General features: G+C 45.3%; 2 protein-coding genes and 7 pseudogenes across 4 annotated transcripts; 5 read left to right on the top strand and 4 right to left on the bottom strand.

The window, feature by feature from the left end:
• The window catches only part of LOC127489082 (nucleus accumbens-associated protein 1 pseudogene), an 8,270-nt pseudogene extending 6,770 nt beyond the window's left edge, over positions 1–1,500 (bottom strand).
• Positions 1,501–17,792: 16,292 nt separating this feature from the next.
• Positions 17,793–72,623, bottom strand: LOC138842971 (caytaxin-like). Of its 2 annotated transcripts, XM_051840063.2 has the most exons (4): positions 72,487–72,623; positions 61,979–62,018; positions 18,329–18,514; positions 17,793–17,914 (listed from the first exon to the last, which is right to left on the bottom strand). In XM_051840063.2, exons 2-4 carry the CDS (start codon positions 61,998–62,000, stop codon positions 17,832–17,834), a joined length of 291 nt encoding a protein of 96 aa, XP_051696023.2. In that variant the 5' UTR covers positions 62,001–62,018; positions 72,487–72,623; the 3' UTR covers positions 17,793–17,831. The 2 variants fall into 2 exon arrangements, 1 of the variants encoding a protein (XP_051696023.2); XR_011385771.1 differs by lacking the exons at positions 61,979–62,018; positions 72,487–72,623 and adding an exon at positions 20,088–20,492.
• On the top strand, positions 27,416–27,860 carry LOC138847892 (nuclear transcription factor Y subunit beta-like; annotated as a pseudogene).
• On the top strand, positions 33,550–58,020 carry LOC103346314 (uncharacterized). Of its 2 annotated transcripts, XM_070067664.1 has the most exons (11): positions 33,550–33,649; positions 36,021–36,155; positions 47,059–47,129; positions 48,115–48,139; positions 49,249–49,319; positions 49,787–49,811; positions 52,550–52,603; positions 54,814–54,863; positions 55,287–55,366; positions 55,447–55,538; positions 56,839–58,020. In XM_070067664.1, exons 1-11 carry the CDS (start codon positions 33,622–33,624, stop codon positions 56,919–56,921), a joined length of 714 nt encoding a protein of 237 aa, XP_069923765.1. In that variant the 5' UTR covers positions 33,550–33,621; the 3' UTR covers positions 56,922–58,020. The 2 variants fall into 2 exon arrangements, with proteins under 2 accessions (XP_069923765.1, XP_069923766.1); XM_070067665.1 differs by lacking the exon at positions 52,550–52,603.
• Positions 72,624–76,401: 3,778 nt separating the features above from the next.
• On the bottom strand, positions 76,402–78,503 carry LOC138847877 (deoxyhypusine hydroxylase pseudogene; annotated as a pseudogene).
• A 1,908-nt stretch (positions 78,504–80,411) lies between these two features.
• LOC127490119 (protein CDV3 homolog pseudogene) lies at positions 80,412–97,583 on the bottom strand (annotated as a pseudogene).
• On the top strand, positions 94,514–96,960 carry LOC127485622 (protein FAM3D pseudogene; annotated as a pseudogene).
• Positions 97,584–100,795: 3,212 nt separating the features above from the next.
• On the top strand, positions 100,796–103,274 carry LOC138847878 (ubiquitin carboxyl-terminal hydrolase 45 pseudogene; annotated as a pseudogene).
• A 32,361-nt stretch (positions 103,275–135,635) lies between these two features.
• On the top strand, positions 135,636–142,148 carry LOC138847879 (adenomatous polyposis coli protein 2-like; annotated as a pseudogene).
• The last annotated feature ends 2,031 nt before the right edge of the window (positions 142,149–144,179 follow it).

Genomic DNA, 144,179 nt, shown 5'->3' on the forward strand with positions numbered 1-144,179 from the left:
CCCAGGGTAATGGCGCCACAGGTGGAGGATTAGCCAAGTGAGCTGCGGTGCCGGCCCCACAGATATCTTTTTATGAACCAAATAGATGTTTCCAGAAATATTACTGTAAAATTGAGCTTTAACACCCCCAAAAATCTCATTTTTCTATACAGCCTTTATAGTAGTCCCATTAGGTGGTGATGGCAAAGTGACTTGGTCTGTACACACATGCGAGAGACCTAAATTGAGTTAATAGCTCCTGGCTTTGGTTCCAGCCATGACAGCCATTTAGAGAGTGAACCAGTAGATGGGGATTCTCTTTCTGTGTTTGCCTCTGTTTCTTTCTATCTCTGCCTCTGAGTTGAGTACAGAAAATACTATGATTAGAAATGGCATCTAGTGATATAGAAGCAGGAAAATGGTTGTTCCTTCTTTAGAATCTATCAGCAGCTCTGATGGCATAGGAGAAAGGGGGCAGTAGTAAAATCACTAAACAAATCACTTTGGCTTTATTCATTTCTCTTATGCCCTTCCACCCTCACTCAAATCTCTCATATTGTGACTCCTAGGCTTCCTATCTGAGTCACGGCACCATTATGCCGCTCCCCCTCTTCACAGAGGAATAACACTGGACCCTGCGCTGTTCTTTCGTCTGCTCGGCCCTTCCCGGGTTTGCTGCTGGTTCTTCCTGGGTTGGCTGCCAACCCTTCCACCTCCGTGGAAGGGCGGTGCCCCATGCCACTTTCCCCACTTCTGCGGAGGAGTGGCACACTGCCGGCCGGCTCTCTCGGGGGCTGCTCAGGTGTTCCTTCAGATAGATGTTCCCCTTAGATGTTCCTGGTGCATGTTGTCTCTCTCCTCCTTTATAGTCCTCTTCCACCAATCCCAACTCTGCTACCCACACGCCAAGTACACTGCTCTCCTCCAATCAGGAGCAGGATGGCTCCTGCAGGTTACTGGTCGAACTGGAGGCAGCTGTGTAAAAGTTGTTTACTCCTCTCCCAGCGCCATATTGTGGGAGAGCAGATGCATAGAATAAGTCTTAATTCCAGTAACTTAGTCTAGTCCGAGTTGCTCCCCACACATATGGGGAAAAAAGTCTGACGTACAAAGTACAAAGGAGATAAGTAGGTTCTAGGTGTGGTAACACAGAGAAAGGATGGAGCAAAACAGTAGCTACCTTGGAGAGTGTGAACTTATTACTGTGCTCTAAAGAAAATCCAGAGAACAGGAAGTCTAAGTCTAGTTCTGTGATAGCAGAATTGTGCTGTTCAAGATAACTTTAAGACCTAAAAGGACATTTTAAAAAGAAGTTAGAGTTAAGAGTGTGCAACTATCCTGTTTTGCTTCTAAAGGGCATGCACCTGAATTAGTTTCCTAATCTGAACAGGTTGACTAGAATAAAGTTTTTGGAGCTGTTTGAGAATATGTCAACCAGACTAAACCACTTCTCTATCTCTGAATACTGTACATATAACCCTAGAATGTAAATTGTATCCCTATACACAGATGATACCGGGGCATATTTTAACTTTCAATATTTTTCTCAGTAACAAGCTATTTTTAATATAGCTATCTTACTGATGTTCCTTATATTTCTAGGCACATAATACCCATTATCAAATATTTCAAATAGTGTGTGATCTCATTTTCAACTCTCAGTTAAATATTTTGATAAGATTCAAATATAACTAAATTTAAAACTTTAATAAAATAGCAGTTCATGCAAAGTAACACTGTCACCACATGAAATAGATACTCAGCTATGTGACTACCCATATTGTGGGTCACATTAGCTATCTTTATCAGTAAGGCACAATTCTGTCATTGACTAAAGTAAAACCAAATCTAACCCACTCTCAAACTGCAGAAGAAGCCAAAAGGATACATTCCTAAGGAGCAGAAAATGAAGATTGTATTCATATCACTCATCTCCCTGCAAACTCCTGCCCCTCTAGAGTGCTGAGCATCAGATCTTCCTCCTAAGTACCATTTAATTTCAATTACCCCATTTGGTCTTTTCCAGATCCTTGATAAAAGCTTCCACTGTAACCCCAGTTATCAGCTGTGTTAGTTATTTCCAAGTTTCTCTCTCTAACTAAAGCACAAGTTCTCCAAGAGGAGGAGCTTGTGTTTGGATTCCTTTGGGTCTATTAGTTTTTCTTTTTTAAAAGATTTATTTATTTGAAAGAGTTACACAGAAAGAGAAGAGGCAGAGAGAGAGAGAGAGAGAGAGAGAGAGAGATTCTTCCATCCAATGGTTCACTCCTCAGATGGCCGCAAAGGCCGGAGCTGTGCCAATCTGTAGCCAGGAGCCAGGAGCTTCTTCCTGGTCTCCCATGTGGGTGTGTGGGTGCAGGGGCTCAAGGACTTGGGCCATCTTCTACTGCTTTCCCAGGCCATAGCAGAGAGCTGGACAGGATGTGAGCAGCTGGGTCTCAAACCAGCACCCATATGGGATGCCGGCACTTCAGGCCAGGGCATTAACCCACTGGACCACAGCGCCGGCCCCTGAGTCTATTAGTTTTAACACATAGGGTTGTCTACAAAGGAAGTACAAGAAAGTTATGCAGAATGACTGAAGATGTATTCTCTTGAGTAGGGAGAGAGAGAGCTCTGAAAAGTACTTGAAAGCCCTGGATTAACAATAAAATGAGAAAACTAACTGCTACAGCAGTCGGCATTGTGGCACAGCAGGTTAAAACCCTAGCCTGTAGTGCCAGCATCCCATATGGGCGCCAGTTTCTGTCCCAGCTGCTCCATTTCCAATGCAGCTCTCTGTTATGGTCTGGGAAAGCAGTGGAAGATGGCCCAAGTCCTTGGGCCACTGCACCCATGTGGGAGACCTGGAAGAAGCTCCTGGCTCCTGGCTTCGGATCAGTTCAGCTCTGGCCATTGCAGTTATCTGGGGAAGTGAACCAAAGGATGGAAGATCCCCCCACTCTGGCTCTACCTCTCTCTGTAACTCTGTCTTTCAAATAAATAAAATAAATCTTAAAAAAATTAACTGCTGCCACTGTGTCCCAACAATCAAGGCAATGTGTCTACAAAATAGACAAATCTTAAATCTCCATTTCTAATAAAATTTCTTTGAAAATTTCTCCCTTAAACCATATTGTTGAGTATAACAGCCTGCTGTGAAGTCAAATATCAGATAATGAAAATTAGAGTTCAATATATTACTACTAAGCAAGTTAGTAAGTAAATAAATAAGAAGTTATTGTAAATTTTTAAAAAGGTTTCCACTTTTGGATGTTTATGCAATATTTCCTCAAATAACTTCAGTATTATTGACCAAATATGTAGGTTATGTTACGTATTTTTACCACCATACCTACAAAGCACAACACACTAATATATATTACCAACAGTGACCCATGGCACTGACGCGGAGGCATTTCAATCTGGAATACAGTGCCAACAACAACAACAAAAAGAAGTCTGTGTAGGGGAAGGGACTGATTCAGAGCAGCTTTCCCTATGTTTCAAACGAATGCCTGTCTACTCAAAGATAAACACTGACATGCCTTGGATGATGGGGCTTATGGCTGACTATGTAAATAAGCAAGCTTAAACAACCCTCCCACACACACACACACAACACATACAGCCTGGTGGAAGATAATCAAAATGGCTTGAAGTGGTTTCCAAAGGAAAGGAGCTCACACTGTAACAGTAGGGTCAAACCAGCTTGGTTACTTAATTCAAGACTATAAATGCAAAAATAAGTTAACGTAAGGCTACAGACACAAAAATCAGCTAACCTTTTTAATGGAAGGTAGTAATTTCAGAGCCTTAAGTAATCAATTAGTTCAAAGAAATTATACTCATACAATATATAAAAAGAGATACTGACCAGTTCTACTATCATTTGTCAAGAAGACATGCTCATCGATCAAAAATGTTTCTTTCTCCTCTCAAAAGTGTCTCCACTGTGGAGATTACAACAAAAGGTCATGTTTTGTCTTTGGTTTCTGAAAAAAAAAAAAAAAAACAAGGTTGCACATATTGTGCTCCCTGAAATCATAACTATAAAGGTTGTGGTGCTTCTGGAACAAATACGGAAACTAGAAATAAGAACACCTGACAATGAGATTGTTAGACTAAATATAATGAGATTGTTAGACTAAATATAATGAGATTGTTAGACTAAATATAAGAACAGGTCACATAAAGATTCACACTATATAAGCTACAAGTAATTGTAGATAAATCAGATTCTTAAAATACTCATTTATTACCAATTTAGAACTATAAGTGATTTTTTAAAAAAAACTTTCTGAGATAAGGGCCAAATTTGTCAGGTGAAACAGTTGATTGAAAGTTAAAGGAAACTTTAGAAAAGAGAGGGAAAGAACATGTGAAGAAAGAAAACTTGTTACCTAGTAACTATATGTTATGTAATGGGGCCAAGGGTTCCACACAATTTATAGGTAACTACAACTGTATGACATAGGTGCTATTGAAAATATAATTTTACAGATGAGGTAATTAGCAATCAAAGAGGTTAGTTACCTTGCCTCAAGTTATACGTTTAGTAAGTGGCAGAGCTAAGATGTCAACTTTGTCTTATTTCTTTGTGCTTTTTCCATTTTGCTTCCCTAAATCATGTATTTATTCTTAAGAACATACAAAGTTTGTATCATATAATTATAAATTCACAACAAAAATCAGGCAACGAAATGAAGTCAGGAAAACAATGCTATCAGAAAAGGAAGCTTAATTCTAGTCCTTCCTTCCTCCTCTGCTAGCTACTAAGGTAGGAATCTGTGGAAAAAATAATTAAAATATCTAGGCCTTAGAAATTTAAGATGGTGGCATGGAGGGGAGAGGATTCAGGTTGATCCCCCTTATCTGTAGTATAACTGCCAGATTAATTGATTCCAATCAGCTCATATCATTAAATAAAATAAAATTTTATTGTATGAGTGTGACTAGAACTCAAATTTCTGAATTTTAAATCTTGTTGTCCAAAGAAGGATTGTGTCCCACTATCACTCTCTCCTTTAATACTTTGAACTGCTGTCTATTATTTAAATGAGATGTATGACAATCTTACCTATGAATGCAAAAGGTACTAAACCAAAAAATGTGAATGATGGGAAGGTATTTCCTGCATCCTTTCAAGTTGCTGATTACTTATAAAGATACATAAAAATCTTTACTATCAAGACTTCAAATCATTTTTAAAATACACTCAGCAGTTCAAGAGAGTATAAATTGATGTGTGGCTTTTTTCTTGTTCAAGAAATAATTTAACTTCTAGATTCAAAAAGCTAAACTAACTAACTTTCAAAACTTCTCCCTGGGAAGGACCAAATGGCTGCTGAGTAAGATATTCAGGTGAACTTCTCTCAACACAGATATTAATTTGAATAGCTGTTCACAAACTAAGTCACCTTCACAAAAGCCAAAGCAAGGTGACCACCGTGCCTGTGGTGCTGGCATCCCATATGGATGCTGGTTCTAGTCCCGGTTGCTCCTCTTCCAGTTCAGCTCTCTGCTGTGGCCCGGGAGGGCAGTGGAGGATGGCCCAGGTGCTTGGGCCCCTGCACCTGCATGGGAGACCAGGAAGAAGCACCTGGCTCCTGGCTTCAGATCGGCACAGCACTGGCCATAGCAGCCTTGGGGAGTGAACCAATGGAAGGAAGATTTTTCTCTCTGTCTCTCTCTCTCTCACTGTCTGTAACTCTACCTGTCAAATAAAAAAAATGTATAAAAAATAAAAAAAAAACAAGGTAGTGAAGAAGGCAACAAGGGGCACTGTGGCACAGTGAATTAAATCACAGCTGATTTGGGAGCTTAGGTTCCTGTCTCAAGTGACTCTGCTTCCCAATCCAGTCCCTGCTAATGCAACTGGAACATCACCAGATGATGGTCCAAATGCTTGGGCCCCTGATACCTCTGTGAGATACTGAGGGAGTTCCTGACTCCTGGCTTTGATCTAGCCCAGATCTAGCCATTGAGGCCATCAAAGGTGTGAACCAGTGGATCAAAGATCTCTCTCTCTGTCCCTGATGCTAATCCTTTCAAATCAATCAATCATTTTTCTTGTTTTTTTAAGGGTAAGAAGGAAATTTTTACTACATCACCCTTCCCCAAGCTCTGAGCAGCCCAGTCTAGAGAGAAACAATTACTACCTGGGGAAGAGGGAAGTCCAGACCTTAGACTTGAAACTCAAGACCAGGCTTGCGACTGTGAAATCCAGACTCAGAGAGGACACCATGGTCTCTGCCTCCTGGACAGGACTCACAGACTAAGACTTTGGATCCTCCTCAGCCATGTACTCCTGCCTCAAACTCGAGCACACAGCAGGGCAAACTCCAGTCCCTGGGCAGCAGGGCAGTAAAGTGAGTTAGGACCTAGCCTTAAAGCTGCTTACCTTCAAGCAGACAGCAAAGAAGACCAACCACAAAGGAGTAGGGCAGGAAATTGAGATCAGTAGCAGTCCCACTACAGTGGCACCAGACATACAGCAAGGCTCCTATAACCGGACCTGCATGTGCAGACAGAGACAAACCTGCCCTAACACCAGATGAAGAACTACACCCATGTAGGAACAGACAACTCTTTCTCCCTGCATCACCTTCAACCTCCTAAGGGCTTGGCACACAACTACAAGATAATGCCAACTTACTCTCAAAATGGACAGCCAAGAGATCTCCCCCATCCCTGTTCCCCGACCACAGGCAAGCGGGGAACAAGGTCCAGCCATGAGGGAGTAGGGCAATAAAGTAAGCACAGAACTGCATCACAGATCTGGTAAAACCATCGCTTGGCAGGTATTAATAGTCCCACGGTCAGTGCTTGTAGACAGAGGACCAGCCCTTGTCACAGGTGGAGACCACAGCCCCAGTGAATTAGACTTATATCCAGGCTGACATCACATGTGGTTGGTTGCAGTGGTCTCAGGTAGCAAGTCCATGTCAGCAGTTGGCAGGTCATGACAAATTTGCACTTGACCATACCTGAGTCTGCAGACCTTTTTTTTTTTTTTTTTTGCAGGCTGAAGGACTTAGGTTTGATCTAGCATTGTAGCATAGGTGGCCACAAGACTGCTCATTCCAATCCTCCCTCAACCCTCAACTCCAGGCAGTACAACACAGAGAGAGTAACTGGGGTAAAAAAAAAAGGCAGATGGGTATTCAGGCATTGTATGGAAGCATGGGGCTGGCACTCCAGGAACTCCTGAATCCTTGCTGGACTTAGTGCCTCTGTGACAGCAAACACATCCCTGCCAACGTGAGCACCTGAGCAACCACGTCAGACCTCAGGGCAGCATTCCTGCATCTCAGGCACAGTGGACTGAGGGATGGCACCCTTGTGGCCCCGGACTCTGCCATATGAGCTGCTACCAAGAACCATGCATTCCTCGAGGACTGAGGAGAGAACCCCATGTCCCAAATGCCACTGTCATCCTTTGCTATGAAAGACATTGGGAGACTTCACAGCATCCAAATTAAAATAAAGCCAAAATTCTTACCAGATACCCAAATACACATTTTTAGGAAAAAGTCTTTTACACAAAATCAACTGATTAAAAGTGAAAGAAGGGTCCAGTGCTGTGGCTTAGTAGGCTAAGCCTCCACCTGCAGTGCCGGCATCCCAGATGGGTGCTGGTTTGTGTCCTAGCTGCTCCTCTTCCGATCCAGCTCTCTGGTATGGCCTGGAAAAGCAGCAGAAGATGGCCCAAGTACTTGGGCCCCTGCTCCTGCATGGGGAGACCTGGAAGAAGCTCCTGGTTCCTGGCTCTGGATCAGCCCATCTCTAGTCACTGTGGCCATTTAGGGGAGTGACCACTGGATGGAAGATCTTTCTTTCTGTCTCTTCCCCTTTCTCTGTAACTTTGCCTCAAATAAACAAATCAATCTTGTGAAAGAAACAGCTATTCTGCCAGATGACAAATATCCATGTAGGAACACTGAAGTATGAAAAGACAAGGCAGTATAACACCTCCAAAGGAACAAAGTAATGCTTGAGTAACAAATTCCAAGGAAAAGAGACTTAAAAATACCTGATATTCAAAGTAATGATTACTAGGATGCTCAAAGAGATACAAGAGAAAACACACTCTGAGATGAACAACAGCCAGAAAACAATTCATGGCTTTAATGAGAAATTCAGCAAAGATACAGAGATCTTGAAAAAGAGTCAAACAGAAATCTTGAAAATGGAGAATTCAGTGTTTAATAAAGAGTACAGCCGAAAGTCTCAACAACAGACTAGACCAAGCTAAGAAAAAAACATTATCTGAAATTCAAGACATCTTTTGGAATAAACCAGACCCCCCTCCCCTCCAAAAAAAAGGATATAAAATGGAGATAGCCTCTGAATTGTGCAGGCCAATGTTAAGAGAAATATGCAAATTCTGGGGATTCCTAAGGATGAATATAAAATAGTAAGTCCCTACATTAAAAAAATGATCAGTGCCTGGTGTTGTGTCACACGGGGTTAAGCTGCCACTCATGACATGGATGTTCCATATCTGAGCACCTGTTTGAATCCTGCCTGTTCTGCTTATGATCCGGCTCCCTGCTAATGTGCCTATGAAAGCAGCAGGAGACAGCCCAAGTATTTGGGTCCCTGCAACTCATGTGGGAGACTCACATGGAGTCCCAGACTCCTGGCTTCAGCCTGGCCAAGCCCAGGCAGTTGCATTCATTTGGGGAATGAACCAGCAGATGGAACATCTCTTTTTCTCTCTGTCCCTCTTTTTCTGTCATTTGGCCTTTCAATCAAAAAAAAAAAAGAAAAAAAAAAGGAAGAGCAAGAAAAAAAGAAAAAAAAAGAAGTTATAAAACATACAACCTAACAATGTATATCAAGGACCTAGAAAAACAAGAATAAACCAAACCAAATGTTAGTACAATGGAAGAACTGATAAAGATCTGGGGTTGGTATTGTGATCCAGTTGGCTAAGCTACAGCTTGAGAAGTCTGCACCACATATTGGACTGCAAGTTCCAGTCTCAGCTATTCCACTTTTTTTGTTAAAGATTTATTTATTTATTTGTGAGGTAGAGTTACAGAGAGGGGGGAGATGGAGAGTAAGTTCTTTCATCTGCTGGTTCACTCCCCAAATGGCCACAATGGCCAGTGCTAGGCTGTTCTGAAGCCAGGAGCCAGGAGTTTCTTCTGGGTCTCCCACACACATACATGGGCCCAAGCACTTAGGCCATCTTCTACTGCTTTCTCAGGCCATAGCAGAAAGCTGGATTGGAAGAGGAGCAGCCTGGATACAAACCAGCCACCATATGAGATGCCAGTGCCACAGGCAGAGGCTTAGCCTACTATGCTACAGCACTAGCCCCAGTTATTCCACATTTAATCTAGCTCCACGTAATGCACCTTGGAAGAAGCAGATGTTGACTCAAGTACTTGAGCCTCTGCCACCCATGTGTAAAACCAGGATGGAGTTCTTGGCTCCTAGCTTCGGCCTGACCCAGACCTGGATGTTTGTGGCCATTTGTGAAACCAGCAGGTGAAAGCTCTCTCTCTCTCCCTCCCCCCCTTCCCTCCTTCTGTCACTCTGCCTTTCAAATAAATCAATCACTTTTTAATTGTTTTTTTTTAATTTGCTTTATTTATTTGAACAGCAGGGTTATACACAGAGGAGGAAGAGACAGAAAGAGATATTTTTCATCTGTTGGTTCACTCCCTAACCGAACATAAAGGACTAGGGTTGGGCCAGACCGAAGTCAGGATCCAGGATCTTCTTCTGGGTCTTCCACATGGATTCTGGGGTCCAAGCACTTTAGACTTCTTCCAATGCTCTCCCAGGTGCATTAGCAGTGAGCTAGATTGGAAGTGGGGCAGCCAGAACTTGAACTGGTGCCTATACAGGATGCTGACATTGCAGGTAGTCAATTGCAGGTAGTCATTTTACCAGCTATGCCACAGCACCAGCCTTTCAAATCAAAAAAAAAAAAAGAAGAAAAGAAAAGAAAAATTTATTTTTATTTGTTTTGGCTCTGATCTTTTTTTCTAAGATCTTCCACCTGCGGCGCCGGCACCCCGGGTTCTAGACCCGGTCAGGGCACCGGATTCTGTCCCGGTTGCTCCTCTTCCAGTCCAGCTCTTTGCTGTGGCCCGGAAAAGGCAGTGGAGGATGGCCCAAGTACTTGGGCCCTGCATCCACATGGGAGACCAGGAGGAAGCACCTGGCTCCTGGCTTTGGATTGGCACAGCGCGCCAGCCATGGTGGCCATTTTGGGGGTGAAACAACGGAAGGAAGACCTTTCTCTCTGTCTCTCTCACTGTCTAACTGCCTGTCCAAAAAAAAAAAAAAAAAGAAAGAAAGAAAGAAAGGAAGAAGTTGAAGTATCCCTATTTGCAGATGATGTAACTCTTTATACAGAGTAATGTAGACTCCACCAAGAGACTATCAGAACTGATAAATTAATTCAGTAAAACTGCCGGAAACAAAATTGAGACCTAAAAATAAGCAGTATTTTTATCATCAATAATGGGCTCACTAAGAAAGAAATTAAGAGCAATCCTGTTCACAATATTTATAGAAAAATGAAATATCTTGAAATAAGCTTTAATTTTTAAAAATTTATTAGAGAGAGACACACAGACAGAGACAGGCAGCTTCCATTTACTGGTTCAATCTCTAAATGCCACAACAGAAAGGGTTAGGTCAGGCCTAAAATCCAAGAACTCAACCCAGGTCCCAGAAATGGAAGGCAAATTACTTGAGTCATTATCATTGCCTCTGAGGGTCTGGAGTAGCAGGAAGCTGGAGTAAGTAGTGAAATCCAGTATTGAACCCAGGCACTCCAAATGGGACACGAGAGTCTTAACAGTTTAACTGTGAGGCCAAGATCTGCCCTCCCATCACCCAGAATAAAATTTAACCAAGGACGTGAAAGACATTTACAATAAAAATTGCAAAGCACTGATGAAAGAATGTGAAGAAGACAAAAGAAAACACAAAGTTCTTCTCTGTACGCAGATTAGAAAAATTAATACTAGTAGAAGTCCATGATACCTGAAGCAATTCACAGCTTCAATGTAATTACAACCAAAATAATAAAGACATTATTCACAGAACTAGAAAAAACCAATCCTAAAATTCATATAGAAGGACTTTAAAACAACTCACATAGATAAAGATATCTTGAACAGCAAAGTTGGAGGCATCACAACATCAGATTTCAAGAAATATTATAGAGTTACTGTAATCAAAAGAGTATGGTATCAGCATAAAAACAGACATACAGACTATTGGAACAAAATAGAGATCTCAAAAATTAATCTACATACCACAGCCAACTGCTCTTTGATAAATCTGCTAAAACTCATACCAGAGAAAGGACAGTCTCTTACATAAATGGTGCTGGGAAACCTAAACCTAAATATCCATACCCACGGGGCCAGCACTGTGGCTTAGCAGTGCCACCACCTGCAATGCTGGCATCCCATATGGGCACTGGTTCCAGTCCTGGCTGCTGTACTTCTGATCCAGCTCTCTCCTGTAGCCTGAAAAAGCAGTAGAAGATGGCCCAAGTTCTTGGGCCCCTACACCCATGTGGGAGACCTGGAAGAAGCTCCTGGCTCCTGGCTTTGGATCGGTGCAGCTCTGGCCATTGTGGCCATCTGGGGAGTGAACCAGCAGATGAAAGACCTCTCTCTCCCTCTGCCTCTGCCTCTCTATAACTCTGCATTTCAAGTAAAAATAAATAAATCTTTAAAATAAAAATATCCATACCCAGAATCCAAAATTTCATCCCATGCCTCTCACCATAATCTAAAATCAACTCATAATGGAAGAGACATAAATGTAAGACCTGAAATTATGAAACCCCTGGGGAAAATATTGGCAAACATTAATTTTTTTTAAAAAGACCCCAAGAGCACAGAGAGGAAAGGAGAAACAGACAAATGTGATCATCCCAAACTAAGAAGCTTCTGTACAGCAAAAGGAACAAATCACAGCTGACAGAAAACAGTTACAAGCTGTGCATCTAACAAAGGACTATGACTCAGAACATGTACAGAACCCCAAACACCACAAAAACAGAACAATCCAGTTAACAAACAGGCAAAGAATCTGAATAGATATTTCTCTGGAGAAGAAACACAAAAGAAAACAAATGCATGAAGAAATGTTCAATATCACTAGCCTTCAGGGACATGTAAATCAAAACCACAATGAGGTTGGGAAGGGTGTGGCGAGAGAGAATGGAAGGAGACTGGGTAACAGGCACCACACACAGACAGAAGGCACTGGTGCCAGTGTTCACAGCACAGTGCTCCTGTTCCACTGCAGCTCACAGTAATGTGTTATACACTGCACAAAGAACCGGGAGAGAGAAACTAGTAGCTACCAGAACACAGATAAGCTAAGGACGTAGAAAAGCTATTTTCCTGGTTTCAGGTATGATTTGTATATGTAGTGAAATATTGTACCATAAAAGTATTGTGTGGGGAGCAACTGAGACTAGACTAAATTACTGGAACTAGGACTAATTCTATGCATCTGCTCTCCCACAATATGGCGCTGGGGAGGAGCAAACAACTACGCAGCTGCCTCATCAGTTTGACTGATAAGCTGCAGGAGCTGATCCTGCTCCTGATTGGAGGAGGAGAGCAGCGTGCTCGGCGTGTGGGTAGCAGAGTTGGGATTGGTGGAAGAGGACTATAAAGGAGGAGAGAGACAACATGCACCAGGAACATCTGAGGGAACACCTGAGGAACATCTGAGCAGCCCCTGAGAGAGCCGGCCGGCGGTGTGCCGCTCCTCCGCGGAAGCGGGGAAAGCGGCAGGGGGTGCCGCCCCTCCATGGAGGTGGAGGGGCCGGCAGCTAACCCAAGACGGCGTCGTTCCTCCACAAGTGGGGGACCGGCAGCAAACCCAGGAAGGGCCGAGCAGACAAAAGAACAGCGCAGGGTCCAGTGTCGTTCCTCTGCGAATGGGGGAGCGACAGTATTGCATGCTAATCAAAAATAGTTTAATAGAATAATAATAAAAAACATTTTACCAAGGTAGTCTCTGATTCAGTGATATAGAGAACGTAACATGTTGAGAAAGGGAAGCGATTTTGGAAGCTCTCTTCAATATAAGAAATTAGACCACCACTATTTGAAGCCAAGTGCCTTTTACTGTCTTTCCTTAAAAAATATATATTATATATATATAAAATATATATAGAAACATTCCTTTTATTCTTCAATTAAAGTTCTTTTGGAATATGAAATTAGTATTTCTTCAGAGTAAAACACCTGTCAGAAAGTATGAATACATTAAAAAAAAAACAGGACTCACAAACATCATGTCTTAAGAATTAAGTCTCCAGTCACCCTACTATATCAATTGTAGGATTTATTATCTAAAGACACAAAGAAGTATTTTGTGATTTTCTTGCATTCAGAAACTTTTTTATTTTCTTAGATTCAGCATCAGGGTCCCTAGCTAAATTATTATAATAGAACACTGGCTAAGACTTATAATTGATTATCATTAGTTTTTATTATTTTGTGTGTCTCTTAAAGTCAACATCACATTTAAAGATTATTACTTCAAAATTATCCCTTTGTCAAAAAATCGGAGGATAATACATTTTTTCCTAACAGCACAGCTTGGGAAAATATACTCATCAATGATGCCAAGTTAAATTAAATTAAAAAATAGAGTAAACTTGGTGATCAACTACCATATATATGAATCTAGAGAAGAGGTAAATATGATTTAAAATTTATTTTAAAGCAAGATACAATAATTTGCATTCTATACTATGCCATTTCTGCAATGCCAAGATAAAGGAGTATTTTGAGTTTCTCAGAGAATACCAAATAATTGGTCTGAGTTCAATCTAACTTAATTGTCTAATAAGGTAAGTTTACTATGGCTTTTCAACTATATAAACAGATTAAAATCTATCAATGAGACAAAAATTAAATTATTTTCTATACTGTGCAGTATGACATTATACTTTAAAAACCTTAAAAAAAATTACATGAATCAAAAACCAAACAGACTTCCTAGGAAATTTTGTAGAAAGTTATAATCTAATCAAAAAGATTTTGGGAAACATAGGGTAATAAAAGGAAAGTTAACAATGTTCACCTTCAATTAATTTCATAGGTCACTGTTATACCATCTAATAAGATAACTAAAAACATGCAAGCAGCTGGTACTGCAGCTAGACAGATTAATGTAACAGTCTGTAGTCATACGTGCTGGCAAGGGCTCGCCTCTTTTGGCAAGGAGGTCAGTTGCCCTTGAGAAAGGGGGGGGAGGATGGAGAAACAACATTCCTTCCACCATGTGGCCATGTGTGCTCCATTCCCTAAGTTAAACATCCACTGCAGCACACACAGGAAACTCTCTCTTCTTTCACATCTGGCAGTTTTCTCTCACATGTAACTTGACAAAAAACATATAACATTGGTCTATAAAACCTGTAAGATGTACTGCATAAAACTAATAATATATTCTCATAACACATCACTGCAAATGAGTTGGAAGCCAAATACTTAAATTTAAACCAACACTTCCAAAACAAGATGTGGCCTAAAACCATTCAGGCATCATACAACCCCATACAAGTGTCTCAGGAGTTAAATCCATTTGTTTTCTACCTCTCTGAATCAACGAAGAAAACCACTAAGAAATACAAATCATTGTAAAACCTCATAGGCCATAAAAATAAATCTGTGACTATTAGACATATGAAGCTGTAGTTAGTGTCCATGGATTTAAGTTCCATAATTTATTTGTTATAATTCCAGATATCAATTCTTTTTTTTTTTTTTGACAGGCAGAGTTAGGGTCTTCCTTCCATTGGTTCACCCCCCAAATGGCCGCTAAGGCCAGCGCACTGCGCCAGTCCAAAGCCAGGAGCCAGGTGCCCCCTCGTGGGCTCCCATGTGGGTGCAGAGCCCAAGCACTTGGGCCATCCTCCACTGCCTTCCTGGGCCACAGAAGAAAGCTGGACTGGAAGAGGAGTAACTGGGACAGAATCGGCGCCCCAACAGGGACTAGAACCTGGGGTGCCAGCGCCACAGGTGGAGGATTAGCCTAGTGAGCCGCGGAACAGGCCCTGCATTTAGATTTTCAAGAGGCTTTGTTTTACATGTTTTACCCCAGTATTTAAGAGTTGTGGGAAGGAAGCAGATCAGACAATATAATGCCCTTTTTACAGATGAGAAACTAGCTCGTTACCCTGGACATAAGCTCTAGTATGTCAGTGGTAGGCTTAAGGCCTGAGCTGTCTGATTATGAAGAAAGGTTAGGATTTCTGAGGCAGTCTAAATAGTTGTTACACAAAAGGACTTCTGAACACTGGAAAATTTATGTATTTCTTAATAACCTGTTACTAGCTAGTTTAAAAGAGCTTAATGGCAACAGAAAAATAATTTTCATCTTCTGAAGCAAATTTTACTAACAATTCTGTGGCTATTTTAATGTGACACTGTTACATTTTTCTAGGTTTTGTCTATCAATATTAATAAGAAAATATACACCAGCACTGTGCTTCTATGAATTCTACATTTAACTCAATTGCCAAATTCACAATTAAGGTTATTACATTACAAGAGCTACTGCTTACTGGGTAGAAAAATATTAATTTCACACTTTAAATACTATAAAACTATTTGACAGCAGTGTTGGCCTGCCAATTGAATCCTTTCCTGTTTGAGCTGTAACAGCCCTATTGGCTGAAAAGCCCTAAAAGGGCATTAACAAACAGCTCTTAATTCAATCACATTTGCATTTTAACCTTTCGTAGGTACTCTGAAAGAAGTCTTTAGTACTGTAAAAGATATATGGGAAAAACAAAAAACAAATTATAAGAAAGGTTAATTCTACATGTACATTTGTTCTGATTAGTGTACTGTAGGATAGGAGGGCAACAGATATCTGATATAAGCTCATTTACAAGAATTTGGGTTATTACATTTTCTGATACTCATTATTTCTGCAGATAATCACATATCACAGTAATATTTAAATATTATCACATTTTAAAAGCACAAGTCCTAATTCTTTGCTATTCTAAGATTAGAATCCTCTAAGAAATTGGATCTTATACATTATCCTGTAATATTATATATCTCTGTATTTACTACCTACCTACAAGAATTAAAAGTCTCTTCAGAGTCAAAAGCAGAACTTGGTTCTTCTTCCATTTTTATTGCAATCTCCTGGAAAAAAATTTTAAAAACACACTAAAATAATGGAGATTGCAAAGCAACGTTTCAGTTAAACAGCTGTGTTCTATGCAGTATATTAGCCAAAATAAAATGTCCCCTTGCCCCTTCCCTAAATTATTTTCTGTACTTCTTTTAGGAAAAATACTCATCTTGAAGCCACAAGCACTCCTAATTTGCATAATAATGCTATCAATGTAATTACTAAGAAGAATAAATGAAGTATAATACAGGTTTTTTCCTTAAAAATTTATACATTTATAAAAATTGAGGAGGCAGAGGTGAACAGAAAGCAGATTTGGTAGAATAAAAATACTTTTACTAAAGAAACTTAAAATGCTAATCAATGCCAATATAATATATAATATATATTAAGTATAAATATAAGTTCTCAAAATACATATTTCAAAGTTTAGTTATGAAACAATAGTTTCCCATGATTAAACAGATCATTCGTTCTTCAAAAAAATTATAAAACTGACAGAAAATCCTAAAATGCATAAACCACTTAGTTACATGCTAGCATTTTCATAAAAGGGAGTTTTCTGTTGGTGAGCAAGGCTCCATGCTAACAGCTGGAACAGCCAAAGAAAAAACTCAGGAGAGAACAGACCCGGAAGGTTTTCCAGCTCCCATTTCTCCACCTGCTAGAAATGGAGGAGGCAGAGATGAACAGAAAGCAGATTTGGTAGGCGGTGGCCAGAAACAGATTTTAGGGCGGCAGGGGCGGCGTGGGGGCCGCGTCCACAAGCCAAGGGCAGCTGAGGGGCCGGGCGGGCCGAGCGCAGAGCCGCCCGCGCCCGCGCCTCCTGTCTGTCCTCTGGCAGCTTCCTGAGCCGCCGAGGCCGGCATCCTGCGCTGGGCTGGCGCCCTTCAGGTACAGGATCCCGCAGTCCTCGGCCACCAGGACTCCAGGCTGCCGACGACGGAGCTGCGCGGGGCAGCGGGTCGGGGTCAGGGCGGCCGCGCCCGGCCCGGCCAGGGCCTCCCCCGCGGGCCTCGGGGATCCGGGGGTCCCCGCTCGGGCGAGGCGCGGGGCTCGGAGGAGGGGCGGGGGCTCTGGGGAGGGGGCGGGGGCTCCGGAGAGGGGGCCGCGGGCGCAGGGGAGGGGCGGGGGACTCCGAGGAGGAGGCCGCGGGCTGTGGGGAGGGGCCGGGGCTGTGGGGAGGGGGCCGCGGGCGCTGGGGAGGAGCCGCGGGCTCTGGGGAGGGGCCGGGGGCTCTGGGGAGGGGGCCGTGTTGCAGCCCCTCGGGCCCCCGCAGGACGGGTCTGGCGATGGCTATGGTGACGGTGATGGTGTTCACGGTATTGGTGGTGATGATGATGATGGTGTTGATGGTGTTGGTGATGGACATGTGTGGTGGTGGCGGCTGCGGAGCCCCTGCGCCCAGGGAAGGCCCAGAGTGGGCCAGCAGGGGGAGCCTGGGCGAGCGAGGGTCCCCGCCCGCCCCGCCTCCCGCCCACCCTGCCTGCACCGCCCGCCCCGCCCGCCTGCCCCGCCCTGCCCCTCCTGGCCCCTCCCCGACCCGCCTCCCGCCCCGCCTCCCGCCCGCCCTGCCCCTCCTGGCCCCTCTCCGCGCCCCGCCTCCTGCCCGCCCTGCCCTCCTGCCTCCCCGCCCCCCGCCCGCCCCGCCTGCCCCGCCCTGCCCGTCCTGGCCCCTCCCCGCCCGCTCACAGGAAGAGGTTCTCCAGGACTTAGTGGTAGTCCCGGCAGCTGCTGTCCTGGAGGAAGCTGGCGGCATAGACGATGATTGCGTTGAGGCCCTCACTGTGGTAGCCTGTGAGGGCGGCCGTCGCTGGGCTCTGAACCACGCAGGCGCACGGAGGGTCTTCCGGGCCCAGCAGGGGGTCCGACCTCCAGGATGACCACGGGTGCCCGGGGGGGGGGGGTCTCACCTCCGTGGGTGATCACGGGTACCCAGGGAGGGGGGGTCTCACCTCCGTGGGTGACCACAGGTACCCGGGGGGGGGTCTGACCTCTGTGGGTACGGGGGGATCTCCCCTCCGTGGGTGACCACGTGGTAACCGGGGGCCAAACCTCCATGGGTGACCACGGGTACCAGGGTAGGGTCTCACCTCTGTGGGTGAGCAGTGGTACGGGCAGGGGGAATATCCCCTCCGTGGGTGACCACGTGGTAACAGGGTGGCCTAACCTCCATGGTTGACCACGTGGTAACGGGGGGGGGCCTCACCTCTGTGGGTGACCACCTTCATGTACAGCCAGATCATGTGCAGGTCGATGCGGTGCTCCTGCTCCCTGATGATGACCGTGTGCCACAGGCGCCCGTTGGCCGCACCGCTGTCCTCTGCCATGCCATCCCCAAACAGATCTGCGCTGTCCCCAGGCATGTTCTTGGCGGTGGCTACCGGGGTGTCACCTGGAAGAAGCACCCCTGGGGCTGGACGTGTCAGCCTCTCACGGCTGCCTTCATTCTCCCTACCTGGCTGCCTGTTCCCTTACAGGACCTGGCTCAAGTGCCACCTCCTCCAGAAAGCCGTCCGTGATTGCACCTCCCGTACACTTGACTCCTAACACTTCCTGGGTCTCTTCCCCTTTAACTGAAGCGAACAGCCAGAGGCCCAGGGGGTCACGGTGGGCTGCTCCCTGTCCCCCACCCCTCAGCAGAGCCACGTTTCTGATAGGGGGGGGGACTGGGGTCCACAGCTGTGCCATGGAAGACACAGTGCTGGGGCGGAAGTCAGACCCAGCTCCCTTCCTGGTCACTCCCCAGGCCTGCAGTGCTGGGGCGGGAGCGCCAGTGGGGCCCAGGTCCCTGTGCATGCGCACCTTGGGAGCAGCGGTGAGGGCTCAAGTGCAGGGGCCCTGCACCTGCGTGGGTGACCCGGATGGAGCTCCACTCTGCCGGCTCCAGCCTGGCCCAGCGCCGGCCTTTTGGGAAGTGACCCAGCTTGCTCTCTCCCTCTCTCTAGCTCTGACTGCATTTCAAATAAATCAGAAGAAAAGCAAAAAAGAAAAAAATACACCTTAGAGGTTTACCCAAATATTTATGTTTTAATTGCTAACTTACAATATATCTGTCAAAAGTTCAGTGATTTAAAACATGAGAAAACAGAAATACCAAGAAGTATTCATGTCTCCTGCAATACTATCAAACATCTAGAAAAAATATTTACTTAAGAAACGGGAATATTCATCAAATAAAAGTTAGAACAAATTCACACCTATCTGTTTAAATTGTATAGAATAAAAATAAATTTACTGAAGAAACTATAAAAACACTTATCAATGCCCCAATGTAAAATATATGTCCTTACTGATAGAGATTTAATAGTCTAATTTTTAAATACACATTTCAACATTTAGTTATGAAAACACTGTATACTACTAAATATATCATGTGTTCCTCCTAACAAATGACAAAGATCAGAGCCTGCGACGGGGAGGCCGCAGGGTGTCTGTCCGCAGACTGCGGGTGCAGGAGTCTCCGTGGGCTCCCTGCCAGGTAGCGGGGTGCCAGCGAACACCGGAACCCAGGAGCGCTAAGAGAAACATCCCACACCAGCCGTGGCACGGGCAGCCGGGGCTGAGGTGGCCTGAGGCAGAGCCTGCGGAGACGGGGCGCTGCCGGGGACCCTCAGCGGGGACTCTGCACCCCGACCAGAGACCCAGGGCTTCTCCCGCCTGCTGGACGCGGGTCTGAGAGCGCGTGACCCGCGGTGCCGCCCGCACCCGCTCCCTGGGGCTGCCCGGGAGCTGAGGGCCGGGCCCCTGACCACCGGTGTCCGGGTGAGCCCGCAGAACCCTGCAGTCTTGGGGGCGGGAATCTCCACGTTTCCAGAAACGCACACGGGGACGTGGGTGCCGACGGTGATCCTGACTGGCCCGCGCCCCGCGCTGCACTGTCCCCCAAGTCCCCTCCACCCCGAGACCTCAGCGTTTTCCAGAAGGCCACGCAGGTGGAGGCGGACACTGGAGCCACTGGGGCGCACCTGGAACAGCGGGCGCCGTGTGTGTAAGGACGGACAAGTGTACGTGGCCCTCAGTGACATCTGGAATGCTCCCTGGCTTCAGGGCTCGGCGAGATCGTGAAACACCCGACAGTCAGAACCGAAATGTCATTGTAGTTGTCACTGTCGCTGTGAGCTTCAGTGAGGCTTTGCCCCTGTGCTTCGCCGGGTTTGCAGGGTCGAGGAGGGGAGGGGAGAATCGTCATGAATTGATGAAGACGCTGACACTGGACGAAACAGACACGGACTTGGCTTCGCCTTCCTCCTTGTCCTCACGGGCACTGGGCAAGCAGGAACTCAGAAACAGCGTCTGTGCCAAGGGAATCCTGCTTCCTGTAAGGAGCCCTGGGATTCTCCATGTTTGAGAACACCGAGTATTAATCTGCAGGCACAGGGACCCATTACAGGGGAGGCCTTGGCGCCCTCTCCCCTTCCCATGGCCCCCTCCCTTCCCCACGCCCCACCCCTTCCCCATGGCCCCTTTCCTTGCCCCACCCCTCCCCTTCCCCATGGCCCCCTCGCTTCCCCCACGGCCCCCCATTCCCACAGCCCCCTCCCTCTTCCTATGCCCCATCCCCTTCCCCCTTGCCCTTCTCACTTTCCCCCTGCCCCCTCACCTTCCCCACAGCCTTGTGGCAGGGGTTCTTTTCCTCCAAGACCCTTGTCCCTTGTCTTGCAGACTGAATCCACTTTTTACATTAAAATCTCTTCATTTTCTTGCAAACACTCACGAAGCAGAACTGCAAGGGCATGGGTAAGGTTTCCCACCAGCAGCACCCCCTCTCCCAGCCCTGAGGAACCAGGAGCCGGATTTTGGATGTTGAGCATACAGGGCCTGGTATGCGAGAGAGATCCAAAGACTGGGCTTGTTGCCAGCCTTGATCCTGTCTGCACTTGCTGTCTTCATAACCTGTGGGTGCGAGTTAACTCACAAAAGATTTTTTATACAGGATCTATAAAAATATTGATATTTTTCTAAAAAAAATAAATGGAACCTTGTGTTGGCCAAAAAATGTAGATTTCTGCAGACATGAGCGTTTATTGTTTAAAGGTTGCATGCCACTGTGAATAACAGAAAACTCCTACCATCTGCCTCCTATATCTACAAGGCACCTGCTTCTCATATGGAATTGTTCAGAAATGACTAGTTCAGGCGAAGTGCAGCTGGGAACAAGTTTCCATGTTTTCTGGTGCCATGCCTGTAAGTCAGGCACCCGGGGCCTCCAGACACCACACGGGAACAAGATCCTCACCACACAAGAGGTAGCTTCACTCACTGCACAGTGTCCACCTCAAAAAAGAAAAGTTTTTAAATTGCTTTAAGATTTATTTATTTACACAGGGGTGGGGTGGGGGAGAGAGAGAGAGAATCTTGCATCTGTCAGGTCACTCCCCAAATGCCCACAGCAGCCAGGGTTGGGCCGAGAGCTCTACCCGGGACTTGCACGTGGGAGACACGGGTGGCTCATCACCGCCAGCTTCCTGGGTGCATTAGCAGGGAGCTGGAGTGGAAACAGAGGAACTGGGGCTTGAACCAGAACCCTGCTATGGGCCGCTGCCATCAGACACTACAGCCTAGCCTACGGGGCCAGGACACGCACCCCAGGATTTTTTCAGCTGCTGTCTTGACAACTTGTTACAGCCACCCTTGTGAAGTAATAATTAACTGCTTGTCTCTTAAACGTTCTGAGAAAGCACCAGAAACTGGGATGGAGGCCTGCTTTAAGCACAGCTCACTGACAATGCCAAGGCCGTACCTGGGACCCTCCTAACAGTCCCTGAGGCATGAGAGCTATCGAGTGTGATGAGTGATCTGCGTGAAGGTGCCCCAGGTGTTCCTACATTAGCTGCGGCTGCAGGGATCCCCTTCCATGGAGTTCTCACGTGTTTATAAGGACAGGAGGCTGAGAGAGAGGTTTTCCCTCCGCTGGGTCATTCCCCAGAGGGCTGCAATGGCAGTGCCAATCTGAAGCCAGCAGCCAGGAGCTTCCTCCAGGTCTCCCATGCGGGTGCAGGGGCCCAGGGACTTGGGACACCTTCTGCTGCTTTCCCAGGCCACAGCGGAGAGCTGGATCGGAAGTGGAGCAGCCGGGACATGAACTGGCACCCATGTGGGATGCCAGCACTGCAGGCGGCGGCTTTACCCACTGTGCCACAGCCCCAGCCCCTGATGTTTTTCCATAGAAATATTTTTTTCAGAAGTCTGAATGATAGCGGGGGTGGGTGCAGTCTTAAATGTGCAGTTACGCTTGCCCAATGGGATGTTGATTTTGCAAGAGGGAAGAAGCCCAAGGCATGTCATCTGAGCAGGCAGAAGCCCTCCTTAATCTTATTTTTCAGAATCTTTCCTGCAAGCTTTTCCCTTTTCTTGAGGGGAATCTCCCTGTGCTCTTTCCAAACTGCTATGAATGATTTAAGTGCTGAGCCTTGAGCCTACTGCCAAGCCTAGAGTACATCGGATCCAGATGCTGAGATAGCCCAGAATGGTCCAGCCTCTGTACCTCCCACACAGAACCACTAGAGGGCTATACTTGGGATGAGAAGGTGATGAACGAACCATGGGGAACCAAGCACCTCAGGCGATGCCTCTGAAAGCAAACATTAAGCTATTTGCACTGGGTTGAAAACTCCAGGGCAGGAGTCCCCAGGGCAGGAAGCCATACTGGGAGTCCACAGCCCGCACTGCCTAATGTCCTGCGTGGGGTGCATTGATCACTGATTGTTGTAAATCCTGGGCTCCCAGCAGTCCCCTGTGGGTGCTCTGGGATTGTAGTTGTGCGGTGGGTGCAGCCTGTGTGTGCTGGGTGAGGTGTTCAGCTCAGCTTCAAGCTCCTGGCCATAGTGGTGCTACACCAGGCATAACTCAGGCCAGGTAAGAAAGGGCTGATACCAGGGGCCAGCACTGTGGCACAGCGGGTAAGGCCACCACCTGCCATATGGGATACAGGTTTGAGACCTGGTTACTCCACTTCTGATCCAGCTCCCTCTATGGCCTGGGCCCCTGCACCCCCATGGGAGACCTGGAAGAAGCTCCCGGCTCCTGGCTTCAGCTTGGTCCAGCCCCAGCTGTTGTGGCCATCTGGGAAATAACCCAGCAGATGAGAGATTTCTCTCTCTCTCTCTGTAACTCTGCCTTTCAAATAAATCTGTTTTTAAAATCATAGGAAATAAAATCACTTTCATGGCAAAGAGAAAAAAATGAACATCAGAATCTGGTTTTAGACTGAAAATTCCTACAATGTAACTTCCAAATATCAGGATACATTCATTCTTGTAATATTTAAAGCTTAATAATTTAATGATTTATCCAATTTTATCTTATGATTTTAATCCACTCTGAACAACTCAGCGTGCCACTGGAGATTCCCACAGTGGTCCTGGTGAAGTCAAATAGTAATTACAGAACTTTCAGTGTAAAGATGAGATTATTTTTAATTATTGAGTAGAGTACTTACGTCTCCATACTTATATAATTATGCTACTCATTAAATGGTTACTGAAAGCTGAAGTGTAATTTTAGTGATAGCTACCTATTTTTCTGTACACATTTTACAGTTGACAGATTAGTCAAGAATGTTTCTCTTCAAGATCTTTACAGCTGTGCCAAAGTACTCAGGAGGATGGAAAATGGACTGTGTCCACTTAATAAACCTTTAACTCATTTTGCAAGGTACACTTTCAGGTTTTCTTTCTTCTTCCTCTTTTGTTTTCTCCTCAAAAAAAGGGTCAAAAAGATTCCTAGGATGGATTACAGCATGAGTAAATGGTGACTAAAAAAGCTAAATATTTATGATTTAATCCAGCTGTGTATTTGTTGTTGATTTCTTGAAAACTTAGGCAAGGTACACTTCACTTTATTTTTTAAAAATTAGCAGTATTATAATAAACCAGAAAGAACTAAAGTTTGCCTTTGTCTCTCTAAACAGAAATTTCCAACAACATATTCACACACTGCAGCCATTTCCTGTGAAATATTCCATAACCAGCACAGAATAAGTGCTATGGTATATATTTTAAATATGAGCCTTCTGTATCCTTAAAATTAAGGATTATGATTATTTACATCTCACCATTTCTTCTTAAAGCTTCTGTTTATCAAATCAAATATAAAATCCTTCAAATAATTGAAACTTGATCTTTAAAAGAAGAATTTTTATCTTGCTAAGAAATTATAAAATTGCAAAGGTCTTTTCTGGTTTATAACTGCTACAAAATGAAAATATCAGATTAAATTTAACTTTCAAGGTACACGAGATGGCAATAAGGAAAAAAAAGCAGTTTTTTTTTTCAAAAACATACTAAATAAGGAGTATAATTTCACTAACCATATTAAAAAAGATTTCAGAGTCTGCTATATGGGAAAAAGGCAATAAAGTTTTGGAGTAGGAAAAACTGCTTTGTTTCCTCAATCCTCTGGTTGAAATTAATTATAGGAAATGTTTATGAAAACATCCGTGCCTCCCAGTTATAAATTCTTAATTTTAGTATGGATGATTCCAGACTTTTATTTTGGAAAGAAACTGTTGGAGTATTGAAAGGTTTACAAAAGAACAGACAGAACTTGTAATTCTGGAAAATTGTACATACAATGGGCTACATCCTGTAGAGTTTTCATTTGTGTGAAACATTTGGAGGGGATTAATACTGGTAACCAGGAGAAATCAAAGAGAGACAGAAAGCTCCATATTTCATCTAAGCTGTTACATGATAAAAACGTATGTTAGAGAAAGCAGGACAAATGCCATGTTGAATACTTATGACCAAGAAGTGACCTACCCCCACCCATGCAGTTAAGAAAAAAATTCTATGTTGCATGTACCCTGTGAAATGTCCTATTGCCTAACCACATCCTAGCTGAAAGACAGCCAGTTCCTCTGTAACCTTGCCAATTCCAAGAAATGTCATTAGCTCATGCAAACATAGTTGAAAACCCCTACTTATTACACCAGAAAATTGTAACCGAACCCTGCCACCTACATTGTGATTTTGCCCCATATAAGTCTTGCTAGACAGGGAACCAGCAACACAGTGTGGCTCCCAAGTCTGTACTGTGTCCCTGGCTGGTCAGTCTGCAACTCATCAATAAAGTTCTACCCAAATTCAGTCTCTGAGTGGTACTCTCCCCATTCCCCATAACACATTTGGTGACACAAGAGAATACCAACTAATAATTACAAACAAAGGCTGCTTTACCTCTGAATCTAATTTCTAGGTAAGCAAAATAAAATAAGTAATGATTTTATCAAGGATTTAAATAAACGTAATGATAATACATTCACCAGAACATATGTGTAGTGTTGCCCAAAAATAACAATAATTGGTGCGAGGGAGTTTACTATGATGCTTTTCATTGCTATTCTGATTTTGAACTAAGTTGCCAGGCAGCCATAACTGTAACAAGAATGCTCAGGATGTTTTCCAATCATACTTTACCTAAGGAGCTTTAAATGATCAAACAGTACCAATATCTAAAAATGTTTTGAGCTAACACATTTCATTTGTTTGAGTAATAATTTAACTAACAGTAAGTTTCTAGGATACAACTGTAATTTTAGAGGTATATCAATAAGTAATGTAAACTAGCCTCTAAAATAATCTGGATATGGTTCTTTATGCATTTTAAATACATGCATAAATAATATATACTATACGTATTAGATGTCACCATATATGTAAAAACACAATACATTTTCTATCTAAAGAAACAGTTCACCAATTACTTAGGGCAAGAAAAGTTTGAAATATACATAATGTTAACTGTTAAACAATGTTACAAAATGAATTTATAACTTTCATAATTGAAGTGTATTAGCTAATTTGAAAAATACATGTTAGTAAATTGTCTTGGCTTAAATAAGAATAGAAAACACAGTATTTTACAAGTCATTTCTAACATGCTTTTAACAGAGTGAATGACATTCAGACTCCTCTTCTTAAGTTTAGCTCAGGGCATCTACAGGTTTTATCAGTGCAGTTTGAAATCATGGTAAAGGAAGGTACACAATAGGTTTCTGCAGTCTGTTTTATGCACAAACATCTGTCTGCTTCTAGGTTAAGCTAAAAAACAGCTAGAACAACACTATACAATAAGAGCACCTACTCAAACGTGCCTTCAGTTTACATCTGAAACACTGGGTGTTACACATCACTTCACACTAGCTATGAATTCTGAAATCTAATAGAAAAATAAGACATAGTCTCTGAACTGTTAGAGGATCATCACCAATTATGTATGATAAGTAACAATTCGAAGAAAAAAATGACTTGGTTCAAGCGAAGAGGAAAACAGTCACAGGTGGGTGGTATAAAGATCCTTAAGGATTTCCGTCCTTTAATTAAATTAACTACAGTGTTTTAGTTAAAACCGTCCCAGCACCATCCCCGCAGCCAATGCCGCCTTGGCCTGGGCACTACCCTCCCACCCGCCCGCCCGGACCTGGACCTGGGCCAGGCGGGCGCCTGCGAGGCCGCAGCGCGGCTCTTTGTGCGCCGAAGGAGGAGGGCGGTACAGAGGCCAGGCCGCCTCCCGCTCACCACCCTTGAACTCCCAGTCCGAGGCAGAAGAGGGCTGCCGGCGGGGCACGGTCGGGGTCCCTCTCGGTGGCGCCCTGGGCCGGCTCCATTTTGTGCGGGGAGCAGGCCGGCTAGCGGGGGAGGCGGCCCGGGTCCCCGCCGCCGCCCCGACCCTGCCCCCTCGGCTTCTGCAGCCGCAGCCGCGCGGGCCCCGCGGAGCACCCCCGCCCGCCGGCTCCTGGGTCCGCGGGGTCCTGGCCGAGTCCGGCCTCCTTGTCCGCCTGCGCACCCCGGTGCCGCGCGGCGGGCGGGAGACGAGCGTTGGGTGCCAGGTCCGGGCTGGCTGGGCCATCGGGTGTCCGCGCAGCACGAACGATGCTGACAGGTCGGCGGGCTCGGCCTTGGGCCCGGGAGGCAGGAATGGCGTTGGTGTCCCGCAGTCTGGTTTGCACGTAAAGAATGCAGTCATCTGGTGGCTTGTGGTCCCTGGACTTGCCCCGAAGGTGGGAAGGAAGCCGTTCGGATTGCACTAAGGTTTTGATCATCGCTGGTGGGAGGCAGGAGGATAGGCAGGGGCTTATGGAGCAGTAGTCTGGGAGAACAAAGAATTCCAGAGCACTCGCAAATCGTTATCTCGCCCGAAGTATTAGAACAAGATGCTTTAAACATGGGTTGGAATTGAGCAAAGATTAGACACCTTTTTAAAAAGGTGCTCTGAGCACCACTGACACCACGGTTCTGACAGTATTTCAGGACAATGGACGGTGACAGTTCTACCACAGATGCTTCTCAAGAAGAAATATATCTTCCAGTTGCAAATGTGGCTAGGATAATGAAGAATGCCACACCTCAAACAGGAAAGATTGCAACAGATGCCAAAGAATGTGTTCAAGAATGTGTGAGTTCTTAGCTTTACAGCATCTGAAACAAGTGAAAGAGAAACAGAGGACGATCAATGGAGAAGACATTCTCTTTGCCATGTCCACCTTGGGCTTTGCCAGTTATGTGGAACCTCTGAAATTGTACCTTCAGAAATTCAGAGAGGGTATGAAAGGAGAGAAAGGATTTGGTGGAGCAGTCACAGCTACAGAAGGACTAAGAGAAGAGCTTACTTACAGAGGAGGCATTCACTAACCAGTTACCAGCTGGCTTAATAACTGCGGATGGTCAGCACACAATGTTATGGTTTATACAACATCATATCAACAGCTTTCTGGTGTTCAACAAATTCAGTTTTCATGATCTGCAGAAATGATGGATGGAAGTGTAGAGAAGCAAGGGTCTGTGATTCTGGAACAGACATCAGAAGAAAATGACGTGAAAAAATGTCTCTTTGCACATTAAATAGGTGTAATGTAGTTTCCTGATGCTTGACTAATTGAGGTGTTAATTCTGACTTGAGAATCTTTTTCATGAATGATTTTAAAGAAAAATTTGGAATTTAAAGGTATTAAAATATTTTTGTTTTGTATGAGAAAAAATGATAAAATCCCTAATTAAGTGAATGACTTTAAGAAATCTATGAGAAAAGTATATTCTTATGCTGACTTAAACACATCACTAGTGAAAAGAGGGACATCACCTCATTTTAGGAATCAGAGTAACCGTAAACCTTCATAGGCTAACTATTTATGCTAAAATTTCAGCAGTACCCATTAGATTTTAAGAGTCAGATGGTCAAGATGTGAAATTTGTGAATTTTGTAATTTCCCATTGAGTGTATTAGTTTATCTGCATTCTAATGTTTTAGTGTTCATAATTAGTTGTCTAACATTTTAAATTTTTCTCTTTTAGATGAAGAAAGGTCAGATATAAAACAGAAATCTAGTGAACTATTTTAAATAAAAAACACTTTTGGGTAGGCCATTTTAATTTTAGAAGACACCTTGTAATTCCTTTTAAATAATAAACAGAATTAGTTTTTTTATTTTTTATTTTTTTTTTGACAGGCAGAGTGGACAGTGAGAGAGAGACAGAGAGAAAGGTCTTCCTTTGCCGTTGGTTCACCCTCCAATGGCCGCCGCGGCCGGCGCACCGCGCTGATCCAATGGCAGGAGCCAGGAGCCAGGTGCTTTTCCTGGTCTCCCATGGGGTGCAGGGCCCAAGCACCTGGGCCATCCTCCACTGCACTCCCTGGCCACAGCAGAGGGCTGGCCTGGAAGAGGGGCAACCGGGACAGAATCCGGCGCCCCGACCGGGACTAGAACCTGGTGTGCCGGCGCCGCTAGGCGGAGGATTAGCCTAGTGAGCCGCGGCGCTGGCCAGAATTAGTTTTTTAAAAAAGACAGCAGGCTGACATCAGCAAAAAGTGTCAGAGTATGAAACTCCAAGTACTTGTCCTCCCATAGAAACACTGAAAGACAAGCAATTAATCAAGCAAACTGTGTCAAAACTCTGAGAAACAGTCAAAGATTTAAACAAGTCTAATGAATATAGAATCAAGAAAAAGAGAACTTGGAAATTCTGTGGCATTTTTTACTTGCCCTTAGCTCACTCAGTCCCTTGGCTGTAGCAGTCTTCAAGAGGGAAGCTCACACACCCAGCTTGGGAGTCTGGTACCTGGTTCCGGACAGAGCACAGCAGATCATTTTGTAAGTTGTTGTGCACATCTGCTTGAACCTGGTCAGGGGCAACCTGAAGGAGTAACCAAAAAGGCATTTCTCTTTGTTTAGGCAACTTAGAAGAAAGCATCAGGCATTACTGGAACATACTGCAAGGCAAACTAAGAGCCCAAGGATGCCTGGGGCAAAAGATTGCAAGTGAAACACAAAATAGACCAACACAATGCCTGGGAGCAAAAGCTAGTGAGAGTTTCTCTGGGAAATTAGGACATTCAAAAGGACTCATATACGTGGGAGAATGCAGAAGGCCATGTGCCTTTCAGAGGAATATGCATGATCAGAAAAAAACAGAGAAGACAGCTTCCCCAGCAGGAAGGAGTGCAAGCCTGAGCAAATGTTTAAGGACTCTGGCAGCACAGCCTACAAAGACATGGTGCCACTTGGTTTTCCAGTACTAGGGTTTTGTTGTTGTTGTGATTGCTGTTGCTCTTAATAGCTCCTGACATTCAAGAATATCTCTGTTAAACACAAGAAACAATGACCTCAGTCACTACATATCACAATGAGTAAGTATTTTCAAAAATAGTTTGGGAAGTCACTAACAAATGGACTACTATGCTCTTCAACAACTCTGCCCAACACTATAAATGATCAGATCTGTGTGAATACAGGGTCTTCAAGAACTTCATATTATGTGAAGAACTATTGATGGATTTAAACGTTTTTGCACTACAATGGAATTACCTTTTAATTCACTTTTTCCAGAAACTTTTCAAGTCCCCCTGTATATAGACAACACCAGCAATGGGCCCTGCACCTGCATGGGAAACCAGGAGGAAGCACCTGCCTCCTGGCATCAGATCCGTGTGGCGCACCAGCCCCAGAGTGCTGGCCATGGCGGCCATTTGGGAGGTGAACCAACAGAAGGAAGAACTTTCTCTCTGTCTCTCTCTCTCTCACTGTCTAACTCTGCCTGTCCAAAAAAAAAAAAAAAAAAAAAAAGAAAACATCAGCAAACAAAATAAGAATATGTAAATAAATCAATTGAATATGGGATATTCTGCAGTACAGATAATATGTTAGAACACAAAGTAAGCGTCTATGTATTTCAGAGAAGGTTGGAAGCAGCATTCAGGGTGGTATGTGCACAGTCAGTATCAATGTATTTCTTTTTTTTTTTAAAGATTTATTTATTTATTTAAAAGTCAGAGTTACACAGAGAGAGGAGAGGCAGAGAGAGAGAGAGTCTTTCATCTGCTGGTTCACTCCCCAATTGGCTGCAATGGCCAGAGCTGCGCTGATCCGAAGCCAGGAGCCAGGGGACTCCTCCAGGTCTCCCACATGCGTGCAGGGGCCCAAGGACCTGGGGCATCCTCCACTGCCTTCCCAGGCCACAGCAGAGAGCTGAATCAGAAGCAGAGGAGCCAGGACTCGAATCGGTGCCCATATGGGATGCAGGCACTCCAGGCCACAGCACCGGCCCCCAATATCAATATATTTCAAAGACTGAAATCTTACAAACTATCATTTCTGACCCTAAGAAAATAAGAAATCAATGTCAAATGAAAAGTGGAAAATTCTGAAATATAATACAAATATGTCCAGCACAGATAAACAGATGGACAATGGATGGATAGATGCACAGATGTACACAAATACAGATACATACACATACACATACAGTGGTTTAAGATTTTAAGGAGCATAAAAATGCTTTGAATGATCCCTGGTTCAACTTTAAAGGTTTTTCCACACCCCCAAGCAAAAACATTACTGAAATGGTAAAATTAAACTGTCACATTCAGTTTACAAAAACCAGGAAGCAGGACCATCATGATTAAAAGCTAAGGCACAGGCAAGATGGATCTAAACACATGCTTGAGGAGAACATTTGGCCTAGCAGTTGAGACAGAGGTTGGGATATCTGCATCTCAAAACAAAGTGGTGGGGTTTGGGTTCTAGTTCCATTCTCACTTACAATTTTGTGTTGGTGCACACCCTGGGACACAACAGGTGATGGCTGAAGTGGTTATATACTTGCCATCCATGTGGGAGACCTGGATGGAGTTCCTGGTCTCTGGCTTCTGTGGGCATTTTGAGAGTGAACCAGTGGAAAGGGGCTTTCTCTGTCTCTTTCTCTGACTGCCTCTCTAATAAAATTTAAAAAAACATTTTCTTCAATTTCCCCAAAATTAAGACAATTAGTAGTTTATATGACAAAATGGAATTAGGAATAATAAAGGACATAAATGTATATAAAGTGCTTAGTGTAGTATGTAGTACAATGTAAGTCCTCAATAAAGCTATCATTTTTATGAGCATTTTACTCAATATATTTATAATATTTGTTCCAATGAAAGAATAAAAGATAAAGACTCTAAGTCCTGTATGAACAGAATATATTTACTCCTTAAACACCTAAAATCATTAAACATTTCCACTTCTTTATTCCTAGTAAATAAAAGGCATTATTTCTGATACTTTAATGACCAAAACTTTATTTTGTATATTACACAAGGATGATGTGCCAAACTTGTGTGTCCTTGTAACATCACTCCTGTCAGTGGCCATACTAAACATCAAAAATGACACAAAGGAAGAGAATGGAAAATGATACAGCAAATTTAATAAAATTGAAATTTAAGACATTAACTCATCAAATTAGTGAGCTTAATACACACACACACATATATATGTATATGTATTATATGTTTCTTGGAATTGACAAAATACAGATAAAGAACTAAAACTACATTCCATCTAGTAGTCAACACAACATATAATACAGTACATAATATTACATATACACCAGAATAGTACAATAAAATTTATGAGAAAAATTCATTCATGATTCTGTAACTAAATGGAAAAAGGACTAATTTAAAGATAATTGTAAATAGAACTACCTAATTTAAATTAACATCTAATAACAGAAAAGTAAATATTCCTGTTATGACTATCATTTCTCCATGTACTCCATGGATATCAAAACTGTTTTAAATCTCAGGAGAAAGAGAGAGAAAAAGAGAGAGAAAGGGAGGGAGGGAGGATTGGTCTTGAATCTACTGGTTCACTTCCTGGTGGCATTACCCAATGGATAGAAGATTCTCATTCATTCTCTCTCTCTCTCTGCCTCTCCCTCTCTGTTCATAGCCGTGCCTTTCAAATAAATAAATCTTTATATATATATATTTATAAATTTTTCTCCTTAAGATACACAAAATATATGATGTTGAATCAAAATCAAAGGGATCACTGTTCAGGCTCAGTTTTTAAGGATTTGTAAAAAAGATTTATTTATTTGAGAGGTAGCATTACAGAGAGAAGAAAAGACAGAGAAAGGTATTCCATCTGCTGGTTCCAAAGGCAGGAACTTGAGCTTCCTCAGGGTCTCCCACTTGGGTGCAGGGGTCTGAGCACTTGGGCCATCATCAGTGGCTTTCCCAGCCCATAAGCAGAGAGCTTAGTTAGAAGTGCAGCTGGACATGGACCAGCTCAGCCTACTGCACCAGCCATGCAATTACTGTTTTCAAGGCAGAGTATTCTGCTGAATTCTTCTTATGAGGCCAGTGTTACTCCAATACCAAAACCAGACAAAGACATAATATGAAAAGTAAACTTAGACCAATTTTCCTGATATACACAGAAGTAGAAATTCTCAACAAAATGTTAGCAAACTGAGTCCAATGCTACATCAAAAAGATCAGACACAGAATGAAGAACAAACACCATATGTTCATCTCAATAGATGCAGAGAAATCATATGCTATGATTCAGCATTCATTCATTATAAAAAACTCTCAAAAATTAGTTATACAAGGAGCATTTCTCAAAATGATACAGCTACAAGTGTGTATACATATATGTATATGACAAACCAACAAGTATCATGCTGAATTCATAAAACTTGAAAGCATTTTCTGTCAGATCTAGAACAAGAATAGGATGTCCAATTTTTACCACTCTTACTTGATATAGTGTTTAAAGTATTAGCATGAGCAATTACAGAATTAAAGAAACAATGAGCTTCACAACCCATAAAAGAGAAAATCAAAATAGCCATGTTTGCAGATGACATGATTCAGTACACGTGCCTCACATTAAAACTGTTAACCTCAACTCTAATGGAAATAGGTCCTTTAAGTCACTCAACTTCCTTCAAAGGAAGAGAATGATAATAAGTGTGTCTTGGAGTCAGTTTAGGAAACCAAACTTGGACTCCAAAATGATATGCTTGGACACAAAAATATTTATGTAGACAGCAGCACAGCATCACCTAAAGACTGGTATGGCTCACTTTGAAAATTCCATGGTGTCCTGTCACCATGGTAACATGGTGAATGTCATCATCCTGCTATTCCAACTGTCACTCTCTTGAGCTGAAAGGTTCAAACTTGAGTGCAGTGGTAACGTGTGTATCGTCATATCCAGAGTGGTCCAAGATGGGAAATCTCAACTGCTGTCCAGCAGGTAGGTTCACACTGACTTTCACAATGATGTTTCTTCCAATGGGCCACTTCTGTTTAATACACTTTCCCCATGGACTTTCATTTCCCCCATTCCAGGCTGTCTACAGATTTCTAAATGCATTTGTCATCTGTATTACTCAATTTCTACTTTTGATGCTGCTATTAAGTTTGTTGCTTCAAAATATTTCCTAAATTTTGAAAAATACATTATTCCTAATGCCAAGTTTGTTCACAACTTATTCAGAAAATGAATGAAAGAAACTCACACTACTGTCATCAGGTCAGGTAAAATTAAGACCAAACACATAAGACATCACACAAAAAGGAACTTTGAAGCCAATTTCTTCTGTCTGTAGAGTTCACCATCTGAGACCAAGACTGTAAGAACAGTTTGAATCCAAATAATTTTTGTCACATTGGAAAGAGATTGGGATTTCAGGGAGGGTTTCCATGGGGTGAATAAGCACATGAAACCTGTTGTTTGGGGATTGTCAGGAAAACAGGAAGGAGGGACCGTGCTGTTGGTCACTGGGACAGACATCTGAAGACAGAGAGAAGAGGGTCTTCCTGAGGGTCCTCAGGCAGAATCACAGGTTGTATGGGGGCAAGTATGACGATGAATGAGCCTTGCCAGTGGGAGAGGGAACTGTGTATGCTGTCCCTGCAGGGTCTAGGGAGAGCTGAAGAGTTCCTAGGGACTGGGTTTTGGTGAAGGAAGTCATGGGCATGAAGGTGGGCACACAGAGTTTGTACAGACACTGTCTTTTTATCAGACAGAGATTTTAGACTGCTCAGCCACTTTCTATGAAGTGTAAGTACTAGGTTTTTTGTGACATTAAAAAATACACATGAGACAGGGTAAACTATAAAGAAAGAAGACCCATAAGCTCAATATTCTCAAGTCCAGATTTCAAAGATCAGATACCCTTATCAAATGTCCATATTGTGTCCTATCATCATGGAAAATTAGAAGAGCAAGCAGAGTCACACAGAAGAGACACAGGAAGAGGGGTCAGCCTTATGTTCTAATGAACCTCCCCACTATTAACCAGTTCAGTACCGAGAGAGCCACATGAATTCCCTGCAACAATCTGATCCCAAATTCCCCATCCCCCAGTACCACAACAATGGAATGGCCCCATTTTGGGTGAATTTCTGTTCAGTGTTCATGCAGCATTGGCCATGGCAGAGAAGTCAATGCTTGGCTCACCCTCACATGGCAGTTGCTCTGGGATGTCCTGAGTTTTGACCCAGCTTTAAAATCAAACACACCACTGGCCCTGTGGGAACATCTGGCCATGGAGAAAGCTGAGCCAATAATAGTGTGAAGATGCTGGGCCATGATGGGCATAAGTTTGGGTTTCTCCAGACCATCAGAGAGGATGTCCTGGAGGAAAGCATCATATTTTAAGTCAGGAATAGAAACCTGTTAGAAACTTAAAATAGAAACCTATTTTAAGTCAGGAAGGCATCTGAGTCAGGATTTCTCTTGTCTCCAGGACTTTGCCCCGAGCAAGACTATTCCTGAGGAAATCCTGCCCTGGAAGATGTCATAAAGCCACTTAGAGTTCTTAGTCCAGGGTTCTAGTGGAGATATTCATGGTCCTCTATCCTTTAGGGAACCAATGATGAGATTGTCCCAGATCCATAACTTATCAGTGTTATGAATGTGGACAACTCACAGACAATGCATAATTTTCAATTTGCTTCATAGTAAATCACATGAAATAGGCTCTGATCTGCCCATGGCTTGGGGCTATGTGGGGAACATAGGAATGACCGAGATTGTCCATGAACTGTAAAGCTTCCTACACATCAAAAGGAAGGAGAGTAATTTCTATCCTCTCCTCCTCTGTGGTCAGTTATCCTCCCTGCATTCAATCACTACCAGGTGGTCAGCTTGTGCTTCCAGGCATTTGAAGATTGAAGAATTTCAGACAATCAGGCTTGATGTAGATTCATTTGTTCTTAATCACTTGAGCTCAAACACAACACGGAGGGCCATATAAATATTTCCACATCTCAAAACAGGGAACTTAGACACGTGCTGGTTGTGGGGTGGAGTGGGGGGTGGGAGGACTCTGTAACTTTTCAGGTACAAGCAGCTTCTCTCTAAGATTTGAACTGTCAAGCACAGGTCCCTGTTCTCTCATCTCAACAAAGGTATTTAGCTACACTATCAAACTGATGGGTAGGAAATGTTCATCAAAGTGCAAGGTCTGCCTAACATCCAACTGTGATTTAGAAGATGGTTTTGCATGATTGAATGTGAAAACTGGGATAAAAATTAGGAACTGCAATGATTAAACACCTCTCTGTGGTCTCCCACCATTGGGATGTCAACAGCTGTCTCTATTGTCAAACTGTTCCAGGATCTTGTCTAAAGTGTTTTAGACGAAAAGGAAGTCGAAGGTCAAGAACATCGACTGCCCATTCCATACAGAAGGTCAGAAAAATCTGTGTCTTGCCAAAAAACACTATACCCCCAACAATGGAGTCAGTTGAAGGTACTGTGAAAATTCAATCAGTAAGCTCATTCAACAATCAGGATTCCACTTTATTCAGGGTCTCATAGTTAAGACAAAACTCTTAAAAGCTATGCTATCTGTCTTTCATTTCATGTTTGCAAAATTAAAATTGGTCAACACAATCAGCATGGTGACCACTACAGTGGAAAGACATGTTAACACTAAACTTGGGGTCACTGTTAGTAGTAACATCTCAGTCAACTGATCACATGTTTGCCTGATTGTGCAACATGGTCTGAAATGGACACTTCACTGAGAATGCTACCAGATTTCATACTAATATTAAGTCATAATATTAACAGTTGCAGATAAAATATGAAACCTGAACAGAAAGTTTTCACACTTGACCCCCACTTTCCTTTTTCTCAGGACAGTTCCATTAGTAAGGTACATTTTTAATGGAGACTGAACCAATAAAGAAATGTTACTTTTTAATAAAAAGTTTTATTTAATAAATATAAGTTTGAAAGTACAACTTTTGGATTATAGTGGTTTTACCCCCATAAGAACCCTCCTACCCACAAACCATCCCATCTCCTACTACTTCTCCCATCCCATTATTCATTTTTTTTGATTTTTTAACTTTTATTTAATGAATATAAATTTCCAAAGTACGACTTATGGATTACAATGGCTTCCCCCCAATACCGTCCCTCCCACCCACAACCTTCCCCTTTCCCAAACTCTCTCCCCTTGCATTCACATCAAGATTCATTTTCGATTATCTTAATATACAGAAGATCAGCTTAGTATACATTAAGTAAAGATTTCAACAGTTTGCTCCCACACAGAAACATAAAGTGAAAAATAATAGATGATTTTTTAAATGATGATGAAATCAGATCAGACCTATTGTCATGTTTAATCCCAGTGAGAGTCAAGTTGGGAATTGATAATTTCTTTCTTTTTTTTTTTTACAGAAGATAAGTTTAGTATACATTAAGTAAAGATTTCAACAGTTTGCACCCCCATAGAAACACAAAGTGAAATATATTGTTTGAGTACTCGTTATAGCACCAAATCCCAATGTACAGCACATTAAGGACAGAGATCCTACATGAGGAGTAAGTGCACAGTGACTCCTGTTGTTGACTTTACCAATTGACACTCCTGTCTATGGCATCAGTAATCTCCCTATGCTCCAGTCATGAGTTTCCAAGGCTATGGAAGCCCTCTGAGTTCTCCGACTCTTATCTTGTTTAGACAAGGTCATAGTCAAAGTGGAGGTTCTCTCCTCCCTTCAGAGAAAGGTACCTCCTTCTTTGAAGACCTGTTCTTTCCACTGGGATCTTACTCACAGAGATCTTTCATTTAGGTTTTTGTTGTTGTTGTTGTTTGGTTTTTTTTTCTTTTGCCAGAGTGCCTTGGCTTTCCATGCCTGAAATACTCTCATGGGCTTTTCAGCCAGATCGGAATGCCTTTAGGGCTGATTCTGAGGTCAGAGTGCTCTTTAGGACATCCACCATTCTATGAGTCTGCTGAGTATCTCGCTTCCCATGTTGGATCACTCTCCCCTTTATTTATTCTATCAGTTAGTATTAGCAGGTACTAGACTTGTTTATGTGCTCCCTTTGACTCTTAGACCTTTCATTATGATCAATTGTGAACTGAAATTGATCACTTGGAATAGTGAGATGGCATTGGTACATGCCACCTTGATGGGATTGAATTGGAATCCCCTGGTATGTTTCTAACTCTACCATTTGGGGCAAGTCAGCTTGAGCATGTCCCAAATTATACATCTCTTCCCTCTCTTATTCCCACTCTTATATTTAAAAGGGATCACATTTCAGTTAATTTTCAACACTTAAGAATAACTGTGTATTAATTACAGAATTAAACCAGTCATATTAAGTAGAACAGACAAAAAAAACTACTAAGAGGGATAAAGTATTAAGTTGTTCATTAACAGTCAGGGCTATGCTGATCAAGTCACCGTTTCTCATAGTGTCCATTTCACTTCAACAGGTTTCCTTTTTGGTGTTCAGTCAGTTGTCACCGATCAGGGCGAACATATGGTATTTGTCCCTTTGGGACTGGCTTACTTCACTCAGCATGATGTGTTCCAGATTCCTCCATTTTGTTGCAAATAACTGGATTTCGTTGTTTCTTACTGCGGTATAGTATTCTAAAGAGTACATATCCCATAATTTCTTTATCCAGTCTACCGTTGATGGGCATTTAGGTTGGTTCCAGGTCTTGGCTATTGTGAATTGTGCTGCGATAAACATTAGGATGCCGACCGCTTTTTTGTTTGCCAATTTAAATTCCTTTGGGTAAATTCCAAGGAGTGGGATGGCTGGGTCTAATGGTAGGCTTATATTCAGATTTCTGAGGAATCTCCAGACTGACTTCCATAGTGGCTTGACCAGTTTGCATTCCCACCAACAGTGGGTTAGTGTCCCTTTTTCCCCACATCCTCGCCAGCATCTGTTGTTGGTAGATTTCTGTATGTGAGCCATTCTAACCGGGGTGAGGTGAAACCTCATTATGGTTTTGATTTGCATTTCCCTGATTGCTAGTGATCTTGAACATTTTTCATGTGCCTATTGGCCATTTGGATTTCCTCTTTTGAAAAATGTCTATTGAGGTCGTTGGCCCATCTCTTAAGTGGGTTGTTTGTTTTGTTTTTGTGGAGTTTCTTGATCTCTTTGTAGATTCTGGTTATTAACCCTTTATCTGTTGCATAGTTTGAAAATATTTTTCCCCCATTCTTCATTAAGATTCATTTTTAATTATCTTTATATACAGCAGATCAACTTAGTATATACTAAGTAAAGGTTTCAACAGTTTGCACCCACACAGACACACAAAGTATGAAGTACCTTTTGAAGACTAGTTTTGCCATTTATTTTCATAATACAACACATTAAGGACAGAAATCCTATGTAGGGAGTAAGTGCACAGTGACTCCTGTTATTAGCAATTGACACTAATATTTATGATGTCAGTAATCACCCGAGGCTCTTGTCATGAGCAGCCAAGGCTATGGAAGCTTCTTTAATTCACATTCTCCAACCTTAGACAAGGCCATAATCAAAGTGGAAATTCTCTCCTCCCTTCAGAGAAAGGTACCTCCTTCTTTGATTGCCCATTCTTTCTGCTGGGATCTCACTCACAGAGATCTTTCATTTAGGTCATTTTTTTTTTGCCACAGTGTCTTGGCTTTCCTTGCCTGAAATACTCATATGGGCTTTTTAGCCAGATTCGAATGCCACAAGGGCTGATTCTGAGTCCAGAGAGCTGTTTAGGACAACTGCCATTCTATGAGTCTGCTGTGCATCTTGCTTCCCATGCTGGGTCATTCTCTCCTTTTTAATTCTATCAATTATTATTAGCACTTGATCTTCTTTATGTGGTCCATTTGACACTTAATACTATCTTTATGATCAGTTATGAACTTAATTGATCACTTTACTAATAAGATGGAATTGGTACATGCCAAAATAATGGTATTTGGAGTCCCATGGCAACTTGCTAGCTCTACCATTAGGGGTAAGACTGAGTGAGTGTGTGCTGAACTGTACATTTCCTCGCTCTCTTATTCCCACTCTTATTTTGACAGGGATTAATTTTCAGTTAAATTTAAACACCTAAGAATAATTACGTGTTAATTAAAAGGTTCAAAAATGGTATTAAGTAGAACAAGAAAATACTGAAAATAAAATACTAAGCTGTTCTTCAAGAGTCAGGACAAAAAAAGGGCTGATCAAGTCACTGTTTCTCATAGTGTCCACTTCACTTCTACAGGTTTCATTTCAGGTGCCCAGTTAGCTGTCACAGATCAGGGAGAATAAATGAAATTTGTCCCTTTGGTACTGGCTAATTTCACTCAGCATGATGTTTTCCAGATTCCTCCATTTTGTTGCTAATGACCATATTTCATTTTTTTACTGCTGTGTAGTATTCTATAGAGTACATATCCCATAATTCTTTATCCAGTCTTCTGTTGATGGACATTTAGGTTGATTCCATGTCTTAGCTATTGTGAATTGAGCTGCAATAAACACTTAGGGGCAGATAGCTCTTTTATTTGCCAATTTAATTTCCTTTGGGTAAATTCCAAAGAGTGGTATGGCTGGACCATGTGGTAGGGCTATATTCAGGTTTCTGAGGAACCTGCAAACTCTCTTCCATAGTAGCTTTACCAGTTTGCATTCCCACCAACAGTGGATAAGTGTGCCTTTTCTCCCACATCCTCACCAGCATCTGTTGTTAACTGATTTCTGTATGTAAGCCATTCTAACCAGAATGAGGTGAAACTTCATTGTGGTGTTGATTTGCATTTCCCTGATGGCTAGTGATCCTGAACATTTTTTCATGTGTCTGTTGGCTGTTTGGATTTCCTCTTTGTAAAAATGTCTATTTAGGTCCTTAGCCCATCTCTTAAGTGGGTTGTTTGTTTCGTTTTTGTGGAGTTTCTTGATCTCTTTGTTGATTCTGATTATTAACCCTTTATCAGTTCCATAATTTGCAAATATTTTTTCCCATTCTATTGGTTGCCTCTTCACTTTCCTGTTTCTTTTGCAGTACAGAAACGTCTCAATTTGATGCAATCCCAAATGTTAATTTTGGCTTTGACTGCCTGTGCCTCTGGGGGCTTTCCAAGAAGTCTTCACCTACACCTATATCTTGCAGGGTTTCTCCAATGTTCTCTAAAAAATTGATGGTGTTGGGTCATAGATTTAGATCTTTAATCCATGTTGAGAGGATTTTTGTGTAAGGTGTAAGGTAGGGGTCTTGCTTCATACTTCTGCATGTGGAAAACCAGGTTTCCCAGCACCATTTGTTGAACAGACTGTCCTTGCTCCAGGAATTGGTTTTAGATCCTTGATCAAATATAAGTTGGTTGTAGATGTTTGGATTGATTTCTGGTGTTTCTGTCCTGTTCCATTGGTTTCTCCATCTGTTTTTGTGCCAGTACCATGCTGTTTTGATTATAACTGCCCTGTAGTATGTCTTGAAATCTGGTATTGTGATGCCTCCTGCTCTGCTTTTGTTGTCCAAGATTGCTTTAGCTATCCCAGGTCTCCTGTGCCTCCATATGAATTTTAACCTCATTTTTCCAGATCTGAGAAGAATGTCTTTGGTATTTTGATTGGTATCACATTGAATTTATGAATTGCTTTGGGGAGAATGGACATTTATATATTGATTCTTCCAATACATGAACATGGATGATTTTTCCATTTTTTGGTATCCTCTTCTATATCTTTCTTTAAAGTTTTGTAATTCTTATCATAGAGATCTTGATATCCTTGGCTAAGTTTATTCCAAGGAATTTGATTTTTTGTAGCTATTGTGAATGGGATTGATCTTAGAAGTTCTTCTTCAGCCATGGCATTGCCTGTGTATACAAAGGCTATTGATTTTTGTGCATTGATTTTATATCCAGCTGCTTTGCCAAACTCTTTTATGAGTTCCAATAGTCTCTTAGTGGAGTTCTTTGGATCCCCTAAATAAAGAATCATACCATCTGCAAAGAGGTACAGTTTGAGTTCTTCCTTCCCAATTTGTATCCCTTTAATTTTTTTTTTCTTGGCTAATGGCTCTCGCTAAAACTTACAGTACTATATTGAATAGCAGTGGTGAGAGTGGGCATCCCTGTCTGGTACCAGATCTCAGTAGAAATGCTTCCAACTTTTCCCCATTCAATATAATGCTGGCCATGGGTTTTTCATAAATTGCTTTGAATGTGTTGAGGAATGTTCTTCTATACCCAATTTTCTTAGAGTTTTCATCATGAGAGGATGTTATATTTTATCAAATACTTTTTCTGCATCTATTGAGATGCAGAAATGGTTTTTCTTCTGCAGTCTGTTAATGTGGTGTATCACATTGATTGATTTGCTAATGTTGAACCATCCCTGCATGCCAGCGATAAATCCCAGTTGGTCTATGTGGATGATCTTTCTAATGTGTTGTTGAATTCTATTGGCCAGAATTTTATTGAGGAAATTTACATCTATGTTCCTCAGTGAAATTGGTCTGTAATTCTCTTTCTCAGCTGCATCTTTTTCAGGTTTAGGAATTAAGGTGATGTTGGCTTCATAGAAAGAATTTGGTAGGATTCCCTCTCTTTCAATTGTTTTGAATAGCTTGAGAAGAATTGGAGTTAGTTCTTCTTTAAATGTCTGGTAGAATTCAACAGTGAATCCATCCGGTCACAGGCTTTCTCTTTGTTGGGAGGTCCTTTATTACTGATTCCATCTCTGACTTGGTTATGTGTCTGTTTAGCTTTTATGTCTTCGTGGTTCAATTTAGGTAGGTTGTATGTGTCCAGGAATCTATCCATTTCTGATAATTTCCCAGTTTGTTGGCATACAACACTTTATAGTAATTTCTGATGAGTCTTTTTATTTCTGTGGTGACTGTTGTTACATTCCCCCTTTCATCTCTAATTTTATTGAGTTGCATCTTCTCTCTCCTTTTTTGGTTAGTTGGGCCAATGGTGTGTTATTATTGACTCAACTCCCAAGTTTACACTAAGGTTGGTTCTCATGGTTCTAGCAGTCTGAGGTGTCTGTGTCCTCCATTTCTCTTGTTCTGTTACTTTTCCAATGGCCTCTATATTTTCATTCATACTCCTGATTATAACCTGACTCACCACTATCTGCATTTTAATTCACTGTTATTTGTGGAGACCCTGTTGAACTGGAGGTGAAGAATGGGAGAAGGAAAAGTTTGTATCAACATATGCTTTAACTCATTTTTTTTAGATAAAGAATATCTACCAAAACCAGCTTTAATAGTGAAATTGGACAGTTTTCCCTTAAGGTGGAGAAAGGGGGAAGTGTCTTTTTCTCACCACTACTTTTCAATATTATGGTGGAATTACTAGACAGTGCAGTAACACAAAGAAAGGATACAAAATGCATACATATTGGGAAGGAAGACATAAAACTGCTAGCAAATGTCATTATTGCATGTATAGAAAATTCAAAAGTACATCATAAGTACCTCTGGAACAATGTTAGTGTAGCAAAGTGGCAAATTACATGTACATTTCATTGTTGTTCCATGTATGGGTAAGAGCTAGGATTTGAAATTTAAAAACAAAATTAAGCATCATTTAAAATTGCATCAGGTTAAGAAGCAAATCCCAATCGGTGTCTTTTAACTGGACAGTTCAGGCCATTAACGTTCAATGTGACTAATGAAAAGTGGTAACTTTGCCCTGCCATTTGCCAAAGATAAGTTCTAATATATGCTTTGAATTCCCTGTGATCTTTTGCTGTGAGGTTTCCTTCCTTTATCTTCTTTCATACTGATGACCGTGTTTCTGTGTTTCTGTGTGTAACACATCTTTAAGCATCTGTTGCAGGGCTGGATGAGTGGCGACAAATTCTTTCAATTTCTGTTTGCTATGAAAAGTCTTTATTTCACCTTCATTCACAAATGATAGCTTTGCAGGATATAATATTCTGGGCTGGCAGTTGTTCTCTCTTAGTACCTGGGCTATATCTCGCCATTCCCTCCTAGCTTGTAGAGTTTCTGATGAGAAGTCAACTGTGAGTCTGATTGGAGATCCTCTGAGAGTAATCTGACGTTTCTCTCTTGCACATTTTAGGATCTTTTCTTTATGTTTCACTGTGGAGAGTTTAATTACAACGTGTCGTGGTGAGGATCTCTTTTGGTCGTGTTTATTAGGGGTTCTGTGAGCTTCCTGTACTAGGATTTCTCTGTCCTTCTCCAAACCTGGGAAATTTTCTGCTAATATCTCACTAAAAAGGCCTTCTAATCCTTTCTCCCTCTCCATGCCTTCAGGAACTCCTAGAACCCGAATGTTGGGTTTTTTAATAGTATCCTGAAGATTCCTGACAATATGTTTTAGATTTCTAATTTCCTCTTCTTTTCTTTGGTCTGACTGTATCCTTTCCTGTTCTCTGTCTTCTAAGTCTGATATTCTCTCTTCTGCTTCACCCATTCTGTTTGTAAGGCTCTCTATTGTGTTTTTCATTTGATCTATTGAATTCTTCACTTCAGTCACTATCACAGTTTCCTGTTGTACTAGTTGTTTCGTTTCATTTTGATTCCTCCTTAATATTTCATTTTCACGAGAGAGATTTTCTATCTTGTCCATTAAGGATTTCTGTAGTTCAAGAATTTGTTTTTGAGAACTTCTTAATGTTCTTATCAATTTTTTGAGATCTGCTTCTTGCATTTCTTCTATGTCATCATCTTCATAATCTTGAATTGGGGTGTCTTTTTCATTTCAGGGCGTCATGGTGACTTCCTTGTTTTTATTACCTCGGTTTTTGCGTTTGTTATTTGGCATATTGGAGATATTTGGTTTCTTCACTGTGGTGCTTTTTCTTGTTATACTATGACTCTAGATTAAGTGGACTATCTGTTTTTGATGGAGCCTTAGGGCTTGAGATGGGTGTGGCCTGAGAGCTCTGTTTGGTGTGCCAAAGGTGACACTCCCAGGTTAGGCGTGGTAAATCTCTCTCTCTTTCTTTTTTTGATTCAAAAGGGAAGTAATTCTGCACAGCTGAACGAAGTTGGAGGTAGTTAGCAGGCAAATGATATACCCACAGGAGCCAGAGATCAGAAGCTCTTTCCCAAGCACCACACAGGGAATCTGTTCTGCCCTCAGAGTGGGCTCAAATTCTCCTTCAGTCTCCCACTGGGTTGCCAAAGTTACGGAATTGTAGCGTCTCTGGAGAGTACTCAGGTGAATTCCGTGAGTTCTCTCCCCCACTGTCTCTTTTTTCACAGTCTCAGTTCAGTAGCACCACAAATTTACTAGGTCCTAATCTCTGTTAATTCGCCCCGCCCAGAGTCAGGTTTTTCTGCTAGGCTCAGGGCTGGTGCAGACCTGAGGCTGCTCTTCTTATGACGTATGTCCAAGATGGTGCCTGCTCTTTGTCTTGCTCGCCCTTGAGAGGTGAGTGGAGAGAGAGAAACCCGTGTCCGTACCAGTCACCTTTTTTTTTTCTCTCTCTTCCAGTTAGCCTGGTGAACTTCCCCCCCCCCCCCCAGGGGTCGTTCCCTCTAGTCTCCTCTCTCCGCTTGCCTGCCGGTGTCTCGGGCTATTGAGGTTCGGCTCACCTCGCGTTCCAGCGCTGGTGTGTTGAGTCTGCCGCTGGTGTCCCGAACTGTGGGCTCCCACGCTCTCCATGCAGGTCCGCTGTGAATCACGCATTCTGGAAGAGTTTCTTCTGCTGTTTCCTCCCCTACTCTTCCTTGAACCTGCAGTATCTCCACTTTTATTAAACTATCTCTCCCCGGACTATCAGTGTGCTCCCTTCCTATTCCGCCATCTTACCTCTGTCCTCTTCAACTCATTTTTAAGTCAACCTGAATCCTTGAACTTTTATCTCTCAAACTATTCCCTAGCCTCCTATTCTCCCTATTTATTTTAGTAAAACTAGAAGGGACTAGAGTTGTCTGGATGCCCCCTTTACAGGTCTTGTAAGGTCCTGATGGTTTCCTTTGGAGAATGTGACTTTGTTATGAAGGACACCCTAGGTATATTTCACAATGGTCACTTTTCCACCTGAGTATTTCCAAAAGGGCATTTTCACGCTATCCTGTGCCAACAGGGGATTTTCAATTGAGTTTCACCTTGAGAATCTGGTGGACTTGTGGAGCACAAACATATGGAAGTGTGGTGACCCCTGTGAGATTGGAACCCCACTGGAATTGTTCTCAAGTAGGTGCACTCAGCCATCCACATTCCCATTTATGTGTTTCTGTGAGCAACAGGTTCCAGTGACCCCTGCTTCAACTATGCTGATTTCAGCTGTACTTCTCTGCATCTGTCAACTGCAGGCAGAAATTTCAGGGTGGCAGCTTGATACATCTAAGTTGTGCCTTTTTGAGGTTTGTCTCTCCCTTTCTATAACACCATTGTGTATCACCAAGAAGTAGATAGCAGAAGATGAAGCAGGTATCTCTGTACCTCAGTGTTCACAGCAAGCAGAGAGTAGAAACAAAAAAAAAAACTGGATTATTTCCCAGTATTTACAAACAAATGGAGGAGTAATGACAATGTGGTATATGAACACAGTGGAATCGTTATAATATGTAAAAATGAATTAAAGCTTTATATCACACCATGGATGGACATGGTAACACATGACACTTACTGAAATAAGGTGGATACAGAAAGACAAACACTGCATGTTTCCATTACAATGACATGTATACAATAGGCAAATTCAAAGGGTCTGGAAGTACAGATTAGTTGGGGATGGAAAGAGGGGGAGTTACATTTCTTCTTTTATAGATGCAGAGATTAGATTGGATATTGTGACAACTGTTGGGGTACACAGGTGTTGTGCTTACACACCACAGCCAAGTAATTCATGCCACTGAAATAATATACAATAATAAATGTCTACTTGCCCACAGCAATTTAAAAATACCTGAATGGGTAATGGCAAATGTAATACTGCTTATGTAGATTCATAGAGGTAAATGATCTTGAAACACATATAGAAGTGGGGATTTAAATGGCCTACAAAATGGTCAGGAGCAATGATGAGACATCATCAAGGAATCAGTGCACTATAACATTCGCCTATTGCTAAACTGACTGCTTCATAATCATTTGGTTGCTAGTAGTAAGAAAGCCAAAATTCCCCTTCTCATTTATTTTCTGCTCTTCTTCTTGGGCTTTTTCATTCACTAAGGTTGATGGCCCAGCATTGGCACATGTGCAGTTCCAAGCCCACATAACGTGCCCTTCCTGCTACTTGTGGGTACAGGGCTGGCTTGTCTTTTTCTTGCTCTGTTACTTAGTGCAGTACAGAACTCTTGACATTGTTCACTGCTCACCAACACCCCCACATAACCTAGTCCCATGTCCACAGCAATCAAGTCTCCCTGCCTAACTCATCCACAACACCTGACAGGTATCCTATGGTTCTCTTAGCTGCCCCTGAGCACCTGGTGGAAGAGATAAGGAGAGACGGAGCAGATGAGGAGGCCACACCTCTTGGCAAGGTATGACTATGGTTTTTGGTCAGAAATGTCATTTGTATACAATCACTATTCTTATTTATTTGAAAGGCAGAGTTACACTGAGAGAGGGAAGGGAGTGAAAGATCTTCCATCTATTAGTTCACTCCCCAGATGCTTGCAAAAGGCAGGATGGTCCAGCCCAAAGTCAGGAGTCCAGTGCTTTATCCAGACCTCCCACAGGGGTTATATGGGCCCAAGTATTTGGGCCATTCTCCACTGCCTTCTCAGGCACAATAGCATGACATCATATTGGAAACCCAGCCACCAGGACTCAAACTGGCACTTCAATATGGACTGTTGGCAGTGCAGGCAGCAGTTCAGTTCACTGTGACAAAGCAATGGGCCCAGTCAATGTTTTTTTTTTTTTTCAAATATAAAAATCTGAACACATACATTGCAGATGCCTTCCACAATTTATTTGTTGGGGGAACATCCAGTGCATGTCTATTATAAAGTGAGACATGACTCAAGAGAGTCTTCATTAAACGACAGCAACAGTTACAAGTTATGTGGTATTGGGCATTTTCCACAATAGCTGTTTTGCATATGTTAAATTTTTCACTTATTTATTTTAAAGAATTATTCTTTATTTGAAACGCAGAAAGACAGAGAGACAGTGAAAGATCTTAAATCCTCTGGTTAACTTCCTAAATGGCTATAATAGCCAGGGCTGGACCATGTGGAAGCCAGGAGCCAGGAACTCCATCTGGGTCTCCCATGGGTTGGTGTGTATTCAAATACTTGGGCCATCCTCCACTGCCTTTCCAGGTACATGAGCAGGGAACTGGCAGCATCAGGGCTTATTTTCTGTGAAAAGCTCACATCTTGCACACAAGTGTCATCTATGCTTTATTTGGGGGCAATTGCCTTATGTACGGTATACCATCAAGTTTCCCAAAGTCAGCAACAGAAGAGACCTGTGCAAACAGTATCTGCTCTTATAGTGACTTCCTTTCTCTGACTGCAGGTGGACTCAAGATCCAGTGAAAATTGTAAGTATTCTAGAATGCCTCAGTTGCTGAACAAAAACTGAAGTGATGAGAAAGTGGGATCTTCCTTCCTGTATTCTTCTGGACATGCAACCTGATTCCAGTTTCCTGGTAGATTAATAAGATTGGGGGTGTGGTGAAAGAAACGGATAGACTAGCCCATAGCTACAGGAATCTAAGATAGGCCCTGGAAGTGTCTATGTCATTCAGATGGAGTGGGTATCCGTCCATCAGTATGGTGAAGTTTTTAATGAGTGAGTGTGTATGTCATTTAAAGTGCTTGCATGTGTATATGTGTACATATTTCCATGAAAAATGTGTTCCCAAATGCACAACTGAAGGTTCAATTCTAAAAAACAAAAACAAAATAAAAAAAAAATACAAAGAACCTGATCACCCTCTGCACATTATGTAAGTGAGCTCATTCAACCCTTGCCCCATGAGTGTCTGAAGGGTAGGTTACAATTCCATGGCATGCATATACATAGAGAGAGAGAGAGCTGGAAAATGTCAACATGATTTGATCATCACACACTGTCTGCATACAATGAATTCTTATGCTACAATCCGTAACTATATACCATTATAGTAATAAAAACAATGAGGTCAGGAGAAAAGTTTCAACATAATGACTGGTGCTCATTTTTAAATGGTAGAATTTCAGGATTTGAAAATCTTCTTTATTGACTTGTGCTGATACCTAGGGATTGGCAATAAATGAACATGATGCTTTGCCTACAACTGAGTTCTTCTCCCACTAAAGGTTGCTTTTAATTAAGTTCAGAAGCTCATAAAGGAATGACATACTCAAATAAAATAAACAGATGTTGATCCCTGAGTAGAAGTGACCTTGGGAGATCAACAGTAGCAGTTTAGCTTGGCTTTTCAGTGGGCAGGAGTCATCCTAGAACTCTTACTGAAATACAGCAACCATGGTGATATTTACCCCAAATAGTTTCAATAAATAAAGCTGCCTTGAGCTCAAAAGCTTAAGGCTCTGTTTCTCATGTCTTTCACATTCTTTTCCTTCGCCTTAACCATCACCCCATGCCCATGTCCACCAATGCTCCCTGATGCACCAATATACTGACAGTCACCATATGTCTTTTTAGTGCCCCTTGAGGATGCATGGGAGGAGCTTCCTGGTGACACGAAGGATAAAGAAACTCCAGAGTATACTGAGGTAAGGTTACCTGCCTTCCACTAAAATAGAAATCCTCCTTCCTTGGCTTCTTTCTTTCTCAATCATATAGAGAGGAGCAAAATCTGAATTTGGAGAGGGTCCATGATATACCCTGTGCCCAGTAAGGGTAACTGAAAGGGAGAGTTTACACAAAGAGAAAGCTGACTCTGGACACAGTGAAAAAAAATTACTGCCAGGGCTTGACCATAGCAAGCATCTCTCAGCAGGATTTACTCATCCTTCAAAAAAATTTATAATTTCCAAACAAAGTAGACTGGAGAGACACGTCCCCCATGAAGAGCTCATGTCTGTTGGCATGAGTATCACTGCTCTGCTCATGTCTTTGCATTCCCTCTATATGACCACTCTCTCATACATGGTTTCCCAATGTTACTAAGGGAATTAAAGAAATGTGCAAAGGGCAAACAGATTGACCTGATCCTCATGGTGCCGTTTTCTAATTACAGGTGATCTCAATAAGAACAGCAAGTGGTATGTATTCTGGAATCACTTACTCACTGTAGTATGAATAGTCCTGATGATAGCACAGATGGGACTATCTTGGGGGCTTTAGTGTGGAAGGGCACCTGATGCCCAATTCCTGCTATAAAAGAGGACTGGAGTCTGGTAATTTCCTGATGAATGGTAATGATCATTTACTGGTGTCCCAGGAAGATACTGGCTTGTGCATGGGAGTGGTAATTTTCTATGTAAGTATCCATGTGACATAATTCTGAGTGTATGACTTTGGCAGTTTGTGCGTATTACCCTAGTTATGTTCCTCTGAAGTCACTATCAATATCTCAATAAAAAAGCAATCATATAGGTATTGCTGCATGGTTACAGGAACATGTATATAAACAAGAGTGGAATTGTATACTTCACTGGGTGCTGTTCCTTATATACCTAATAGATCTTGGTCATTCACATCAGTTTATCTAGGAAAACATCCCAGCAAACCCAGAGCAATGTTCACCTAGCTGTATAAGGACAAAACAATGTTTCAGAAGCACAGGGAATATACCAGCAGCACCACGAGGCAATAATAAATCTCACTCCTCAGGAGGCCTCTTGCCTTGTGTTGCTAGCTTGCTCAACATATTTCCCTTTTCACACTTCCCCATTCATGAGTCTTCTCTGGGAAAGATAGCCTCTGAATTTATCTGTACAACCCACAATTCTGGTAGAAATATGGGAAAGAGGAGCCATCAGATAGATGTGCAGGAATTCTGAGACCTAACGTTGTCCTTCAATTCATGCTGCTAAGATGTCATCCATTAGCCTAACCATGGTATCTGTGTGCTATGTAAGAAATGTGGCAAAATTCAGGGACAAATTAGTTGGGGTTAAGATTTGACTGCCAAAGGGGACTCTTGGCTTCCTTTTCGGAGGGCCCTTGGGTGCCTGTGCACTGCAAGGTGGGAAAATGTCAACTCAGTCCTGGGTCTGAAGGACCCCACAATATTCCTTCTGAGCCTCCCAGTGGAAATCGGTTCCAGATTTCTTCAGAAGGCATTTCCAAGGAAAGAATTCAAGGTTGTGGTGTGAGGTCCATATGAACACAAAAGGAAACAAAGGATACTGTGGGATTCCTTTGGGAGAATGCTTTCTGGGGAACAGCATTGCATTTTCATAGAATTAGATGGTCTCTAACTGTCAGGATGTTTCCCACAAAGTACTGAGACTGCTTCTCTGACAAACATTTACTAGTATAACCCACAGATTATCTACCCCAACAATATTTACTTATAATCTTTCATCTCTAGATCACTGTGCCCCCATGGTTCTGAATGGTCACACTGCTGGGAGGGCTAAAAAGAAAAAAAAAACTGTGGCCAACAGCGAGTCTATGATTCATTGAAGGAAGCTTCCCCATGCGCTCTATGTGAAAGAGCTGAGCACAGCTTGGGCTGGTCCCTGGCAGAGGGCAAGTTTAGAGGCAGAAGGAAGATACTAGGACATTCACGCCATGGCAGGCAGCAGGGATCCCATGATTTAATGACCAGGAGAATCAGTTCAGCAGCATCACTTGGGAAAAATAGAAGGAAGAGGATTTCCCTATTCTGAGTGAAAATGAGCAGGACACATCCTTGATGCTAGCTTGAGCACTGTCCAGATGTCTTCGTAATGGCTTGGTAAGAGGAGGTCCTTCCAATGTCAGTGTCTTCCATCTTCATTTCATGATGGAAAAGACACAGAGAACTTGCTGAGGGTAAGATAATAGGAGCCATGTCTCTACTTCTCTCCCCAGAAGGGCAGGGCATGACTCACCAGAGATGAGGTTCATGCCAGATAAAGAGAGGATCCCAGGTCTGATCCTTTGGGGCCTGAACAGGGAACAGGATTTTGGAAATCACCTCACAATTATTATCTATGCAGAAGCATAGAATCTGGAGGGCCCATCCCACCTCAGGGCCATCAGAGCTGCAGCACACTGCAGTAAGAGGACAGGTGGGGAGGGGCATGGGCACCAGCACAGGGCAAGCTCAGCACAGTGATGGGGTTTATGTGCCCTTGCTGCTCCTCTGTAATTTAGAAGCACTGGAAAGTCCTAGAGTTCCCAGGGCCAAAGTCCATCTGTGTTCTTCTAATCTTGTGTACAGGAAGCCTGGCCAGAGCTGGTCTGTCTTCCTCAGACATTGCCATCCCACAGCCTGGCTCTTGGCTGTCCTTCTAGGGACCCATAGGCAGACTGAGGAATATATCCCTGGTCTGGGATCAAGCACAGGGATGGAAAGTTTTATTCCTCACTTTGCAGACACTGTTGGACTATACACCAGGCTGATTACCTGTCCAGGCTCTGACCCAAGTCAGGTGCAACCAGAATGAGCTACTGAAAAAAGTGTTCTTCCTGCACAATTTGTTCCAGCTGCTCACAGAATGTTCTCTCTTAGCCTGGGACAGGTCCATTCTCCAGCTCATACAACTCAGAGCATGCACATCATGGCTGGGATTTGGGGTTTTCAGATGCAGGCTGGAGGTATCATCATTCAGTGTATTAGGGAAAGTGAGATGTTGAGAGGTGGTGCCTTCAGCTCCTCTCCCTCACTGGAAGGCTGGAAGCTGTGGTCAATGTCTGCCTGAAGGTCAGGTCCACAGAGCCAAGGAAGGGTCTGAGAGCACAGAGGAAGGGGCAGGTTCATGTTGAGCAATCCAGGATGTGCTCAGGTTGAGGGGAGGAATAGGAAAGACTCTGTCAACATTTATTGTCTGTGTTTGTGTCTCTTAAGATTGGGTCTTGCAGAGCATTTCTGATTCCAACAGTGAGGATGAAGCCTCTTCAGGTAGGAGCAATACCCACAAATCCCAGAGAGTCAAATTAGGGGAACGATTGGATTATCTGCTGCTTTGGACTCCTAAGAGGACATATTAACTCAAGAGGAAAAAAAAAGGCATTGTATGTAGACATCTGATTTGTTATTTTTATATTAATTGTGGAGCAGGAAGACATTTTATGCCCATGAGATTGGAGCAAGCTGAATTTTTAACAATCATTTCTTGCTTGACTATTTAAATGTTCACACTTGCTTAATACTGACCATCCCTGGCTTTACCATTGCAAAGATCAAATCCCCTGCATTGTGATAGGATAGCACTGCCTGCATATAGAGTACAAGAGATGTTTGAGTTGTGTGTTGACCATTATGTTAGTCCATTTTAGGTTGCAACACAATACCTAAGATTCTCTAATGAATTAGAAACAGAAATTTCTTTCTTATCAAGGTTGGCAGGTGAAAGACCAAGATGTGTCTGAGGAAGGGCTCTTTGTTGCATCCTCAACTCACTTGGCAGAAGGCAGAAGGCCATGGAATACAGTGGGACACCATCTCTCACACACACTGGCCTGTACTCACACAGTCCTTGTAGCAAGTGCCAGGTGATAGTGAGTAGTGGACCCTCCCCCTCTGTACAGCCAGTAGATAGAACAATTCTTGTGTGCTCTATCCTCACTGCCTACTTCCAGTTTACAATCCCAGTCTCTCTCACTCCCAGGGTTGGCCAAGTTAAAGAATACTTCCTCTGAGTTGACTGGGGAGGCCCCTGCAACTTAGAATTGTGAGGGCAAAGCATTAGTCTGAGTTCATCTTGGATTCTCCATCTCACCCAAGTCTGGAGTAGGCTTTGTGACAGGCTGTTATCCAGTTGCTACTGGAGATACTGCATAGCTGTACAGGCTTCCCAGTGGATGTGTCTTAGGGGATTCTGGACTGGAAGTACACACTGGCCCTCATGGTTCTGCTGACCTCATCCCTTGGAATGTACTGGTTTCAGTGGATGGTCTCTCAGCACCAGGGCTGTGTGTCACTTTTCCCCTCAGATGCACTGCTCCAAACACACCAAGCTGCCTTGTTCACCTTCTAGTCATACCCAGCAGATTCCATGTCCTCAGGCATGCCAGGCGTCCAACTTCCCAGGCCATCCACTGCTCAGTGAAAACTCTAGAAAGTCCCATTTATTGATATGGCCAAGAATACACCTGCTATGGAGTCTCTGTTGCTTCCTTGGCAGACTACCAGAATTTGAACAAATTAAATTTCCACTCCTTATTGGGGCATCTTTTCAAATGGGTCAGGTAACATGGTATTGCACTGATGATTAAATATTTCCAAACTCCACAAGGTTAACCCAGATACATGGTGTGGGTGCTTGTTACCTTTCCAGGGCCCAACAGGAGACCAATGCACTCACTCCCCATATAAACAGTGGTCTTGGTATATTGCCGTGCATGGTAATAGATTTTTAAAAGATTTGTTTATTTGAAATGCAGAATTACAGACTGGGGGGGGGCAAAAATACATCTTCCATCCAATGTTTCAGTCCCTACATGACCTCAATGACCAGGCTGGGCCAGGCTGAGCCAGGATTCTGAAACTCCATCAGAGTCTCCCAAACAGCAGGCAGGGTCCCAAGCATGAGCCATCTTATACTGCTTTCCAAGGCATATTAGCAGGGAACTGGATCAGAAGTGGAGAACCAGGGACACCAACCAGTGATCCTATGGGGCAGTCACCACAGGTGGCACTTTAAACTGCTGTACCACAATGCCAGCCTCAGGTGGCAGTATATCATTATCTTGGGCTCCAAAGCTCCCATCACAGACAATAATATGATTGGTGGAGGTTGACCAGAACAAAAGGAATGGACAATAATTATGAGACAAAATTGGGGAAACATGAAAGATGGAAAACAATGTGTTACACAGGTTGACACAGGGACCATGGCTACCTAAGGGAGGAACAAGGTGACACTTCCTAGCCACTTTTATGGGAATCTGAGGGCTGAAAGAAGAGGTCAAAGTTCAGAGATCCTCTCCTTACAAAGGTGAAACCACCCAAGCCCTGCAACAGGGGTGTAGAGACGGAGCTCCAAGAGGGTCTGAAGGTTGGCCTACATCATCCAACTAGCAGCAGGGGTCCAAGTCCTCACCTCAAGTCTAACTCCTCCCTTTCCTTCTCTCTGGCAACCTCATCACTCCCTGCTCCTGTGCAATCAGAAGGCTACAAGGGAGCATCCGAACTTTCTCTTGGGAGCAGCGATCTGGGTGTAAGTGATTTCCACATTCATCGCTTTCTGATTCTTTGGCTTTCTTGCTCAAAAGCTCCTATTCCTTTGTCTCCCTCATTCCCTCTTCAACAGAGTTGATGATTCTCATCCTGAAGGACCTGGTGTCATCCAGGCAATTGATATAATAGCAGTGTGGATGCTGATCCAATCTCTCTATAGCCCCCCCCATTTGATCAGCCTTGTCATCACTCCTGCCCCCAGACTGCCCTATGAAATGGTGCTGAGCAACCTGGCTGGCCCACACAGGGAACTGGCCTGGGGACAGGCAAGCTGGGTCCCAAACTTGGTGGGAGGGATGACTCCAGGGAAGTCTGAATCTGTCCTTAGTGTCTACCAAGACAAGTCAGACAGGTCTTTTCCTGCAATGCCTGCTTCAGGAAACTCACTCTGGTCTCCTTCCAGCTGTCCACATGTTCCCTTGATGTTAACTACAGTCAAAGCCTTCAGGACATGGAGGAGCTAGACAAAGAAGCACAGGAACTGTGAGTCTGAAGCAGGTAGACAGGGGTCAGGGAAATCAGGGCATAGACTCCATTGCTTCACATTCTTTGTGACACCTCAGGGATGACAACAAAATGGAGCCCAGAAGTGGAGAGGCTGCCATCGAGCTTGACCTGGAGAGTGGAGATGAATGGATTTTCAGGATCCACACAGGTTAGTGAAGAATGTACCCTGAGGTGGTTCCATGGAGCACATCCCCATTCCATGGAAGCTCCTAGAGCTGCTAGGAGGACTTGCTTTCATCTGAAGGGAAGGCTGGAGGTGTTAGCAGGATTGGCAGGCAAATGACTTTGGAGGGGTCTGTTAGTTGTGTTGTTAATGGGAAGAGCCGCCATAGCTGTTGAACATCTTCCTCTACAAGATGCATCCCTACCTGCCCATCCTGAAGTCAACAAGGAGCCTCACTGGTGTGGGGAAACACAGGGGGTTGCCCCTGACCACATCCAACTCAGGATGATTAGGAAGAGGCAAGACAGAAAGAGGAAACTTTGAGTGCCTTCTCACACCAGGAAGAGAGCCCAGTACACCCACCTTTGTATCTTTGTGGCTACCCATCCCATCCTGATATCACAAAAGAGCTCACACAGAATGCAAGAGCTGTGGGGATTTGTCCAGACCTTTTGGGGCCCTCAGCCTCCTTTCTCAGAGGCTGAGGATAGAGGCTTTTTAACATGCTGATTGTTTTATTTTTGTGGTTATAAAGTCTTCTATCTTCCTGGCAAACTTAATTGTCAGCAAATAAGGCAAAGCTCACTTTGAAGAGTGGCAGGAGCAGGGCAACAAGTCCCCAGTGTGCTCATTTGCACTGATTTTATACTTCAATTACAAATACACACTGGATATACAACTCTTTCAAAAGAAATGTCATCCATCACTTTTTCCATGCTGAAATATACCAAAGCAATAATGGTTGGGTTTTAATGCCACAAAATAATTCTTTGCCAATAAAATCTCCAAGATGACTTCTACATGGAGGATAGAAAGAACTTCCGCAAGATTAGGGAAGGAAACCAAAGAGCTCTGTGCAGTTGTCCATAATTAACATGCAGGTCACAGGCCTTGGACCTGTGGGGTAAGGACTGAAAAGGCAGGGTCAGGACTCCCATTCTGTGTCATAAGACCTCCTGCTCCTCACAAGACCCAGGGGAGTGGGCCTTGGATTTTTAATCCCAGTGGCCCAGAGATCTAGCCTTTCCTGTACAACAGGTTCACTGCCAAAGTGGCCAGTCCCCTGAAGGATGCCCAGGTGAATGCTCAATGGGAATTCATAATTATAGGACATCCATACCCCAAACAAATGGGCCTCAGTGCAACATGGCCCTGACTGCTGTGCATATCAGGACCTAGGGTTACCTCTAAGGGCTTTTGAGTACTGCACACCCATCCCATTGTCCCTACCCCTACATCATCCTTGTCTCTCCCACTGATCCCTGCACCCATGTCATTTTTGCAGACATTTTTAGCTCCTTGGATGATTTTGGTGTGGAGTACTGGGACGCAGAGGAGCTGGAGTTTCCCAAGCCATCGGAAACTTGAAGCATACAGGAGGAGACAACTTCAGAAACATCCCTCCTCACCAGTCCTCTGCTAGATTTGACATTAAATTCTTGTCACCCAGTACTAGTGATTTTCACATGCTTTTATGTCAAAGAAAATCCATTATAAGAAAACACCTTTAGCAAATGTAGAACTTAAAATGACCAGAGAGCAGTCACCCTAGTGAATCCCATCACCATTAATGCCTCAAGAGGAATCTAGTTTGGTCTTCACTGAAGAAAGTCACTGCCAGGTTAGCTGTTTCACTCTGTCCTTACAGTAATGACTTTCTAGGCATTTTGTCTCACATCAGTTCCTTCCTCTGGAAGTGATCATAGGGTCCATCTCAGATCTCTGAAAACCCCTCTTTCAACTTAACCTGATTATTTGTACTTTATAGAAAGGCCTGATATATAAGGGAAAATGTCCCCAAACTTTGTGAATCTTGATTTATTCCCTTTATATGGAGGGTCAGTATTAGTATCTCTGAGATTATGGAGTTATTTTCAATCATGTCTACAGAATTATTTTCTCAGTGTGACTAGTTAGCCTTTTCTTATGGGTCACCATTTCATTCATGGGATCATTAAGTTTTAGATTCTTTTGATTTCTTTGAATCAGCAAGTTTAGGAGTTTTTTTCCTTATTTAAATTTGTGTCATTTGAGTTTAGAATTAAAAACTTCCACTTTACTTTAACATCAACCTTATTTCAGAAAAATTTGATTTCAGACACCAAATTTTTTTTAGTTAATTAGTGATTGATATGCATTTGAATCCCTTAGACTATTAAACAGGTACACAAAAGTTCAGATTCACCTAGGCCCACAACTCCAGCAGAAATAAGTTTTGACAAATTCAAGCATATACATCAGGCTTACCATGAACTCTTGTGTTTGAAACAGAATTGCCCAGGATCACCCTTATTGATTTCTCCTTTGTTGTCTTTAAATGCATTATCTTGGAAATAAACTCTCAAAACAAAAGAATTCTTTGAAATTTCTGTGCTGATGTAAAAAATTTCATGTGCCAGAATAAAAACCTGTCATGCATAAAATATCATGAATCCAATTCTTGATCAATTAAAGATGTACACACATACACACATGCACACACACACACACATACAGAGAGAGAGAGAGAGAGAGAGAGAGAGAGAGAGACTACAGACTCGGTGGCTTGGGCAATACAATGTTGATCATATACTCACATACCAGGAGTTCATGAATGATCTTCTGGCTTCCTGTAGCCTGGGGATGTTCTACTGCTCACTATCTATGTATACCCCATGGTAGAATGGTTGAGCCAGGCCCACAGTTGCATCATTATTTTCAAGATTTATTTATTTATTTATTTGAAAGGCAGAGTTACAAAGAGAGAGAAAGAGAAAGAGAGAGAGAGATCCCATTCACTGCTGGTTCACTCTCTAAATGGCCACAATAGCTGGGACTGGGACTGGGAAAGACAGAAGCCAGGAGCTTCATCTGGACCTCCCACATGGGTGTAGGGGGCCAGGCACTTGGGCCATCTTCCACTGCTTTCCCAGGTGCATGAGCAAGGTGCTGGATCAGAGGTGGAGCAGCAGGTCATAAACTGGTGGCCATATGAGATACCAGTGTTGGCGGTGGCAACATATCCTATGATGCCAAAACATTAACCCTCAGAGCTGCATCATAACCCCGCCTCCCCACACATATACACACACATGGGCATCCCTTGATAGCAAAAGACAAGATTGATACCATACAGGCTCTTCAAGCTTCTGTTACCCTGCAAGCATGTAGGGGTGAACTGACCCCAAACATTCCAGGCACCAGTTGGCAAGATTCATGGATGACATGGTGTATAACTGTGACTTCAGAAACACAGGCATGGCATGCAGTGGAGGCACTGGGCTGGCCTCCTGATGCACTTGCATATGATGCAGATAGTTCTGAGGCATCAGGTCCAGAAGTGATGATAAAACTGGATGGAACAGGAGCTACAGTCTTAGACACAGTGAGCAGCAGTCCAGAGAAGTAACTTCCTTGGAAAACAGCTGAAAACCATTCATGTTAAGCCTCATATATGCTTGGAGGGATATTATGGACCTTTGGCTGGTTTATTGGCTATTCTAAAGGGACATGTGGGAGACAACAAATCCCCACATCAGAGGCTGAGGATAAAGCATGAAAAAAAAGGTAGAAGCACAAGAATGGGTCTAATAAAGGACCTTCTGCTATTGAGTGGGTTATCTCCCTTGTTGGAGGGCACAGGGATGTGAACTTCTATGCATAATCTAAGATCAGGAGATAGGGACAGACTGAGCTTCTAGATCAGCCATGAGCCCCTGGACCTCATTTCAACAAGATTTCTGGATGACTACTGGTTCATCAATGGGAATTTCAGTCCTGCAAGGGATACATAGCAAAAGTAATTCTCTTGGACACATTCCTCCCTTGATGTATTTAAGGAAATGTGTGAAAATACTGAATGAATATTTAAAGGCATGTATATAACTTCATAAATACCTCTATACTTTGAAAAATAATGTTGTGGGGCTGCGCTCTGGTGTAGTGGGTACTGTTGCCACCTATAGGGCTGGCATCCCATATGGGTGCCAGTTCAAGTCCTGGCTGCTCCACTTCTAATGCAACTTTGCCTGCTCCCAAGTGGTTGGGCCCCTACACCCTCATGGGAGACCTGGATGAAACTCCTGGCTCCTGGATTCTACCTGACCCAGCCCTGGCTGTTCCGGCAACCTGGGGAATAAAACAGCAGATAAAGATCTACCTCTACCCTCTACCCTCTACCTCTACCTCTCCTTCTCTGTAGCACTGCCTTTCAAATACATAAACCTTTTTTAAAAGAGAAAAAAGATAAAGTTGTTTCTTACTTGTAAAGCACTATCTTTCCTTCCAGGATGTTTCCCTCTCAAAGGAAGGAGGAAGTCAGGACTACCTTTAATTTACAAATGTGTACACCACAAACACATAAAAACATATGTATCCTAGAAATAAATCCTAATAGAAACCAATCCATAATACCCAGGTACATGACTTTCACAATACGGTGGACATACATAACTAATATACACAGCCCTCAAGGAGTTCATACAAAATCAGACACAGACACACTCATGCTCTTCACATAGGGGCCATTGAGCTCTCCTCTTCTGTTCTGGAAAGCATGGGGGTCAGAAACACCCGGAAAGACCCTTTTCTGATATTTCCATTCACCAGGGATGTCACCAATCACCATGGGCATGTCAGTGCATCAACATCAGTGGAGAATTGGCCTCTCTTTCCTAAGAAACCATGGCCACTCATTTTTAGAAGGAATACCCACAGTTTGAAAAACTCATGGTACTCAAAGACTTTGGGGTCAACAAGGGTAGGTGAAGGCTTGCCTCTAACCCAATTTGTTCACTCATTCAGTGATTCTGGTGAGATTATCTTGTAGGTAGTATACCTAGGCACCAGGTCAGAGAGCACAAGGCTGGAGGGATGGTCCTAACACAGGGCAACCAAAATGGGGTTCCTTGGGGACTTCTCAGAGCTCAGCACATGGCACAGGCCTGAAGGCTACACACTCAGTGAAAGCCACTTCTGGTCCAAGCAGCATGTCCTAGAAAGACTGCCCAGGAGAACTACAGGGCCAGCTCACTGACTGTCTTGGAAACACCTGGAGTCCACATGCTATATGCTCCCCCACCTTTGGAAAGGCACTCAGGATCCATGGCTGGTTACCACCCCTTTCTGACAATACTTCACATGAAATATACTCCTCACCAGGTCAGAGGCTGGATGTCTGGCCTGAAAGCCCTGGTGGAAAGTATAAGTAGAGTGTCTAATTTAGGGTCCACCAATCCTAGGCCAAGACACTTGGCAAAACTGTTGGAGGTGTGTGCACATATAAATTGCCCGTGGACAAAGCCAGGAGTCAGGACCATGGGTCAACCCTAGTCCCCTGTTCATTAACCTTTCCTTGCTTCAACAATGACAGGTGGAAACTCACATCATGTCCATAACAAAAGTTAAAACTAGACAAATCCACATTATAGACACATCTGTAAATGTGTATACGTATTGAACAAACCTCTGAGGAAGCGTACATAATTGTGTATATATTCATATTTGTCTACAAAACACAGTCAATTGTTCCTTTAACTGTGGAGCTGTATGGGATGATATGACATTGCAGATGGGAAAAATTTACTACTGTCAATATTTCTAGAACTGTAGACATTCAAAAATACATGCAAACATATATGTCTCCAAAATGAGAAACAAAAAAAAAGGAATCCAAGAATCTTAAATCCACATAACAAGACAATGTACAAATACAAATAACTATACACAAAACACTGGGGAACACAACCTGACAAACATAGACACATGCATAATGTATATAGACTATTTGTCCAGGAGGCATTGGGTCCTCTACACCTCACTGGCAAGCTTGGAGCATAAGACACCTGGAGACCCTTCACTGCCAATTCCAGGGGCCCTTAGTGCATACCAATCACCAGGGCCTTTCCACCAAAATAGCCTTGACAACAAGAATCTGAATCTTATTGGGGAGATGGTCACTCTTTCCACCAAAGAACACATCCTTTGATTCAGCCATGAGCCTGAGTGACTCAGAGTCCAACATAACTAAAGTTAGGCCTCTCTGTGGAGAATTTTCCCACACAGAGAGCTATGTTCTGACTTGGAGCTAGTCCTTGTAGGCCTGAGCTCTGGTGACATAGGCTGGTGGCACAGGTCTGCCATGTCATAGAGCCCTGACGAAACCTTAGGACTTCCAAGGATCTCCTTGGATGTTTATGGCCCCCATGGCTTCCATTACAGGAAGGGAGATGGTCAGCCAAGGGCTCCAATGACCTCAACCCAGCCAGGGTTCCACACTTCTGGCCCATGATGGGCAGCTTCTGTTCTGTATGCTATTCATAGCTAAAATAATGTTCTTGGAGAAATATACACTTTAAAATATGCATAAACATTGAACAAACTCCTAAAGATACATACTTAACTCTCTATTTGTACCACTCTATAAACATAGGAAATGGTTCCTTTACCTGTATAGTTGTATTCTTGCATCTAGGATGCTTCAACTCCCTAGGAGAAAAGAGTACATTAGCACCATTATTTCTTTCTTTTTTTTTGACAGGCAGAGTGGACAGTGAAAGAGGGAAACAGAGAGAAAGGTCTTCCTTTTGCCATTGGTTCACCCTCCAATGGCCGCCATGGCCGGTGCACTGCAGCCGGCGCATCACGCTGATCCGATGGCAGGAGCCAGGTACATATCCTGGTCTCCCATGAGGTGCAGGGCCCAAGCACTTGGGCCATCCTCCACTGCACTCCCTGGCCATAGCAGAGAGCTGGCCTGGAAGAGGGGCAACCGGGACAGAATCTGGCGCCCCGACCGGGACTAGAACCTGGTGTGCTGGCGCCGCAAGGTGGAAGATTAGCCTAGTGAGCCACAGCACCGGCCCACCATTATTTCTTTAAATGTATATAAACACAAATGCATACAAACATGTATACCACAGGAATAAGTAAAATAGGCAAACATCAGATTCCACATGCATGAGTAGAACAAGAACGTGAATATATACAAATAACTTAGATATACAACACAGTAAAGCACACACAAACACACACATACACACATTTACTTCCTTGGTCTAGTGGCCATTTGGCTGTCCACTCCAGTATAGGAAATCTTGAGGGCATACAAACCCAGGAAATCCCTTCACTGACATGTCCATGGGAGCCTGGCAACACCAAGCCCAGGGACATGTCATTAAACAACCTATGGCAAATGTAGCTCACTGGGGAGCTGACTACTCTTTCCAAAGATGTCCACTAGGAAGAAAAGCCATCTTTTGGTTAAATCAAAGAGCTTAGAATCTCAAGTGCCAATGGGTCTGGCAGGGATGGACCTCTACCTTAAGAGCATTCCCTCACATTGTGTTCTCACTTCATGGAGATAGTACATATAGAAATTATACAACATGGCACCAGGATGGACAACCCTTCCAGTATGGGATTTCAAGGAGGATATATGGGGAATTACAAAAGCCAAGGAAAGCCTCAGACTCTGAACAAAATGCCTGATTACAGAGCTGGCTCTGCCTAGAACTCCTTTGTCCTAGAGAGGCCAATGTAGCTACCTGGAGGACTGGCTCACTGACTCACTGAGAAACAACTAGAAATCATGTATCTTAGGCCTCCCACATTGAAACCGTAGGACTCCCAGCACCAGCAGGATCCTGGCATTCTGGACTGCAGAAGGGTATTCAGGAGTAAAACAAAGCCTAGAGGACAAAAAGGAAATGGCAGATGACCATGACCACATGAAGTTTAAACATAATACACAAGCAGCATTAAGTCAAGTCTAGTACCTGCTGACACTAACTGATGGAATAAATAAAGGGGAGAGTGATCCAACATGGGAAGCGAGATACTCAGCAGACTCATAGAATGGCAGATGTCCTAAATAGCACTCTGGCCTCAGAATCAGCCCTAAAGGCATTCGGATCTGGCTGAAAAGCCCATGAGAGTATTTCAGGCATGGAAAGCCAAGACACTCTGGCAAAAGATCTCTGCGAGTGAGATCCCAGTGGAAAGAACAGGTCTTCAAAGAAGGAGGTACCTTTCTCTGAAGGGAGGAGAAAACCTCCACTTTGACTATGACCTTGTCTAAACAAGATAAGAATCGGAGAACTCAGAGGGCTTCCATAGCCTTGGAAACTCATGACTGGAGCATAGGGAGACTACTGATGCCATAGACAGGAGTGTCAATTGGTAAAGTCAACAACAGGAGTCACTGTGCACTTACTCCTCATGTAGGATCTCTGTCCTTAATGTGCTGTGTATTGAGATTTAATGCTATAACGAGTACTCAAACAATATATTTCACTTTGTGTTTCTATGGGGGTGCAAACTGTTGAAATCTTTACTTAATGTATACTAAACTGATCCTCTGTTAAAAAGAAAGAAAGAAAGAAAGAAAGAAAGAGAGAGAGAGAGAGAGAGAGAGAAAGAAAGAAAGAAAGAAAGAAAGAAAGAAAGAAAGAAAGAAAGAAATTATCAACTCCCAACTTGACTCTCACTGGGATTAAACATGACAATAGGTCTGATCTGATTTCATCATCATTTAAAAAAAATCATCTATTGGCCGGCGCCGCGGCTCACTAGGCTAATCCTCCGCCTAGCGGCGCTGGCACACCGGGTTCTAGTCCCGGTTGGGGCGCCGGATTCTGTCCCGGTTGCCCCTCTTCCAGGCCAGCTCTCTGCTGTGGCCAGGGAGTGCAGTGGAGGATGGCCCAGGTGCTTGGGCCCTGCACCCCATGGGAGACCAGGAAAAACACCTGGCTCCTGGCTCCTGCCATCGGATCAGCGCGGTGCACCGGCCGCAGTGCGCTGGCCGCGACGGCCATTGGAGGGTGAACCAATGGCAAAAGGAAGACCTTTCTCTCTGTCTGTGTCTCTCTCTCTCACTGTCCACTCTGCCTGTCAAAAAAAATCATCTATTATTTTTCACTTTATGTTTCTGTGTGGGAGCAAATTGTTGAAATCCTTACTTAATGTATACTAAGCTGATCTTCTGTATATTAAGATAATCAAAAATGAATCTTGATGTGAATGGAAGGGGAGAGGGAGTGGGAAAGGGGAGGGTAGTGGGTGGGAGGGACAGTATGTGGGGGAAGCCATTGTAATCCATAAATCGTACTTTGGAAATTTATATTCATTAAATAAAAGTTAAAAAAATAGCCAATGCTATAGGAATCATCTTGTGAATGTGCATAAGCAAAGGATGTTGTCTGCCCATTATGTGGTGCCCTAGAAACAAATGCGATTTCTGTGTTTCTTTAGAGAAATGTTTAAAGAATACTAGCTTCAGCATAAACCTACAATAATAAGAAAATCCGAGAGATGAGGACTTCAGGCATTCAGTGAGAGAAGGCACCTTAAATAAATTCCAGTATGTCCATAAACAATACTCTGGATCTGTAGTTCATTTGTGCTTTAATGAGGAAATCATGGGTGATGAACATGGAAAAAGCAAGTTACATAATTTCCCCTGATTTAAAAATGGTATGCACATTTATTTTTAAAAAGTCACATGTGGACAAGCAAAGGCACTGAAGTAACTGAAGCAATTTCAAGAAATAGGAATTAAGTGCCTTTCATGTCAACACTTTCTATTGACTAATAAAGCCCACATAGTATTCTCAAAAGGATAGACACATTGGTCAATGCAGAACAGACACTCATCAAGTATGACCATACATTTCCACTTATAATCTACACACATAACCACAAACCAGTGCTGAGGATGGCATATCTCCAAAGTCACATAGGATGTGCAAGACCACCACAATCTAAAACTACTTTCAAAGAATATATACATGTGGCAAAATACACCTTATTTCACTACAAAGCATATGAAAATATAAACACTAAATGCCATCTATGTCATGTCTTCACACTTGACTCAATCAAATACACCCACACTGTCCAAATTTACAATGCCCGGAGCCCCAGATATAACATTTCCTCAAGTAAATAATCTTCCTTGTTTCATTACTCCCATCATTTTCATTACTACATGTTTTTTCTATAGTAGAAGCTCATTTGGGAACAGGATAGACAGTTTAGCCACCTGAAGCCAATAATATAGCATATGTAGGACCTTTGGTGATTTACTATTTTTGTACTTCACCTGGAAGTGTTTTATCAATTTTTGGAGCCACTAATTTCATCATAACAGTTAACATTAAGTCACTTACTATATCCAAATACCAAGCACCACTATTATTTATAGTTATAATCCTCCTAGGACTGGCATTGTCACACAGCAGCTTAAAGCCCCAGCCTGAAGAACTGGCATACCATATGGGCACTGGTTTGAGTCCCAGTTTCTCCACTTCCAATCCAACTCCCTTTAATGCATCTGGGAAGGCAGAAGAGGATGACTCAAGTCCTTAGGCCCCTGTACCCACATGGGAGACCCAGAAGAAGCTCCTGGCTCTGGAATTTGGATCAGCTCAGCTCCAGTCATTGTGGCCATTTGATGAGTGAACCAAAGGATGGAAGACCTCTCATTCTCTCAGTCTCTACTTCTCTCTGTAACTATGCCTTTCAAGTAAATAAAATAAATCTTTAAAAAAAGAAAGGACTGGCACTGTGGCAAGTGGGCAAAGTCACTGCCTGTACTTCCAGCATCTCATATGGGCACCAGTTCGAGTCCCAGCTGTTCCACTTCTGATCCAGCTCTAAGCTATGGCCTGGGAAGGCAGTGAAAGATGGCCCAGGTCTTGGAATCTTTCACCTGCACTGAACACCTGGAAGAGGCTCCTGGCACCTTGCTTTGCACTAGTGCAACTCCAACTTGGCCATTTGGAGAGTGAACCAGTAGATGGAAGACATTTATTCTCTGTCTCTCCCTCTATCTATAACTCTGCCCTCAAATAAATAAAATATTTTAAAAACAATATAAAAAAAACACAAAGGAACAACTGGAGCACCTTATAACCCTTCCTTGTTAAAATATAAATAAAAATATTACGTAACATTGTCATGGCTTATTTATAGATTTAAATCTTTTATATCCTATGGCATATCCATTTCAACTACCATTCCAAGATGCTACATCATCCATTATAGAAAAAAACAACTACACTCTCATAACTACACACTAATAATTTTATTCTTAACTAGTTCTTGAATTCCTTACATTATTCCACCTGTGTTAACAACCAAATTAGCCCATAAGAAGAGCTACAGATGCCCAAGAAACAGATTTAATTGTCTTTTATTATTTATATTTTATTATTCAAATATTAATTGCTCATTCATATTTACAAATTATATACATAGGATAGATGAAATTAACAACCCCTCTTAACCATAAAAGATACAAGACACCAACAATACTGAAGCTCTGAATATACAGATATGAGGGCTTAACCATGGGCTCTTTATAAAATGCATACAAGATTTGAAACCAGGAGAATTATTATTGCATACAGTAGATAACAGAGTTGTCATAAAAAATAGAAATACCAATCCATATATTACTTTCATCTGAAGATGGCTTACACCCATAAGCTGACACACTATTTGATCTAAAAACAAATTCCATCCCAAGATGCTTGCATGAAGCAACCTTCACATCTACTCCACTTGGTCTATACTATGACAATACTCTGACATGTGTGAGTCCATATCTCCATGTCTTCAATCCAGGGCCACTAAAACACTTTGAAAACTGACAAATATCTGTGTTACATCTTTATGAATCTAGGTAACATCAATTTAATATTGAATGCAAAATATTTCTGTAATGAAATGCCACAGACGCACCAATATAATGAATTAATATGATCTCAATCAAATTAACAGTATTTATTTATCCAACTAAAATTCTAAATACACAACCCACAAACCCACATCAAAATATATTGAATCACCAAAGATTAAATTCCATAATAAACAAAATGAATAAAAGAGTATTCACCTTTTTTGTTATTCCCACAATAACAGGATTACACACTGTAATTATCATCTTATCCCCTAACATTTTATTCCCATCTCCCATCTGCCCAGCTAACAATCAATTCATCTACCTTCAACAGTGATTGGTTGGAACAGAATAGAAACACCGGAGATCAATCCAAACATCTATAACCAACTCATATTCGACAAAGGACCTAAAACCAACCCCTGGAACAAGGACAGCCTCTTCAACAAACGGTGCTGGGAAAACTGGATGTCCACATGTCGAAGTATGAAGCAAGACCTCTACCTTACACCTTATACAAAAATCCACTTAACATGGATCAAAGAACTAGAGATGCACCATGACACCATGAAACTAATTGAGAGCATAGGGGAAACCCTTCAAGATATTGGAACAGGCGAAGAATGCCTGGAGACGACCCCAGAGGCATGAGTAATCAAAGATAAATTAAACAAATGGGATTACCTCAAATCAAAGAGTTTCTTTACAGCAAAGGAAACAGTCAGGAAAGTGAAGAGGCAACCAACAGAATGGGAGATGTTATTCACAAACTACACAACAGATAAAGGATTAACAACTAGAATCTATAAAATGATCAAAAAACACCACAGAATCAAAACAAAGAACCCAATAAAAAATGGGCCAAGGACCTTAAAAGACATTTTTCAAAAGAGGAAATCCAAATGGCCAACAGGCACATGAAAAAATGCTCAGGATCCCTAGCCATCAAGGAAATGCAGATCAAAACCATAATGAGGTTTCACCTCACCCCGGTTAGAATGGCTCACATACAGAAATCTACCAACAACAGATGCTGGCGAGGATGTGGGGAAAAAGGGACACTAACCCACTGTTGGTGGGAATGCAAACTGGTCAAGCCACTATGGAAGTCAGTCTGGAGATTCCTCAGAAACCTGAATATAGCACTACCACAGGACCCAGCCATCCCACTCCTTGGAATTTACCCAAATGGAATTAAAGGGGAGAAAAAAAGAGCCATTTGCCCCTCAATATTTGCTGCAGCTCAATTCACAATAGCTAAAACATGGAATCAACCTAAATGTCCATCAATGGATGACTGGATAAAGAAACTATGGGATATGTACTCTATGGAACACTATACAGCAGTAAAAAACAATGAAATCCGGGCATTTACAACAAAAAGGAGGAATCTGGAAAACATCATGCTGAGTGAAATAAGCCAGTCCAAAATGGACAAATATCATATGTTCTCTCTGATCGATGGCAACTAAATGAGCCTCTAAAACGATACCCATTGAAGTGAAATGGACACTATGAGAGACAATGACATGATCAGCCCTTGTCTAGACTGTTGAGGAACAACTTACTATTTTATTCCTTTTAGTATTTTTGTTGTTGTTGCTCTGTTTGTTCTACATAAGACCACTGGTTGAGCTCTGTAATCAATGCACAATCATTCTTGGGCGTTTAAAATTAACAGAAAAGTGATCTCTGTTAAACATGGGAGTGGGAAGATGTATAAGTCGGCACATGCTCACTCGGACTTGCCTCCAATGGTGAAACGAGAGATGTGCCAGGGGATTTCAACTCAATCTTATCAAGGAGGCAGGTACCAATGCCAGCACACTTGGTAAAGTGATAAGTATAAGTACACAACCGATCAAAAAGATAGGGTAAGTGTGGAAGAGATATCACAAATAAGACCAGTGTAAACAAATAATGAAGGATAGAATTAAAAGGGAGAGAATGACCCTGCGGGGGAAGCACGACACACAGCAGACTCATAGAATGGCAAACACCCAAAACAGCACTCCTGCCTCAGAATCAACCCTTGGGACATTTGGATCTGGCTAAAAAGTCCATGAGAGTCTCACAAGCATAGAAAGCCATTACATGATGGCAAAAAACAATCTAAATGAAAGATCCTGGTGAACAAGACCCCAGCAGAAGGAGCAGGCCATCAAGGAGAGAGGCGCCTTTCTCTGAAGGGAGGAAGGAACCTCCACTGTGATATGGCCTTACTAAACAAGTTCAGAGTTGGTGAACTCAAGGGGCTTCCATAGCCTAGACAGCTCATAGCAAGAGTCTCGGGTGATCGCTGATGTCATAAATAAGAGTGCCATTTGTTAAGTCAACAATGGGAGTCACTGGGTACATGATCCCCATGTAGGATCTCTGTCCTTAATGTGTTTTACTATGAAACTTAAAAACAACACTACTAGTCAAACAATACCCTATACCTTGTGCGGTTGTGTGAGTGCAGCCTATTGAAATCCTTGCTTAGTATATACGAAGTTGATCTTCTGTATATTAAGGTAATTGAAAATGAAACTCGATAAAGGGGGGGATGGGAGAGGGAGTGGGAGAACGGAGGAGGGCCGGGGGAGTGAGGGAGGTTGGGGGGAAGCCACAACAATACAAAAGTTGCACTTTGTAAATTCACATTTATTAAATAAAAAAAAGAAAAAAAAAACAGTAAAAAACAGTGATTGTTACAACTCATTCTTAAATAACAATCCATAGCACTGAAAGACAAACCAGGTCTCTAGAATCAATCTCATATTCTGTGATTCAAAAAATTGACTAAGACAGTTACATTGTACATGCTCACACACAACTCAATTACTTATTAGCACTAGCTTTCACTCCTCAAGCAGAAGCAGTAATTACTGGCCTCTGCCCTAAAATAAAAGCATCATTAGCCATTTCCTCCCTCAAGATGCATCTTTGATAGTAGTTATTGAAAGTATTTGCCTATTTATTAAGCATTAGCCCTAGCCATCCAATTAACATTGATAAAAAGAAGCAAAAATGTCCCTATATGATCTTCAACTATGATTACCAGAAGCCCATGTAGAGGCCTCTATTGCCAAGTCAATATTCTAGGAGGCTATGGCATAATATGAGCCACTACAATCTTAGATCCCTTAAACAGACTACAGAGCCTATTCACTTTTGAGGATCCCTATGAGGAAAATCATAACAAGCTCCATCTCGCTCTGTCAAACACATCTGGAATCACTAATCACTTTTTCATTAGTGAGCCACATTAACATTGATAATTGTGAGAGTTCTTATTCAAACATCATGAAAATTTACAAGATCTACAGCTCTAACACTGGCCCATGGCCTAATAACATCAATATTATTTTGTCTTGCAAACTCTATCACAGGTAAACTTCACTCTGGCCAAGGACTACAAAACAATTTCACCTCTAGCAGCAGCATGATGAACCCTTAGCAAACCTAACTCACTCAGCCTCAGGGCCAATCATTAATTTAATCAGGTGGCTCTTCACATAGTCATCATTCTCATGGTCCAAACTTACTACCATCCTAACAGAGACTAACCGGTGAATTAACACTGAACTCCGTCTACCTCCTAATCACAACACCACAAGGAAAATTTATATATCATATCAATAATATCCCTCTTTGATTCACATCAAGAAATAACTCATTCTTCATCACCTTCTTCCCTACTATCACCCAATCCTCAAATCATTTTAGGACACATACTTTTTTTTTAAAGATTTTATTTATTTTGAGAGGTAGAGTTACAGACAGTGAGAGGAACAGAGAGAAAGGTCTTCCGTCCATGGTTCATTCCCCAAATGGCTGCAATGGCCAGAGCTTCACCGATCCAAAGCCAGGAGCCAGGTGCTTCTTCCTGGTCTGCCATATGGGTGCAGGGGCCCAAAGACTTGGGCCATCCTCTACTGCTTTCTCATGCCACAGCAGAGAGCTGGATTGGAAGAGGAGCAGCCAGGACTAGAACCAGCGCCCATATGGGATGCCGGTTCTTTAGGCGGAGGATTAACCTACTGCACCAGCGCGCCAGCCCCAGGGCACATACATTTTAAACAGAGTTTAAAGACAACATTAGGTTATGAATGTAAAAACAGAAACTTAAGTTTCCTTATTCACTAAAGTATGCAAAAACCACTAACTCATGCTCGGAAATATAATACGACTTGCTTAATTTATAAAGGATAGAAATAATCCATTGGTTTTAGGAACCAAGAAATTAGTGTAACTCCAACTAAAACTAATCTATTTTCTTCCTCTATAACTTGACTAATTATAGTAACAGGCACCAATATTTATGAGGAAATTGCTTTTTAAATCTCTAATGTGCCTATTTAATTTTATTTGAGAAACAGGGCCACATTCCTATCTGCTAGTTCACTACCAACATGTGTGGTGCCAAAAATTCCACGTGGGTGGCAGCCACTCAACTACTGCTGTTTCCCAAGATATGCATTAGTGGGCAGAGTCAGAAGCCAGAGTCAGGTCTCATGCTCGGGTATTCCAACATGGGACACGGACATCTGAACCAGCATTGTAACCTCCTGCTGAAATACTGGACCTGTACTGGGGGTAACATAGGAATTTTCCATGCAGGATGTACGTTTAAAAACACATAGTATACATAGGAGTCAATATGATCTGTGTTTTCAGGGATCGCTCGGGGGTCTTAGAATTTGACCTCCAGAGAGAGGGGAGGGCAGCTCGGATTTCTTATCCTGAAGTGAAAACTAGTAGGAATCACAACCCTAAAGCCTGGGAATAACACCAGACACACCCCAAGGCGAGCCCTGGATGGCAGGAGGATTCCCAGCACGGGACGGGCATTGTGACCCCAACAGAAGAACGAGACCCAGCAGGGGACACCCCCCACCACCATATAGGTGCTTCCTCTGGGGTCCACCTGACCACACTAGGACCCTCAGTGCACACGCCCCGGGGGGACCGCCCGGACCCCGGGGCCACGAGGGGCCGCGCGGCTGCTCCACCTCCCTTCTCAGAGGCCGAGGCCGCCAAGCGGCGTCTCCACAAGAGCCCTGCCGGCCGGGGCTGTTCTGAGAGGAGCCACGCGGACGCCGTCACGACCACGCACGCCCGGGGTCCTCGCTCTCCCTTCCCAGCTGCCCGCTCCAGGACGGCCTCAGGGCCCCAACGGGGCCGCTCCAGCAGTGGACACCAGGACTCGCCAGGCCTGAGGAGCCAGCCAGGACGGCGCCGCGCGGACGCGGGAAAGTTCTCGGGCCCGGGCCGAACCTGCGCCCTCACCTGGCGCACGACCCGCGGGCCCACCCTTCCTGCCAGTGTCCCCCGCTGCCGCTCGCCGCCTTGTCCGGGGATCAGGGCTGGAGCCGTGGACGCCCGTCAGGTAACCGCACAACCCCGGACAGAAACAGAAAGGCGGGCTTCCCGGAGAAAATGGCGGAGAGCGCGCAGCCCCTTTTATAGCCCTAGTAGTGGGGCGGGGACTCCTGGGAGACCGACTCTGATTGGACAACAAGCAAGGGCACCAACCAATCATAAAACGAATACTATAAAAAAGACAACCAGGAACCGGGAAGTGTTTGGCGGTGCTCAGGCCAAGCCGGCGACAGTGAAATGCAGTGTGGGACACAAAGTCGTGACTGTTGAAGCTCTTGACATTGATGGAACGTGAGGAGGGATGGGGGAGGGCGGCGAGCATTACCTGCAGGCTCTGTCTTCTGTGGCTCTGTAGGATGAAACCACAGCGGGAAAGATGGCGCAGAGGGGAAATCAGAATTTGTCCTTTGGCCGAGTGACTGTCAGGGGTTCCATAAGGACCCAGGTTCTCGGGGCCAGCATCTGACACAGGATAACCCCGTGCAAGGACGGAGGTGGTGGGGACTCCCCTGGCGGGGCTGAGCTGGGTGGAGTGGAGGAGCGCTGTGAGGGAGAGTGCAAAGAGGAGGGTGCGCTGGGGATGGATGGGTTAGGAGATCCTTTCTGTTCCTCATCAACCGTCTGGATATTTGTGCAGGGAACCCCAGGGGCCCTGGGGCCATTCAAACGACACAAAGCGGCTCACCTGTGCCTCTGCCCCTCACTAGAGGGAAGCAAGAACAGGTGTCAGCCTAAGGAACTTGGGGTTGCTCTGTGAGGTGGGGGTTGTAAATAAGGTGTAGGATACTGGAGACCAGGATTGACCCTGTGTGAGGGGGGCACTGGTTATGCAGGGGAGGAAGGGCAGGCAGGCAAGGGTGGGGAGGGGGGTCCTGGCCCGGGTGGAGGGTGGATTCTTTTGGGGGAGAGGTGATGCTTGATGCACAGACACGGGGTGTCCACATTGAGCTCAGCCCCAAGCTGAGTGACTTCTGAGCTTCTCTGTAATTCTGGAGAAGGAGATGCCCCAGCTCAGGCAGAGGGCAAATGAGTCATTTCAAGTTGTGATCCTGGAAGGGGGAGGGGGACAAGCACAGAGAACAAAGATGAAAATTCCTGAATGGTCACCGTCAGGACACTCAAGGTTCCTTTTACTACTTTGAACCTCAGGACTCCATCACCCACCTGACACCCTATCCTGCACCCAACAAATGAATGTCAGCTCTAACCCTCCGACAGGTACCCAGCCCCAGCCGCCCCCAGCCCTGTCCTATCCCTTCTGGCAGCTTAGGGTCTGGCCTCCGAGTCGCTCCTGCGGGTTATAGAGGCGGCCGCCAGGGAGCGCCCTGCACCCAGCGTGGAAGTCACCTGGCCACTGTGGATCTCAGGTTCGTGCGGGCGCACCTCCCGCGGGTCAGAAGCCCGGCCTTGTCGGGGTCCTGCCGGCTCCTTTCCACCTGTGCTACCTGGCAGCCGTGGGCAGGGCGGTGGTCCCCCGGGCAGCCGAAGGGGTCTCAGAAGCTCCAGGCACAGCCTCGCCCCCTGCCGCCTGGAGCACCAGGCACTGTGAGGCTCCCTGCAGCAGTCGCTCCCTGGCCGCTCCACGCGCACCCCTGCTGCCCAGGCTCCCGGGGATCCGGAAATCCCTGAGGCCAGAATCCCTGTGCCGCCATCGGCCGTATGTGGGCGCCTTCGTGGGGAGGACAGGTGTCCGCGTGTCCATCACAGCAGATTCAGCAGCAGTGACAGAGACCAACAAGGACGCCAACCGGGTTACCTGTGCGCCCAGCGCAGATCTGTGTCTGGAACCTCTGCACCCCACAGTATTCATAGACACTGGCATAACTCGCTTACACCGTAACTGTGCATCAGGATTTTCATTATCATGTAATTATTATTTTCATTGTGAGCACGCATGCACACACACGCACACCCCACGCCAGCTGCCCTGCGTGCATTCGGCTCCAGGTGCATGCACCTGCTGTGCCTGCGGAGATCTCAGCAGAGCAGAAGCGCCGCGGGACATTGGAATAACCCTCTGTCTCCTCATCAAGGCTTTGTGCTTCTCGAAGCCCCTCTCTCAGGTGGGCAGAGGGCATCCGTCCACCGCCGGGACACCCTCACCACCGGGCCGGGCCACGTGCGAACTTTGGGAGGGGCCCCAGGTGAGGCCCCACTTCCCCCTTGCGGGCGGCCGACAACACTTGTGTGTCCACATCGCGGCCGCCTGCCCTGCCCCTGGGGCGCACGGAGCGGGACTCAGAGACAGTGGAGGCCAACTCCATGCACGGGACCGCGCGGCTGCGGCAGAACCCGGGGCCGCCCCACGTGCTTCCAGGTTGGGCCCAGCAATGCGCAACCGAGGGCGCAGACTCGGAAACGTGTGGACTCCGCCAGCAGGCTCCCCATGCACACGCGCGGGAGCCCCCATTAACCACCCTGGTCCCCCTCACACGGAGCCCGGCCGCTGCCTCCCCCGGGGGAGAGACCCGGAATTGCACGCATCCTGGAAGACCCGATGCCGGAGTCCCGAGACGACCTAGGAGCCAGGAAATGGGGTCCACAGCCCCAGATCGAGTCCAATCTCCGGCGAACAGGTATGGAGCTCAGTCTCTGGCATGGCTGGAGCGATCCTGTGGGTATTGCCGGGCTCCTGGAACTGCTCCCGGGCACTGTGATCCCAGCCCAGTGTTCTCCAGATTCCGAGCGCCGGAACGAAAAAATAGAAGCGTCCGCCAGGGGGCGACCGACAGCCCCGCCAAGTTGGGGAGACCCAGGCCCCAGGCGGGCAAGGGAGCAGCACTCCCGACACGGGCCCGTCTGCTTCACTCCACGCGACTGTCTCATCCCGGGTCGTCGAAGCTCCCTCCGACTCTGCCTTTCTAATAAATATTAATACAGAATTTTAAATACTGATAGAAACAAGCCTCACAAGCGTTGTAATAGGCGCAGTGAGGGGAATAGAGGCGGGGTCTGATGACCGGAAGTGATGCGGGGGCTCTGGGCAGCGCAGGACAGTCACACTAAATTCCATTTGTAGAAACTCTTGAGCTTTATTAAAAGGAAAACGTTAAGAAAGTTTCCAGCAATAAAAATTCATAAGTATTCCAATCAGAAAAGAGAATCCTGGGTTTTCAACACGAATTTTTATTTTAAAGATTTATTTGAAAGGCAGACGAGAAGAGAGAGAGACTGAGACCTTCCATCTGTTGGTTTATTCCCTTTATAACCACAACGCTGGCAGGAGCCAGGAGCTTCTTCCGGGTCTCCCACGTGGGTGCAGGGGCCCAAGCCCTCGGACCATCCTCTGCTGCTCTCCCAGGCGCATTAGCAGGAGCTGGATCCGAAGCGGAGCAGCCGAGCCCTGATCCAGTGCTCACATGGAATGCAGGTGTCACCGTTGGTCCCTTTAGCCATAAATTTATTGGCGCTCTCAAGCAGAACTGGGGCCCCCCTGCCCTGGCTCAGCTCTGACCTTGCGCTGGGTGGGTGGAGAGGGGGGCGTTGGAAGGGCAGTGTCTGCTGCTTCTTCCCTGCACAGGAACCTGCGGCTCTCCCTTAAATGCTGGGCAATGCTGAGCCGGGAATGGTCAAAGCCAGGGGGCCTTTTGTCCTTTCTGTCTCCATCCGAGGTCAGCGCACATGCTCCCCGTCCCTGGACACAGCTTTTGCCCGCGCAGATCCAGAACCCGAAGGCTCTGGGAGGAGTCCCGGCTCCAGCCCATGTTTCCGTCTCTGACTCCTCGGTTCCCTGCCTTCCGCGGCCCTGACGCCCGTGGTTCCTGGTCTAAAACGCACCGCGTCGCGCATCCGTCTGTGGGCGGGTCCGTGACGGTTCTTGGGGCCACAAAGAGGGAACAAAGTGAGAAAAAATATGAAGGATGCAAATGAAAAATCGGGATGAAAGATGCTATCATGAGCATCAGGCAAACTTTAGCGCCAAGATCTAATGCGACACTAGGAAGAATTAAAATGTATGGAAAAACTTCACAACCCCAAATACAGAAACATAGAGGAATGCACTTGAGGCAAGAGAAAGAATGCCATAGAAAGGAGGAAGAGATGAGGATTCATCAACGTGAGATGGAAGAACAAATGAGACCCAAGAGAGGAAAGTTACAGTCATATGGGCTAAATGGGCCCAAGAGAAAGAGACGTGAGAATGGGAGGTGGAGGAGCAATGGACAGCGAAAGTCCCAGAAATTCCCACCTCCAGGTGGTGGTGGCGGCGGCACAGGTGACGAAGCTAACCCTGGAGTTCCGCAGCACCATGAGTGGTTCCGTGATGGGAAGCGGCATGCGCACTGAGCGCTTTGGGCAGGGAGGTGCGGGGCCTGTGGGTGGACAGGGTCCTAGAGGAATGGGGCCTGGAGCTCCAGCAGGATATGGTAGAGGGAGAGAAGAGTATGAAGACCCCAACAGAAAGCCCGATTTTAGACGTGACAGAGAGGCTTTCATTCCATTTGGTTTTGTCTTTTCTTGTTTAGATATCAATCTTTTAAATTCATGGATTTTAGTAAAAAAATCTTCCTTTTTATGGATGTTAGCAATTTATTGACCAAATATTTGTAAATGGTCTGTTTGGGCAGGTAAAATTATTTAATGTAGTGTCTGAAACAGGAGAGTATTTTTCCCCTTTTATTCCCATTTTAATCTTTTTAACTGTATAATGTTCCTGAAGTTATAGCAGTGTATGTGTGCCACTGAATTTCCAAAGTGTCCCAAGTTTTTTCCTGTGCTTCAAATAAATAAAAAATTAGTTATAATATTGACCTTCAACTTTTTCAAGTTTCTATGTACATTAGGCTAAAAGGTTCACTGGTGCTCGTGACCCCACCAGGTCCAGCCAGCGACCGCCTCCGCTCCCCTTTCCCCACCCTGAGGACCGAGTTCGAGGCCTCCCATCCCCGCTGCCCCATTCTGAGGGAAGCCTGAGCCACTGTAGCCCCAACTTCTCAGCAGCTCAGGCACAGCCCCTGGGTCCCCCCACAGGCCTCGTGCCTGGGAACTTTGCGCGGTGGAGCCCTGCGCTAGGCCCTAGGGGGCGCCAGGCGGATGCACAGGTCCCTGATTGGGTGGGGCGATCAGAGCGTCTGCACCCAGGGAGGCGCGGGAGCAGGCAGCAGAACCAGCACCGTCCGGGGGCGGGGCCTGGAACCTCTGGGGGCGGGGCTGGAACCATCAGGGGCGTGTCCTGAGCCTTCCAGGGCGGGACTGGAACCCCTGGAGGCGGGGCTGCAACACCTGGGGGCGGGGCCAGCCTAGGACACGCCCGCCTGCAGTCGCTCCAGCCCGTCCGCATACTGGGAGGCCGCCAGCACTCCTCTGGAACACGTCCAGGGCCGCCCCGCAGCTCTCCCTCACCGCGCGCTCCGGGTCCGCCGCGTGGGCCCGCAGCGCCGCCAGGCAGGCGGGCTGGGCGATGGCGCCCAGGGCCTCGGCGCACTCGTGCCGCACCGTGGGGCTCTCGGCCCGGCGCGCCAGGGCGGCTGCTCGTGCTGCAGCTGGTCCGGCACGTAGTCCACCTCGTGGTGGACAGGGCGCGGCCTCCTCGCCGCCGGCGCTGCGCAGGGCGAACCGGGCGCAATAGTGGTCGAAGAGCGGCCATGCCTCGTCCAGCAGCGCCTCTCGCAGCCCCCACGTCGTGCTCCTCGGCGGGCAGCGCGGGGTCCACCGAGAGGTAGGGCCCGGCCGCAGGCTCCGCGCCGCGCTGCGGCCACTACAGACGCCCACGGCGAGCTGGCCCGTCTTGGCCACCGCGGTCATGGGTCCGTGGAATACGTCTTCAGGAGCTCCAGGACCTTGGGGTCCCCCAGGGCCCCCAGGGCCTCCCTGCAAAGAACGGCCCCAGAGCTCGCGGGGCCGGAAGCTGAGGGCTCATATGATTCACTGCAAGCCTGAGAGCATCTGGGCCTTTGAATGGCACCCGCGGTTTCCGGGAAATGTCAGTGCAGGCTCAGCTCTGCGTTCTACACATCCCTGCTCCTTGTTTACAAAGAAGACATGGACGCTGAAGGAGCTTCCTGCGTTGTCTGGTGTTACAGGGAGCAAGCTTTGGTGCTGAGTGTTTTTAAATGGCTATGAAAGCAAAACTGAATGGTGAGTCTTTTAATTCAGGGATATGCAATTAAGACTGGAATGAGTGTAAGACTATTGGTCTAGGGAGAAACTGGATTTGATGAAGTGGCTCTTTCACGGCCCCATGATCTATTCTTTGGATGTTTTTAAAAAGTGGAAAGGTCATTTTGCTGCATTTCCCCATTCTTGTTTTTAAGGAACAACAGATTCCAAACCCTACAAATGGCTTGTATTGAATTTTACATTTGAATTACAGATTGTTAAATATGAAAAAAACACACAAGAACATTAAGCAAAACAAAATGGGTAAACTAACAGTGTAAAAGGTTGTCAAAGGTATGAGACAGCCCAAATTATCTCACAATGTTGGTGAGAGGTTAAAACAGTTCACTCTTACCAGCGCCGAGGCTCACTAGGCTAATCCTCCGCCTGGGGCGCCAGCACACCAGGTTCTAGTCCAGGTCCGGGCGCCGGATTCTGTCGGGGTTGTCCCTCTTCCAGGCCAGCTCTCTGCTATGGCCAGGGAGTGCAGTGGAGGATGGCCCAAGTCCTTGGGCCCTGCACCCCATGGGAGACCAGGATAAGCACCTGACTCCTGCCTTCAGATCAGCGCAGTGCGCTGGCCGCAACGTGCTGGCCTCAGCGGCCATTGGAGGGTGAACCAATGGCAAAAGGAAGACCTTTCTCTCTGTCTCTCTCTCACTGTCCACTCTGCCTGTAAAAAATTTTTTTAAAAAAGCAGTTCACTCTTTTTGGAAAAGGATCTTGTAGCTTCTAAAAATGTAAACCCAAACCTTCTGTAAAATCCATCTACCAATTATATTCCCTAGTATGTATTCCAGAGAAAGTTAAAAAAATACAGAAAGTCTTAGCACAAGTGCACATAGCAGTTTTGTTGATAACAGCCAAAAACTGGAAAGAGTCTAAGTTCTGGGAATATACTAAGGAGTAACAATAAAGTATTTGTAAATGAACATGGAAAAATCTGAAAAATAAGAAAATCAGACAGAAAAAGCTATGTAATATATGACTCCATTTACATGAAACTATACATAAAACTAATCCCTGCTCATAAAAGTAAAAAGTCATAGCAGTTGTTGGCATTGAGATGAGCAAAGGTAAGGATGAAAGAGAATAATTCAAAGAGAATATTCTGGGACAGTGGTAATCTCCAATATTTTATAAAGAAAAGTAAGAAGCAATGACCAAGTGGGGCTTATCCCAGGAATCCAACATTGGTTTAGGATTAAGAAAATGCACAATGTAATTCAACATATTAACAGTACGAACAAGGGAAATTGTATAATAAAAGCCTATGATGAGAGACCAATAGATGTATCAGAATTATATGTACTTATGGATAAATTTAATATGGGAAACATCTGTATACTGAAAAACTAAGACATTGCTGAAAGATATTTCAGGAAATTAAAAGATTTTATCATGCTCACAGTTTAGAGCCTTGATATTTAGGAATTTCAAATTCTTTTTAAAGTGATTTATAGAGGGGCCAAAGGTGTGGCATAGCTGTAAAGCCACCACCTGCAGTGCTGGCATCCCATGAGGGTGCCGGTTTAAGTCCTGGCTGCTGCACTTCCAATCTAGCTCTCTGCTATGGCCTGGGAAAGCAATGGAAAATGGCCCAAACCTTTGGGCCCCTGCACCCACCCACGTAGGAGACCCGGAAGAAACTCCTGGCTCTGGCTGCCAATTGGGGAGTGAACCAGGAGATGGAAGATCTCTCTCTGCCTCACCTTCTCTCTGTGTAACTCTTTCATATAAAGAAATCTTTAAAAAAAATAAAGTGATCTATAGATTCTAAGCAATACCCAACAAAATCTCATCAATTTCTTTTTAAAAGCTTTATTTCTTTGAAAGGCAGATTTACAGAGGCAGTGAGAGAGCGAGTGAGCGAGAGAGAAATTCCAACTGCTTGTTAGCTCTTTATCCTTCTGGCTTTCTACATGCTTGGCAGTGGACTGCAGGGACGGGAACTGTGTGTCACTGTGTATCTCTGGTGGCCCTTGTGGCATCTTCCTGGTTGTGGTTAGCCTGGCTCCAGTCGGCCTGTACACACACCACTGTCATCGCTGGTTCTGGAGTTTCTATAACAATTACTGGAGCACGGCGTGCTTGTGCTGGAGCGGTTTTATTCCATGGGCCTGAAGATTTTTCTATACCACCACTGCCACCTCCATCTTCTTCCCAGTTATCACCTGGATCTTCTCTCATTATCATCTTCTTCCTTTTCACTTATCTGCATCGCCTGAACTTGGAGGCCACTATAATCCACCTCTTTTTGCTCAAACTCTTTCCATTCGTCTTCATCTTTCGTCACGGCCTTGGTGGCAGCCCCGGCGCCCAAGGTGCTGCTGTCTCCCGGCCCAGCCCCCTCACCCACCCCGCCGCCCGCTGCTCTGCTGCTCCTGCCGGGACTGCCCTCCACACCCACGGTGCTCGCCACAGGCTGCTCTGCTCTTCCTCCTTCTTCTTGTCCCTTTTGGCGAAGAAGTTGTCCAGGCTCCCCTCCTCCATCTCAGCAGGGGCCATGGCTTCCTTGGCCAGGATGGGTGGGGCCCGCAGCAGGTGCAGCCCTCAGGGCCCTGAGCAAGGGCACCAGGTTGGGTCTGTGCTCACGGGGCCAGGTGTGGCGCAGCCCCAGCCCTGAGGGGTCCCTGAGGTGTGGGCAGCAGGGTATGTGGCTCCCACTGTGTGCTGAGGAGTGCTGGGTCCAATCATGCAAGTTCAATTCATGCTAACTATCAAAGAAAAATGAAGCATTTTTCATCTTTCAAACTGTGGTTTTCACACTGTAATTTTTCTATCTTAAAATACAAACATACTAATCATTGTGTCACACTTGTCAACAGTGATCAGGACAGTTACATGCTGTATTAGTCTGTAGTCTGGGAACAATAGGTTACACAATATAAGGTAGCCCAGGTGTGTAGTAGATTGTATCAGGAAAATTTGTGCAAGCATAATCTATGATGTTCACACAACTACAGAATCACCAAATGATGCACTTTGCAGAATTTCAGTTATTAAGTGAAGAAAGACCATACACACACACACACACACACTACATCTAGGAAAGTAGATGTGAAATGTTTTTATAGTTCACTCACTTTTTATTTTTAAGCACACAAACTTACCAATGTCATGGTGCCACTGTAGTATTAAACTGAAAACTACCTCATGTCCTCATGTGTTTATTTAACTTCTCAAGTTTCAATATATTTAACATGCACACAGATGCTTCAAGAACTTTTTCTTTCTTTTTCGTGTAGTCTATAATTTTTTTTGGGGGGGGGGTGGGGAATACAACTCCGTGTTGCAAAATTACACCACAGCCCCTCAAGGCAATCACCAAATCTGTGTTGTTTATTTTATCACCAGAGACTGACGAGTGTCTTGCGTGTTAAAAGTGCTTAACAAATATGAACATGAAAAATTTAAAAGTGTTATTTAGTCTCTCAAGACTTACCATGTTCTTCATTTCACTTGAATTTTCCTACTTTGTTCCACTTTCTTTTGCAGTAGTCAGTCTTCAAAGATACTAGTGCCACTGACAGTCATGAATTTAGTATCACTGAAAACAGAACAAAATCACTTGCCACTCTCTTTAAAACAATTTATGTCTATATATATTTAAATATTTTATTTATTTGAGAGGCAGAGTTACAGTCAGAGAGAGGGAGAGACAGAGAAAAAGGTCTTCAATCTGCTGGTTCACTCCCCAAATGGCCACAATGGCTGGAGCTGGGCTGATACGAAGCCAGGAGCCAGGAGCTTCTTCTGGGTCTACCACATGGGGGCAGGGGCCCAAGCACTTGGGCCTTCTTCCATTACTTTGCTATAGCAGAGAGTTGGATCAGAAGAGGTGCAGCTGGGACATGAACCAGCACCCATATAATGTATAGAGTATCTCCAAAAACCCTATAAAAACCCTAACAACCTTACTGTAGAGGCCACCGATCCAAACCAGCTACATCTGGTGCGGACATTGGTCCAAACTCAAGTGTTTTTTTGTTTGTTTGTTTGTTTGTTTGTTTTGACAGGCAGAATTGACAGTGAGAGACAGAGAGAAAGGTCCTCCCCTGCCATTGGTTCACCCTCCAATGGCCGCCACGGTCGGCACGCTACAGCCAGTGCACCACGCTGATCCGATGGCAGGAGCCATGGTCTCCCATGGGGTGCAGGGCCCAAGCACTTGGGCCATCCTCCACTGCACTCTCAGGCCACAGCAGAGAGCTGGCCTGGAAGAGGGGCAACTGGGACAGAATCCAGCGCCCCAACCGGGACTAGAACCCAGTGTGCCGGTGCCGCAAGGCGGAGGATTAGCCTAGTGAGCCGCGGTGCCAGCCTCAAACTCAAGTTTGAAATAAAACTCTTGCGCTTGCATCAGCCTCAGCTCCTGGTGTTCTTAATTGGTGGGAATTGGATGTTTCAGGTATAACAAAAACATTTGAGATTTATTGCTGAACTACCTTTATACCACCAAATGATATAAATTAGAATACCATAATCTTTTCTTCTAGATGATAATAGAATATTTTCACCTGTTACAAACCACAGCTGTATGAGTATGTATGCATGTATATATGGTTGTTACTATTCATAGATGACAATATAAAGGCAGCTAAAGATTATCTAGAGGACAAAAAGCCTATTCCATCTGGTAAGCAATCCATATGCATTTAGGTAATTTTTTGTTTACTAGAAATTTATTACTAGGGCTAGCAATGTCATGGAGCAGATTAAGCCAATGCTTGCAGTACCACATATTCATGTCCTGGCTGTTCTGCTTCTGAATGAGCTCCTTGAAGATGCACATGGAAAAGAGGCAGAGGGTGGTCCAAATGCTTGGGCCACTGCCACTCACATGGGAGACCTGGATGGAGTACCTGGCTCCTGGATTTGGAATGGCCCAGCCCTTGCCACAGTGGTTATTTGAAGAATGAAACAGCAGATGAAAGATCTCTTTCTCTGTCTCTTGCCCTGCTTTCTTTGTCATTCTTCCTGTCAGGTAATTAAATAAACCTTTTAAAATATATGAGTATATTAATTTAGTCTCAAATGTGCAGGAGTACTGGTTCCATTAAGGACCTACAGAAATAGTAAGAAAATGCAGTGTGAATCTTGCTGAAATACTAGAGTTTTCCAGGTTGAAACAAATAAAGCCCATGTATTTTTCTCACAAATTAAGAGAAATACAGATGTAAACTGTGATTTTCATTTTTTTCTGTGATTTCACCATATTGAACATGGGTTCCTTAGGTAAAAAAATAATACACTGATTTAAAAAAATCCACTAAGTTGGAGATGAAACACAAGAACTGTGGGTTTTAATCAGAATGTAGTATTTTGGTGAAACTGAAGCCATATAAGTGTATATACACTCTAGTCTTATTTCTGCAGATAACTTTAAGACAATCCCTTAAATTCACTAGGGCTCAGTTAGACACTATTGTCTAATCCTAACTTTTCTGTAAATATAACAAAGAGGAAGATATACAGGAAAAAAAGAAAAGTAAAGTATTACAAATATTTACAAACACACTATTAGGAAATATAATCTTGAATAAGAAATATTTGGTGCTATTTTCAAAGCATTTCAGATAATGCTTAATTCCATGAATTAAGTATGATTAATCAGAAAGTAAAAAATTAAACATCTATGACATCTATGTGATACTACCTAAAACTGAGCTCATTATAGCTGGATAACCATAAACTCTAAAATGCTGACAAATACTAGGAAACAAGTTATAAAAAAGAATACCTCTGGATCTCAATAGCAGTTTTCAGTGAGGTACATAGTTGATTATTTGCAGTAAATAACAGGAATGTTCAAAATTTCACTTTAACAGGCAGAAAGATGGAAATTCTGTATCCAGATATAAGTGATCAAAAAACCTGATTATAAATACTAAGCAAAGTTGTCAAAAGAGCAGTCCACTGTAAGGGATTATGCAGAACCTGAGATCTTTTGTTTGAGGATGCCCAAGTTTCAGTCAGGGCAGGTCATATTGTCTACTGAACAGATTCTCTAGAGAGAAATCTTGAAAACGGTGCTTCGTTTCTGAGTATTGTGGTCCTCACTGAAGTTTTTCTGTCTACCTCTCCAAAGAGCAAATCATTGGCCTTCTGTTGGGATGAAGGTGCAGCAATCTTTTGGTTGAATAGGGATATGGAAAGGATCAAGAACTTATAATCCTCAAATCCAAATACTCATAGTACATAGTACCCTTCACAACTTGGGGATCACAAATTCTAAACTATTTTGAGAAATCTGGTTTAGCCTTGCTTTTCTTCCGAGATCAGATGAGATCGGGCATGTTCAGTGTGGTATGGCCATAGACTAGCCTTGCTTTTCTTAGTATCACTGGGAAACCACTTTCCCATTTTCCAAAACTGTTGACATATCTTGACAGCTCTTTATCCCTTTCCTGATCACTCTGCTCCATCACAATATGCTTTTTTAAATGTCCTAACACTAATCCCTATAAGTTTAAAGAAATGCACTTATTTAACACATTTAACTGAAAGTTACATTCTTATTATATTTATATTTCATATTTGTTATATCTGAAATATTAATTATATATCGATGTATTATTCTACCAAAGCGAATGAAAATACATACAGGCTTCTGTCAGAAATTTACCATTTCTTCTTCCAATATCAATAAAAAGACTTATGCATTGAGATTGATTCCTTAAGAGCTTGGATTTCATAGTGAGACCATTTTGCATGAAGTAAATATTCTGATGTATAAACTATATGTTAATACAATTGCCAATACATTCTGAATATAACTTAAATATAACTTTTTATACTCAAATCTTTCATGTAATCTGTTCATTTGTTTCTATCCATTAGCAATGATTAAAAACCTTATTCCTAAATCTAGTTCTGTTAGAATTATCAATGCAGACATTTAAGCCTACAATAAGCAGTAGGTTAAGATTGATGAGTGTATTCAATTTCTAAAATGTCCATTTTTACAGTATTTTTAAGCCTCAGAAAACATTCTTGTTATATTTTATTTTATTATCAAAAGATAAAGATATCATTACTTTTCTAGCCACCACATATAATTGTTCAGTGTTATTAATGTACAATATGTTTTAAAGTATAATTTAAATATTAAGTATATTTAAATTGTATAAAATCTTTAAATTTTAGAGGGCTATTTATGCATAATAATCTATATATGAAATTAATATTTCAATCTCAAAATTTCAAAACATAGTTTAAATTAAATTAATCGCAGAAGGGTTCTGATATGTATACACTAGCTAAGAAAACTTCAGGGGCAAGTATTGTGGCACAGGGAATTCAATAGCTTCCTGAAGAGCCAGAATCCCATATGGGCACTGGTTTCAGTTCTGGCTGCTCCACTTCCAGTCAATCTCCCTGTTCATGGCATGGGAAAGCAGTGGAAGATGGCCCAAGTACTTGAGCCACTGAAACCAACATGAGAGACCCAGATTGACTTCTGGCTCCTGGCATTGGCCTGGCCATGCCTCAGCCATTGAGCTACTTGGGGAGTGAACCAGTGGATGGAAGATCTGTCTCTCTGTCCTCTCTGTGTAACTGCCTTTCAAATAATGAAAGAAATATTTAAAAATATTTTAAAATAACTTTAATTCTATTTACTTTAGCAAGATCATATACTAACACTCCCATCTGCTGTTTTACTTCATGGGGTCTCAGCATTGCTAATCAAGACCATAACAGTTATGACTTCACATATGTAAAAGTGGCTATTACAGAAGAATAAAAAAATTAACAAGTACTGAAGCAGATGTGGAGGAAAGGAAATATATATAAAATTGTTTGTGGGAATGTAAAATGGAAAACATTCAAGAACCTATGGAAAATCTATACTAAATTCCTATACAATATGAATAAGGCATAGATTTTTTTTTGACAGGCAGAGTGGACAGTGAGAGAGAGAGACAGAGAGAAAGCTCTTCCTTTGCTGTTGGTTCACCCTCCAATGGCCGCCACGGCCAGCGTGCTGTGGCTGGTGCACCACGCTGATCCAAAGGCAGGAGTCAGGTGCTTATCCTGGTCTCCCATGGGGTTCAGGGCCCAAGCACTTGGGCCATCCTCCACTGCACTCCCTGGCCATAGCAGAGAGCTGGCCTGGAAGAGGGGCAACCAGGACAGAATCCAGTGCCCCGACCGGGACTAGAACCTGGTGTGCTGGTGCCGCAAGGCAGAGGATTAGCCTATTGAGCCGCCGCACTGGCCAAGGTATAGATATTTTAACATTTCTATTCAACAGTGTAATGGAACATTGTGCTAAAGAAATCACACACACAAAAGAAAAAAACTCCAGATTGCATACAAAAGAGCAAACGTGACTTGTAACATCTAAGACATATTTGCAAGCAAAAGACATTCTGAGGTATTCACTAAAATCCCTAAGTAAAACTCAGTGATGTTCAGAATATAAAATAAATACATAAGCATCAATCATATTTCTGTAGAGTAGCAATGAACATCATGAAAATATAATTAGCATTAGCATTCAATGTAGCGTCAAAGTGAAAATATTACTAAGAAATTTAAAAAATTGCATTTTATACTAGAAAAGAAAAATATAAGAACACACAATTTTTAAAACAAAGCAGTGATTTCAGTAAGACATTTTAATTTTAATACAGCAAAAAATGTGATTATAATTAGTCATTGGAAATGCAATCAAATCTTGGGAAATATATCAATTCCTATACAGTAAAATGACTGATTCAGCCAAAGACAAATGTTGCCAGGAACATGAAGAGCATGGAACCCTCATAAACTTCCAGTGCAGCCACTATGGACAGCAATTCGGCAGTTTCTCAGCTTGTTCTACATGGGACTGTTTATTGCCTCAGTAGTTTATCTCCCAGGTATGCCACTAAAAGATACAAAATCCACACACCAATAAAGGCTCACTGCAGCAATATTCATGAAAGCCAAATATGAAAGCAACCCAAACACTAATGTGTAAGAAAGCCAGTGTGCAGTATATCTTTTATAATGGCATACTATTTGGCAATACAAATCAATTAAGAAATGAAAGACCACAAAAATAATGAATGTCAAAATATTTTAAAGAGGAAATCAGAAGCAAACTCCACACATTGTAGCATATCCAAAAGAATGGTGGATCTCTGGAGATAGAGTTTAGATTAATGCCTGTCTGGGGATACTGGTGGATGAGGAGTTATTGTAAATAATATGAAGAATTTGGTGATTAATGAACATACATTCATATTAGACTGTACTTATGATCACTGAACTCCAAAAATATGACAAAGCATGGAATACTCACTTGAAACATTATGGCTGGGCAGAGAGACTCCTGACTTTGGGATTCACAGAAGAAACTAAAGACAAACAAATATGACAAGGTTTCACATACTCTGCTCATTTTGGTTCAAAAATATTTAAGACCATAAACAAAGGGGCCCTTACTGTTCAATGGACAATGTTTAGTATGAAAGAACTATCATTTAGGAAATTTTTACACCAAAATTAACATTTAATTCCATGTTTCTTATTTGATATTGCAGACAGCTCCCGACACTTCTCCCGTGGCGCAGGCTCCATGCCCCGCAGGTGCCGGGAGAGGAGCTGAGCCTCCAGGTCATGGTCCAGAGGGTCACTCCACTCCCGCAGGGTCCCCTGCGCCCGCGTCCTGTCGCAGCCCCCACCTGACTCCATGGAGTTGGAGGCCAGAGAGTTGCTACAAAAGAGGGTGTTGGCCTTGCTGGTGTGGCTCAGCTCCAGCTGGAACAGCAGGTCCAGGAATTCCATATATTGTAATTCATATGCACTTAAGAAATACTTCATTTTTTGTGGGTGAAACAATTTAAAAGATGTACTTAGCATCAATTTAAGATAAAGCACTACCTCTACCTCTTAAGTACTCCACTAAGTGATTTAATGTACAGTAACACTCTCCAAGTGGGGTTAACTATAAGAGCAACATGTAGGAACAAGGAAAATAACACTACTAATAATAGATAACTTTATGTCAAACTTTCTAACAAAGCAAAAGAGAAAAGACAGTATTACTTTTATTATATGTAGGAATAAATAAGCCAGGTTTGATTGTCATTGCTATTTTCAAGATTCTGTGTCACTAAAATCTATATAGGAAGGTGTCACTGGGAGAGAAACCCTTAGTATTGATGATAATAGATTTTTCAGTACATAATACACAATTACAAACTGTTGTATTAAGCATTGCTCCTGTGTTAAACCATTGTCAATCCTCACAGTTCTGTGAGTTAGGTAAAATTAGGCATCTTGTAAAGGAAGTAACTAAGTACAAGAAGGCCAAGTGATTTGCCTAAACTCAGACAGCCCACCCTTAGCAGATTCTCAATTCGAATCCAGGGATTCTGGCCAGAAGACAGGTTGTAACATGTACAGTAGATTTTACTTTTAAAACTAATTTTAAAAAGTACTTTTTTTTAAAAGTAGATTTTTACTTTTAAGGGTTTTAAGTAGGAAGACTATATAAGGGACAGGTATGAGAAAGAATAACATTAGTAACATTTTGGACTTGTTAAGATTTAATTACACAACTGGTATCCAAAGAGAGATCTCAAGTAGGCAGTATGATATACTAATCTGAAATGAAGGAGGGTTCCTGGGCTAGAGATACAAATTTGGAAATCATTAGTACATACAAGGTAGTAAAAATCATTAGAAAGAATATCAAAGATTGCCCTCTAGAACAATTCTATGTTTAAAAAGAGGGGAATGAGAAAAAACGGACTATGATGAATACACTAGAAAGGCAATAGAAAACTAGATAAATGAGTGACAGTTTTATGTTTATTTCAGAATATTTATGATTAAGGCCAATATTTGTCATTTTCGATTTTTGGATGATAGCCATTCTACTGGGAAGAGGTGACACCTCATTGTCATTTTTATTTGCATTTTCCTGATGACTAGTGATTCTGAATTTTTTGTCATCTGTTGGCCATTTTTATTTCATCCTTAGAAAAATTCTTGTTCATGCCATTTGTCCATTTTTTGACTGGAGTGTGTTTTGTTATTAAATTTCTTGAGCTTATTATATATTCTGGATGTTAATCCTTTATTGGATGTATATTTTGAAAATATTTTTCCCATTTTGTTGATTACCTCTTCACTTTGTTAATTATTTCATTTTTTGCACAGCAACTTTTTGCTTGATGTAATCACATTTGTCTATTTGTGTTTGTTTTATTACCCATGTTTCTGGGATCTTACCCAAGAATTGTTTGCCTAGGCCAATAGATTGTAGACTTTCCTCTATGTTCTTCTCTAGTAATTGTGATGGTTTTGGGTATTAGGTTTAGATGCTTGATCCATTGTGAGTTGGAGCAAACTGGTTTCAAACTTCAGCATGTGAAATCCAACTTTCCAAATACTATTGTAGAAAAGACTGGATTCAGTTTTAAAATATTATTTATTTATTTAAAAGGCAGAGATACAGAGAGAAAAAGACAGGGAAATTAGGGGGAAGAGAGAGACAGAGAGAGAGAGAGAAAAGAGAGAGAGAATCAATCTACTGGTTCTCTCCCCAGATGGTTTCTCTGCAATGGCCGGGGCTGGGACAAACCAAAGCCAGCATTGCTGAGGTTCTCCTGAGTCTTTCACATGGGTGTAAGGGCCCAAGGGGAATTAGCACAAAGGTGGATTGGAAGTGGCACAGCTGGGGCTTGAACCAGCACCTATATGGGATGCAGAAACTGCAAGTAGAAGCTTAACCTTCTATGCCACAGTGCCAGCCCTGAAGAGACTGAATTCTACCAAACTTTAAAGGAAGAACTGATCCCCATTCTTATATTATTCAAAACAATTGAAAAGGATAGAATCAATCCAAACCTGTTCTTTGAGACCAGCATTTCCTTAATTACAAAAGCACAAAGATGCAATAAAAAAGAACTACACACTAATATCCCTAGTGGACAAGATGCAAAAATTCTCAATAAAATAGTATCAAATAGAGTCCAGCAATACATCAACAAGATCATCTATCCAAAGTGGAATTGATTTGAGGGATGCAGGGGTGGTTCAACATACACAAATCAATAAATGTGTTATTTAAAATCAACAAAATGAAAGATAAAGCCATATGATTATCTCAATAGATGCAGAGAAACATTTGATGAAATACCACATCTTTTCATGAAAAGACACTTTAAAAATTGCATAGAGAAGAAACATACCATGACACAATCAAAGCAATATATGACTAAACCACAGGCAGCATCATATTGAATGGGGATAAGCTGGGAAGATTTCCACTAAATCTGGAGCCAATGACAACCATTTTCACCATTATTTTCAGTATACTTCTGGAAGCTTTAGCCAGATAAATTAGGTAAGAAAAACAAATCAAAATGATACAAATTGGAAAAAAAAGAAGCACAATTATCCCTGTTTGCATTTGATATGATCCTTTATATAAACAAACTGAAAGACTCTAATAAAAGACTATTAGAGTAGAGCCGGCGCCGTGGCTCAATAGGCTAATCCTCCACCTTGCGGCGCCGGCACACCGGGTTCTAGTCCCGGTTGGGGCGCCGGATTCTGTCCCGGTTGCCCCTCTTCCAGGCCAGCTCTCTGCTATGGCCAGGGAGTGCAGTGGAGGATGGCCCAGGTGCTTGGGCCCTGCACCCCATGGGAGACCAGGAAAAAGCACCTGGCTCCTGGCTCCTGCCAGGATCAGCGCGGTGCGCCGGCTGCAGCGGCGGCCATTGGTGGGTGAACCAACGGCAAAGGAAGACCTTTCTCTCTCTGTCTCTCTCTCTCACTGTCCACTCTGCCTGTCAAAAAAAAAAAAAAAAGACTATTAGAGGAGCCAGCATTGTGGCACAGCAGTTTAATGCCCTGGCCTGAGGCACTGGCATCCCAAATGGATGATGGTTCAAGTCCCAGCTGCTCCTCTTCCAATTCAGCTGTCTGCTATGGGCAGGGAAAGAAAGAAATGGAAGACGGCCGAAGTCCTTAGGTCCCTGCACCCATGTGGGAGACCTGGAAGAGGCCTCTGGCTTCTGGCTTTGGATTGGCATAGCTCCAGCCTTTGTGGCCAATTGAGGAGTGAACCAGTGGATGGAAGACATTTCTCTGTCTCTCCCTCTCACTGTAAATCTACCTCCCAAATAAATTATTACAATCATTTTTAAAAAAGAGAAAGAAATAAAAGACACAAAATAGAAAGTTATCCCATGTTCATAGATTGGAAAAATTAATATCATCAAAATGTCCATACAACCCCAAGTAATCGATAAATCCAAAGCAATCCCAATCAAGACACCAAAGATATTCTTCACAATTATAGAAAAAAAAAGATCCTAAAATTCATATGGAAAAATAGAAGACCCCAAATACTTACAGCAATCTTAAATAAAAATGAAGCTTGAGGCATCACAATACCAGATTTCAAGACATACTAGAGGGCTGTTATAATTAAAACAACCTGGTACTGGAACAAAAATACACATGTTGACCAATGAGACAGAATAGAAACCCCAGACATGAACTCACATATTGGCAACCAACTAATATTTGACAAGTGAAATAAAATCACTCCCTAGACAGAAAGATTTTTTTGTTTGTTTGTTTTTGACAGGCAGAGTGGACAGTGAGAGAGAGAGACAGAGAGAAAGGTCATTGGTTCACCCCCCAGTGGCCACTGCGGCAGGTTCACTGGGCCGATCCAAAGCCAGGAGCCAGGTGCTTCTCCTGGTCTCCCATGCGGGTGCAGGGCCCAAGCACTTGGGCCATCCTTCACTGCATTCCTGGCCCACAGCAGAGAGCTGGACTGGAAGAGGAGCAACCGGGACAGAATCCGGCACCCCGACTGGGACTAGAACCTGGGGTGCTGGCACCACAGGCGGAGGATTACCCTATTGAGCCACAGCACAGGCCGACAGAAAGATATTTTGAAAAACAAATGAGGAAGCTATTTTGGAGGAGGGTTTTCTGTTCAGAACAATACTACTGACAGGTTACATAAAATGACACTGAATAAATGACCTCTAATTTTGTAAAAATAAGTATTAACTTGGAGAGAACAAGCTTTGACGGGATCCTGGGATTGGAAATTACTGGAATGAGTTAAGGAGTAAAGGGAAACAATATTTATGACAGCGAGGAAAGGCAGTACTCTCACAGTGCGCATAAGCACTAAGTGTGTCACACATACACACACACGCACGCACCATGAGGTAGTTTAACTCACCATTAAAATCACCATTTTTTCCACTTCTCTGTCACAGAGTGGTGACCAGTGGCTGCACAACAGCATTTTCAAACCGCTGTCTAGATGGCAACCAGAACTCAGGAGCCCCGGCAGAGTGTAACAGTCACAAGTCAGCAGTGAGTACACTTGGGTTCCAGTTTGTTGGTCTTTGAAAACTAGGCTGTGACCGCTTGAAATGAGTTGGTCAAGTTCTCCGTGGCCCTCTGCACTGCGGGGCACAGCTGGGGGTCCCCACAGCTCGCCCCCGGCCTGACAGGCTGCTTCCCATGCGAGTCCCTCCAGTCTGCACACCTCAACTCCACCCAGAGAGCCTTTGGCAAACATGGCCAGCCCTCCCCTCCCCAGGACAGTGCCGCCTCCCACACCCAGACCAAACAAAGTGCAAGGAATCCAGGCTCCAGAAAAACGACATCTATTGTCCTCAGAGACTGCAAGCTGAGTCTCCTCAGGCCAGGAATGGAAGTCCTGGGGTCGTGGGGGTTGAGAGCCACGTCTCCTGTCACCACTTCAGCTCTGGGCCCACAGTTCTCTGCCCTTCGGATCCTTCTCCTGCCTCCCCTGGGCCGCCTCTGGCTCCACTCCCGGGACAAGCGAGGTTACCAAAATTAATCTGCAGCTGGGACGTGATGTCATTTGCAGCTTTCTGGAAAACATGGGAGTCGTCCTCTTTGTCATCCTTTACCACAGCATCTCTGTATTTTGACTTGTGAATTGCCACTGCTTTGGAAGGGACAGTTGATTCTGGCTTCCGGGTGTTCAACTCGGACTTTGGTCTGGTCTGTTCTTGAAGATTCTTCCACTCATCTAAGGTCACCTCTTGAACTTGAGTTTCTTCTTCTACCTCTGACTCAGGGACTTTGCTTGGGGTTTCCTGCTCCAGAGTCCTGGGACTCCTCCATCACTGCGGTCGGCTCCATGTCACGGGTGTCTTTCCCTGACGCCCAAGTGCGCACTCCATAGCCCATGTTGTCTTCAGTTCTGACTGCTGTTTTATCATTCCCGCCATATCTTTCAAAATCTTGTCTTCCCTCTGGTCGACAGCATCAAAGGCTCTGTTTCGGGGACTGCCCCTGCCTCTGCCTCGCATGCCCCCTCTCGGGCCTCCACGCCCTGGAAGAGGCCTCTCACGATCAAAGCTGTCCACTGGTTTTCATCTGTAAACGTCTCAGCTGTGCAGTCCACCTGCCTCTCGGTCTCACAGGGGCGGGATTCCCTGTAGGGTCTCCGCTCTGCTCCATCAAGCGTCACCCCTGCGCTGGCTGTCAGTCCGTCCTTGCTGCTCCCCTCTTCTGGGAGTTCGTTTCTGGGCAAGTGGCTGGCGGGCCGCCGCCGGGGCTGTCGGGCTGCTGAGCGCGGGGCCAGGAGGCTCTTGCGCTCCTTCTGGGACTCCCTCCTCGCGCCAGGTCTGTGGCCAAGGCCGCGGCTGGGCTCTGGCCCCCACGGCCACCGGCTCCAGCCACAGCCGCCGCAGCCCCCTCGTCGCGCCTCTTGTGCTGCAGCTGCTGCTGGCACTGGCGCTCGGCCTTGAGCAGGATGTCGAAGGGGTCCGACTCGTCGTCCAGCGGCAGATGGAAGCGGTTGGCCACGACGCAGCCGAAATTCTCCTGCTTCGCGGCAGCGGCAGCCACGGGGCTCCCCAGAGCGCCCTTGATGCCACCGCGGCCGCCTGTGGGCCCGCCGCGGGCAGCCCACGCGATCCAGTCTCAGGAAGACCCATCCTGACCCGAAGCTGCTCCTTGCCTGCACAGGATGAGTCTCAGGTCTGCACGCCTCCAGGCGTTCACTTTTGTCCTGGTCACCACGCTGTTCTTTGTGCGCAGCTACATCAGCTTCAAACATGCAGGCATCCCATCTGCCGTGCTGGATGGGCTTGGCCACCAAGGAGAACCAGGTGGCGAAGACCAAGTGTGGCCTCAGCAAGCCCTGCCCGGCCAGCTTTGCGTTTTGATCTCCAGCGGGCTGCCAATGCCGTGGGCCCCTCCATGTGCTTTGAAAACCACATTATCCTGAGTCCAGTGAAAAACAACGTGGGCAGAGGCCTGAACATTACCCTGGTGAACGGGACCATGGGACTGGTGCCGAGACACAACTCCTTCGACATGTACTGGAGACACCAAGACTCCAGTGCGATTCCTTAAAGAAGTTCCAATGGGCACGTTGGTGCTGGTGGCCTCCTACGATGACCCAGGGACCAAGATGAATGACGACATCAGGAAGCTCCTCTCTGACCTCGGCAGCTCCTATGCCACACAGCTGGGCTGCTGCGATAGCTGGGTGTTCCTGGGGGCCGAGAACTCAAGAGCAAAAGCCCCTTTGAGGAATACCTGAAGAACAACCCAGACACAAATATGAGGGCTGGCCAGAGCTGCTGGAGATGGAAGGCTGTGAGCCCAACAACCTGTTCTAGGATGGCCGCGGCTCACCCAGGCCCAGGGCTCTGGGAAGCTCCTGCCCGACTCAGGGGGCAGAGGCCCAGCAGGGCCAAGGAGGAGGCAGCACCGGTACAGAGAGCGCCGAGGGGCTGCACACACCGCAACTCGCTGCCCTTGGTCAGAAACCAAACCTACCCAGCACCCCGAGAGCTCCTACCTGGGAGCTGCACGGATTCTGGCAGCTGCCATGTGAGGGTGGCACCGGCGTGCTGCATCCAGGGCCAGCTGCCGGCCCACCCTGAGGGAGGACTGACCACCCACACCCGAGCAAATTAAAGTTGTTGTTACTGATTTGGAAAAAAAGTACTGAGTGACAATCATACATGATCTAATCATCCTTTATCTGTGTTTTCTAATCCTTAAATAATAATTATGAATTATATTTGCAACACTTCACAGTTTTTAAACTGTGAAATGGGCCGGCACTGTGGCTCACTAGGCTAATCCTCCACCTGTGGCACCAGCACCTCGGGTTCTAAACCTGCTTGGGGTGCTGGATTCTGTCCTGGTTGCTCCTCTTCCAGTCCAGCTCTCTGGTGTGGGCCAGGAAGGCAGTGGAGGATGCCCCAAGTGCTTGGGCCCTGCACCCACATGGGAGACCAGGAGAAGCACCTGGCTCCTGGCTTCAGATCGGCCCAGTGCGCTGGCCGTAGCGGCCACTTGGGTGGTGACCTAATGGAGGGAAGACCTTTATCTCTGTCTCTCTCTCTCTCACTGTCTAACTCTGCCTGTCAAAAATTAATAAATAAAATAAAATAAACTGTGAAATGAATATGTAGCACTAAAAGGCAGACCAAGGCACTGAAGGATACATTCCTAAAGTTAGAGAATAAAAGGACCTCTTGACAATTCCCAAATATGTATTAAGTGTACTAGTTGTCATTTTGTTTAGACTTCTAATACCACACAAAGATTGAAAAATCTCAAAGGCTTGGTACACATCATCTAATTCTTTCCTAGTCAAAGATAAAAGATCTTAATCATATTAAATTTTTAATTGTTTTAAAAAAGGAAATGTAGAAAGTAATCTTATTATATATGTAAAGCTTTGAAGCTTTATTTGAGCTCCCTCTTGAGAAACGTGGTGTGGCACACATTGCTGTCTCTAAAATGGGTAGTGACACGCATGCACGGTGTTCTGAGCAGGAAGAGTCACTGCATTAGCAGTCCTTTTGGTCCAAATCCAGCTCCTTTCTATCTTTGTATTTTGTTGGAATACAATCACACCTGTTTACTTACAGTCTATACATATTTTAGGCAACAACAGAGATATTATGGTTCATAAACCATAAAGTATTTACTTTATGACTATTTATGAAAAGGTTTGCCAGTGCTATGCTTAGATCAAAGATCCTTTGATATGTTTTAATAGGTTTTATCCATCATTCAGAAATGTTTAGAGAGTATGTAACATTGTATGCAATCCCTCAACAATAGTCAACTAATTTGAGTGTTTATCATTTGAGCATTAATGCATTGGGAGGAAAATCCAAAAATCTCATGATTAGTCATTTTTTAGAAACAGATCAGAAAGCCAGAGTAGCATGGGGCTTTTCTTTGCACATCAAAAGATATCTCAAATATTATTAACTAAATTTACTAAGTTGTGTCATCAAACCAAAGGCTTTTAAATATACTGAAATGGTCTAATAATCAGTATAATATAGATCTATCCTCATTTTGAAAATGGATGCATACCACATTATTCTATATGTATTATAATTTATTAATTTATTTATTGGCTATTAAACTATTTTCCAACTTTATGATATAGCATCATTAACAATGTCCTTAAAGTTCTGAGGTATACCTTTAATATATGTATGAAATATTTCAACCAATGTAGGCTATTTATATTACATATATTATCTCATTGTTATATATAATACATTACATGTGTCCTTACATAGATGTGCATATTAATGTATAGTATTTCTTGTTATTTCTTGTTTTCTGTAGGATATAATTCCTGGGAAGTAGTTACAAAATATTTTTTTACAGAAGAGAAGAATCAGAAGCCAACCCCCACACATTGTAACATATCCAAAAAAAAGAAATGGCCAACTCTGGAGACAGAGTTTAGGTTAAAGGCAGTCTGGGGTTAATGGTGGATGAGGAGTTACTGTAAATAATAATTTAGGGATTAATAAAAATGTGTTTATATTAGACTGTGCTTATGGTTATAGAGCTCCAAAAATATGACAGGCATGGAATACTCACTTGAAATATTATGGCTGGGCAGAGAGGCTCCTGACTTTGGGCTTCACAGAAGAAAGTGAAGACAAACAAGACAAGGTTGCACATATTTTGCTCAATTTGGTTCAAAAATACTTGAGACCCTAAAGACAAGGGGTCTTACAATTCAATGGGCAATATTCAGTATGAAAGAATTACACATATTTAAGAAATTTTTGCACCTAAATTAACATTTAATTCCATATTTCTTATTTGATATTGCCTAATTCAAATTAATTCCAAATACACTTAAAGAAATACTTCATTTTTATTATGTGAAACAATTTAAAAGATGTATTTAGCATCAACTTAAGGTAAAGTACTACCTCCTTTTTTTTTTAAGGTCTTCCTTCCATTTGTTCACCCCCCAAATGGCCGCTACGGCCAGCGTGCTGCGGCAATCTAAAGCCAGGAGCCAGGTGTTTCCTCCTGGTCTCCCATGTGGATGCAGGGCCCAAGGATCTGGGCCATCCTCCACTGCCTCCCGGGCCACAGCAGAGAACTGGACTGGAAGAGGAGCAACCAGAACAGAACTGGTGCCCAACCAGGATTAGAACCCAGAGTACTGGTGCTGCAGGTGGAGAATTAGCCTATTGAGCCATGGCGCTGGCCAAAGTACTACCTCCTAATCACTCCACTTAGCATAATAAAACACCAATTCTGTTATTTCCAGATTATGTTAGTCTTAATAAACTACTTCCAAAGACAATAATATTAGACGTGAAACTAATGTAAATGTTTTAACACTCCTTAAACTTATACACCAAGTAAGATACTGTTTGGAGTTTATTTCATAACATTAATTATACACATGTATGGCCTACAGAGTGAAATTTTAATTCATGCATACAATGTGTACTGATCTAGGATAGACCACATACTAGGCTGCAAAGCGAGTCTCAGCAATTCAAAAGACTGAAATCATACTATGCTTCTTCTATAACCACAATGAAATTAACCTGGAAATCAACAACTCAAGAATCTCTAGAACATATGGAAACACATGGAGACTGAACAATATGCTCCTAAATGAACAGTGGGTCATTGAAGAAATAAAAAAATTTCTGGAATGAGTGAAGATGACAATACAATACATCAAAACTTATGGGATACAGCAAAAGAAGTGTTAAGAGGAAAGTTTATAGCAACTGGTGGCTACATGAAGAAATTGGAAAGGCACCAAATAGTTGAGCTATCCATGCATCTCAAGGACCTAGATGAAAAACAACTAACCAAACCCAAAACTAGTAGGAGAAAAGAAATACGTAAAACTAGAAAAGAAATAAACGAAATTGAACAAAAAAAGAATACAAATGATCAGCAAAATGAACAGCAGGTTTTTTGAAAAAAAAAATTGACACAACATTGGCTTAAGTAAGCAAAAAGAGGAAGAAGACCAAGAAATAAAAGTAGAGATGAAAAAGGAAATATAATGACAGATACCCCAGAAATAAAAAAGAATCATCAGAAATTACCACAAAGAGCAGTATGCCAACAAATTGGGAAACCTAGAAGAAATGGTTAGATTTTTGGACTCATGCAATTTACCTAAATTGAGCCATGAAGACACAGAAAACCCAAACTGACCAATAACCAAGATAGAAATTTAATCAAGAATAACGACCCTCCCAGCAAAGAAAAGCACAGGACTGGATGGCTTCATTGCTGAATTCTACCAGACATTTAAGGAAGAACTAACTCTAGTTCTTCTCAATCTATTCAAAACAATTCAGAGAGAGGGAATCCTTCTAAACTCCTTCTATGAATCCAGCATCACCTTAATTATTAAACCTGAAAAAAATACAACAGAGAAACATTGATATAAAAATCCCCAACAAAATACTGGTCAATTGAATCCAACAACACATCAGAAAGATCATTCTCCCAGATAAAGTGGGATTTATCACAGGAATGCAGAAAAGGTTCACTATTTGCAAATCAATGTGATACATCATATTCACAAACTGAAAAGCAAAAACCATATGATTATCACAATAGATAATTTAAAAGAGGGATTTCAAAGCTCTCTATCATGGGGATTACAAATGATTAAAAAAGAATAGAAGACGACACAATACATGCAAGATTTGTCCCTGTTCATGGAATGGAAGAATCAATATCATCAAAATGACCATACTGCCAAAAGCAATTTACAGATTTAATGTTATACCAATAAAACTACCAAGGACATTCTTCTCAGACATAGAGAAAATGACACTGAAATCCATATGGAAACACAAGAGATGTGAATAGCTAAAACAATCTTACACAACAAAAACAAAGTCAGATGCATCACAATGCCAGATTTCAAGATTTACTGCAGGACATGTATCATCAAAACATCCAGGTACTGGCGGGAAAACAGATGGACAGACCAATGAAACAGAATAGAAATTCCAGAAATATATCCATGTATCTACAACCAATTTATCTTTGACAAAGGAGCTAAAATCAATCCCTGGAGCAAGGATAGTCTCTTCAACTGGCATAGACAAAGAGTTCTTGGAAAAGACCCCAGATGCCCAGAGAATCAAAGCCAAAATTGGCTAGTGGGATTATTAGCTTCTGCACTGCAAAGGAAGCACTCAGCAAAGTGAAGAGGCCACCAAAGAATGGGAGAAATTATTTGCAAACTATGCCACTGATAAAGGATTAATAACCAGAATATACAAAGAACTGAAGAACCTAAGCAACAATAAAAGAAACAACCCAGTTAAGAGATAGGCAAAGGACTTAAACAGTTATTTTATTTTTCAAAACAGGAAATCCAAATGGCCAACAGACACCTGAAAAAATCCTCAGGACCACTACCTATCATGGAAATACAAATTAAAACCACATTGAAGTTTCACCTCACCCCATTTGAATGTCTTTCATATAGAAATCAACAAACAATAAATCCTGGCAAGAATGTGCATAAAAAGGTACCCCAACTCACTGTTGGTGGGAATGTAAACTGGTACAGCCACTGTGGAAGACAGTTGGAGATACTTCAGAAATCTGAATATAGAACTACCATATAACCCAGCCACTCCACTCCTGGGATTTTGCCCAGTGGAAATGAAATTTGCACATGCAAGAGTTATCTGTACTCCATGTTTATTGCAGCTCAAATCACAACAGCTAAGATATCTAATCAATCCAAATGCCCATCAACTGAAGACCAGATAAATTATGGGGTATATATACCATGGAATACTACACAGTAGTAAAAAAATGAAATCAGTTGGAACAAAATGGATATAACTGGACATCATCCTTTGATTCGCAATCATCATCCATTGATTCTCTTCAGAAACATGTTTCTAAAACACAAACAAGTGCAGTTTCTAGGCTCATGAAACTTTGTGAAGAAAAATGTGAAGCGAGTGAAATAAAGAAAGGAAGAAAAGGTAGCAGTGGACCATCTGTAAAAGGAATTAAGAATTTAGGAAATACTTGCTTTTTTAATGCGGTCATTCAGAACTTGTCACAGACTTATATCCTGACTGAACTTATGAATGAGATGAAAGAAAACGGTACAAAATTCAAGATTTTTCCTTCCTCAGACTCTCAGCTGGACCCACTGGTGGTGGAACTTCCAAGCCCTGGCCCACTGACCTCAGCCTTGTTCCTGTTTCTGCACAGCATGAGGGAGACTGAAAAAGGACCACTTTCTCCAGAAGTTCTTTTCAATCAGCTTTGCCAGAAGGCACCTCGATTTAAAGATTTCCAACCACAGGACAGTCAGGAGCTTCTCCATTACCTGCGGGATGTAGTGAGGACAGAAGAAACGAAGAGAATACAAGCTAGTGTTCTAAAGGCATTTAACAACCCAACTACTAAAGCTGCTGCTGATGCAACTAGGAAAAGGTCAAAGCAGATGGAAAAGGTGTGAAAATGAACTTCCTAGATCGGATCTTTATTGGTGAACTGACTAGCACAGTAATGTGGAAGAATGTGCAACTATCTCCACCACGGAAGATCCTTTCATTGGTATTTCCCTTCCTATAATAGAAGAAAGGGTCTCAAAGCCTGTGCTGTGGGAAGACTGAGTCAACACAGAAGTTCACAGGAAGAGATCATGATCAGTACAGTGGCACGGTTACCACGGAAATACTCACCAACCCAGACCTGCCAAGAAACACTGTCCTTCTAAAGATAAGAATCAGCAAATTCATGACAGAAAACGTGAAAGAAAACTCTCACCCGCAGGAGAAAAACCATTTTCACGTACCAGGAAAATGCGGACTTGGGCATGGATGGCTCTCCTTCAGTGTCTGCCGGCGCAATGGGTCCCAGCGAAAGCCCCAGCGACGGCAGCGGAAAAGAAGCCAGCGGTTCTGAGAGCAGTGTTGAGGCCCACAGTGAGGCCTCCGAGTCGAAAGCACTTCTAAGCAGGCGGGGCAGTGCAGGTCCCGCGGCAGACCCTGCGCACACACAGAGGGGACACTGCCATCCGCTAAGGAGACCGACCATAGTGAAGAGGGAGTGGCTAACGCCATTTCTGAACTTTGAGCAGCCCTGAAATTGGAGATGGAGATTTTGACAGAGAAAAGCAGCCACTTAGAATTCCAAATAAGTTAGGTTTTGCAGGGGAGGAGCATATGAGGCCTCGCAGTCCCCAGCATGCTTTTCAGACCCTCTCTCAGAGCTACATCACTACTTCCAAAGACTGTTCAGTTCAGTCCTGTCGCTACCAGTTTACGTCTGTGGAATTACTTATGGGGAACAACAAGCTTCTGTGTGAGAACTGTACTGAGAAGAAGCAGGAGTATCCAAAGGAAATCAGTTCTGCGGAGAAGAAAGCAGAGGGGTTCATGCTAATGCCAGGAAGCAATTGCTCTTTCTGCCGTTCCTCCTATCCCAATTCTCCATCTGAAGATTCCACCAGGCTGGCTTGAGTCTTCCTAAAGTCAACAGACATGTAGGTTTTCCACTTATGCTTGATTTAGCACCATTCTGTTCTGCTACTTGTAAGGATGTAAGTGTGGGTGATGAAGTTCTCTGTAGTCTCAGTGGCTCCACGAGAGGAGGGCACTACTCGGCTTATGTGAAAGCAAGAACACCCTCCAGGAAGTTATCAGAATATCTCACTGGAAAGAAGACTGGGCCTGGTGAGAAAGAACCTGACAATGAATCAGTGGGCCAGTGGGTCCATGTTAGTGACACTTATGTGCAGGCGGTTCCAGAATCAAGAGCACCTAATGCACAAGATTACCTTCTTTTTTATGAAAGACTATTATGAGATTAATTACTTGCCAATGGTAATATTTAGATTACTTTTATTTGAATGCTGCAACACCACCAACATATGTAATGTGCCTTTGTAGTCCTCTTTCTCCTGTAGGAATGGCATGACCCTCATATGCTTCCGAACTTCCTCACCATTGTGGGAAGCCCTTTTAAAGTAAGTTCAATGTACTCAGTGCTTTCAGATTTGCAGTCTCAAATAAGCAACTCAGAATTTACAGAAGAGGAAAACCCTTCACCATGTGGCTCGTTAATACAGGCAGTCAGAGTCAAATCATTCCTGAAGACAATGCTTCCTCAATGTGCTACACCTTCCTGATCTCATATATATGTGTATATCCTATGCCATTGTTTACTTATTATTTTTAAAATCTTTTCACCTTTTTAGCCCTAGCTTTTTTTTTTATTGAGCAATCACATTTCACATTAAAACATGTAACTATGAAACATTGTTCATCCAGCTCACACCCCCTCTAAAATCATCTCAGGGCTATCCAGTGGTATAGGTGTATTGCTACATAAGAAACACTGCTGTGATAACGGAGTAATGCCTAATACAGCATAGCTCTCTTGTCATCTTGTATGATTCAGCCACATAAAAAGGCATCACTGTAATTTAAGTAGTGTGGATTTACCAATAATCTATTGATTGGCCTCTTGCTTTGAGACCTAGAAAGCTGCTGAAAACATTTCATCAACATACCATTTGCAACCTATTCATGGTGGAGTTAGGAATAATTTGCAAGTGGTTGTCCAGAATCAAAATATAATTGTAGGTACTGTAAAATGCAGAATTGGTAAATAAAAGTAGATAATCCATATGGAACTGTAGGATAGTTTGACATATAAAGCAAATTATATTTGTAAGTGATAGAGAATTATATTATTAGACTTAACAGGGAAATATAATAAATACACTTTCTACCTCTGTATTTCAGTATATGTTAAAAATGGTTTTTGGAATTTTGAAGTCACTTTTATTGTCTTCAGTAAGCATCATTAATAAGTTCATGTGAGTTTATTTTTATTTTCATGGGGCATAAAGTTGACCTTTCTTGTTTTCTTTTTAAATAATATGAAAAAGATGATGGTTTTTTCCTCTAGATAACAAATTATTAAGCTTTTGGAATTTAGCATGAAAAATACTATTAAGTCTAATTTTCAAAAACAATGGCTTCTTCACTGCCATATTCTTGAATCAAAACATTAACTGTAATTCAGTCATTTTGATCATTCTTTCCCAAGAATGAACTACAGGCAAACACCAGATGAGGGCCTGGGTCCAGGATGCTCTCCTCTGGAGAAGAAAGGATAAGAATAGTGGGTGTAGATAATGTGTGGAAATATTTAACCAAGATTGGCCCTTTTTAAAATGTTAGTGTATATGACACAATCAAGGTTACCAGTGCTGCCTTTTGATATAGGGATGGATGGAATTGTGATTAAGGTGGTAATGGTATACCAAATATAGTGCTTAAAAATCATTGCATGAATTCTCTTTTTAAGATATAATGCTTTTCTTGATTTTTTAAGCCATGAGATAATGGAAGAATATATTTTTATAAATTAATCTGCTAAGTCAGGTTGTATCTTATATAAGTACCTTGCAGTATTTTCTTTTTAAGTATAACCAATTAACATTGAAGTACCACAGTTGGAGCAGTGAATTTTTTTAGAAGTATTAATAAATTTCTTCATTCAATTCAGCTATTTTTGTAATAGCAACCACAGTCCTCTCCAACAAATGTAAATATTAAATCACCTCATTTTTCTCATGGAAAAGGTACTAAGAAACATGCACTTCTCATTGACTAGTCATCTGTTTCTTGTCAGACCTACCATGGGCCAGTTACTGTACTGCCTTTTAACATTCTGTAAAATGGAATGACCTACATAGATTTTAGGCATTATTCCAGAAGGTACATGCAAGTAAGACACATTTATTTTCATTTCCTTAGTCTTAAGTGAATTAATGCTGAAATTTTTTATGGCCTAGGACTACAAGTTTTTTCTTCTGAAAATGGATAAATTTGGCTTTGATACCCAAAAAATATCCTAAACATTGTTTTGTAATAGAGAAAGTATGCTGAATTACACATTGGCCTACATTAGTTTTTTTAAATTTTGATTATTCCCAATGCATATTTGTAAGGATATTAAATTGTGAGGCCACTAGCATAACAATAGCATAACAGTGAGCTCCTGGGTCACCTCAGGAAACAGTGTAGATGAGTGAGAATGTTTACAGACCATCAAACAATTACCATGATGCTTGACTGAAGGAATTTAAGAAGCATAGCAAGGCCAGCGCCGTGGTTCAATAGGCTAATCCTCCGCCTTGTGGCACCAGCACCCTGGGTTCTAGTCCCGGTCGGGGTGCTGGATTCTGTCCCGGTTGCCCCTCTTCCAGGCTAGCTCTCTGCTGTGGCCTGGGAGTGCAGTGGAGGATGGCCCAAGTGCTTAGGCCCTGCACCCCATGGGAGACCAGGAGAAGCACCTGGCTCCTGCCTTTGGATCAGCGTGGTGCGCCGGCTACAGCGCGGCAGCTGCAGCACGCCGGCCGTGGCGGCCATTGGAGGGTGAACCAACAGCAAAGGAAGACCTTTCTCTCTGTCTCTCTCTCTCACTGTCCACTCTGCCTGTCAAAAAAAAAAAAAAAAGAAGCATAGCAAAGATGTTTTCTAGCTTTATTTAGAAACTGGTTTTCTCCCTAGTTTTTCCATATTTAAAATGATAAAATGTTGATTATGTGCTAATTATGTGAATATTATTGACATAACCAAATATACATCTATACTTAAGATTTCTATTATTTAATGTTTTTAGGAATTATGTGAAGACTGCCTTTTCAGGCGGCCAAAGAGAGTGACAGTTGATATCAATTAAAAAAAAGTAGTTGATTGGGCCGGCGCTGTGGCTCACTTGGTTAATCCTCTGCCTGCGGTGCTGGCATCCCATATGGCCACCGGATTCTAGTCCTGGTTGCTCCTCTTCCAGTCCAGCTCTCTGCTGTGGCCCAGGAGGGCAGTGGAGGATGGCCCAAGTGATTGGGCACCTGCACCCGCATGGGAGACCAAGAGGAAGCACCTGGCTCCTGACTTCGGATTGGTGCAGTGCTGGCCGTAGTGGCCATTTTGTGGGTGAACCAATGGAAGGAAGACCTTTCTCTCTCTCTCACTGTCTAACTCTACCTGTCAAATAAGTAGAAAAAGTAGTTGATACCTGTTCTTATTTTAAATGTACCAACAGAGATATTTGACTACATTTAATAGCTGTTAGTGTGCATGTGTGATTTTAATCATGATTTTTATACAGTAGCTGAATAAAATTTCCTGAACCTTAAGCTGTGAACTGTATCAATTCTCATCTAATGTTTGGAAAACAAACATCTTACTACTTTTCTTAAATTCATATTGATAATTTATTTTTCTGCATGATAGCTGATCAAATAAGCCTCAACCAAAAATGTAATGTGCAGTAAAATTGAGCAATAATATCTAGTGCATTATTAACAGAACCTATTTCTAGGTATTTAAAATGCTTTTGTTCACATAGAAGTCCTCAATTTAAATTTGTTTAAAAGATAGATGACTATTTTCAATTTTGAGCAATAAATTCGTGTCATTCCTAAAAGAAAAAAAATACAATTAGCATTAACATTCAATGTAGCGTCAAAGTGAAAATACCACTAAAAAATTAAAACATAACTTGGATTTTATACTAGGAAAATACAAAATATAAGAACACACAATTTTTAAAACACAGCAGTGATTTCAGTAAAACATTTTTTTTTTTTCACGGCACTGATTTGTTTTTAATTTTTAGAATCTCTTGCTGTGACACAACAGGTTAACCCGCTGCCTGTGATGCCAGTATCCCATTTGGGCACCAGATCAAGTCCCAGCTGTTCCACTTCCAATCCAGCTCCCTGCTTATGTGCCTGGAAAAGCAGTAGAATATGGTCCAAGACCTTGGACCCCTGCACCCAGGTGGAAGACCTGGAAGAAGCTCCTGGCTCCTGGCTTCAGCCTGGCCCAGCTTTGGCTGTTGCAGCCATTTGGGGAGTAAACCAGTGGATTGAATCAATCTCTCTCTCATTCTGCCTTTCAAATAAATAAAACAAACCTTTAAGAAGTATTTTAAGAAACTCTGGATGACCAATTTTGCCTTTACAAAATCCTGTCCCCAAACAGTGAGACTCCTGGTTTATGAAGGACCCACAGGGAGGAGTGCAGGTGCCTTCAGCAGTTGCTCCACACTCAGAGCTGCACGCTTCTCTGATCTAGGAGAGGCTCGGAGGGTGCGAGAGCCCGCCAGCCCCCACAGCTGTGCACCTGTGAGCTCACACATCCCAGCTCATACACCTGGGCACCCGACACACATGCATGGGGCATGCACCATGAGTGATGGCAGCCCCCAAGTGAGGAAGAAGCCCCCAGGAAGGCTGTCTTCCACCTCAGAACCAGGGCAGAGAGTGATCAGTGCCACCAAGGGGACAGAACCTTGTCACCCCAGCTGTCATCCTGAGTCATATCTAGAAGCCCTCCCTGTGTGCCCAGCCCTGGACTGAAAGCACCGTGCACCTGGCAGCCTGATGCCCCACAGAGCCCCAGGAGGGAGGAAGCACAGGTCCTGTTCTACATCTGAGGGCACCGAGATCAGAGACATCAAGGCCCTTTCACAAGGCTGGATTTGAACTCTGGGGTCTCTCTGAGCCCCTCCCCTGCACCCCACCCCTGGTCTCTAAGGTGGGCTGACACCAGAGGAGGTGTCTGCCAATCACTTCCAGGATCTGACTTCCTGTCTTCCTCCATGCATCACGTGCCTGAGATTGTCTGTGAGCCTCTCTGGGAGGGAAACGTGGCCTGGGTTGCTCCCTGCAGGCCCCAGGCCCCTGGTGTCCCTGTGCCCCTGTGTCACTGTGTCTGCATTACACGAGAGGCCCCTGGCCACATCTGGCTGCAGCCTGGAAGGTGAGCAAAGCATGTGCACGTGTGCACTTGGCATCCAATGCACATGCATGTGGACACACACTCCTGGGCCCCTCTGGGGAAGAAGGCAGGAGAGGGGGGGTCACGGAGCAGGAGGGAGGGGTGTGGCTGAGGTCAGGGGAGGTGAGGCTCACCCAAGCAATGTCCACACACCATCCCTCATCACCTGTGCCCCAGTCACAGAGCCCCAGCTATGCCAGAGCACATGAAGGACCCAGGGCCCAGAGGGGCAGGCACGTGGACCCGTGCAAGGTCACTATGTGTGGAGGGGCAGACACATGGACCTGTGCAAGGTCGCTCTGTGTGGAGGGGCAGGCACATGGACCTGTGCAAGGTCACTATGTGTGGAGGGGCAGGCACATGGACCCATGCAAGGTCACTCTGTGTGGAGGGGCAGGCACACGGACCCGTGCAAGGTCACTCTGTGTGGAGGGGCAGGCACACAAACCTGTGCAAGGTCACTGTGTGGAGGGGCAGGCACATGGACCCGTGCAAGGTCACTCTGTGTGGAGGGGCAGGCACACAAACCCGTGCAAGGTCACTCTGTGTGGAGGGGCAGACACATGGACCCATGCAAGGTCACTGTGTGGAGGGGCAGGAACATGGACCCGTGCAAGGTCACTCTGTGTGGAGGAGGCAGGGCCAGGCCTGGAACTCAGAGCCCTGAGCCCAGCTCAGGCCCCTGACATCAGAATGGGAGGCCAGGACTTGCTTTGTGTGAAAGGTGGTGGCCAGAGAGGGCAGGAAGTGTGAGATGAGGAAGGAGGGCAGCTGATACAAGGGTCGTGGCCAAGGTTGCCACTGTGGCACCAGGGACTCAAATCTGCTGGGACCTCTGAGGGTGGCACAGAGGCCTCCCAGGATTGCCCATCAGCTCTGCAACCTGCAACTGGGGTCCTTACTTCCCGACTTCTGGGGTGCACTTGCCCAAGAGCCCTGAGAGCTCCTATGGCACCCCTGGCACTGTCCTAGGCACACTTGGTGCAGGCTTCAGTGCAAGCTGTGGGCACAGAGTAAGAGAGCACAGAGTGCTGGCAGATCAGACAGAGGGGTCATGGGCATGAGTCAGGGGCAGAGCTGTCAGCCGAGGTGCTGCAGCATAGCAGCTGTAGCCCCCACCTGCGACACCAGCATCCCATACGGACACTGGTTTGAGTCCCTGTCGATCCACTTCTGATCCAGTTCCCTACCAATGGCCTGGGAAAACAGTGAAAGGTGACCCAGCTAGCTCCTGGCTCCGGCCTGGTCCAGCGCTGGCCATTGCGGCCATTTGGGGAGTGAACCAATGGATGGAAGATCTCTCTCCCTCCCTGTGCCTTTGAAATAAATGAATCTTAAATGACAACAAAAACCCTGCTGTTGATTTTGGCCTCCATGAGGTCACTGCCTGGGCACCCAGCTCCTCTGTGCTGCCGGCCGCTGGCAGGCCTCTCCCTCTGGACAGCAGTTCCTGGGCATGCCCCTCTCCTTTGCCCTCACGACTGCCCTGTGGGGTCCTTGCTGCTGCGGGGATGGCTTCCACTCTGCAGGTGAGAAAGCTGACACACAAGCAGCCAGGGATGATGGTCAGCTACACAGCTGGCTCCAGAGGCCGGGTCTAATTACCTCCAGAACACCTCCGACCCCAAGTTACCTGGCTCCCCCCACCCCCGCCGCCGGGGGAGTTTCCGCAAGTTTCCAGCTCGGCCGCTTGAGGCCAGCGGCTGGCTCAGGTCACTGCCTGGGTTGGGTACTGGATGTGTTTGCAGCACTGGGGGGCTGGGGAGCCTGGAGGCCCTGGGGGCCGGCCCTGTGGACCCCTCCTGGCCTTTCTGCCCCCAGGCTGGGTGTCAGCAGAGCCCTAACTCTCGGGCTGGAGGGAAAAGGTGCTCACCTTCCCATGGCCTCGACAGCTTGATTACAAGCAGCTGTGGCAGGAGAGCTGCTTGCAATCAGAGGGATTGGACTAAGCAGGCGTCCCCCTCAGGGTGCTAAGCAGAGTGAGCCCTGGGACCTGGCGCTGCTGCGTCTTCCTCCCAGCCAGATCCCTGCACCTTGCATGCAGTCCAAGTTCTTAATCAAAAACACCTGGCTCCCGTTCCCCAGGTTGCTGTTTTCAGAGGGCCAGGTGCGCCCTCTGTGCCCAGCTCTGCTGACATCAACGTCCCTGGTCCTCACAGCTGGCCTGGGAGGCACCCATGTCACAGGCGGGGACACAGAGGCACAGCGGAGTCCCACGGCTGGGAAGGGCAGAGCCAGGCTTCCAGCCTGGGCCTGGCCCCAAGACCTCTGCTCCCCGAGAGTAAGATTGCACGCACCTGGTAAGGGCAGGGCTGGCAGCTTCTCCCTGAAGAACCACCTTGTGGGTGGACGAGAGACAGAAGCTGGGGAAGACAAGGAAGCCGATTGCACTTGGCCCACAGCCTAGATGCGGGGGCAGAACCTCACCTGGCTGCCCAGGCCTCTGTCTCCCTGCTGGAGAGTTAGGCTGCAGAGGGGAGAGGGCAGGAAAGAGGGGCAGCACTGACCAACCTACTCTGGGGCTCTAAGCCACCCTCAGGCTCTGCCTCCCTCCGCCCCCCACATCAGACTGGGGGAGTGAGCTTGTGCCCATGCCCCCAAGGGGCCAGGACACTGGGGCCATCCTTCCTCCTCTGCCCTTTTGCCTCGGTGGGGTGGGGGTGGAGGCACAGGCCTGGCACCCTGGGCCACAGCCAAGGAGAGCTGCCGGAGGGATTCCCGCATATCTGTCTGAGCAGGAACAGGGAGCAGCTCTGCTGAGTGGCCTGGAAGTTGCTGGAGTTCTCCGCCCTCCGCCCACTGCCCATGAGAGGCACTAGAAGCCCACTGTGACATCACCTGACACTGATTAAATGCTTGCTGTGTACCAGGAGCTTGGCGCACCTTCTAAAGTGTTTTTGGTGGACAGAAGGATGGCCATGAGAGCCAATTCCCCAAGGAAGATGGGGAGTGGGCAGCTCTGGCTTTCCCAGGTCACACAGCACTTCCACGAGGGCTCCAGCTGGGGCCAGGTTTCCCCTCTGGTCTCGGTGGAGGTGCCCCAGCATGGAAGGCTGGGTGGGTGGGGAGCCGGGAGTCTGGAGATACTTTAGTGGAGATGCAGTCCCCTATGGGTGTGGACGATGGATTCAGGGTTATGGGGGGTTCCTTATAACCAGGACCACATGTCTGTCCATCCAGCCCCCTCTGGGAATCCAGGGAACAAAAGGGCAGGCATCTTGGGGGCCCAGGGTAATCTGTGTCCTGGGCCCCAGCCTAGTGAGAGGTCCTAGGTCCAGCCCAGCAGGTGGCCTCAGGTGTCAGCCAGCCAGCCAGGTGCGGGCACTGCGCGGATGCTTTCACAGCTGCTGCTGTGACCACAGGGCTGAGGCCCAGCTTGGCTGGCCGATTCCATCCGGGGAAGGGGCGCAGCATGCCGAGGACTTGGGATCTGGGGTGTGGTGGGCCCTCCAGGCACACAGCACTGTGCACCCTTCTGGACCCAGTCCCCCAGCCCCTCCTCTCCCCCCATCAGCTGCAGGGGGCTGGTTCCCAGGTACAGTGAAGCACGCACAAGGGCTCTAAGCTGTAGCACATCCTCCCTGGGCAGGTGAGCAGCCTAAGGCCTGGCATGGGAGGGCAGCCCCAGCCTGCAGTTAGCCAGCAACTGACTCCACCTCCCGTTCTGGGTTCCATGCCTGCACCACCACCACCCTGCCATCTTTCAGGGAATCCAGCAAGCACGGGGCTGTGGGGTTCTATGTCTGCACCACCACCACCCTGCCATCTTTCAGGGGATCCAGCAGGCACGGGGCTGTGGGGTTCCATGTCTGCACCACCACCACTCTGCCGTCTTTCAGGGGATCCAACAGGCACGGGGCTGTGGGGTTCCATGCCTGCCCCACCACCACCCTGCCATCTTTCAGGGGATCCAGCAAGCACAGGGCTGTGGGGTTCCATGCCTGCACCACCACCACCACCCTGCCATCTTTCAGGGGATCCAGCAGGCATGGGGTTATGTCTGTTCACTCCTTCACTTTCATTCACTTGTTCATCCGTTCATGCAGTAACACTGAGCACCAGCTCCAGGTCCTTCACCAAAGCACCAAGTGTGCATTCTGGGTGAACGGAGCCACCTAAGCCACAACCCTGTCTGCAGGGGCTCCCACCCACTAGGCAGACTACAGGAGCCTGGCGGCAGGGCCAGGAGGGTGCCGGGAGGAGGAGGTGAGAGAGGGAGGCTCAGCGCATGGGCCCTGGCTGCATTCCCCCTCACACAAGGGGGGAGGCAGAGGTGGAGGAGGGTGGTGGAAGGGAGATGGAGAGGGTGAGCAGGATGCAGACTGGGACCTCACAGCCAGCGCACCCCGCTGTGGCCAGGTGGTGCCGACTCCTTCCCGCTCTTGCTGGGACCTGTCCTCCCACCAGCCACCACCTTTCCCTCTTGCCACAGGATGAAGCTGTTCAGGGCAAACACCTGCCCCAGGAATGCAGAGACCCTGGGAATGGCTGAGTAGCAACCGAGGCAGGTGTTCTGGGGCTGGGGCTTCCATGCACAGGGGATGCAGGGAGAATCTGTGGTGCCTGCCCCTATGCCCCCACTTCACTTTCAGGGGCAGGGCTCGTGTCACCAAAGCCAGCCTGCCTGTGTACAGCTACGCAGGACAACCCAGAGCTAAGCCTCAGGGTTGACTGACTCACATCTCAATCCCAACATCTCTCCCAGGGCTTTTGTCTCTGCTTCAGTGAAGCGAGGGTTGGAGCAGACAAGAAAACGTTCAGCCATGTCTGCCCTGGGCTTGGTGGACTGATAAGCACTCTGTAAAATTTACATGAAAAAAGCAAAGGATTTAGAATACCCAACACCAGATTGAAAGGGCAGGATAGGGTTGGAGGACTTAATGTTTCTGAATAAATCTTACTGGAAGAATTGTAATCAAGACTCAATACTGGCCGGCGCCGTGGCTCAATAGGCTAATCCTCTGCCTTGCGGCGCCAGTACACCGGGTTCTAGTCCCGGTCAGGGCGCCGGATTCTGTCCCAGTTGCCCCTCTTCCAGGCCAGCTCTCTGCTATGGCCCGGGAGTGCAGTGGAGGATGGCCCACATGGGAGACCAGGATAAGTACCTGGCTCCTGGCTTTGGATCAGCGCAATGCGCCGGCTGCAGCGCGCTGGCCGTGGCGACCACTGGAGAGTGAACCAAGAGCAAAAAGGAAGGCCTTTCTCTCTGTCTCTCTCACTGTCCACTCTGCCTGTCAAAAAAAAAAAAAAAAGACTCAATACTGTGGGGCCAGCCTTTTGGCACAGCGCTGGCAACCTAGGATTCCCCTATCATTTTGCCAGCTTGAGTTTCAGCTGCTCTGCTTCCAATTCCATCTCCCACCAACGTGCCTGGGAAGGCAGGAGAAGATGACCCGAGTACTTGGGCCTCTACCACCCATGTGAAAGATCTGAGTGGAGTTTCAGGCTCCTGGCTGTGGGCTGGCCTATCCAGGCTGCTGTAACCATCTGGGGAATGAACCAGCATACGAAAGATCTCTCTGTGTCCCCATCTCTCTCTGTCATGCTACCTTTCAAATAAATAAATCTTAAAAAAGACTGCAATACTGGCATAAAGAGAGACTAGAAATCAATAGATAATTATAAAAGAAGAGAGAACACAGAAATAGACCCAAATTTTTATGGTCATCTCATTTTCACCAAAGAGCCAAAGGAATCCAATAGGCTAAGAAAATGCTTTTTAACAAATACTGTTGATATTTATAAAGAATCTTCAGAAAGTTTATGTAAAATGTATATTATGGAAAAACTATGCATGGATTTCAAATTCTTTAGCACCTAAATCCACTTACCTTTTCATTCCATTTTCCATAAAGTTTTCATGAACATTGCTTTATTAAATATATGTGTATTCCTATGAAAAATTAAGCTTTAACACCTTCAAAAATAGTTTGAGATGAATTGTAGATTTCAATATAAGCTAAAAATCTATACCTATAGAATTTTTACTCATAAAGTTGCTAAAAGAAAAATAAGAGAATATGTTCAACACATGGAGATAGGCAGAAGTTTATCAAGATATAGCAAGTAAAAATGATAGAATAAAAATAATGTTAAATTGGACTTCGTCAAAATTAAAAATAAATATCAGGCCAGTGCTGTGGAACAGTTGGTTAAAGCCCCGGCCTGCAGCACAGGCATCCCACATGAGCACTGGTTCAAGTCCCAGCTGCTCTATTTCCAATCCTGTTCCCTGCTAATGTACCTGGGAAGGTAGTGGAGTGGGAGACCTGGAAAAAGCTCCTGGCTCCTGGCTTTGGATCAGCTCAGCTCCAGCTATTGTGGCTATTTGGAGAGTGAACCAAAGGATGGAAGGTCTCTCTCTCTCTCCCTTTCTCTCCCCGCCCCCTCTCTCTATGTCTCTACCTCTTTATAACTCTGTCTTTCAAATAAATAAAATAAATCTTGAAAAAAATATATCATGCCGCACACCAGAAAAAAATTTTACTACACATTTCTGCCAAAGAATTTGTATCCAAAATACATAAAAATCTTTGAAAACCAATCAATTTATACACACACACACACATTCACAAGGGATGTTACCTAATTTAAACAGGTTAATTCATAAAGAAATCATAGCAATCTTGCATGTTAAAATGCTCTGCATGTGGCCGGTGCCACGGCTCACTAGGCTAATCCTCCGCCTTGAGGCGCCGGCACTCCAGGTTCTAGTCCCGGTCGGGGTGCCGGATTCTGTCCCAATTGCCCCTCTTCCAGGCCAGCTCTCTGCTGTGGCCAGGGAAGTGCAGTGGAGGATGGCCCAAGTGCTTGGGCCCTGCACCCCATGGGAGACCAGGATAAGTACCTGGCTCCTGCCTTTGGATCAGCGCAGTGCACCAGCCACAGCGCGCCGGCCGTGGCGGCCATTGGAGGGTGAACCTACGGCAAAGGAAGACCTTTCTCTCTGTCTCTCTCTCTCACTGTCCGCTCTGCCTGTCAATAAATAAATAAATAAATAAATAAATAAAGTGCTCTGCATGATTCTGTACTGGATGCTTAAATGTGGAAGAAATTGCTGCAAAGACAAATATTATTCAATTGATGAAATGTCAGTGTAAATTTTGGATTAGGAAGCCATTTTATCAGAGTCGGTGTTTGTGGCACAATGGGTTAAGCCACCACTTGGAATGCCCACATTTCATATTGGAGTCCTGGCTTCAAGTCCCACTTCTGTTTCCAGCCATTTCTTGCAAATGTATGTTCTGGGAGGCAGCAGAGGACGGCCCAAGTGCTTGGGTTCCTGCTACTCACACAGAATTGGATGGAGTTCCTGGCTCTTGGCTTCAACCTGGCTCAGTCCAGGCTGTTGCAGGCACAACAGATGAAAGATCTTTCTACCACTTTGCCTTCCAAATAAGTAAATAAAATTAAAACAAGAATACCAATTTATCAATGTTAAATTTCTTTTTAAAAATATTTATTTACTTATTTGAATGCCAGAGTTCCACACAGAGACAGAGAGATGGAGAGAGACAGAGACAAAGAGAGATCTTCCATGCACCGGTTAACTCACCAGAGAGCCACACAGCCAGGGCCAGGCTAGACCAAAGCTGGGAGATTCTTGCAGGCTCCCATGTTGGTACAGAGGCCCAAGCCCTTGGACCATCTTCTGCTGCTTTCCCCAGGCCATTAGCAGGGAGCTGGACTGGAAGTGGAGCAGCCGAGACTCAAACTGGCACCCATATGGGATGCCATTGTCATAGTTGGTGACTTTACTTGCTGCACCACAATGTTGGCCCCAACGTTAAATTTCTGATTTTGATCCATGTCCTGAGGTTTTATAAAAGAGTGTTCTTTTTCACAGGAAATATGAGTATATCCTAAAATGTTGAAGCCATTGTATCCCTGATTCACTTTCAAAATATTCATAAAATATAACATATGTGGGGAGGTAATACATAAAATGCAAATATAAACAATTGATGAATCCAAACAAAATGCATGCTATGATTTATGCGTATCCCCTAAAATTCACATGTTCGATATTTAATCTCCAATTTTATATGTTAATGGCAGTTAGAATTGGCACTTTAGGAAGGTGTTTGAGATTAATGAGATCAGGAGCGTGAGGCTCCATGATGGCATTAGTAGCCCTGTCACCATGGAATGCTCTCTGCCATGTCACCATGCCATAAGAAGGCCCCCACCAGATGCCAATGCCAATCTCTGGGGTACCCCAGTATTTATTTGAAAGGCAGAGTTACAGAGAGGCAGAGACAGAGATAGAGAAAGAGAAAGTTCTTCCATGCACTGGTTCATTCCCCAGTTGGCCACAATGGCCAGAGCTGGGCTGATCTGAAACCAGGAGCCAGGAGCTTCTTCAGGGTCTCCCATGTGGGTACAGGGCCCAAGGACTTGGGCCATCTTCCACTGTTTTCCCAGGCCATAGCAGAGAGCTGGATCTGAAGTGGAGCAGCCGGGACTTGAACTGGCACCCCATATGGGATGCCAGCACTGCAGGCGGCAGCTTTACCTGCTATGCCACAGTGCAGCCCTGAGAAGCAAATATTTCAAATAAATTATCCAGGCTCAGATATTCTGTTATATGAGCAAAAATGAATTAAGACAGTATGGGGGGAGTTTCTCATACTATTGTAGCTTTGCTGTAAGGCTGAAAATATATCAAATTGAAATGTTAGAAAAATCAATGGGACAGAGGATTTTGGGAAGACAGCAGAGTAGGAAGAACAAGAGAAATCTCTGCCTACTTACACATCATTTATACTGGAGGAATCTGATGGATCTGTTTTGGCACTCAGGAGTCTCCTGCAGCAGGTTTGGATGGTGAGCTGTGGATAGTTTCAGCTCTTAGCATGGTAGCAGCTGCCCATGCTTCACAGTCAGTCCCATGGCAAGCAACTGCACTGCGTTCCTGAAGTAGCTTGCACACATTTGACAGGAGCAGGTAGATGGGGGAAGATGAAGCAAGCCCTGGAGAAGGGAGATCATCTGAGTTCCAGAGTTACTACATCATTTAACCCAGCACAAATCATGATGCATCAAAGAAGCAGGAAAATATGGTCCCTTAATATACATAGATAGATAGATACATAGATATATAGTATTAATATAAAAACAAAATATATATAATAATTTATATATAACACCAATGTACACACACATACATAAAGCAAACAGAAACAGACCCTAAAAAAGATCTAGTGCCAAACATACTAGACAAAGACTTTTAAATAACTGTCTTAAAGATATTCTGAGAACTAAAGGAATATGCAGAGAAAATCAAGAAAATGATATGTGAACAAAAATACCAATATCAATAAACAGGCTGGCGCCGTGGCTCACTAGGCTAATCCTCTGCCTGTGGCGCCGGCACACCAGGTTCTAGTCCCGGTCGGGACGCCAGATTCTTTCCCGGTTGCCCCTCTTCCAGGCCAGCTCTCTGCTGTGGCCTGGGAGTGCAGTGGAGGATGGCCCAAGTGCTTGGGCCCTGCACCCCATGGGAGACCAGGATAAGCACCTGGCTCCTGCCTTCGGATCAGCGTGCCGGCCGCAGCGGCCATTGGAGGGTGAACCAACGGCAAAGGAAGACCTTTCTCTCTGTCTCTCTCTCTCATAGTCCACTCTGCCTGTCAAAAAAAATATATCAATAAACAATTCAGAAAATAGTACAAAAGGCTGAGAGCTACCTTTGAAGCTGAAAAGTACAATAACTAAAATGAACAATTCATTAGAGGGATTCAAAGATGGATCAGAGCTGGCAGAATAAACGATCAGTGAACTTGGAGAGAAGATAACCACCAACTTCAAATGTAAAGGAAACAGGTTGAAGCAAAGTGAATAGAACCTAAGAGACTTGCTGGGACAACATCAAGTGGACCAACAAAAGCATCCTGGGAGTCTGAAGGAATAACTAGAGAAACATCAAGACACCTGACAAGCTCAAAGACACCTGTGGGGCTCCATGGGATGCGCAGCCATGGAGCCCCCACGTCAAGGTCAGTCTGATAGCTGTTGCTGTGTCTTTATCACAAGGTGGATGTTGCTAGTTTCGGTTAGGGCAATACTTTCCCACAGTCGGGACTTTCCAGAGGAGTTGAGAATGTTGTAAACAACAAGATGGCACCGAGGACCGCGCGGTGAGCCTGCCTGCTGCGTGACACCTCATCTGATTGGCCCGAGGACGTGTGCACACTGCGTGAACAGACAGCGGATTGGAGTGTTCCATGCATGGACTTGAGCCCACTTGCAATTGGCCAGATTTTGCATATAAGCTGTGTGCTGAGGAAGGAGGGGGCTTTCCTGTCCACTCTCCTCCCTTCATTCTTTCTCTGTCACTGTTATTTTCTCATTAAAAGTCTACTGAAGACCGATAAGCTGTGAACAGTGCCGTTCCTTTGTGGGCAAGGGAGCGGCAGACACCCACATCAGGACAGTGTAATCTCATTTTGAAACAGAGAACCCTGACAACTTGAGATAGAAGCAAATAATCACATACAACATATCCCCCAACAACTGGCAGATTTCTCATCAGAAACCATGATGGCCATCAGGCAGTGGGCTGATATATTCAAAGGGACATAAAACTAAAACTAATAATAATAATAATAATAATAATAAACAACTGTCAACCAAGAATCCCATATCCATCAAAACTGTCCTCCAAAAGCAGGGGAGAAATTTAGACATTCTCAGGAAAGCAAAAGCTAAGGAGAATTTTACCACTAGAGCTTCTCTTTAAGAAATTCTAGGCCGGCGCCACGGCTCACTAGGCTAATCCTCCACCTGGACTGGTTTATCAGTTCTAGCAGCTTTTTGGTGGAATGTTTAGGTTTTTGCCATGTATAACGTCATGAAATCTGTAAACTTGAATGTTTTTATTTCTTCCTTTCCAATTTTGATGTCCTTTATTTCTTTCTCCTCCATAACTGCTCTTGCTAATACTTCCAGTACTATACTGAAAAAGAGTTGTGAAAATGAACATTCTTGTCTTGTTCCAAATCTGAGGGGAAATGCTTTCAGCTTTTCCTCAATCAGTATGATATAGTAATTAAAGCATCTTGGTACTGGCATAAAAAGTGACATATAAATCAATGGAACAGAATAAAGAGCCCAACAATTAATCTAAGTATATATGACCAAATGATTTTTGATAAAAGTGGCCAGACTATACACTGGAAAAAAGATGATCTCTTCAAAAAATTGTGCTGGCAAAACTGAATGTATATATGTGGAAGAATTAAATTAGATCCGTATTTCTCATTGTATACAAAAATCAACTCAAGATGAATCAAAGACCTACATTTAAGACCTGAGCGTATGAAATTGCTGGAAGAAAATTCAGTTGAAAGTGCTACAAGACATTTATGTAGATTATGACTTCATGTATAAGATTCCCAAAGCATAGGCAAAAACAAAAAATGAAAAAACAGAAGAAAACCTAGAAAAAAGGGATTATATCAAACTCAGAAGCTTCTGCATAGAAAAGTAAACAGTGAGTAGCGTGAAAAGACACCCAATAGAATGGGAAAAATATTTGCAAGTTACCTATCAGACAAAAGATTAATATCTAGAATATATCAGCAGCTCAAAAAATTCAGAAACAGCAGCAACAACAAAAAAGTAATAATTCAGTTAAGAAATGGGCAAGAGACTTCAGTACAGAGTTCTCAAAAGAAATACAATTGGCCAACAAATATTTGAAAAAAATTCAACATCACTAGCTTTTAGGGAAATGCAAAAGCAAACTGCAAGATATACCTAATCTCTGTCAGTATGGCTATTATCCAAGAGACATAGAGACAAAGGATTGTGAGGATGTGGAGAAGGGGGAACTCATACACTACTGGTGGGAATATAAATTAGTGCAGCCACTGTGGAAAACAACACGGAGATTTCTCTAAAAGCTAGAAATAGCCTTGCCATATGATCCAGCACTTGGCTACAAGGTATATACCCGAAAATGTGAACATGTTGTATCAAAGAGATATCTGCACCATTGTGCTTATAGCAGCACTATTCACAATAGGCAAAATATGGAATCAACCAAGGAACACATCACCAAATGAATGGATAAAGAAAGTGTACATATGACGATGGAATATTATTCAGCCAGAAAACAGAATGAAATTCTGCCATTGGCATCAAAATGGATGCAACTGGAAGACACTATGTAGAGTGAAATAAGCCTGACCCAGAAAGACAAGTACCACATGTTCTCTCACATTCCTCCATGTTTGCTTGATCTAATTAAATGACAGAGATTGAAAAAATAAATAAAAAATATGATCCCCTACACACTACCCACTGGAGACTAAATTTAGATAGAAAGACACAAGAGATTTCAAGAACAAAGCAGGAAAAAGAACTTCGATATAAATAGCTACCAAAAGAGAGTGTGGATGGCTGTATTCATATTAGACAAGATAGAATTTAAATCTAAAAAATTTACAAGCAACAAAGGACATTAAAAATTAATAAAATATTCACTATAGCAAAAAGATATAACAGTTATTAACACATTTTTAACAATACCATCAAAGTATATGAATATAGTTGGACATTTCAATATTATATTGTAAATAGTGAATAAAATAACCATACAGAAGGTAAGTAAGGAAATAGAAGACTTAAATCAACTTGAAATGGCAGACACATGTGGAACCCTTGACCCAAGAACAACACAACATTCTTCTTGAGTACACCAGGGGGAGCCAGCACTGTGGCGCAGCAGCTTAAAACCCCAGCCTGCAGTGCCAGCATCCCATATGGGAGCCAGTTCAAGCCCAGGCTTCTATCCAATCCAGTTTCCTGCTAGTGTACCTGGGAAAGCAGCAGAGCATGGCCCAAGTGCTTGGGCCCCTGCACCTAATGTGGGAGACCCAGTGGAAGCTCCTGGCTCCTAGCTTCAGATTGGTCCAGCTCTGGATGTTGTAGCCATTTGGGGAGTGAACCAGCAGATAGAAGACTAAGTCTCTTTGTCTCTCTGTGTCTCTCTGTCTCTCTCTCCCTCTCTGTATCTCTTTCAAATAAATAAAATTAATCTTTTTTTTTTTAAAGTACACAAGGGACATTTTCCAGGATATATCAAATGTCAGGTCACAAATTAAGTCTCAATCAATTTAAATAGATAGATATCATACAAAGCAATTTTTCCCCCACAATAAGATGAAGTTAGAAATCAATAACGGGGCCGGCGCTGCGGCTCACTAGGCTAATCCTCCACCTTGCGGCGCCAGCACACCGGGTTCTAGTCCCGGTCGGGGCACCGGATTCTGTCTCGGTTGCCCCTCTTCCAGGCCAGCTCTCTGCTGTGGCCAGGGAGTGCAGTGGAGGATGGCCCAAGTCCCTGGGCCCTGCACCCCATGGGAGACCAGGATAGGTGCCTGGCTCCTGCCATCGGATCAGCGCAGTGCGCTGGCCGCAGCGCACTAGCCGCGGCGGCCATTGGAGGGTGAACCAATGGCAAAGGAAGACCTTTCTCTCTGTCTCTCTCTCTCTCACTATCCACTCTGCCTGTCCAAAAAAAAAAAAAAATCAATAACGGTAGGGAAACAGAGAAATCCAAAAAATTGTGAAGATCATATGCACTTCTGAAACAAACCAGTGTGCCAAGGAAAAAATCACAAAGGAAATGAGAAAATACTGGGAAATGAATAGAATAAAAACAAAACATACCGAAACATGCAGGAATAGCACAAGCAATACTAAAGGAGAAAGTTAAAGGTAAAAACACTTTAAAAAGAGAGAGAAAAAACAAATAAGAAGAAAAAGCTAAACCAATGCCAACAGGAAGAAGCAAATATGAAGACTAGAGCTGAAATAAATGAAATAGAGAGTATAAAAGCAATAAAGAAGACAGGTGAAATCATCAATTTGTTCTTTGAAAGTAGCACACATATAATGAGGACAATCATTACCCTGCTGGTGATATTACTACGTGGATTAAAGAAGATCTAGCATCTAATGGCTACTCGGTAAACCAGATGCCCCTTCATCTAAGAAGAACGGAGGCTCACATTATAGAGGTACTAGTTTGAAGAAGTGGGCCACTGCTGGCATTTGAAAACAATATTGGAGAGAATAGAGGGAGGTAAGCACTTGGTTCAGCAGTTAAGACTGCTGGAGACTCTTATCAGAGGATCTCATTTGACTCTCCAATTTACTCCAAATGCCAATTTTCTGCTAACATGCACCCTGGGAACAGCAGTTCATGGCTTCAGTACTTGAGTCCCTGCTACTGACATGGAGACCTGAATTGAATTCCCAGCTCCTGGTTTTAGCCTGGCCCAACCCTGGCCATTGCAATCATTGCAGGCATTTGGAGAGGGAGCCACAAAGGGGGAGATTCTCTCTCTCTCTCTCTCTCTCTCTCTCAGATAAAATGAATTTTTCAAAAGAATGGATAGAGATAAAAACCTACAGTGAGTGCCTGAAAGCCCATCTAGAATATTTCAATACCCAGGGCCGGCGCCGCGGCTCACTAGGCTAATCCTCCGCCTTGCTGCGCCGGCACACCGGGTTCTAGTCCCGGTCGGAGCGCCGGATTCTGTCCCGGTTGCCCCTCTTCCAGGCCAGCTCTCTGCTGTGGCCCAGGAGTGCAGTGGAGGATGGCCCAAGTGCTTGGGCCCTGCACCCCATGGGAGACCAGGAGAAGTACCTGGCTCCTGCCATCGGATCAGCGCCATGCGCTGGCCGCAGCACGCTGGCTGCGGCGGCCATTGGAGGGTGAACCAACGGCAAAGGAAGACCTTTCTCTCTGTCTCTCTCTCTCTCACTGTCCACTCTGCCTGTCAAAAAAAAAAAAGTAAAAGAATATTTCAATACCCAGACACAATGATCTAAAATTGAAATAACACTGTCTTCCTAGGACAATGAATTATGAATTTCCATTTGAAATGTCTTTATCAGAAATTTTTCTGAGACACTTTGTTTCTCGTCATAAATCTCAGGAGTTCATATTTCATCCACTTGATGGCTATAGCAAAATTTCTCTTTGAATTCAAAAAGGAACACATGAAATTTCCCTGTAAATGTTTCTTACAAGTAGATGGAGGGAAAAAAATGTCTATGAAATCATAATATTGAAGATTAAAAATAACTAAGAAAAAGTATGATGGTGCCATGCAGAGATTTTCTTTAAAGATTTATTTATTTGAAAAGGAGAGAGAGAGAGAGAGAGAGAATCTTCCAGGCACTAGTTCATTTCCCAAATGGCTGTAGTGGCTGGGGCTGGGCCAGGCCAAAGCCAGAAGCTTCATCCAGGTTTTCCACATGAGTAGCCGGGGCCCAAGCACTTGGAAACTCTTCCACTGCTTTTCCAGGCAGAATACAGGGGGTCTGGCTTGGAGGTAGAGCAGCCAGGACTCAAGCTAACACCCATGTGGGATGCCAGCATCACAGGCAGCAGCTTAACATGCTGTAGCACAACACTTGCCCAAGTATGATGCTCATTTTGTTTTAAAGATTTATTTATTTATTTGAAAGGCAGAGTCACAGAAAGGCAGAGGCTGGCGGGGGGTCCTCCATCTGCTAGTTCAGTCTCCAGATGGCTGCAATGGCCGGAGCTGTGCTTGTCTGAAGCTTGGTCTCCCACATGGGTGCAGGAGCCCAAGTACTTGGGCCATCTTCTCCTGCTTTCCCAGGCCATAACAGAGGGCTGGATCAGAAGTGGAGCAGCCGGGACTCGAACTGGTGCTCATATGGGATGCTGCCTCTGCAGGCAGTGGCTTAACCCACTATGCCACAGCGCCAGTCCCAGCATAGATGTATTTAAAGTCCAATTTTCCTGCAAATAAATCCAAGGAGCAAGTCAGATTTAACCTTCCAAGCAAACATCTAGGCCTTTGACTGAGCTGCACCCTCTTACAAGATGGTCACAGCTGAGGGTAAACTCACTGCATGAAGACCCACTTGGGCCACACAGGCCATGAATGTGGACCCTCAGCAGTGAAAACAGTTTGCAAAACCATCAGTAAATACTGCATCTGCAGACCAAGCTGCAGCTCTGGTGATCCAACAAGCTGTTTACATCAGATCCATTTCAAGCTGTTAGCATGAAGATCACTTATGAAGAAAGACATTTTTTCGGGGCCGGCGCTGTGGCACAGCGGGTTAACACCCTGGCCTGAAGCACCGGCATCCCACATGGGCACCGATTCCAGTCCTGGATGCTCCTCTTCCAATCCAGCTCTCTGCTATGGCCTGGGATAGCAGTAGAAGATTGCCCCAGTCGTTGGGCCTCTGCACCCACTTGGGAGACCCAGAAGAAGCTCCTGGCTCCTGGCTTCAGATTGGTGCAGCTCTGGCCATTGTGGCCATCTGGGGAGTGAACCAGCAGGTGGAAGACCGACCTCTCTGTCTCTACCTCTCTCTGTAACTCTTTCAAATAAATAAAATAAATCTTAAAAAAAAAGAAAGACATTTTTTCAAGGATCCGTGCACATGGACAGGTGCATCACAGATTGCTCCTGGGCGAGTGGCAGGGTCAAAGTTTCTCCTCCTTCAGACCCTTTATTGGTGCATAGAGCACTGAGAGAGAAGAAGGATGCTTACAAAGGAAGCTAAGGCTAGGGATGGGGAGGGCGCAGGTTTTTACTACTGTACTTTTTTTTTAATTTGAGAGACAAAGAGAGCTCCCATTTGCTAATTTACTCTTCCAAATGTCCACAATGGCTGAGCACTGGGTCTGGCCAAAGTCAGGAGACAGGAACCCAATCCAGGTCTCCCTGTGGGTGGCAGGGACCAGAGCAGGATTGCCGCCTCCCAGGGTGCACATTAGCAAGAACCCAGAACCAGAAGCCAAAGCTGGGCTTCAAAATCAAGCAGGCCAAAATGAGACATGGGCATCTTCCCTGTTGGTTAAATGCCTGCTCCACTGTACGCCTTGATGCAAAAAATTCCACAGAATCCAGAGACATTCTAAAAATCACAGTGTTATATAAATTACAGAATATGTTTCCCAATGGCTGTAATTGTCATCTTCATATTTCACAGATGAGGACATGGAAGCCCAAGGACTTAGGTAACCCGACCAAGGCAACACAGGTAGTGAGTGAACGGCCCAGCTGACATTCACTGGTGCTTTCTCTAGACTCACAGATACACTTGAATGCCATCAACAGGCATATGTCATCATTTCATTTTTTAATATTTTTATTTATTTGACAGATAGAATTACAAACAGTGAGAGAGAGAGACAGAGAGAGAGAGAGAGAAAGGTCTTCCTTCTGTTGGTTCATTCACAAATGGCCGCTACAGCCAGAGCTGCTCCGATCCGAAGCCAGGAGCCAGGTGCTTCTTCCTGGTCTCCCTCACAAGTGCAGGGGCCCAAGAACCTGGGCCATCTTCTACTGTTTTCCCAGGCCATAGCAGAGAGCTGGACTGGAAGAGGAGCAGCAGGGACTAGAACCAGCACCGATATGGGATGCCAATGCCTCAAGCAGAGGATTAATCTAGTGTGCCATGGCACCGGCCCTATCATTTCATTTTTAAAACCACAGAATAGGGACTGGCACTGTGGCATAGTAGGTAAAGCTGCCACCTATAGTGCCAGCATCCCATGTGGGCACCAGTTCGAGTCCTGGCTGCTCCACTTCCAATCCAGCTCTCTGCTAATGTCCTGGGAGAGCAGTGGAAGATGGCCCACATCCTTGGGCCCCTGCACCTGTGTGGGAGACTCAGAAGATGCTCCTGGCTTCAGATTGGCCCTGCTCCTGCCACTGTGGCCATTTGGAGAGTGAACCAGTGGATAGAAGACCTCTCTCTCTCTCTCTAACTCTGCCTTTCAAATAATAAATAAATCTTTTTTTAAAAAAGTAGGATAAACACAAAATCACAAATAGAAACACACAAGCATAATAGAAATACAGAGATTGTCAGTTCTTTAAGAAAAGTGGCTATGTAAGACCAGCACACAACAATTATTATTCATTATGGAAGAATAATTATCTCTGGGCATATTGAATTTACTGTAATATTAAATATGGCTTTAAAAACCCAGAGGATCATTTATTACATGTATGCAGCATGGATTACATATAACCAAGGAAGCACTGGAAATTGTGTTTCTCTTGTTTGTGTGGCCTCTTTTGCTTTTTTTTCTTTTTCTTAATTCATTGTGCTCACTTGGCCCAGTCATTACACTTTGGAGTTCCATAGCACAGAGAAGTTGATATAGCAACTATGATGATTTGAATGGTTTTCTTTTTTCACTGTTTCTCAAAAATACATGATTTGCAGTTACAATGTTTTCCTTCACACAGTGCCTCCCAATGATCCAATCCCGCCATCAAGAAAAGAAATGAAATTGGCCAAATTGCCAACATTCCTCACCTCGCCACCCCTCAGGACAGCTTATTTGCGTGCTGCAATGAAGACTCTTATTAGCTCTTTCTCTTTCAGAGCCTCTGCCTTATGTTATGATCATAAAATAGCAAAGCATAATTTCTCTAGCTCTGTGATTTTGATCTTGCACATCCTATACAGTGTCATATAAGCTAGACACTTTATCATTTTCTCAAATTACACAGTGAGACAACTTGCAAGTGTTTTTAATGATCCATTAACGGGGGAGGAGGCAAGATGGTGGAATAGGAAGGGAGCACACTGATAGTCCGGAGAGAGATAGTTTAATAAAAGTGGAGATACTGCAGGTTCAAGGAAGAGTAGGGGAGGAAACGGCAGAAGAAACTCTTCCGGAATGTGTGATTCACAGCGGACCTGTGTGGAGAGCGTGGGAGCCCACAGTTCGGGACACCAGCGGCAGACTCAACACACCAGCGCTGGAACGCGAGGTGAGCCGAACCTCAATAGCCTGAGACACCGGCAGGCAAGTGGAGAGAGGAGACTAGAGGGAACGACCCCCGGGGGGGGAAAGTTCACCAGGCTAACTGGAAGAGAGAGAGAGAGAGAGAGAGAGAGAGAGAGAGAGAGAGAGAGAGAGAGAGAAAGGTGAGTGGTACGGACACGGGTTTCTCTCTCTCCGCTCACCTCTCAAGGGCGAGCAAGACAAAGAGCAGGCGCCATCTTGGACATACGTCATAAGCAGAGCAACCTCAGGTCTGCACCGGCCCTGAGCCTAGCAGAAAAACCTGACTCTGGGCGGGGCGAATTAACAGGAGATTAGGATCTAGTAAATTTGTGGTGCTACTGAACTGAGACTGTGAAAAAAGAGACGGTGGGGGAGAGAACTCACGGAATTCACGTGAGCACTCTCCAGAGATGCTACAATTCCGTAACTTTGGCAACCCAGTGGGAGACTGAAGGAGAATTTGAGCCCACTCTGAGGGCAGAACAGATTCCCTGTGTGGTCCTTGGGAAGGAGCTTCCAATCTCTGGCTCCTGTGGGTATATCATTTGCCTGCTAACTACCTCCAACTTTGTTCAGCTGTGCGGAATTACTTCCCTTTTGAATCAAAAAAAAAAAAAAAAGAGAGAGAGAGATTTACCACGCCTAACCTGGGAGTGTCACCTTTGGCACGCCAAACAGAGCTCTCAGGCCACACCCATCTCAAGCCCTAAGGCTCCATCAAAAACAGATAGTCCACTTAATCTAGAGTCATAGTATAACAAGAAAAAGCACCACAGTGAAGAAACCAAATATCTCCAATATGCCAAATAACAAACGCAAAAACCGAGGTAATGATCCATTAACAAGTAATGAGGGGCCGGAGCCGTGGTGGAGTAGGTAAAGCTGCCGCCTGCAGTGCCGGCATCCCATTTGGGCGCCGGTTCTAGTCCTGGCTGCTCTACTTCCAATCCAACTCTCTGCTATGGCCTGCAAAAGCAGCAGAAGATGGCCCAAGCGCTTGGGCCCCTGCACCCACGTGGGAGACCTGGAAGAAACTCCTGGCTCCTGGCTTCGGATCAGCGCAGCTCCGGCTGTTGTGGCCAATTAGGGAGTGAACCAGCGGTTAGAAGACTGACTCTCTCTCTCTCTCTCTTTCTCTTTCTCCCTCTCCTCTCTCTCTCTTTCTCCCTCTCCTTCTCTCTCTCTCTTTCTCCCTCTCCTTCTCTCTGTGTGTGACTCTTTCAAATAAATAATCTTTTAAAAAAGGTAATGAAATATTTCTCTAGCACAGAATGAGCGCCTACTCCTTATCTTAAATCAAAGTTTCTCTTCTTGCCTAGTGAGTGTAACCAAGGTCATCACTTAGCCATGTCTGCCCTGGGCTTGGTGGAGTGCACGGTCATCGCTTATCCATGTCTGCCCTGGGCTCAGGAATTCAGGACACAGCCTGTGTGCTGGGTGCCCGCCGGTTTTCTGAGGGTCCTGTCAGCTCTGGTACTGCGGCACCGGGCTGTGTTAACTTTCATCTCAGTGACCTTGGACAGACCCGCTCTTGGAGGCTGCAATTCCCTAGTGACTCCGGAGCAGCTTCCACAACATATCTTGGAGGAATGGAGCCAGCTGCTGCAGCCTCTGCTGCTCAGCCCTGGCTCCTACCTCAGAAGTGAGCAGCTGTTGCCTAGCAATGGGGGCAGGGGGAGGGACCTGCCCTCTGGCAGGGGCCATGATATGGAGTTGGTGGCATACAGTGAGGCTGGACAGGGGCAGGGGAGAGAGCCGGAGTCTCGTGGGCCACAGGTGCAAGGCTTCACCTGGATGTTTCCACTGGGAGCAAGGCAGGCTGTGTTCTGTTTGCACTTTGAGATTTTTCTGTCTGCTGTGCAGAAGTGAGGAGGCTCCTGCTGTGGTCCAGGCATGGCTGATGGGGGGCTCAGGCTGGGGGGGTGCCAGCAAGGGGCTCCACTGTACAGCAAACAGGTCAGATGGCAGCAGCTAGGTGAGTGGGGAGCCTGGGGCAGGACTGACTGATGGCTGGGTTTATGGCTTGGGGGACAAGCGGGAGGAGGAGGCTTTCCCCAAGGAGAACCACTGACCCCTGTCACCTAGTGACTGTGCCCCCACAGGACTGCTGATTCTGACCTCTGTGCATCAAGTCCAGAAGCACGTGCCTCCCAGTTATCCCGAGTCCCTGCACCAGGGCACTGGGGCGCCCTGAGCCGCCCCCATTTCACAGAGCAGATGCAGGACCCCAAGGGGTCACCAAGGCAAGCATAGGAGGATCCACAGCATGGCTGCCAACAGGCTGTCTCTCTTCCCAGGGAGCGCCGAGTGGGCTGCAGGGTGGTGGCCACACAATGACCTCTCCTCAGATCCTCCCACCACTGTCAGGGGTGCTGGGCCAGTCACACCACGGTTGCCCCAACAGGTGCAAAAGCCGCACCTCCAACATGGTGGTGGGACCTGCATGTGAGCCAGCGCTCAAGGCCAGCGCTGTGGCCGAGGGAGGGGAAGCCCTGGCTATGGAGGCTCCCGTGCACCTGCTGAGGGCAGCCTCAAGTGCAGCCAGAGGCATGTACTGTACATACACACATGTTTACATGTGTTCACACACACGTGTACAGTGTTCCTCCAGCCGATGACCGGTCATGGTGACCCGGAGCCTGGGCACTGCGCTGTTTCTGCCTCCCTGAGACTGGAAGGCTTTAGCAGAGGAGGGAGAGGCCTGGGAGGGGGAAGTGACCTGCGGGGGCTGGCGGAGGAATGCGGATCCCAGCCCTGGGTCAGCGGCCCCTGGGTGACAGCCAGAGCCTCGGAGGGGGAGCAGCTCCCCACAGAGCCTGGGGAGGGGGCTGGGTGGTGCACTCCCCATAATCACGGCGCAATCAGCACTAATCAGCGCGTTCTTGATATAGACCCAACTGGATGGGGAAGCGGGCGGCTGCGGCCGGCTTGCTCAGCAGCAATCAGAGATGGCGATTTTAGATCTGCAGCAACAACAGCTCTTTGTCTGCATGCTGGGGCCCTCACTGCTGCTCTGCTGAGCCCATCATGGGTGGGAGACAGAAACACCCCCTTGGGCCCATAGCTGCCCCAGCTGGGAGCAGGGGCTGTGTGGGCGCCCGGTCCAGCTGCCTGCAGGGTGAGGTCCATGCACTCCAGCACCACTACTGAGCACCTACTGTGCGCTGGGTGCACGTGCCGCTGCCTTGGGAAGAGGTGGGCTCCATTCTGTAGTGACTGGAGGAGGGGCTCCCTGTAGGTTGCTCGGCTGAGAAGTGCCTGAGCTGGGGCGGCAGCCCCGTCTGTCACTCCCAGCTGTGTCTGTTGCTTTAAGGGATGGAGGTCTGTCGAGACACTGTCCCAGGTCACTGCAAACCCACACCCCCACGGCCCTCCCAGGCCTTGCAAAAATAGGGCTTACCGATCCTGACTGGCAGAGGGGGCCCAGCAAGGCTGCAGAGGGTGGTGAGGGGACTTGCCCTAGGTCACTGCAGAGTGCTGATGTCACTGAGCTGTGAGCGTTCTCCAAGGCCCATCCTTGCACCCATGCCTTCCCGCCAGGGCCCTTCTGAGTGAGGCTGGGTACATGGAGATTCCCCGGACCAGGTGCTATGGGGGTGCTGGTGGGCCAGCCTCACTCCCCCTTCTGTGGGGGGCACTCCCAATTTCCCCCAGGGTGGTAGCACTCAGGCCCCCACAGTGGCATCAGGTGAGGCTGGGGGTGCTCTGCTGTAGCCACCCAGCTATGAGCACCAACCGGTGGGAGACAAGGAGTCACAGGGCTGGTGGGGAGGGGGCTGCATGGGAGGTGGCAGCGTGGGTGGGTGGGGAGGGGAGGTCATGCAGCAGGCCAGTGACAGTGGAAGGTCGAAGGTCGGCAGAGCGGCAGGGGACAGAGGGAGGGGTGAGCCTGAGGGTCACAGGAGGCAGAGCAATGTGGCTCAGGGCTCAGGAGCGAGCAGTGTGTGGTGACGCGGTTCCTACCTGGGCCGCCCAGGGCCACCCACCACTCCTCTTCTGGGCCCCCTTCCAGACCCCCACAGCTGCGGTGCACCTTCCCCTTGCTCCAGGGTGACAAGAGCCCCCTGCCAGGCTCCCAGCTGCCACTCAAGCCCCATGCAGCCACTGGAAGGGCTCCATTAAGACAGAGATCAGCACATGTCCCTCTCTGCCCCCACCCCCATCAATGGCTGCCAAAGACCCCGAGGCCCCCCTGACCTCATCACCACCATCACTGTCACATCGCCTTCTGCCACTCACCTTGGCTCATCTTGCTCCGGCCTGCTGGCCTCCTAGCTGAGCCGTGAGCACTACAGAGATGCTTCTGCCCCAGGGCCTTTGCACATGCTGCTCCAGCACCTGCAGCCACAGGTTCCCTCCCTCGCCTGCCCAGCCCATCCAGAGTCCCAGCTGGCCCCACTTTTTCTGGGCCCTCCCCTTCTCTCCCTGCTTTATTGCAGTCACATCATTTTACTGAGCTCTGCCATCCTCAAAGCTGGCATTATCTTGTCTCCTTTCACTCAACGCCAGCTGCCTTGGCACCAAGTCACGACGTGGTTGGACGGTGGTGGAGGTGGGGGTCCCAGGAGAGGAACCTGGTGGGGGAGACTGAGCTTGAGCCATGATGGCCAAAACCACAGGGCCATCCACGTGGCAGCCAGGTGGGCAGGCGCCTGTCTCGGTTTCCTCATCTGTCCACTGGACTGAGCATCCCAGCTCCCAGGGGGTGTGGGGCGCCAGCTGATGGGCAGAGCAGTTCAGGGTGGCAAGCACTCCACCACACTAGGCCATGGCAATGGTGTGGGGCGGCTCCTGCTGCCTCCTGCCCCTCCCCCAGCCTGCCACAGGAGAACTGTGTCCCCCTCCTGCTGTGCCTTGGCTTGTTGCCAGGGGCCAGTAGAGTTTTTTGCAAAATAGCTTCCAGGGCTCTGCTTTGGGGATTGGGAGCCCCAGAGGTGTCCTTTGTTGAGAAAACAACTCGGTGACACTGAGAAAAGTGCAGAAAACCTGTGCTAGCTGAAATCTCCCCAGACCAGTGTCACTCCCGTGACTGTTAGTTGTCGGAAATGCAATCAACTCTTCAGGAAGGCATCAATTCATATTCAGTAAAATGACTGATTCAGCCATAGATAAATGTTGATAGGGACATGAAGAGCATGGAGCCTTCATAAACTTCCAGTAAAATAGTGCAGCCAATATGGACAGTAATTCGGCAGTTTCTCAGCATGTTCTACATGGGACTGTTTAGTGACTCAGCAGTTTCTCTCCCAGGTATGCCACTAAAAGATACAAAATCCACATGCCCAGAAAGGCTCCCTGCAGTGGTATTCATGAAAGCCAAATATGAAAGCAACCCAAACACTAATGTGTAAGAAAAACAGTGTGCAGTGTATCTTTTACAATGACAGAATTTGGCAATAAAATTAATTAAGAAATAAAAAACCACTAAAATAATGAAAGTCAAAATAATTTTTTAAAAAAAGAAAAATTAGAAGCAAAACCCTACACATTGTAGCATCTCCAAAAATGGGCAAAAACTGAGTTTGGAGCTTATAGTGATGTTTCCAGCTAACTTGGATGAGAAAGCAATAAAGAACTGCTCAAAGGGAGATCCGAAAACTCTGAATGTGGTGAGAACCATAAATAATAAACACACAAGTAACAGAATGAGTATATGCCTTCAAAAGATTTGTTCTTAAAATAAGATTCAAAGCATAGAAAAAAATTGAATATAAGAAAATAAACAAGTGTAGTTTTAAGGTTTATTTTAGAGGTTTGCCTGTATGCCTATTGGTGAATGTGAATTATATACAGGACGAATCTAAGACTATTTTTTAAAGATTTATTTAGTCATTTGAAAGCCAGAGTTACACAGAGAGAGGACAGGCAGAGAGAAGCAGAGGTCCTGCACCAGCTGGTTCACTCCACAATTGGCCACAATAGGTAGAGCTGCATCGATTCAAAGCCAGGAGCCAGGAGCTAGCAGCTTCTTCCTGGTCCCCACGCAGGTACAGGGGCACAGGGACTTGGGCCATCCCCTACTGCTTTCCCAGGCCATAGCAGAGAGCTGGATCAGAAGTGGAGCAGCTGGGACTCAAACCAGTGTCCATATGGGAAGCCGGTGGTACAGATGTTAGCTTTACCCACCACACCACCGGCCTCAATCTAAGACTATTTTTACCATGCTATCTGCTGCCCCCACTCCCCGCCTAGTATTTTACTTCCAATTCTTTTAAATTATCAATATGGCTAATCAAATCTCTGTGCATCATTGGCTTATATTCTGAGTAATTATGAAGATTGACAATAATTGTGATGCAATTTTGTTTTAGAGCCAGAGTGAAGAGTTTAGAACACTGTGAGAATGGCAATGAATTGAAAGTACTCTTTTTTTATGCTACTTGACTATTAAAAATAAAGTTTAGGCAAATATTTCTTCTAAAGTGTTTTTAGGGAGTATTAGAAATCCTGATTCCGACCTTTTGCTAGTGAAATATGTTCTGTCCCACCTTGGAGAAATGAAATGTGTAGAATATACTCCCACGCAAAGTTGGTTGATAGACTCTGTAATGCCCTTCCAAAAGCTTATTGACAGCATTTTGCCTTCATTTGGAAAATTAATGAAAGTGAAAGATATTTATGTATGTGTGGATTATCCATGAGAACAGCTCTAAACTTCACCATCTGAAACCTCAATGATCAGAGTAGTCTTCATTTTGACTGTTTTGCCTTGGCTTTCTTTCCTTTTTACTAGGATAAATGTCTTTTCAAATGAGGGCTGGGTTAGATTAGCACTTTTCTACAAAATAATCCAGATTTTTAAGTGTTTATTAAGGTAGTTATGGGGGTCTGTGTGCTTGGGTCCCAATTTGAAAGAACTCAATTGATATAGGGCATGTAACTAAACTGTTAACATTATTGTCATTAGCAGTATTGCTAAGTATTTTATTTTTGTCTTATTGTTCCTCATTTTATTCTTGGCTTTTGATGTTTTGAAAATTTACAGCAGGAAACCATAAGAAACTATGGACTGTTGCATTTGAAGGTTTATGTATTTATTTTAAATTTCATGTTTGTAAACAGTGCTGGTATTTCTTTTGCTTTATTTTTAAGTACAATCGAATTTCACTAAGAAGTGACAGCTGGCAATGCATGTACCTCAGCATAGACAGGCAATCTAAATAGTAAGGTTGGGTACTCTGGGCTTATTGCTATACAGTGCCAAGTCTCTTTGAGAGAATGGATGACAAACATCTTTAGCTTCCAATCAGTGAAATTTCTGTATTTTTTTTTTTGACAGGCAGAGTGGATAGTGAGAGAGAGGCAGAGAGAAAGGTCTTCCTTTTCCATTGGTTCACCCCACAAATGGCCGCTACAGCCGTGCACAGCAACTGGCGCACTGTGCCGATCCAAAGCCAGGAGCCAGGTGCTTCTCCTGATCTCCCATGGGGTGCAGGGCCCAAGCACTTGGGCCATTCTCCACTGCACTCCCAGGCCACAGCAGAGAGCTGGACTGGAAGAGGAGCAACCGGGACAGAATCTGGTGCCCCAACCAGGACTAGAACCTGGGGTGCCGGTGCTGCAGGTGGAGGATTAACCTAGTGAGCTGTGGCGCTGGCGAAATTTCTGTCTTAAAAATCCAAAATTTTGAGGCCAGCACAGTGTCCTGGTGGGTAAAGTTGCTGCTTGTAGTGCTAGCATGCCATATAAGTGCTGGGTTGAGTCCCAGATGCTCCACCTCTGATCCAGCTCCCTCTAATGCACCTGGGAAAGCAGTGGAAGATTGCTCAAGTACTTGGTCCCTGTATCCACAAGGGAAACCCAAAAGCTGCTGGATCCTGGCTTCAGATTAGCTCATTTCCAGCTATTGTGGCCACTTGGGGAGTGAACCAGCAGATGGAAGATCTCTCTCTCTCACCGTCTGGAACTTTACCTTTCAAGTAAATAATAAATCTTTGAAAATGAAAGAGTCCAGAATTTAACAACTGCAAATGTACTATTTTATTTCTTTTTAATCATAATGTACAACCTTAAAACAAGTCAGACTAGACTCACTTTCAGTACTGGGTTGTACAAAAACAACAAGGGATTCATAGGAGATTGCTTAGCATAAATAAACAAGGGCACATTGAGAAGATTTTAGAAACGTGGAATTGAAAGATAAGTATTTCTACAAAAATATTTAAATCTATGCATAGTTTTATCATAGTACATTTTTCTATCAACATTTAAGACTCATCAGATCGCATCATGAAAACACAGTATTACTTTTTTCCAATATAAGAACATTACATCAGCATCACAGTTATCTGATTTCATGCATATTTATTGTTGTTCAGCCATGCATTTCTTTGCAACTTAATGAGCAATGATTACTTCATTTTTTCCACATGTCAGACATGTCCAAGAAACAAAGGAGGGCAAATGACTGGGTCTTTTCTTTGGTCATTATTAAAAGCGATTAAGGAAACATAAGTCAAAGTAAAAAAAAAAAACTATTTCAGGAATTAAAACAGAATCATTCTTTTGTAGGAACTATAGTCTTTACCAACCTACTTAGAGAAATGTGTGAAATTCCTGAGTAAAATTCTGACTACATAGATCAAAATCTATCATATTTTGAAAATCAAATTCGCAAAACACAAATATAACATAAAATAGAAAACCTCATACATAAACCAAGTACGTTAAATCACATTTTGAAAACTGCAACCAAGAAAAAAAGTTAAACAACCAAAATTTCAGGCTTACAGGTATATTTCAAACTTCTAAGGAAGAAAAAGGAAACCTGTTCCCAAACCTATGCAAATGGAAATAAGCTGAGAATAGTTTTAATTTCTTTTGGAAAATCAGCATTACATTGATGATGATGATGCAAGTGTACCAGGATTTGAAATGATTTTTAAAAGCATACCTTTCATAAGCAGATACAAATATCATAAGCAAAGTATTATTATTATTATTTTTGAATTTTAATTTAAAATTTATTTGAGAAACGCAGAGACACACCACCACCATCCCTCCCACTTGCTGGTCCACGCCCCCAAATGCCCACAAAGGCTGCCCTATCCCCGGAGAGCTGGGCGGGGCCGTCAGTTCCGGCCACCCAATCCCGGGAGGGTGGGCGGGGCCGTCTGTTCCGGTCACACCTGACCCCGCCCCCACTTCCCCCACCCAGGCAGGTGCTCCGCGATCACAAACTGCCTGCAGACACTGCTGCAGCACCTGACCTCGCACAGCCTGACCATTGTGAGCAACGCGTGCGGCAGGCTCTGGAACCTGTCCGCCCGCAGCGCGCGGGACCAGGAGCTGGTGTGGGACCTGGGCGCCGTGGGCATGCTGCACAACCTGCTGGCCCACCGGCCCGCCAAGCACCAGGCGGCCGCCACTGCCGTGTCCCCCCCGCACCTGCATGCCCAGCCTCTACGTGCGCAAGCAGTGGGCGCTGGAGATGGAGCTCGGCCCGGCACCTGGGCCGGGCGCACCCACTGCTCTGGCTCAAGGCGGCCCACGCCAGCCTCTCCAACGACAGCCTCAATAGCGGCAGCACCAGTGACGGCTACTGACCGCGGGAGCACAAGCGGCCCTGCCCGCTGGCCGCGCACCGCGAGGAGCTCCTGGGCGGGCAGCCGCGGCCCGCTGGGCTCGACCTCGACCTGCGGGGTGGCCAGGCCGAGGGGCCCACCCGGGACGCCGCCAGCGCCGACGCCCGCGTGCCCACCATCAAGCTGTCGCCCACCTATCAGCACGTGCTGTGCCGCTGCTGGAGGCCGCGGGCAGGGCAGGCGCGGGGGCCCCCTGCGGCCCCAAGGCAGCCCCCGCGGCTCGGAAGCAGGCCTGGCTGCTGGTGGAGGGCCTGAGCCAGGTGCCCGAGAAGCTGGGGGCCACCCGGACAGCTGCGGCCAGCAGGGCGCTGCAGAGGCTGGTGGCGCAGGAGGGGCCCATCTCGCTGTCCCACTGCAGCTCGCTGTCCTCGACCGGATGCCCAGGCCCCAGCGAGGCCGGAGACTTGGACAGCAACTCCTCCCTCCAGGGCCTGGAGGAGGCAGGCCCCGAAGAGGCGGAGCTGGACCGGGCGTGGCGCGGGCCGGGGCCTGACCTTGGAGGATGTCACGCCATCCAGCTGTGTGCAGGAGACACCGCTGGTGCTGAGCTGCTGGAGCTCCGTGAGCTCCCTGGGCAGCTTTGAGAGCCCGTCCATCGCCAGCTCCACCCCCAGCGACCCCTGCAGCGGGCTGGGCAGCGGCAAGGTGAGCCCCAGCAAGCTGCCTGACAGCCCCGGGCAGGCCATGCCGCCCAGCCTCAGCAAGGCGCCGCCGGCCGCGCCGCCCGGCCAGCCCCAGAGCAGCCAGTTCAGCCTGCAGTGGGAGAGCTACGTGAAGCGCTTCCTGGACATCGCCGACTGCCGCGAGCGCTGCCACCTGCCTCCGAGCTGGACGCCGGCAGCGTCCGCTTCACTGTGGAGAAGCCGGACGAGAACTTCTCCTGCGCCTCCAGCCTCAGTGCGCTCACCCTGCACGAGCACTACGTGGAGCTGCTGCTGCTGCTGACCGCGGCGCCGGCGGGGGTCGCGGTGGCGCTGGGCACCGCCCGCGAGAAGAGGATGTGGGACGACAGGAGGGGCCGGCGTCCGCGGGCTCCCGCACACTCATGGCCGCGGACCAGGAGCTGGAGCTGCTGCGCGCTGCCCGTCCTGGTCTACATGCTGGGGCCCGCCCTGGCCCTGGAGGACGACTCGGCCGAGGGCACGCCTGTCAACTTCTCCAGCGCAGCGTCCCTCAGCGAGGAGACCCTGCAAGGGCCCCCCAGGGAGCAGCCCCAGGGGGCCGGCTGGACAGGCAGGAGCCCGCCGGCCTCGTGGCCCCCGCCAGCCAGGTCTCCAGGCACCGGCTTAAGGCCGGGGTCGCCGGCCGGAGCCCGGAGCAGGTCCGGGGCACAGGGAGGAGCCGGCCGGGCTGGAGCTGCCCCTGGGCCAGCTCCCAAGTGCCCACTTGGACCGGGGTCAGCGGGGAAGGGGGGAGGCAGTCCCTGTGCCTCACGACGCCCACGAGGAGGCCGTGTACTGCTTCTACCACTCTGACGAGGCGCCCTCCTTGGCCGGGCCGCCCCATCCCGCGGGCCCTGAAGCAGGGCAGGAAGGAGGCCCGGGTCCCAGCCAAGGCAGCCGCTCGGGCCCAGCCGCCCCAACCCCCCGGGGCCCAGCCCAGGCTGATCGCAGGTAAGACCCTACCTTGCTACTCCCTGAGCTCCTCGGCTACCTCGCTCAAGGCTGTGAGCGACCGGCCAGCCACCTGGGAGGCCTGGAGCCCATGGTCCCCCAGGCCCTGCACCAAGGAGGCGGGCACGACAGCTCCCCCAGCCCGCGCTCCGAGGAGGCACTCCCGCGCTGCTGCATCGGCTCAGCCATGCCCAGGCACAGGCCCTCGGCCTCTGGCCTCCAGCGCTGCAAGGCTCGGGCTGCTGGGCAGGACAAGCGGCCGGCAGAGGCGCCCTGGGACTTCGGCGAGGAGGCGGCCGGCTCAGACCGGGCCTCCGACCTGGACAGCGTCGAGTGGCGGGCCATCCAGGAGGGCGCCAATTCCATCCTCACATGGCTGCATCAGGCGGCCGCGGCGGCACCCCGCTAGGCGGCCTCCGAGTCTGACTAGCTCCTGTCCCTATGGTCTGCTCTGTCCATGGACCCCTCCCCACAGCTATCCAATCGCAGGAGCAGGCGCCAGCCCGGGGCGGGGCAGGGAGGGCAGTGCCCGGCGGCCAGAGAAAGGGAGCCTGGCCTCAGCCAAAAGCGCTCGAGCCCCCGCGCCCCTGGTGGCCCGAGAAGCCGCACGCTGTTCAATAGGTAGCAGCGGGGGTGCCGGCCATTCTCCAGGGGCGGACAGTGATTTACGTGCTCAGCCCGGCCACCCGGCCCCAGCCCAAAGCTGTCCCTGGCCCCGGGCCACACTGAGGAAGGCGGCGGAGTCCCCCAGCCTGGCACAGCCAGCAGCCGCAGGCAAAGCGCCAGCGCCCAGGAAGCAGCGCTCTCGGAGCCTGCACCGGCCGGGCAAGATATCGGAGCTGGCGGCGCTGAGCCACGCCCGCCCCCCCGCCAGGAGTGCCACCCACCCTGCTCCTCTGGCCAAGACCCCTTCTTCAAGCTCCTCCCAGACCTCGCCCGCCTCTCAGCCTCTGCCCAGGAAGTCGCCCCCCTCCACCCCAGCTTCAGGGTCTCTGCCTGGCTCAGCAGCCCCCCGCGTGCCCAAGACGTGGCACGGGCCCTGCTGGCCAAGCACCACAAGACACGGAAGTCGCCCGTCCGGATCCCGTTCATGCAGAGGCCGGCCAGGCGCGGGCCGCCGCCGCCGGACAGACCCGCCCCAGAGGCCGCGAGGGGGCGGCAGGGGCGCGTGGGGGCCGAATGGGCCTGGTGCGTGGTGGCCTCCACCCGCTCCAGCGGCAGCGAGTCCTCCGACCGCTCGGGCTTCCAGCGCCAACTGACCTTCATCAAGGAGTCGCCCGGCTTGCGGCGTCGCTGGCGCACGGAGCTGCTGTCCGACTCCGCCTCCACCTCCCAGGGCGCGACGCCCCGCCGCGGCCGGCCCGCGCTCCCCGCCGTCTTCCTCTGCTCTTCGCGCTGCGACGAGCTGAGGGCGGCCCCGGGGCAGCAGCCAACCCGGCCAGGATCCGGTCCCGGCCCCGGCCCGCGCGCACCAGCGCACCAGCTCTGAGAGCCCTTCGCTCCTGCCCGTGAGCGCCCCCGTGCGGCCGGAGGCGGTCAAGCGCTACTCCTCCCTACCCCACGTCAGCGTGGCCCGCAGGCCCGATGGCGGGGCCCCAGGAGCCCCCCGCCCAGCGCACACCACCCGGAGCCACGGGAGCGAAGGCGAGGCGCGGCCACTGCCCAGGGTGGTCGCGCCAGGCACGACATGGCGGCGCATCCGGGACGAGGACGTCGCACACATCCTGCGCAGCACCCTGCCCTCCTCGGCCCTGCTGCTCCGGGGCGCCTCGCCCGAGGAGGGCCCCGCCGGGCCCCCGCTGCAGAAGACCAGCGTCGCCACGGTGCAGACAGAAGAGGTGGCACAGCCCAAGACCACCGCCAGCGCGTCCCTGAGCCTGGAGAGCAGGCAGTAGCCCCCCGCGCCAACCGGCGCCCAGGCCACCCTCCTGGGCAGCGACATGGATGGGCCGGTCCCGGCCAAGGCACGGTGGGCAAGGCAGGCGTGGCGGGGGGTGCTGGCTCTGTGCCTCCCTCCCAGCTTCCTCTGCACGGACCACGTGGACAGCACAAGGACCACGGGACCCCAGGGCCATCACAGCCTGGGGACCGGAGCCTCATCACACCCCAGGAGCCTGAACACAGCAGGAGAGGGGCCCCATGGCCCTGCCCATCTCCACGGAGGAGCGCGCTGTAGAGAGAGCCAGCGACCTCTTTCCTGCAGAATCCGGCTGGGAGAAGGGAACCTGCGGGTGGCTGCCCAGCAGGGCTACCCCCACACCCCATCCCCCAGGAGGGGCTCCACCTGCTGTATCCTGTGCTCCACACCCTTGGGCCTTGGCCAGACAGCCGCAGGCAGCAACCCGAGTGGGCGCCCCCTTCAGGCCCCACCCGTGCCCTGCAGGACACAGCCCAGGAGGAGTTGGGGTGGCCCCCAAGCTCCGGGGTGCACCCCAGGTGCCACGCACTTCCTTCTAGGCCACGGCTGCCAAGCAGGGGTCCTGGGGAGCGTGGGGCAGCCGGCCAGAAGATGACTAGCAGTGGGGGTGAGGCAGCGCCCGAGGCCTCCGCACACAGGGACTGCTGGGTGTCCTCAGGCCTGGGGCTCGGGGCTGCTCCCGGATCAGTGAGGGGGAGATGCAGGCACAGCTCACCCCGCCCAGCATGGGGAGATCACAGAGTGACCTTTGGGCAATGGAGCTGAGGCGGGGCTGCAGGCCCTGTCCTGGGGACCGGGTCTTGCCCAGCCCCTGACCCTGGACACCAGTACCCCCCCCCCCGCCATTCCCAGGGCCACTCAGGATGGGCGGCCACTTGGCAGCCTTCCCTCCGCCCACCCGCCTGTTCCTCACACCCTGCAGCACCCGTCCCACGTGTACTTAGCGCGCCACTGCCAGCACCCCATGTAAAGCTGCGGGCTCCCCCGCGGAAGTGGGGAAAGTGGCTAGGGGGAACTGCCCTTCCACGGAGGTGGAAGGGTCGGTAGCCAACCCGGGAAGAACCAGCAGCAAACCCGGGAAGGGCCGAGCAGACAAAAGAACAGCGCAGGGTCCTGTGTCGTTCCTCCACGAAGACGGGGAACGACACCTGAATACACGTGTCTTCTCTTTTTCTCCGAGCTCTCTCTGTCTTTCAAATGAATAGCTAAGCATTTTGTAAAAAGAAAGAAAAAATGACCAGAGTACTATAGTTTTCTAATGTACTTCAGATTTCAGTAGCTAAATTCTCTAAGAATAGTGCTTTCGCTTCACTCTTCCTCCCTTATCTGTTTTTCATATGAAAAGATATGAATGCTGGTGGAAAATACTATCTAAGCCCCAGCTTATTAATAGTTTATAGATGACACTGTCATGAGAACTGTGGCCAAGTCATAGCAACCTTGGTGTCTGTGACGGCTGTGTCATCCTTTGCATGAGCTGATATGATGTGGGAGGCGCCCTTGCCAATGTTCCTTTGCTTAATATTCACCTGTAACACAGACACCAATGGCTTTTCACTATTTAAAACACAATGAAATCCATATATTGGGAAATTTATATTTTAATTAGAAGTTCTGTCAAATAACCTTCATTTGATACAATGGAAAGCGAAGTGTTTACAGTAATGAGGAAGTTACCGTAAGCTTACATTCTTTAAACTTAAAGAAATATTTTTAAAGTTGTTTCCATTTTTATCTGAACATTTTCAATGCACCTTTACTATAGTGAGTATTTTATTTTATTGCTTGTTCATTTCCTGTTTATTTGTAATGTTTGCTGTCAGAGGCAAAATGTACAAACTATTACAAAGCAAATTTGATTTCCAGTACAAGAAAAATGCTAGCTTGTGTAATATAAACCCGTGTACACATGTCTATGTCTGTGTCACCAGCATCCGAACGTACACTTGCCCAGAGGGGCTCTGACCCAGCTGTCACACACACACAGCCGTGTTCTCGCCGCCAAGGCCTGCCCACTCCAAGGCATTTTATCTTTCACATTATACTCTCTCTGCCTGTTTGTGTCCCACAGTATCCTCCAAAAGTGTGTGTGGGAAATTCATTTTTATGCTGTTCACTTGTGCTCACACATTTAATATAAGAATCAAAAAGTTATTTAGGTTTATAAAACACCATTTCACACTATCTTTATCCATTTCCTCCTAGTCTGGCCTTTGTCCATCTACGTGTGTTAGTCCAGATGGAAGAGAATATGTTTCCCCCGGCACTGCCTTCCCTGACAAATTATGTAAAAGCCTTCTTTTTCTTTTTTCATTTTAATTTTTAATTAGTTTCTAGCAGATTCAATGTGTTTAGTAGATACAATTCTAAGAACATATGATAGTCCCTCTCATCCCTTCTCTCCCTCCTATCCTCTTTCCTTCTCCCCCCTTTTTTTGGTTTTTAGTTTTTGAGATAACATATTTTAAACTTACATTACACTAAAAGGCTTAATACTTTGCTAAATAAGAAGTTAAACAAGTAAAAGCCAAAAGACACTAGTTTAGTGGGAATATAGACATGGCCATAAACAATAACTGAATGGGAAAATGACCATTTCACCTATATAAATTATAAAGTAATCAAGATCATTAAAACTATAGTTGGAAACATTTTTAAAGGAATTATTCATTTATTTGAAAATCAGAGTCATAGAGAAAGGGAGAGACACAGAAAAAGAGAGAAAGATCTTCCATCCATTGGTTCAATCCATGATGGTCACAATGGCCAGGGATGGGCCATACCAAAGCCAGGAGCCAAGAGTTTCATTCAATCTCCCATATGGGTGCAGGGAAACAAGTACTTGGGTCATCCTCCAGCTATTTTTCCCAGTTCACTAGCTGGGAGCTGGGTTGGAAGTGGAGCAGCCAGGACTTGAACTGGCAGCCATATGGAATGCTGGCACAACGGCTTTACCCTCTATGCCACAACATCAGACCCTAATATAACATTCTTAATCATTGGTTTCACAAAGACATAAAACAAAGTTTTACAAAACCATTTTTGCTGCAATACTGATACACACTGACATTTCATTCTTTTTCTTCTTTTTTTGTATGTTTCTTAACTTTTTACCACATATAAGGGAGAGTATACCATATTTGTCTTTCTGGGTCCAAGCCTTATTTTTCTTAAATTATTTTTCATTATCTGAGGTTTACCTAACTTATAGTAAATGAATTTCCTTTTAGCATAACCACATTTAAGTTGAAAATCAAATATTCGCCTTCTATCAAGAAAAGCAATGCTTATTTAAAAATTATAGAAGCAAAAAAAAAAAAAAACAAAAACATTCTCTTGTTACTATTTTTTAAATGAAGATCTGGATCCACATGGTATTAAATGTCCTGCAAATTTCCAGGAATATTTATTTAATTTTTATTTATTTTTTTAGTTGACAGGTAGAGTTATAGACAGTGAGAGAGAGAGACAGAAAGGTCTTCCTTCCGTTGGTTCACTCCCCAAATGGCAGCTATGGCTGGCGCTGCGCCGATCCGCAGCCAGGAGCTAGGCACCTCCTCCTGGTCTCCCATGGGGTGCAGGGCCCAAGCACTTGGGCCATCCTCCACTGCCCTCCCGGGCCACAGCAGAGAGCTGGACTGGAAGAGGAGCAGCCAGGACTAGAACCCGGAGCCCATATGGGATGCTGGCGCCGCAAGTGGAGGATTAACCAAGTGAGTCATGGCACTTGGCTCCAGGAATGTTTATTTAAAAACCATGCTTTTGTTTTAAAATTTAGAAACTGCTTCAGGATTCTGATATGAAAATTTATAGAAGCAGAAATAATCATAACAAATAGCAATATAATCAAAACAAAAAGAGGGTTCATTAGACCAATGTAACCAGAAACTGAAGTACTAAAAACTAATTCAAAAATTAAGAAATAAAATTCAATTAATATATGGGATGAAAAGCCCTCCAAGGTCAAGTCAGATATATTATTCTAATAAAACTACAGTTAAAGAGTAGGACATCTGTATTTCTAATAATTTAAATTACATAGAGGTCGGCGTCATGGCTCACTTGGTTAATCCTCTGCCTGCAGCACGGCATCCCATATGGGTGCTGGGTTCTCCTCCCGGCTGCTCCTCTTCCAGTCCAGCTCTCTGCTGAGGCCCAGGAAGGCAGTGGAAGATGGCCCAAGTGCTTGGGCCCTGCACCTGCATGGGAGACCAGGAGAAGCACCTGGCTCCTGGCTTCGGATTGGTACAGCATGTCGGCTGTAGCGGCCATTTGGGGGGTGAACCAACGGAAGGAACACCTTTCTCTCTGTCTCTCTCTCTCTCACTGTCTAACTTTGCCTGTAAAATAAGTAAAAATAAATAAATAAATAAAAATAAAGAGTCATTATCTTTAAAAATTACATAATGTTTATCAGGAAATAGCTCAATGATGATCCTAAGTTACAATTTAGGC

This window comes from Oryctolagus cuniculus (assembly GCF_964237555.1).
Source record: "Oryctolagus cuniculus chromosome 17 unlocalized genomic scaffold, mOryCun1.1 SUPER_17_unloc_2, whole genome shotgun sequence".
Taxonomy (NCBI): Eukaryota; Metazoa; Chordata; class Mammalia; order Lagomorpha; family Leporidae; genus Oryctolagus; species Oryctolagus cuniculus.

Excerpts from the sequence above, each read along its gene's own strand:
- LOC103346314 (XM_070067664.1), top strand. The coding sequence starts at position 33,622 with ATGGGAAATCTCAACTGCTGTCCAGCAG. Across the intron at positions 47,130-48,114 it reads AGGCCACACCTCTTGGCAAG|GTGGACTCAAGATCCAGTGA; the intron begins GTATGACTATGG and ends CTCTGACTGCAG. Across the intron at positions 49,812-52,549 it reads CTCAATAAGAACAGCAAGTG|ATTGGGTCTTGCAGAGCATT; the intron begins GTATGTATTCTG and ends GTGTCTCTTAAG.
- LOC138842971 (XM_051840063.2), bottom strand. The coding sequence starts at position 62,000 with ATGCAAGAATACAACTATACAG. Across the intron at positions 18,515-61,978 it reads GCAAGAATACAACTATACAG|GTGACACCCCGGTAGCCACC; the intron begins GTAAAGGAACCA and ends TGCTTCTTCCAG. Across the intron at positions 17,915-18,328 it reads GAAGGTGGTCACCCACAGAG|GCTACCACAGTGAGGGCCTC; the intron begins GTGAGGCCCCCC and ends CCGCCCTCACAG.